Below are 118411 nucleotides of genomic sequence, written 5' to 3'. Positions count from 1 at the left end.
AACCAGTTCTTATCCCCATGTTCCTCCCTGAGGGAGAGAGCCCGGTGGGCTGATCTGGGGTCAGGTACCCACCCACTTGCCACGGGAAAGCAGGACACATTGGCAGCAACCCCACCCCCACCAAGAGTGGACACAGTGGCAGGGGGGTGGCACCCCAAAGGAAACTTTGGTACTACTACCAGGAGCAGAGAGCATGGCTGCTGGGTAGGCAAAACCCAGGAATACTCACTACGGATGGGATGTGTGCCAGTATCTGTCCGTTAATATCATTTCCCTCGGCCCCAGCTTATCACTCCAGCCGAACTCATGATTTTTAAGAGAATGACCAGAGGACAATTCAGACAAACAGGGATAATTTCTCAAAAGACAGCTAAACTCTTGTGTCCTGACTGTGGAATTGGGGCATTTTCGATTCCTGCAGTCCATCTTTGGCCAAAAGGGAGATGGAAGGCAAGAATAATGAAAGCTGACACTTAACAGAATGCATATTGTGTGCCATCTGCTGTTCAAAGCCCTTTATGTGTATTAATTCATTTAATCCTCATAACAATCCAGTGGGTTAGATCTTTATTAGTGTTGTTATTTCTGTTGTTATTTCCTCTCTACTTACGGATAAGGAAACTTAGGGCCAGGAGGTGAAGTAGCTTGCCCCGGGTCCTGCAGCTGGTGAGGAGTGGCACTGGGATCTGACTCTGATACCCACGGTGTTAGCCACTATCAGGTGCTGCGTCCCCAAAGGATCAGTGGGATGTGAGACACTGGGTGCTGCTTTGGAGGCCCATAGTGCCTCACTGGCTAGGTGCTTCTCCTGGACTACAGTTCCCAGCATGCAACTGGGCTATCACATTAACCCCTTCTTCACCAAAAGTTCCTCACTGTCTTCGGTAAAAAAAAAAAAAAAAAAAAAAAAAAAAATTAATGGCAAATGTGGCAAAATCTGGTCTCCCTAAAGGATAATTATGCAATTGAGGCATGAATGCAGATGTAAGTGGGAATGACAGAGGAGAGGGTAAAATTCTAGTTTAAAATATACTCTTCATTTTTTTTTAATGTTCAAAGGAAGACACTGAAAATTACTGTGGGAAGGATCGTTTTTTAACTGAGAAATGTGTACTGTGACAATATCAATAAGGGTATTTTAAAGCACCCATTCTCAAACTTTGTTGCACTTTGCAATCACTTGGAGAATTTTTTTTAATGTTTATTTATTTATTTTCAGAGAGAGAGAGAGAGTGAGAGTGTAAATAGGGGAGGGGCAGAGAGAGAAGGAAAGAGAATACCACGCAGACTCCACATGGTCAATGCAGAGCCCAACACGGGGCTCGATCCCACGGATCACAAGATCATGACCTGAGCCGAAATCAAGAGTTAGATGCTCAACCAAATGAGCCACACAGGCACCTCTACTTTGAGAATTCTTTTTTTTTTTTTTAATGTTTATTTACTTTTGAGAGAGACAGAGACAGAATGCAAGTGGGTTAGGGGCAGAGAGAGAGGGAGACACAGAATCTGAAGCAGGCTCCAGGCTCTGAGCTGTCAGCACAGAGCCCGACGCAGGGCTCAAACTCACAAACCATGAGATCATGACCTGAGCCGAAGTTGGACACTCAACCGACTGAGCCACCCAGGTGCCCCATTCACTTTGAGAATTCTTAAAAATACTTAATGCTGGGGTCACATCCCTAGAGGTTCTTATTTAATTGGTCTGGTGTATGACCTGGACATTGAGACTTTTAAAGGTCACATGAAATTCTAAAGTGCAGCAAAATTTGAGAACCCTGGTTTTAAAGATGGGAAATATTCAGGTGGGGTCATAAAGATAAATCAACATGTGACCAGCTCAAGGAAACTTGTAAGATAAAAGACAGGGAGACAGAATAGGTTCTCAAGCAGTGGTTTTTAATCCTGGCTGCATATTAGGATCATCTGGGAAATGTTTAAAAAAAAATACAGGTGCCTGGGCCTTACCCCAGACTAACTGAATTAAAATCTCTGGGGATGTATTCTGGTTCCCGGGACTGTGGTTCTTAAAGTGTTCCCAGACCAGCAGCATTGGTATCACCTGAGAACTTATTAGAGATACAGATTCTCGGGCCCCACCCCAGACAAATGGAAACAGAAACTCTGGGGTGGGGCCCAGCAATTTGTGTTTTCACAAAGCTTCCAAGTGATTCCAATTCACTCTTAAGTTTTGATAACCACTGCCCTAGGATGCAGGCCCGTGGAGACAGGAATCTGGTCTGACGTTTTACCGATGATCCTAGCACAATGTTAGGCACAGAGAATGTGCTTTCCATAGTCTGTTACATTAATGGCCCTCAATGAACCAGGCCTCCCAGTATTCATGCCCTTGTGCCCTCTCCTCTGGGAGCAGGACTGTCCAACAAAATCTGCAGAAGTGACACAATCGATGCCAGTTCCTGGCCAGAGTCTTAAGAACTGGCAGCTTCTGCTTTTGCACTTTTAGGAGTGCTGAGGTGCCATGTAAGTCAGGCTCCTTGTGAAGAGGTCACGTAGAGTTAGAAACCCTGAGTCTCCATAGAGAAGGAGACCCAGCCACTGCAGCATCTAGGCTGAGTTCAGCTCCCAACGGATCTGCCAGATGAATGCAGCCACAAGAGTGACTGCTGGCAAGGCCAACAGAAGAAACTCCCAGTTGAGCCTACACCAGATCAAAGAGCTGTCAGCAAATCAAATGATTTTAAGCCAGTAAGTTTTGGGTGGTTTGTTAATGCAGCAACATGAAAAATGAAACAATGCTTAAGAAATACCTGTTGAATTAACGGTGAAAGTGCTACAGGGACATGGAGCTAGAACACAGCCTCTCGCTTTTGTCAAAGGGGGAAAAACAGGAGTTAGATAGAAAGCAGGGACATAACTAGCCAGTTGGTGAAAAGGATGGCTAAGGAGGGAATTCTGAGCAGAAGTCATTAACACTGCACCCACAGCCCAGACAGCAAAGGCCTACAGGGACTAGCCAAGAGCAGAAGAATCAAAGGTACTCCGGAGCCTGAGTGGCTCAGTCAGTTAAGCATCTAACTCTTGATAATGGCTCAGGTCGTGATCTAATGGTGGGGAGATAGAGTTCTGTGTCAGGCTCCTCGCTGGACACAGAGCCTGCTTGAGATTCTCTCCCTCCCCCTCTCTCTCTGTCCCTCCTCTGCTAGCATGCGCTCTCTCTCAAAATAAGTAAATAAACTTAAAAAAGAAAAGGTGCTAACTCTTGCTACCACACTGAATACTGATTATATAGTATAATATATATATGCCACCTACTGGCTGTGGGATCATGGTTAAATCACGCAACCTCTCTCTGTCTCAGTATCTTTGTGTGAAATGAGATTAATGTTGCTTCACAGGCTTTTGCCAATGGCTGGATGAAATCGTGTCTATGAAAGCATTTCAACTCTAGTCTTTCACAAGTGTGAGGGTCTATTATGCTGCTCTAGTCATGTTTACTAAGTTGAATTCTACCCTTCCTCCCCACTTGGCTTTTATCTATTATGGCATATAGATAAAACATCTCTCCAATATTAATGCCCAGCAACAAATATTACATATTTAAAGTTACATATAACTTATATAATATTCTATATAACTGTATTATATATATTTGAATTATATATTAATTCTTCTCAACAGATTTGCATTAATACTATTATTACCCCATCTTACAGATAAGGAAATGTAAGATCAAATGGGTTAAGTCATTTGCCGAAAGTCATGCAGCTACTATTAAATGGAACTCAACCCATATTTGTCTAATTCCGAAATTCAAGTTTTTAAGCACACAGTAGGGCCAAACTATTCAGGAAAAGTGAATAGTGACCCTGTGGGTACTCAAAGAAGAGTAACCATCTGCCATTGGTTGTAAATAAAATGTGCTATGTTAGCACATGAATGCATCTCCCATTTTAGGATAGAAGTCCATGGAAAAATAGATCTCATATTATAGCTAAAGTTGACAGGTTACATCTATTCGGTAAAACAAAGGAAACCAGTAGTTAATCTTAGGGTCAGCAATCTGTGATGAAGAGTAGTCAGAATTTAGGCATTTTGAGAAACTTAAACTAAACTTTTTAGTCCCGGAAGTGAGTTTCCTAAGTAGTCAGTTGCTTAAGAAAAAACAAGCCCAGATAAAAGCTATGCCAGAACAGCTTCTTTGGCCTCTAAGTCTCCAAAATTATACAAAAAGGGTGGGTCGTTTGTTGTTGTTGTTGTTGTTCTTGTTTTTTGAACTACTTCTTTTAAAATTCTTCTGACAGAAGCTCCAGTGTCTTCTGTAGGAAGTATCTTAAAATCACCTTTGTCAATACCAATGCTACATTGGTGTGTCAGAACCAAGGATAAGAGAGGGAGGGTCAGTGGGTTCCTAAGGTGCTTGGAACTGTTTACTGCCCCCTTTCAATTGCTCTTCATTTATTAGTTCAATGTATACTTCTGAATATTATGCACAAGGTGTTGGGGAATGCAAAGACATACAAGTCTCTGTTCTCAGCAAATGGAATGATTACCCAGACCATAAGATGGTAGACAGCTCATTCTCCATTCTTATTCTCTCTCTGCTTCTTTGAGAGGCAGCAATAGAATTGTAGAAACTGATAGATCTGAGTTCAAATTCTGACATTGCCACCTACTGGCTGTGGGATCATGGTTAAGTCATGCAACCTCTCTCTGTCTCAGTATCTTTGTGTGAAATGAGATTAACGTTGACTTCACAGACTTTTGCCACGGGCTGGATTAAATTGTGTCTATGACAGCATTTCATCAACTCTAGTCTTTTACAAGTGTGAGAGGTCATTACGCTGTTCTAGTCATGTTTACTACCCTTCCTCCCCAACTGGCTCTTATCTCTGAATCTTTTTCCATTTTATTTCCCTTTATTGTAAGGGTAGCCAAGATTTGTTTGAATCAGGTCTGGTAAAACAGGCAAGCATGGAAATGACTACCATGAAGGAAAGAGTTGCTATACTCACAGAAGTTGCTGTACCAACCTTGGAGTGTAAAGTAGGAGGTGTGACACACTATGTAGGGAGGTTACATGGGGAAGCACTGGGGTCAGTCAGGAGGCAGAAGGAGTGAAGGAAAATGTAGACAAGAGCCTTTATTGTGCTAGTTTGAATAATCTCAGTGGGCTTTGGGACATAGGAGCTGTCCCTGATTATCTGGTACCTGTTTCTGGGATGATTAGGGCAGGTGGATAGTGGCTGAGAGTAAGAGAGCCCAATAGAGGAGATGGTTGGGGAGATGGATTCTGCATTAGTTGGTTTGCAGATGAAAGATATTCTTACAGATGTGTCGTTTACTACCTCTAAGAATTGGTTAACCTTGAAGGGGCAGTCCCTCCAGGGTCAGGAAGTCCCCAGATGTCAAAGCATCAGAATATAGAAGATAAAAAGACATACTTACTGTACCCTTCCAATGGCTCCTCAATAGGAAGCAACTGACTGAACTCTAAGGGATCTGAGAACACTGTGGAAGCCTGGGGAAGCTATTAGGAGTGGTGATCTGCAAGGAAGGGAGTAGGAGGGTCAGTGAATCCAGTAGGATTTTCGCCCTGGCCCTATTCAGTTTACCAAGATTCCAAACCCATCACAGAGTGAAGCCTGAGTGAATGGGATGAAAGGCAGCAAGCTGTACTGCTTAAAAAAATCCTCCTTGAAGGTGCGATCTGCAGTTTTATTTATCTTTCTATTCCCTTGATTGAACGATCATTACCTAGGAGAAACCGCTAAAATGGGCTTGCAAAGGAGAAAATGTAGTTTAGATGTGTGGGCTTGTACTTACTTTTTGCTCTTAAAAAAATGAACTCAGTTTTGTTTAATTTTTATTACCACAGTTAAGTATGCCAAGTTTATATATTTTCATAACTGTCTTCAATGTTGAGTAGAAACTGAATTAGGCATGGACTGGAGACCATTGCTTGCAGCCCCAAAGAAAGAGACCCCCTGACTCATGCTGGTGGCAGAAACCGGCCCTGCTTTCTTTCCTTGGTTAAATTTTCAGGGGAGGAAAGTTGATGTAATTGATGAGGAAGAAGAAAGTGATGGTGGTGGTGATGTTGCTGACAAATAACACTGGCACCTGTTTATAATGTGCCAGGTGCTGTTGTAGGTGCCTTGGAACTATTGCCCAATGAGGAAACTGAGGCACAGAGGCTAGGCAGCTCACCCACATACAATAAGAAGTCCATCTGGCTTAAAACTGAGACATTCCACACTCTTGATCACTCCACAGCACTGTTGCTGTGAAGCTGTGAAGCACTTCTTGCTTCAGCATGGTTTCCTGGAACAAGGGTTGTCTCACTGTACTCACAAGAGCAGGCAGGGACTGTGGGAGTGCAGAACCCCTGTGAGGTGATGGGTATTCAGCCCCTGTGCTCCTCTGGGTGTGTACCCGGGGCTGATCCTGGCCAAAGATGTGGCATTTGGGAAGTTTGTCTCTAAGCCGTGGTAGAAAGAGAAGAGGCCAGGATCTGGTTCTGTCTGGGATGAGCTGTATGACCTTGTGCATAGCTCTTGACATCCCGGCTCTGGTTTTCAAAGGAAGTGCTTGGTCTGGATGATCTCTAAGGATCCCGTACGTGTGAACTGCCTCTGTCAGAAACCCTCCTGGAGGGAAGATTATCAGAAAGGCAGGGAGAGCGTTGAGCAGCTTCTTGCATGGACAGTAGTAAGTTACTCCTAGCTATTTGGTGCCCTGAGGAGTGAAAACATTGGCCTAGTTGCCTCTTGCTTCACCCTGGCTGCAACTGTTGGACGGGAGATGCCAACATCCTGAAACTCTTGGAACCTCCACACACAACGAAGAATTGTCCTGCCCCAAAGCTCCTAGCGTTCCCACTGAGACGGAATAAAAGGAGTTCTCATAGTGGGAACATAAAAAACTTCTTTGTGCATTTTTCTGAACATTAATCAATAATCCATTAACTCAGGGACACTGAATGCTCTACATACAGAATCCAAAACAAACTGACAGATACCCTCCGGCAAGAACTGAGGAGAGGCTGTGTGGCCTTGGACAGGCATTTCGTTTCCTCATTTCTTCAGGACTCAGTTTCTCCATCTTTCTAGCACTGACATTCTATAACTTCCAAATTTCTCTCCTCAGGCAGGAGCAATACCTTGTCAAAACAGGGGCTTGAAAAGACTTTGTTTTCCTCACTTTATGTCTGTCAGATGCATATCTTTCAGTTAACCAAAATGCACATGGCGAAGTTTAAATCAAAATACAAAAGCATTCTTTATGGACTATATTGACTGTAGCTAACAATGCCATATTGCATATTTGATCTTGTTCTCGTCACAAGAAACAAAAAATTTTTTGTAGCTCTATATGGTGATGGATGTTAACTAGATTTATTGTGGTGATCATTTTGCAAAACTACATACAAAGATCTCATCATTATGTTGAATACCAGAAGTTAACGTAATATAGGTCAACTGTACCTCAATTCAAAATAAAAGTATACAGAAGCTAATGATCCAAGAATATTTTTGATAAACTAGGATTTTAGCTATTTAGCATTTTCTAGAAATATATTGGAATTTTTCAGAGCCAAACACCAAAAACAGGGGAAGGGCATCATGGTAGGCTGCCCTTGCTACCAGCTAGACTTGAATAGCGAAAAAACAGAAGATTGTTAGTGAATATAATGAGCATGATTCTAAGTCATGGGCAAGGTGAATGTAACTGAGCCAGAAATATGATTTGGGGTGGTACTAAGGGAAAACACTGCCTCTAGGGAGGACTTATTTATTGAAATATAAAGTTGAAAATATGATTATTCTCTCTTCTTCTCCTTCTTCTTTTTCTCCTCTTTTTCTCCTTCTTCTTTTTCATGCCTGAATCACTGCCACAAAAGTTATTAGACATTTTTTTCTTAAAAGAGACACTTCTCTACCTTTTCAAGGAGGCCATTAAGTGTTTTTTTTGTCTGATGATTTTGGTTTAAGATTCTGAAATTAAAAGAGAAACATACAACCAGACTGCTTGGGCTTTGGAAACTTGAACTTCGTGATGTTGGATTTCAAGCTTGTTGCTTTTGCCTTATCCATTTAGAAAGGTCCTGTTTTGTTTGGCTTTGAATTCTCATTCTGGAAGAATTAAGAGCTTTCCGTTGCTGCCCGTGACTTATGGCCTGTGTTACACCCATTAAGTTTGCATAGGAATGATGATCCAAGAAGCTTGGAATTTAACCCCAGAAAATGGCAAGGGAATGGTTATGACCATAGGATTAGTGCCCCGCTGGTCTGGGGCAGGGAGGAGCATCAGCACCAGGAAAGCATCAGGCTCCTGCACCAGCCCCTCTCCTGGCCACACGTGCGTCACTATCTGTACTGTTCCTGAGGTGGACTGAGGAAGATGGAAGAGCCAATACTTGCTGGGCCAGCTGATCATCTTACCTGCCCTGCATACAAGGCATTGTCATCCTCACCCTGCAGAAGAGGAAGCACAGCTCACAGAGGCTAAATGACTTGCCCAGGGCCACAGAGTTTGGCTTCAAACTGACTTCTGTCTATTTCCAAAGTGTTTATCATGTGATTCCTTATTTTTGATGTATATGAAATTATGGGCAGTTCTGGAGGCCTTGTCTATGTGAGGCAAGTGTTGTGTAGGATGTCTGTAGAGTATATGGCATTCGAGGCATGGACACGACTGAGGATGATTCAGCCCTGGCTTGGGAGGCTCTTTGGAGACACGTAGGGGAAGCCTTGGGTCATCCCAAACCAGTAGTGTGGTCTAGTGTGGTGGTTATGGCTTCACCCCTGGCTCTGCCATTTACCAGCTGAGTAACCTTGGGAAAATTTTGGAACTTTCTTATCCTTTTCTCACCTGTAAAATGGAGATACCAGTACTCCTGTCACAGGATTGCTATGAAGAGGAAATGAGATACTGTAAGAAGGTGCTTAGCACATAGCAAACTATTATTATTCTGATGTCTCCCGCTATCCCAGGTACCCTTATGAGAGCATCCCTCCTGAACCTGTCAGAATGAGTGAAGGGAAAAACCAGGCCTGACCCAGGGAGGAGAACAGAGTGGAAAGGCTGCCTTCCCAACACAGACTATACCCTCAAGCCCAGACCTCTGTTACAGTGCCCTCGTTCTAGTCTGAGGGTAAATCACAGAACCTTGAAGAAACACAATCCAGAGGTGGCATTTCCTTCCATCCTCAGCCTGAAGAGCAGCCAAATTTCAGAAGGGCTCTCTAATGACAGCATCAGCACCCTGAGATGACTGTTAAGGTTTTTCCAGGAAAACAACACTTTCCCTTTTGTCATTTTTCGGGCCCAACACTGAAGTGAGTTGTGACGGACACAAGCCTTGCTTAAGTGGAATGCCCATCGGCTGACATTTGACTGTAATCGTGCCACTCAGATTAGATTGCTGGATTGTTTTTTGTTTTTGTTTTTTTTTACTCTAAACAAATGAATCTTATTTCTTACTCAGCATGTTGTCTAAGTTCACTCATTCAACACATGTGTGCTAAGTGTGTTTTCCATGTGAGGCACAGCACAGCACTGGACATTCAGCACAGGGCAAGCCCCACAGAGCTGCTACCTTTGAGCATCGTGTAGTCTAGAGGAGGACACGAGAATTAAACAAGAGGAAGCACAGTGTGGGAGAAGGCTGTGTCAGGGGACAATCAGGTTGGCGGAGCAGCGATAGCAGCACCGAGTCCTGACTAAAGTGTCAGGAAAGTTTAAACTAAACCTGAAAGGCCCCATCTCTATTTCAGCCCACGCTGGCAGCTTCCTCAAGGTCCCCAGATTCCCTGTGGATGTCAGATGGCTCAGTAGTAGAGAGTATCCCACTGTAGTCCTTCTGCTCCCAAAGATCTGGGAAATGTCTTCTCTCCTTTGCCTCTGAATCCTCCCCCAAATGGCGAAGGCTTCTGAGAAATGGTTTCTAGGGTAAACCAGGGAACATTGAATATAATGTGAAACAAGAAAAAAAAAGTACAAGAAGAAAAAGGTTTTATGCCTCTGTAGGGAAGGAAAAACTTTCTCCTCTACTTTGTTATGTTCTGTACCTGAGTCCTGCAAACTAAGCTGATGAAAGGCAGATTGACAAGAGATTTTTAAAAACAGGATTTAATTACACACTTGTGCACAAGAGTTCACAAACAGATGTGATTTAAGGAGGTGTAAGAATTTGGGACTTGTATGTCATCTTAACAAAGGGTGATACTGTTGGGGGAGAAAGGGGAGACAAAGGAAGAGGGGCTTGGGGCTTCTGGAATGTGGGTAAATTATGAGAAGGGTCTAGGAAATGTATGGTAAATAAGACTTGGTTTAGTAAGGTTTGTTATGCAGATAAGTTTCTCTCAGGTGATAAGAATTGTCTCAGTATTTCTTTTCCTGGTACTGGAGAGAAAGGCATGTTCACAAATGAAAATTTACATTACATTTACAAAGGGAAATGTGTGTTTTGCTTTTAGACAAGAAGTGAAAGGGCAAAGGCTAAATGCTTTCAGCTCAAAACAAACCTTATTTCAAAATGGCAGTTTTTGGGTGACATACTCTGATCCCTTTCACTGGGCCGTGTGTGAGTATAGAGCATTGTGCTAAGAACTGTTTATTTATATTTTGTTATATCATTTATTTCTCATTACAACTCTCTGAGGTAGGTGTTGTTATGCCCATTTTTCAAGTAAGGAAACAGGCTAGAGGTGAAATAAATAGGTCATAGAGCCAGCCAACAGCAGAGCTAGGATTTTAGTCCAGGAAAATGATAAAATTAATTGATCCTTTTTTAGTAAAGACAAATTTTTGCAGGAGTGAAGGTGGGAAACACCATTGTTCCTCAAAAGGGGCATTTAAAAAGAATCAAGAAATGGATCCTTGGCAGGAATTGTAAATCCTCCAACACCTTGTGGTGCTGGCCAAGGAGGATCTCGATGAACATGAACTGAGTAGAGCAGAGGGAAGACATGGAGATGAGAGTAAGAGAACAAGGGAAGCCCCTCAATTAGTATCTCCCAACGCATCAAGACCCACCCAGGCTCTTCTCTCACCAATCCCAGTCACAGGCCAGCTGCCCACACCCTCTTCTCTTGCACTGTCCTGCTGCCAGGAATTTGGAGAGCTTGGTGGCTGGTTTCCATCACTCTCTCTGGCCCCCAAAATCCTGATTCTCAGAGCACTCGATAAATACAGTACTTTAAAGCATTAGCTTTAAACATCAGTGTTCAAGAAGCACAATAATCTACCAGCAGCAGCAGAAGTTGATTCCCTCCACACGCAGAGTAAACCTGAAGTTGGTTTTCATCCTTCATTGGTTGCCTTCTCTCCTTCTCTCCTTGCCGTACACTGACAGGTCCCTTCATCCTGGGTTTGCTGTTTTATCTCACTGTGTCAGCCAGTAGGAAGTTATCTGATGGGATACAGTGTATGAGTGACACTAAGTGGTTCCTCCAAGGCCATTTGTATCAGAATAGGGGACAGATGCTTTAACCCAGTGGCTTTTAGACTGTACTTCTTGGGCTTTGCATCTACTTCCCTGAGCTTTCCCTCTCCCTGTCTCTCATTCCCATAAATACACTTTGACCAGAACCACTCAACTTATACACTAAGATTCGGGTGAGATTTCATTTGAATGAGAAATTCCTTAGGAGATGCACCGAACCCAAAGAAGCGAAGCTTTAATAATGTCAGAGGCAGTTGTGGTGGGGTCGAAAGAACTCTGAAGCCACTGAGCATATGAAGTGTCCCCTTTCTGCACTTTACCAGCTGTATGATCTTGTGCAAATCTCTTGATTTTGTGGAGCCTTGGGGTCCATACTTATACCCCTAACTTGCAGGAGAATTGGGAGCATTAAAGAGATCGTGCAAAGTGACATGTTTGTGAAAGGTTGTTATGAACCACTGGTCAGGCATTGCTGATGCAATGGAGGAGATGTCTGGGGGCCACAGGAGGAACCCCTGGAGCTCCTCAAATCATGCTAAGTGGCCACCTAGTCACACAACTATTGATTTAGTACCCTGAATTCCTTGAAGTTGTCAGAATTCCTTTTGCCACCCATCTGGTTCTCCAGTTTCTAATCACAATCTGGAAGTTTTGTGAAAACTCAGCAGGAACAGTTTTTATGGACTGTTTTCTCCAGTGGAGCAGATTGTGCTGCTTCTCCAGGTTAGCCCTCAAACTAATTGAACTCTCAGCCCGGTAGCCTTCCTACGGAAAGGCAGGGAAAGCAGAACGGAGCGGTGATGAATGGTGCCAATTGGACTGCCTCATGCCTCTGACTCATTTCAGAACCATTATCATGTCAACAGAAGCATCCCCTCTATCCTCATAGTTTTTGCAAGGAAATGCTATTAGTAAAGCGAAGTCCAGAAAGAAGTATTGCATTGACATTTGGATCAGGCTTAAAGACAGAGCAGAAATAGACATCCAGATATGCCTTGGTCACTGGCTCAAAGGGAAGAAATAGCATTAGAAAAATGGGAAGGGAAAGTCTACGTACCTAAAGTAGGGTAAATATCACATAATAACAAATAGCTCTTACTTACTAAACATTTGCTATGTTCTTGACATTATGCTTGACATTATACTTGTGAATAAGTTAACTTGTTTGATCTAGGACTGCTGTATAAGTCAGGGTAAGCTAGCCATAACAAACATTCCCTGAAGTTCAGTGACTTAACATATGCGGATTGAGTGTTATTCATATCCCACCCTCCCCAGGACCTTGGACTCCTCCACTGGACTCTGCCTCCCACCAGCAGACAAAAGGAGAGGGAGAGAATGCACATGGGAAGGTTCTCAAGCAAGGTTTCTTCAAGGCTAGGCCTGGATGTGGCATGTAGCCCTTCTGCCCACATTCCATTGGTCAGAATTCAATCACATGTTCCTTTAGCAGAAGAAAAGGGAGATAAGATTTGGTGAATACATAATGTCTGCCAGAATAACCATTGTACCCTTTCTCAAAGATTCTTTAAGACTCCCTTGTTTAATAGCCTCTGCTGTGATATGGCTGCAGGGACATCTACCATATTTTAGACTTGGAGACAGCGAATTAAACTCTACACCACTACCTCCATGTCCCACTGAACAGTGGTGGCCCCAGTATGTCACCTGATGCCTCATTTCCCTGTTCAGTGTTCCAGGCATGTAGAACTGTGAATATCCCCATAAACTTACCCTGTTCTCCAGGCCTTCCCACTCGTTGCTCCGTAAGCCCAGTTGGGTCTAGAATCACTGGTGTGGGGTCTAGACATTGGGAATTTATTTTAAAGCTCCCTAGGTAGTTCTACTTTACAGCCAGGGAAGAGGACCAATGAAAGGATTGGTCTAAGCCAGTCATGGCTAATCACACTCTCTTTGGCCAGATCAACAAATGAATATACTCCTTACCAATCTAGATTGGTAGGATTTTGAGGAGTCCACTCTCATGACCAGGATTATTTCTCTGATTGTCCTAGACTGACTTGGATATCTTTTCAAGGGTCTTTAACACCTTTAACCTATTTCTATCATAGAGCTAATTAGTCCATGTTATGCGATAGACCGACATGGGCAATGTTACCCCAAATGTTGGGAAGACTGTGTAATCCCAATATGCTGTTGTAGTTCTTTATGGCCTCCCTGGAACCACCGCTGATTTTCAGGATGCTGAAATGATGGCGGTAGGTTCTAGTTTTTGCCCCATGTCTAAAATGTGGTACAAATAGCACCTTTTAAGGTATCTTTGCATTCCAAGGAAAGAATGAATGCTTCTTTAAATCTTGACACTTCTCTATTCTACCCACCCTTGCAATTGAAGAGCCCCAAAATGGCCCTTCCTTTCTATGACATCTCCTACCTCCCTACCCTTGTATGAATTCTGTGTCCAGACAAATGAAGGTTCCTTGAGGCCGAGACCACCCAGCTCCTCACCAAGGAGAAGGCCCAGACTCCCCGTGGGCAGCCCCTGTGAGGTGCAGGTGCCTAGGCAGCCCGCTGCCATGGCACAATCATGTACATAGGACTCACAGATTTCAAACCTAGCTACCAAACTGGCACCCACTATGATGAACACGTAGAGGAAAGAGATGACAGTGTGAATGGAAAATGCTACTGTGAATTCTGGCCAGGTACAGTGCCTTCATCAAGCCATCAATTGTGACAGTGGGGGACTTCCCTGAGGAAGACTATGGGCTGGATGAAGTGTGCTGCCCCAAAAAAGGCATCCCCCTGCTCCAGCTCCTAACTTGTGCACTTCTTGCCCCTCCCTGTGTGTGCCCATGGCCCTCTTCCCTGACTTCATTTTTATTTTATTCACCTTGCCCTTGCAAAATGCCATTGCATTTTGAGAGCTGTGCATTAAATTTGCTAGAAACCTGAGGGAAAACAAAACACACAAAAAACGACTCTGTCTTTGGAGATACTGTTTGCTTTCCTAGTATGCCTTTCTCCTCTTTTCCTTTCTATCCTTGATGGTCTGCTCAGCTGTTACCTTCTTGAACTCAGACTCAGGGTTTCCAGGCTCTGCAGGGGAAAGACTAGTCAAGACAGCTGGACCTGCTGATCTGGCCACCCAGGTACCATAGACATGCCTTAGAGACAAACTGGCTGGTGTGTGTGTGTGTATGTGTGTGTATGTATGTATGTATGTATGTATGTATGTATGTGTAAACCAGCAAGTGATATAACACTGCAATCACTGACTTGTTTGGTGCAGATGTTCCAAGGGTGGGCATTGTCCCAGAGAGAGAGAGACACCATCTCCCCACAGTCCCTAAAAATCTCTCAGGATTGTCAATGGCTGTCTGTCTTGGTAGTGAAGACCACTATATCTTAAAAAAAAAAAAAAAAAAAAGGCTCATTCTATACAACTTCCTTTCTTTTGCACCAATGTAAATCTGTTCCAACAGCAGATGGCAGAGCCCTTTAGTAGAATGACCAGACTTTCTGTTTTCTTCTTCAGTGAGGCAATATTAGCTAATTAACAATTAATAGGTTGACCACTTTGGACTATGTACTCCTGGAGCTCTTGCTCTTAGTGATGGGATGAGCACACCAGTAAGACTAGGATGGACCCTTGATCAAGAGTAAGACTTTGGAATCATTATGTTTTTCTTTTATTAAAGTATAATTGCCATATGGCATTGTATTAGTTTCAGGTGCACAATATAATGATTCACTATTTGTGCACATTGGGAAATGAATACCATAGTCAGACTAGTTCCATCCGTCACCATACGGAGCTACGGAATTGTTATGGTCTGAGCCCTAACACAAATGTGGCCTCATTCTGAACCAAAGGCAGAGGAAACAAGAGTACCAATACATTGCTGAAATAAAGCACCTTTAATTTGAGACCGTATTTTCTTCCTCACATCTCTGATGTGCTGAACTCATTGAATGAATGTGCCCTGAGGGATTGTTAAGCGCTGGGTACTCCTGCCACCTCTGGGTCCTCCTGGCAGGTCCCTGCCCTCAAGGAGCTGCTTGTTTGCAGCTGGAAGTTCTTGTTCCATTCTCAGAATCGCTCTTTTGTGGGTGTCTGGCTATGTTAGAGGGACTTCAAAAGCAGCTTTAACGTTTCCCCCCTGGAGAGCAGAGCACTAGTAATCAGTATGGGAAGAAAGGAATGGATACTTTGGTATCCATGAACTGAAGGGTTAATGTCTTGGTTTCTCCATGTGAAAAGTAGTCAGCTTCCTGATTCCATACTGTTGAGGGTGACCTTTTTTCTCTCTTGGAAACGATTTAATGTGGAGCATCTATTGGTGGGCTGCAAGTACGAAGAATTCTCAGGATCATGTGTTTAATTTCCCCTTGAAATCAATTCACATTTATTAAGTGTTATTTTATATACGAGGCACGGAGTAAGGTGCTTCATATACATTATCTCATTTAGTCTCCTGTAAGCCTCCCAATCTCCTGCGAGTGAGACATCATTAGCCAGCTTTTACAGAGAAGATAAAAGGGGAAGGAGGAAATGGTAGCTCAGGGCTCTGAAAGGTGCTAATTCACTTCCAGGGAATGAATATGCTTACTGTCTAGTTTCTATTCGATGGATTTCAATAAGTGTGTTTAATATTAATACCTGCCTCTCATTTGCATAATCTTTTCAACTTTTCAAAGAACTGTCATCTCTTTCATATGTTGTTTGATGCTCTTGCTAGCTCTGCCCTGATAACAGTCTAGAACTACTTGATGGCGTCTCTTTTCAAGCCTGAATCTCTGCAGAGAAACTTGCTTTTGAAGCCAATAGAAACCTTGCTCCCAGAAACCAAATCCACATCTTCATTTGCAGGGTCTCCCTGGGGTGGCATAGTGTGCTGCTTTGTACAAGCAGCATACGTGAGCACTCATACTGGAGCTGATTGCTATGGTTACATCTGCCCCCAACATTCTAAAAAACTCTAGATTTTAGAAATTTAAGTGCCTTTACTACCCTGCCTTTGTCTGGATCTTCCTGCCACTCGGTTTGCCCCAGTTAATGATAGCCAAAGCAAATAGAAAGAAAGAAAAAGAAGAGAAAAGCACATTTGTGTGCTTGTGCACTGAGGTGCATTTATTCTCAAAAAACCCAGAAACCAGCCTAAATGAAGCCGGGAGGGGATGACGGGAGATGAAACACAAAGCAGGTGCTTGCTTAATTGCTGCAGCTGGTGTCAAGCGTTTGGCATAATTTTTCTCCTCGTTTTGTTGGCACTGGTGCTCATTTAACTTTTTAGCTGAAGCATTGGAGAAGAGTCTAGGAACCCACTCTGTTCTTAGTTTTACAGAAAAGCAAGCAAAGCAGTTTTCTGAAGTAAACACAATCCTGAGGACTTTTATTGTATTTTATTTCATTTTGGCTTCAAAACAACTCATTGATTATAGAAAGGGAAATTGGCTTTAATGCAGTTTGACATCTTATTTGATCCTGCCCAATTTGCCATGGGTCAAATTTTTCATTCGTGTCCAAAGACTTGATTCAACTGTTCGGACCCATCTGTACGATACGGATTTCAGAACTTTATGTGTGAGCCCAATGCTTCCTAAGGTGTTTTCTTTGGAAAAACAAGTTGTTAAACTCTCCAGTTAATGTGGCATATTCATTTTGCTGTTTGACTTTTCTTCTTTCCATGGTGAAGGGACATGTTACAAAAATATTGGCTGCAAGTTTTTTATACACTGTTATTCCACAAATGTTTATAAAGCATGAACGCCATGCCCAAACCCTTTGAAGAATAAACAATGTGCCAAAAACAATACAAAGAATCATGAGGCATGCAAAGATAAGGTCTTTTCCTTTCAGCAGATTGGGTCACAGAAGGAAAGGGAAACAAGGACAAGGAATAACATAACGCAGTTCCGAGGGAAGTAACAGTCACATGCCAAAGAAAAGCACATGTAGACCAGTTCTTTTTTGTTTTTAAGTTTATTTATTTATTTATTTTGAGAGAGAGAGCATGAGGGGGAGAGAGGCAGAGAGAGAGAATCCCAAGCAGGCTCTGCACTGTCAGAGTCGAGCCCCATGCAGGGCACAAACCCACAAACTGTGAGATCATGACCTGAGTGGAAACCAAGAGTCAGACCCCTATACGACGGAGCCACCCATGCGCCTTTGGACCGGTTACTTCTGATGGCAGGTCTAACTTAAAGGAAGAAATTCTTCATTTTTCTCTTCCTTGAAGCAATTCAACTTAAAGAATGCTATTCAATTACTGCATTTAAGGTGATATTTGGATTTCTACACATTTACCATAACTTTTTCCACCTTCTATTGATTTTAATCTGTATATATACGATGCGTATTTGTATATTTTATGTATAAATACATAATTACATTTTACATAAATGTATTTCTATTACATACCATCTGTCTATATGATTAGTACAGTTTTGAACTGAAAATTTTTTTTTTCTTTTGGAACTTTATTTCTGGTTGCATTTCAGGGATGGGGAAAGACAAGTGGTCGTTCAGAGGGGGCTTTAAGAGACCTGGGTTCAGTCTTGTTTTCTCCTTCGCCACTCAAATTCTAGGTCCCTGAGGGCTTAGCCTGGAAACTTGACCTTTCAGTCCTCATGTTAGCATGATGCCTCCTGTGGTCCTGGACAAAGCCAGCGGCTGTGCGTGGAGCAAAGGAAACTGGAAACTCGAGGGAGCATCAGAGGTGCCAGCAGTGGAAGTGGGAAAGGAAGTGCGGGATTTGGGAGAGACGTTCCAGTGCCTCTCTGCTCTGTCAGCTTCCGCCTTAAGTACGACAGTATTTGTAGAAGGCCACGAGGTCAGGGCCACTTGCAGTTTGTGGTGTGGGTGATTCCTTGTAACTACCAGTGGGTATAGCCCTGGCTCTGGAAGGTGTGGAGCATGGCATAGCAAAAAGTCTCTGAAAGATCTACAGGGTAGCTAACGTCTGTGCTGAGTGGTGTCCACAAAGCCTTGAAGGCAAATAAAATGAGTTCTGAGGAACGGACAGAAGGAAATTGGGGAAAGTGTGGAGAGAGGAATGCCATGGCTCTCTGTGGTTCTTTCTTAATTTGACAGCCAGCAATCTGTCCAGGCTGTAACTAAACACATGCCTAGAGGTTACTGCTGATCCCTCAGTGATCTCCTTGCTTCAGACTCTTCCTGCCCAGGTCACACGTCACTGCCTTTCCTCAGACACTCCACTCCCCATGTGCCTTCCTAAGCCATGATTTATCATGTGTCCCTGTTACCTGTCACATCTCGTCTCAACTTTTCAGCTCAGGGTTTGGTATTTTAGCTCAGGAAGCATGGTATTAAAATAGGAGCCTAGCTTTTGCCTCAGCCTTTGCAGCTCTCAAGCTGTCTAACTCTGGACATGTTCAACTTCCCTTGCCTTCATTTACCTTATCTATAAAATGACTGGGGACTGAGGTCTCCAAATATAAATGATTTCCTAGAACTGCTCGTTCAACATGACCGCCCTGGTCTCACACATTTTCCAGGAGTTCCGAGATTCAGATATGCTGGCCCGCACTCCCAATAGAATCTATACTCAGCTATCCCCCATCACTTCTCAGCCTTTTGGCTAAGATCAAGTGTAAAAATGTCATCCCCCTCCTATTATTCTCTGTAACATTCCTCTACTACAGACAAGTGGGTGGCCTCAAGGACTCTGAAGCAACTTAAATGATTCCATCCTATCTGCTCTGGCTCTGAGTCACTGCTACTGAGGGAAAGCAGCTCCTGGTCCCTGCACCACCCCATGACTGTCAACTCCCAGATTAAAGCCCATCTTATCCAGAGGCCCTCTCTGACTAGTCATACCAATGGCCCAGCTTCTATGGTGGCAAGTTTAATAGCTCTATCTTTGGATCCGGTGGCCTTTGGCAATCTATTTTAAAATTCCAATCATCCCCCCCGCAAAGTGCTTTTTTAAAAAACGTAATTGTCATTATATATATGAACACTATTGTAGGCTTCCCCCCCCCATTGTATCATAGATATTTTCTCTCATTTTCTCATAATCTGCACAAGGTGTTAATAAATGCCTTGGGGCTCTGTCAACCCTTCCCCTAATGTTGGGCAATTAAGTGTTTAGTTTTCCCATATTATAAATATGTTGCTTTTGAATATTTTGAATTATTTTTTTAGTCACCTCAGATGTGTTGTTATTGTAGGACAGAAATGTTCTTACCTGCTTATAGTATCTTGTGGTTTGGAAACCCTTGCATATATCTTATCGAATCTTTAGCACCCTCCTATGATAGTTGTCCCAGCCTCCTTCCCTGCTCCTTCAGCCTCCGCTTGTGCCCTCTGCCACCTCCATACTCAGCGGATGGCTTGCACAGGGCACTACATAACTTTGTCTCAAAGATCCCTACCTCTTCAACTCTTGCCTAAGCCAGTGGTTCTCAAGCTTCAGGTACATTGGAATTGCCTGGAGGGCTTGTTAAGGCAAAGATTGCCCCATCCTCCAGAATTTCTGATATAGTAGGTCTGTGATGGAGCAGGAAAACTACATTTCTAACCAGTTCCTGGTGGGACTGATGCTGCTGGACCAGGGTTCACACTTGCTAAACTCCTGTTATAATTCTTTCTTCTGATGTCAGGGGAAATGGTATAGCTTCTCTAACTAGTACCCACCCAACTACCCATCCTCTGAACCTCCTTCTAATCTTCTCTGAGACTGGGCTCTTCTTCTTGTTTTCTTCTAGTGCCTCCTATATTTGTGCCATTGAACTGTCCTTACCTCATCCTTCAAGCACCCTCCCATCACCACTCTTCCAATAGTAACCTTTCTCTCACCAACATCACCCAGTTCTGACTACCAAGCCAACTGTCTTTCCTTCTGCTGCACATTTATACGAACTTGAACCTGATCTTCACCTACTACTTCTACTTCTTATCCATGTATTTGCTTTCTAAGTACCAGAAATTTCCCAGGGCACCTTGGTGGCTCAGTTGGTTAAGTGTCTGACTTCGGCTTGGGTCATGATCTCGCAGCTCATGTGTTCAAGCCCTGGGGACTATGTGCTGACAGCTCAGAGCCTGGAACCTGCTTTGGATTCTGTGTTTCCATCTCTTTCTGCCCCTCCCCCACTCACGCTCTGTCTCTCTGTCTCTCTCAAAAATAAATAAATATTTAAAATATTAAAAAAATAAAAAGTACCAGAAATTTCCCAAGCTGCTCTATTGAGACTATCTGGAAAATTGAAAATCACCCTTCTTCCCAAATATAGTGGCCTTTCTTTATTAGGTACCCATAGCAGTTGATATTCATTGAATTCCAATGGCATTCCAGGCATTGCACTAAGCACTGAAATATGTAAGCTATATATATAAATATAATCTCATTGTGAAGATCATCCTCAGATCCACCCTATGAAGCTGGTATTATTTTACAGATTAAAAATACTAGGCTCTGAGGGGTACTCTGAGAGGTGCTCAGTTGGTAAGCATCCGACTTCAGCTTAGGTCATGATCTCACGGTTCGTGAGTTCAAGCCCCGCATCAGGCTCTGTGCTGACAGCTCAGAGCCTGGAGCCTGCTTCAGATTCTGTGTCTCCCTCTCTCTCTGCTCCTCCCCCACTCACACTCTGTCTGTCTCTCAAAAATAAATAAACATTAAAAAATAAAAAAAAAAATACTAGGCTCTGAGAAGTTCAACAACTTGCCCAACAGCTTACGGGAAGAAACCAGAATCCAACCCAGTTCTGATTCCACATCCCATGTATTACATATTACTCCAGAACATGCATCAGAATCCCTGTGCACCTGTTAAAATGCCAATTCCAGGTTCTAGTGCCAGAGGTTCCAAACAAGGTGTGGCTGAGACCTTAGGAATCTGAATTCTTAATCATGCCCCAAATGATTCTGATATGAGTGTTCCCAGAACCACATACATTTTGAGAAACAGTCCCTCTGTATTGACATAATTGGCCACTTCCTTTCTTTAAACATTTCCTTTGGTTGCTATGATACAACATTTTTTTCTGGTTCTCTGGGCTTTCTGAGTGTGTTGTTCTCCATCTCCTTCTTCCTCTCCTGCCCGGATCAGTGGCCCCAGATTCTGCCCTCCGCCTTCTCCTCCCTCTGCTGTCTGTCCCCATGAGCCCATCCACCTGCAGCACTCCAACTCAGGCAGATGGTTCCCCACCCAGCCATTCTGGTGCCAACATCCTGGTGAGAGTCATGGAGCAGCATGAAATGATTTTGGAACAGCAATGAACTATTGCCCAGGCTCTGTATAAAACTGAGGCAGATGATACGTCGATTTGGGTGCCCCATCACCCCACATCACCCTTGGGTCTTTCCTCTTGCCCCTAAGGGCCCTGTGCTTTGCAGGTTTGTAATCCAATCAGTTCAGCAAAAAGCCGATCATGTTACACAGTCACACTAACGTGTTAATTCTGCCGCCTATTTGCATTTTTAAAGTCTTTTATCTTTTTATGTGGGTTCAACCGTTGTTCACAAGTGGAAGACATTTCAGGCTTCACTTAGCAGATGGGGGTAGTTCAGAGGGAAACTGGGTCAGAGGAGGAAGGAGGGCAAGCTGGTTTGGGAGGGACCCTTCTCTTTGGCATTTTTGGAAGCTTAGACTCAAAGGCAGCCAGTAACACCATTGGCTGGGGTGGTGGTGGGGGGTGGGGTGGGGCAGGACTTGGCCTTTCTTGCCTCCTGAACACCCGGGCAGGGATAAGCAATAACTGAGCTGCTTGCAGGCCCATCCCTAGAAGCACAGAGGGTGAAGACAGACTGGAGCGTTGGCTGCTCTGCTGGCTTCCTGCCACCGTCCACACTCGGAGTAGCTGCTCCTCTTCATCTGTCAAGTCTCAGCTTAAATGTTCTCTTCAGAGCGGCCGCCCTGACCGCCCTACTTACCCAGGCCCCTCTTGGTGATTCTGTGTTGGCAGCTATTTTCCTTCATTGCATTTATCAGTTTGTATTTTATTTGTTTATTTACTATTCTTCCTGTTCCCATTTGGACAGTAAGGCTCGAAAGGACTGAGATCAGTCTGCTTGATCCCCACTGTGCTCATAGCATAATGCCAGCTTAGAGTAGATATTAAGTATTTGTAGCAGGAATGGCTGGATAGCTGCACCTTCCCCACCTGGCACCCAGTGAGTAGTCCCTGAGCTCCAATAACTGTCCCCAGTAGCTGTCCCAGGGCTGAAAGACTCGAGGCAAGCTGAGAGCCTCTGGTGAGATAGTGGTGGTAGGGGTGCTCTGAGAGTGGCATCAGGGAAAATTATGAGAGACTTTGAAATAGGCATTAAAAAGTTACTAGGTGCCCTGTCTAGCACCCTATTGAGTTACTGGGACTTTCATCGTCTTTGAACTCTTTTACAACTATTTAGGTTGTATAAAACGGATAGCAATACAAATGATTTTTGTCACTAGAGATGCGAATGAATTTTGTCTGGTGGAAGTCCAACTGATTATTGCCCTTGGATATTGACCAGTTTTGCATCTATTCATAAGTTCATTTTAGCTTTCCTGATTGCCTTTATGCATGGATTCTTTGAATTCTTCTTTGAACTGATGGTAAATTCTTGCTGGTTGCCTCATGAAATAGGTAAATAAAATCTCTGATACGTGTTTTTATATTTGTACAAGAGTCATGATTTTGGCTTTTTAGAAAATTATCTTTTTAAATTGGACTTGTCAAAATCACCTTTTGTGGATTAAAGGATACCATCAAGAAAGCAAAAAGATAGTGTATAAAATGGGAGAAAATATGTGTGAATCATACACCTGATAAGAAATTAATATCTGGGGGTGCCTGGGTGGCTCAGTCAGTTAAGTATCTGACTCTTGATTTCGGCTCAGGTCATGATCTCATGGTTTGTGGGATTGAGCTCTGCATCAGACTCTGTGCTGACAGTATAGAAGCTACTTGGGATTCTTTCTCCCTCTCTCCCTGCCCCTCCCCATCTCACACATGCATGCACACTTGTCTCTCTCTCTCTCAAAATAAATAAATAACCATTGGAAAAAAAGACATTAATATCTGGAATCTATAGAAACTAAAACTCAACAACAGAAAAAACTAAACAACCCAATTCAAAAGTAGGCAAAGGACTTGAATAGACAGTTCTCCCAAGAAGACATAAAAATGCCCAATACTCACATGAAAAGGTGCTCAATATCATTAGTCATTAGAGAAATAAAATCAAAACTATAATGAGCTACCACTTCATGCCCACTAGGATGGCCATCATAATAATTTTCTAAAATAACATGTATTGATGAGGATGTGGAGGAGGTAGGAATGTAAAATGGTTGCTGCTATGGAAAACAGTTTGGTGGTTTCTCAAAAGGTTAAACATAAAACTCCCTTCTGACCCAGCAATTCTACTTCTCTATGTATATCAAAAGAATTGAAAGCAGGGACTTGAATAGGTATTCATACACCAATGTTCACGCCATCCTTATTCACAATAGCCAAAAGGTCTAAACAATCCAAATATTGGTCAACAGATGAATGAATGAACAAAATGTAATATATATGCAATGAGTATTATGCAGCCATTAAAAGTATATAAACTGGGCCACATCAGCAAATAGATGGACCTCTGAGCATGGCAGTGTCTGATATTGCAGGTAGTGAAGAACACCCAGCCTTAGCCCTGCAGAACACCAGGAGCCTGAGAAGGCATAGACTCTAGGGAAGAGGGAAAACAGAGTGTGGTGTTGCAGAAGCCAAGGCAGACTAGCGACCTTACTCTTGACATCTAGTAACTAACTCACTGTCCAGTGACTGGGGGCCACATTGGCCACGGTCTAATTCTTGTCATGTCAGAGGGCATCATCACCCAGTAGAGTAATACGTCTGGTCATAAAGAGAACCTTGTCAGTCACACACTTTACTTTCAGAAATTGTGCTAAACAGTATAGCCTGCAAAAGGTCATTGTCTAATAGAAAACAAATCAGGACGTAGTTAGGAGAGACTTTTTTTTTATTCAAAGATTATTACAAAGGAGGAAAGGGACTATTGCAACAGAGAGAACCTGCAAATGTCTCAGAGGTCAGGGCAAATGTCTTTTTTTGAAAGGCATGAACAAGGCTGGAAAGAACTGAGTGTGGGGAAATGGAATGAAAGGCTGGCATGATCAGATGGTAGATCAGAGACGATTTTATGCTAAAAGGCCAGTCCGTTCTCAGGAGGGGCTCAATGCTGGCTCATGCTGCAGGTGGGCCAAAGTTCAGGGACTTGGAAAAAGGAAAGAAGCTTAACCAAAGTTCGGTTAACAAGCATTGAGTTCTAATTGATCAGTGGAGTAAGCAGTTCAGCTCATCATTTCTGAGGCAAAGAATGGGAATTTGGAAGGTCTGGGTGTAACTTTGTCATAGGTTAAACAGGGGTCATCGGAGGCTTATCTAAGTCATATGGGAAAGAGTCATTCTTTGCAGTAAGCTGTTTTCCAGAACACAAAAATGAGGGGATTCCTGGGGCACCTGGGTGGCTCAGTCAATTAAGCATCCAACTCTTGATTTGAGTTCAGGTCATGATCGCAGGTCAGGAGATAGAGCTCCACATGGGACTCCATGCTCAGCGTGGAGCCTGCTTAAGACTCTCTCTTCCTCTCCCTCTGCTCCTCCCCGACTCTCCTTCTCTCTCTCTCTCTCTCTCTCTCTCTCTCTCTCAAAAAACAAAACAAGGGGCGCCTGGGTGGCGCAGTCGGTTAGGCGTCCGACTTCAGCCAGGTCACGATCTCGCGGTCCGTGAGTTCGAGCCCCGCGTCGGGCTCTGGGCTGATGGCTCAGAGCCTGGAGCCTGTTTCCGATTCTGTGTCTCCCTCTCTCTCTGCCCCTCCCCCGTTCATGCTCTGTCTCTCTCTGTCCCAAAAATAAATAAACGTTGAAAAAAAAAATTAAAAATAAAAAAAACAAAACAAAACAAAAACAAAAATGAGGGGTTCCTTTAATCATCACTATTTTCTAGGAGCAAAGAGCTCAGGTAAAATTCAACATTGTCAGCATGTTCTGGGATGTGAGTTCCATCTCCCCAATCTGAGGGTCACACTGGTCCTCTCAGAGAGCATAGATACTCCTGCTCAGGAACTTAGGGACCACCCTTTGCTGTGGCCCGAGCTGGAACCCCTTCAAGCCCCCTTTCCTGAGTGTTTAGTTAAGGCTTTTGATTCCTCCCTTGAAAGAGTCCTCCTGCTTGACATGCCAGGAACACATCTTATCCCCAAGACTTACTTACCTCCAAGATAGCCTCATAACCTTTTCTTCCAGACCACTGGCTCCAAAATGCCGTTCTGAGGATAATGGACCACTCCTTGGAAATTTGCTTCCTATGGGCTGAATGCAGTTCACAGAAGTGTTTTGCTCCAAGTGATGTTTTGCTTTGATTTTCAAACTTGAATTCGATGCCAATATTAAAAATCCGAATATTGAATCTAAAAATCCAGATTTCCAACTTCTCAAGAAAAATGGGGTGCTCTAGCAATTCCGGCCTGCATCTCTATTATATGTTTCCTACAGTATTTAACAGAATTCCTGACAATAAAGTGTGCCATTGAAAAAGTTCTATTTATGGATCCAAATATTACTTTGGGTGCTGTTGCTTTTTTTAAAGCCCTAGTCAGGAGAAGCATGAGCTCTCCATTTCCTGTTTACCATTGCTCCTCTGAACCTATTCAGTCGTTTATATTATTGTGTATGTTTAAGTGTTTCCATTTCCTACCACCAATGATCACTTTCAGTACCAGGACAACCAGTCAAAGAAGTTTTACTTTCAGAGAATATGTTAATTAAGGCATCATTTTGGAAAATTTCTTACTATTTACATATGATTGCCTGCCCACATAATAATGCTGACATGTATCCTTAACCATCCAGTAGACCTACTTCACTGGACATTTCACTTGATATACTAACATGCTGTCTACATGATCAACTTGTGTCCATACACTGAAATCATACGATTTGATCAACTCGTACTTAGTTCTTGCTTACACCTTATGAAGAGAAAGAGGCTGTTGGGGGTCACTGGTGAATGTGGGAAGTCTAGGAGGACATACTTCCCTTTCTTTTGGATGCAAAGTTAGTCCAATTTGTAGATAGAGTTAAACCTGTGGTTTAAGCATTTGGAACATAAACATCAAGTCCTCCGTCTCCTAAGCATTTCCAGTCTTCCTATTCTTAGGACTAGAGGCCCCTCCCTGGCGCTTCCACAGCCTTTTGGGTCTATTCCTATCACTGCCCACAGCGCTGTACTCTAATGATCTGTTTCTGTGTCTGTGCCTCATGGAGAGCTTGAGCCTTGATGGGGGAATTATGTATTTTCCATGATTATAGGTCCCAGGCCTAGCCAGCTGTTGAGGCAGAATGCAGAGATACAACACCCATCCACCTTCATTATTATAGTGAGTCTCTCCACTTCACACGTTCCTGAGTGAGGCATGAAATCTTTATACCCATAGATATTATATGAAAAAAATAAGTGCACCAGTTTTCCGGTGACATTTAGTGTTCCTGGTGTCTGCTTCTCATCTCGTCTGATCTGGTGTCTCCCTATCTGTTAATCACAAGCCTCCTTATCCACGACTGCCTCAGGGAGGGGTTTTATAGACATCCTGTCTCTGTTCTTGCCTCCTGGGAGCAGGCCTCAAAATGACAATCAATTCATTTGGTAATTGATATATTGCTCAGTCTCTCCGCTTCACTTCCATCCAACCACAGTGTTCATGCTCTGGCAGTTTCCTTCGGGCATTTACACAAGCAAGTGACCGACCTTTGACCAGCTTGCAAAAGATACCTATTGGACTGTGTCTCTGTTCATGGACTGAGCTCTACTTAGGGAGGCTGTACAGCTGCCTTCTGCCAGATCCTGACTTAGAAATGTACGGTAAATACAGGCTGACCTTGCCAAGGGATCTAGGCCTGGGTTCTTTCAGTCCTTTGGGTACTGACTAGAGTCTTTCTCAGCACTTACAAAGCTCCCCCTCCATGATCCACCCCTCTCCCCCAGTTGCTCCCATCTCAGTGCCTAGGAAATCTGTCTTTGACTATCTAGCATTTATATGACATGATTTCTGGGACCCCAGGAAATCCCACCTATCTACTCCCCAACCTGTTCTATTGTGCCTGACATTGCTTTGATCACCAATACTTGCATTTACCCATTGGAGTGAAAGTTTTTTTTTTTTTTTTAAATTTTTTTTTTCAACATTTATTTATTTTTGGGACAGAGAGAGACAGAGCATGAACGGGGGAGGGGCAGAGAGAGAGGGAGACACAGAATCGGAAACAGGCTCCAGGCTCCGAGCCATCAGCCCAGAGCCTGACGCGGGGCTCGAACTCACGGACCGCAAGATCGTGACCTGGCTGAAGTCAGACGCTTAACCGACTGCGCCACCCAGGCGCCCCTGGAGTGAAAGTTTTTAAAAACCTCTGGGAGTAGTTAAATTTTTTAAATGTAAACTTTTTATTGAAGTATAACATTCATACAGAAAAGTACACAAACCATAGGTGTAAATGAACCACTATGGTTCAAGAATGCAAGGATCAAGAAACAGAATATTGCTGTCTCCCCAGAAGCCCTACCCACCATGGCCTTGTGCCCCCTTCACCTCACCTTCTCCCACCAGGGAAAGCATTATCCTGACTCATAAACAGATTACTTTTGCTTTTGTTCTTTATATAAAGATTGTGTTATATGTATTCTTTTTGCACAGACTGATGAGGGACACAAAGGCGAAAGAAATGTGCCTTAAATTAAATCTCCTTACAGCCTACAGCTTTGTAGCCCACTGATAGACACCTGAAACAGAAAGCATGACCTTGCTCAAGGAACTCCTGGTTGTCTTACTGCCTTAATGTTTATGTTGTGTTAAAAACTAAAAGTAACCTTACCTGAACAGCAGCTAGCCCCTCAAGGTCCTGAAAGCCTTGCTTCCAAAATTCCTTAGAAACTTACTTTATCTCTATCTCCCCTCCCTCCACCAACTTAAATATATATAATCAGTCACTCCTCACAACCCCAGTGCAGCTCTTTCTGCCCACGAGTTCTGTCCCCATGCTTTAATAAGATCACCTTTTTGCACCAAAAAGTCTCAAGAATTCTTTCTTAGCCATTTTCTCACAAACCCCACTTCAAATTTCATCATATACAATGTTTCTTCTGCTCATCATTATATTTATGAGATCCACCTAAGCTGTTGTGTATAGTTGTAGTTTATTCACTTGTATTGTTCTGTAGTCTTCCATTGTGGGAATAAACTATGACTTATTGAACTGTTCCATTGCTGAGGGACATTTGGGTTGCTTCCAGTTTTTTCCTTATAAATAGCACTGTTATTTATAACTAGTGTCTTCTAGTTCAGGTCTTTCAATGAACATATGTACACTTTTCTGTTGAAAATATGCTGAGGAATGGAATATATGAGACATAGGATATATTCATCAGCACTAGATCTGTCTTTTCTGTTTAGCCATTCTGGTGGATGTGTAATGGTATACCTCCTGTTCTTAATTCCCATCTCTCTGATAACTGGTAAAGATGAGCACTTTGTTTGATATGCATTGGCCATTTGGGTATCCGATTTTGTTAATTGTTCAAGTCTTTTTACTAAATTTTCTATTAGCTTTCTGGCTTTTACTTAACGATTTTTAAAGTTCTTCATATAACCTGATAATTTGTTGACTGTGCATACTGCAATATTTTTCCCACCCCATGAATCAACTTTTCATTTTTAATCATCTTTTAAATGCACAGAAACCTTTGTTTTATTTATTATTAATTGGTTGATTAATTAATTAATTAATTTAAAGTTTATGTATTTTGAGAGAGAGAAAGCACGTGTATGCGTGCAGGGGAGGGGCAGAGAGAGGGAGAAAGAATCCCAAGCAGGCCCTGGGCTGAGTACAGAGCCCCACATGGGGTTTCAATCCCAGGACAGGGAGATCATGACCTGAGCTGATATCAAGAGTCGGACGCTTAACCAACTGAGCCAATCAGGTGCCCCTATTTATTTATTTAGTTTTAAAGATTTATTAAGTAATCTCTATACTCAATGTGGAGCCCGAACCCCCAACCCTGAAATTAAGAGTTGCTCACTCCACTGACTGAGCCAGCCAGGCATCCCTAAACAGAAGTCTTTAATTAATTTATTTTTTCCTTAATGGTTAGCCCCTTGTGCGTCCTGTCTAGGAAATTTTTTTCTGCCCTAAGGAAGATATGAAATATCATGAAGTTGTTTTCCTGTTTTCTCTGAAACTGATTTTTTTTTTGCCATATTATTCGATTGACCCATTACTACTTAGTGAAGAGTCCATACTTAAAACTATGCCATTAATCATGGGATTATATATGTGTGGGTTTGTTTCTGGGCTATCTTCAAGAAGCAGTTAAATGTTAAGCTTATTCTCGAGAAAGAATGCTTGTAATCTGATTGTTTCCCCAAGTAGCATTTATTATGTACTCATTGTGAATTAGACATGATGCTAAGCATGTAGCTGCCTCATTTCATTTTAAACCTCATTAACCCCCTAGGAGATAGCTGCTATTTTAATCTCCATTTTGTAGATGAAGAAATTAAGACTCAGAGATTAAATAATTTGCCCAAGATCTCCCAGCTAGTAAGTGGAAGAAAATCTGGCTGACTCTGAAATGTGGCTCTTTACTACGAGCAGCCTAAAGCGGGGAGGGTAGGCAATAAGAGTATGTATGTTGAGAGTGAAGGGTGATGGTAACGGGGAGGAGTGACACCAACTTCCCTCACTCTACCACATACTTATCATAGTATTTTGTTGCTTTGTTTGACTTACATGGCACTGGTGCACATTTAGATGTTCACATTCATTGAAATAACACATTTTATAGATTAGTAACCATAGGTTTATGCCATTTACTATGTACTTGGCATATGATAGAGTATATTGTTCTTTAAGGATTTTATTTGTTAAGTAATCTCTACACCCAATGTGGGACTCAAACTCACAACCCTGAGATCAAGAGTTACATGCTCTACTGACTGAGCCAGCCAGGCGCCCCCATAGAATATACTGTTGTCATTACACTATGTATTCTTTCTTGATTGGTAGTCAACCTTTGAGAGGAAGGAGTGACTTTTACATATTTGTAACCCTGTAACTAGAATAGTGCTCTGCCCAGAGCAAACAGTTAATAAATATTTGTGTTTTTCGAGTTGTTGAGCTGTGATTGGAAACTTGAGATTTTCTGTTCAGGGAGGTTTTCTATCCTGTATAAATTGTATTTAGTTCAGATCATGTGTTCTATCCCTAACATATATTTCCTATTTTTTCTCTTTCAATAGCTGTTGCCTCAAAGGGAAAAATGCAAATCTTTGACGGAATGGTCTGGAAGCAACAGATCTGAAATTCTTAAAATGTTAGAACCAGGAGCTACTTCCCACACAATGAATGAGTTAAAAAGAGAGAGAAACTGACAGAGAAAGACACAGAGACACAGAGAAAATTGAGTCTTGTGGAGAGACAAGCACTCCAAGTTCTAGACCTTCACCAGGTCTGTGGCTTTAAGTTCTGTGCTTTTATTTCTCAGGTGCAAAATGGGGCTTATTTTAAGAATAAAATGAAGCAACAGACAAAATGGACAAAAACATACCAAGAATAGTTGAAAAATGCTATTAAATGTCAAATACTGTGGGGGGGGGCACCTGGGTGGCTCAGTCGGCTGAGCCTCTGACTTTTGGTTTTGGCTCAGGTCATGATCTCAAGGTTCATTAGCTTGAGCCCTGCATGGGGTTCTGCGCTGAGAGCACAGAGCCTGCTTGGGATCTCTCTCCCTCTCTTTTTGCCCCTCCCCTGTTTTCTTTCTCTCTTTCTCTCTCTGTCTCTCTCATAATGAACAAACATTAAAAATTAAAATAAATGTCAAATATCGGTAGAAAGTAAATTGAATGTAAGGTACAGGTGTGCTTGGTTTTAATAATAAAAGAACTAAATATAGATTTTAGATATTTACTAAAAAAGGAACTGCTTGACAAAGTAACTCAATATAGTATAATGTTAAATTGTGAGGCTACCTATTCCTTTACATTTTTTGAATAAATGTTTTTATTGCGGTATAATCTGATTGTATTTTGAAACAATCGAATTTACAATAATTTAACTTACAGATTTTTGAGATCACATTCACTGCATTGAGTAAAAAAAGATCTACAATTTACTCTCAGGAATAGAAGGGGGCCTTGAATATCATTATCTTCTGTTTAGTGCAAAAGATGTAAAAATGATATGTATGTTAAGTGCCAAGGTTTTCTCTAAAATGGGCCCGCTGTAAAAGTCAGTGGCGTGCCAGTTCGATTCAACAAATATTTAATTAGCGCTTGTGATTTCCAAGGAACTGTGTTGGGTGCTGAGAGGAAGCAAAGATGAAAAGCATCAATCAGTTAGCTGGAGGGAGACAAGACGTGAACCCAGTAACTGGTCTGCAAAGCAGAATGGGGCATCATAACGTAGAAAAGGTAAAACACAGGGAGAACCTGGTGGAGCTCAAATAATTTAAATTTTCCTGCCTACGTTTTTGTCTTTTTCTTCTTTTGAAAAGGAAATATTTTAAGATTCCTTTTCACGTGTGCCAGGTGGTTGCGGAGAATCTGCGACCCTGTGAAATCTCCCCTATTCCCTGTTCTTCCTTTGCTCCCATATTCCATGAGCTCCTCTGCCGCCCGTACTGGAATGGCATGTATCGTGTGGGTGGTGAAACGATGGAAAGTTATTTTTGTTTTAATTATGAGAACTGTTTTATGGAGGGAGGAGGAGAGGCAGATCGGAGACAGACGCTTCAGCGGGGATGCTCCGAGGAGGCGTTACTAAGGTTACTAGAAAGAGGACGGCAGGTGATATACAGGCAGGATTTTTTTCTAAAACAAAATATTTTCAAACGGGCGTGGGCGTAGTGCGAGCAGTACCACACGACATTAAAAGCTGCGCTCGTGAGGGGAAGGAAGCCGAGGAAAAAAACTAACGGTTGCGACTGTAGAAAGTAGATAGCCGTTGCCTACTCTCCCGGCCCTGGTTGCCGCTGCCTTTGTTTCCCGGGGCTGTTCTGGCTGTAGCACGAGGTCTGCGCGCCCGAGGACGGTGTCATTTAAGTGTGACACGCGGCCGAGCCGGACCGGACGCGGCGCCCAATCGGGACCCGTAGAAAGAGGCGGGGAGCGGGCGGCGGCGGCCTTCGCTGCTGGGAGGCTGCGCGGCGGGGGCGAACCGGACTGGCCCTGTAGCGGCTCGCTCAGGCCGTGCGTAGTCGCTGCAGCCACCGGGAGAGGGGAAGCGACTCCCGCGGGCGTACTTGGCAGAGCAGGGAGGAGCGAAGGGGTGTGTGATAAGGGCCTTGAGTGTATTTGGGGCTGGCTAGAAGGACCTCCAGAATTGTTCCTCATGTGCTACTCGTTGATTATCTTTTGGTTGTTTTTTTGGTTCTAGAGAACACCCGGCGTCTGCCGTCTCGAATTTCTCTCGGCCCTTGTCATTTGATTCGTTACCCGAAGTGAGTGAGAGCTTTTCAGTGCAACCACTGATTTGAGATGAGTATGGGATGGATGAAGCCGCCAGAGGGGGGAAAATGGGAGAAGGGGAGCAACGGTAGGAGGTGGTGTCGCGGGCTGTGGGGTCAAGATGACATTAGACTCAGTTCTAAAACTCTTTATATGCTGTACCACATTTAACGTACAGTCCTATGAGATAGGAGACCGGCGCTCTTATTAGCCTCGTTTCATAGAAGGGGGAAAGAGGGAACTGAGGCACAGAGAGGTTGAGGAACATGCAGAACAAAAGACAAATGAAAAGTTCAGAGCCAGGATTTGCACTCTGGTAGGTTGATGCCAGAAATACATCTCTAAGCTCCACACAATGGTTGACCCTCATCAAGATGTTTGGAAAATGAGGACCTAAAGGGTGAGAAGTTGCTGAGATGTGGTAAGACAGCTGGAGCAAGGAGTTGACATGATAAAGGGTGGGAGATCCAGGTGATGACAGATGTTAAGGGAGGATAAAGTTGGAACTGTGGCCTTCTAACCTTTACCTCCAACCTTGGCTAGCACCTTCCTCTTTAGAATTTTGTGGGACAGAGAAGAGAGGTTTTCACTCACACACCTAAGTTTGAAAATGGAATCATAAAAATTCACAAATATGTAAGATTTAAGGTTTACATGATGTAGACACTTTATTTGGCAGATGAAGCCCAAAGAGATAACGTAATTTATTCAAGGTAGCCAGGACTAGAAAGGTATCTTGTCTTAGGTCCAGTGCAGTAAAGTTTAGGGAGTTCTTTCCTTTGTGTCCTGCTGCACTTGTAATAGTGAATATTAAAGTTTAAAAATTTCGATATATCGTTTGACCTGGACTAATTCCTTGTAGCCATATGAATTGAGTATGACCTCAAAAGTCAAATAATCCACTGATTCCCCATTAATGTGTGTTCCAAATTCAATTGGAACCAGAGGCTTCTTCAAGTACAACTGAGTGACAATTGAGATCTTCCTGGATTTCTAAGAATTTCAGTTAAAAAATGAATTGGAACAAAATAAAGTTTACTAGACCAAAGGGCAAGGTTGTTTACTTTGAAGAAACTAGGAAATCTCAACATATGTTGTAAAAAGGCAAGTTTTAATGAATTGATAGTGTACTCTTCACAAATAGAGTAAGTCTAATGGAATATAATAATCAGTGGTAGCATATTCTGTAAAGGCAAATTGGAGTAGTTGAAATCGTGGGCTTAAGAGTCAAGTAGATCAGCTTAGCCACTTATTTGCTCTGTGACTGATTTACTTAACTTTGTCTTTGATTTCTTCATCTGTAAAGTGGAGATCATAGTTCCTAATTTATGGAATTAGAAGCAGTGTTTGTTAAGGACCTACCATAATGTCTGGAACAAAGTTGGTGATAAATACACTGAATCAAAGGTGAAGCATTGCTGAATCTTGTGTGCAGTCACATGGCAGGTTCTATAAAAAGAACCTCGTTTTCAGTGAAGAGGTCAAAGAGTAGCTTCCCTGGTTGGCTTAATAGTAATTAAGGTGGAAAATGTTGATTGATTCATTTTCTGAAGGGTAAGTCTGTTACTTCAAAGTGAATGAAAATTTTAGTTGGCTGGTGAACAGTGATATACCCACCATGATCCTTTACAGTTACTACAGCTTTTAAAGATAACTTATTTTTGAACTGTTTCCTGAACTATGAACAATTTAGGTTCTAGGTAACTGACTTTATACTTCTTTACAGATGCATGGTCATGGGGGCTATGACTCTGATTTTAGTGATGATGAACACTGTGGTGAATCTAACAAAAGGAAAAAAAGGTAAGTAATTTTTTATTGATCTGTGTTTCAGATCCTTTCCAGGTTGAGATGACGTATAAATAATACTGAAAGTTTCTGGATTATGTTTACATGTGAAGACAACAATGCTCTACTCAATGAATTTTTGTTCATTAAACTATAATGAATTGACTCGAGAATTTGAGAACAGTTATGTGAAAAATAAGAACATGATGTTTATGCTGTGAAGAGATTTATGGAAGTGGAGGTGGGGGAAAAAGGAGACCAAACAAAACTTAGATTTCTCTGTTGCATCTATTTTTCATGCAACTGTTAAGGTCTTTTTACTTGTGAATGTCATAGCTAAGTACGGGCTTAGTTGGAGGTCCCTTTGCAAGTACTTGACCTCAAAATGAAGTTCATGTGGAGGGTGAGACTGCAGTTTTATGGTTTTGTGAATGAGCAGACTAAGTGTTTAAATGAAGGAGCTCATGGAAGTTTTTATTGAATTGGAAGGGACAAGAACTGTCAGCACATAAAGGCAATGCTTTATGAGGACTCTGCATCCGGTGATATTACTGTGTTTAGGTGCATTGTTTTCAGCTTTCAGTGGTTAGAAATTGATTTCAACTGTTAACTTAGAAGTGATTGACTGATCTATATTAACCAAACTTATAAAAGTTGTTTTACTATTTCACACCGAGAGCAATATGTAAGGCATAGTGAATGGAACCGAACATTTTTGTTGGGTTCAGTATTCATGGGTGACCAAAAGAATAGAAATGATTATAACAAATTATGTTGTATGGTTCTTTATGTTTTAAAGATTTTTCACTTAAAAGTATTACTTTGTAAGAAAAGAACTTGAGCAAATCTAGCTGAATAGTCTGTACTCTTCAGTTATATCTATCTTTATAACTAGGGCTGATCATCTATAGTCTATTATATCATTTATAATCAACCCTTATTCTTTTTTATATTATTGGTTACCAAAAGCATCAGCATCTCTACAGACAGGAAAATTGTGGCGCAAAGAGATTAAGTAGCTTAATCTCATTTAAGATTAAGATGGTGAAAAAAAAAAGATAGTGAATGACAGAGCCCAAATTTGGATCCACGAATGTAGGTGGTCTAACATCAGAACCCATGCATTTGTTTGTTTCACCTTCTCCATTTTCTAAGTATTAAATAAAGTTAAGATATTAATTAAGTGATTTAAGGAGACCTAAAATGTCTCATTAAAGATCAGTGAGTCATTTTTAAGTTTAGACTTGAAATTTTAAAACATGTTCCAATTAGGAAAATAAAAAGAAACAAGAAACACCCTTTAAGAAAAATGAACTCTTTTAATAATTTTTCTTCTTCATAAACCAGGACAGTTGAAGATGATTTACTGCTCAAAAAGCCATTTCAGAAAGAAAAACATGGAAAGGTGGCCCATAAACAAGTTGCCGCAGAATTGCTGGATAGGTGTGTACTTCAGTGTAAATGTCCTTTTTTGGTTTAAGATGTTTTTGTAAACTCAGGGACTTGGGGGATTTAATTGTATTAATTAGAATATAGAAATTTGAATTTGCTTAAAATTTGTCTTAACAGGGAAGAAGCAAAAAATAGAAGGTTTCATCTGATAGCTATGGATGCTGTATCCTTTTTATACTTCTAGATTTTTATAACAAGTAGGATATTTTTAAATCTACTTTTCTATTTCATAAAATCTTGTGAAGTCAGATAGACCTATATTATGTTTTTAAAGGTAAATGTTTATTGATGTGCAATCTTGTCATTTATACTTTTGAGTACAGTTCTCTTTTATTGATACATAAGAAAGATTTAGAGACAAAAATAATAAGACGTATTAGTAATGATCTATAAATAAGTTTATAAAATAGTCCATGAACTTGCAAATATTTTTCCAACCTGTTTTTGTCTGGCTCTCAAAATTTCTCATTTTAATACTGTTCTTATCTTTAATCTCATTTTAACTCTTATTCTCTTACTACCTGGTTCTTGGCTATGGAAGTTCTTTATGTGTCTAAAGGTAGATCTGTCTGTGGACTGTCCTCAGGCCTGTAGTTGCTTCAACTCTTAGGCATGACTTGGGGCTGTCTTTAAGCTCTTTCTTGCTTCCCTATTATAGTCATGTCTCACCTCAACTTTTTGGTAAGACTGTGGCTTATTACACTAACTGCTACCACTATCCATCCATACTACTGTTTGGGAGTATGAAAGAGGTCAAGCAAGACCTGAAGTATTTCTGGATGTTTATTACTATGGGCAGGATTAAGAGGAGACCATGGCAATTAGATACATCCCCTATCTATTGACGTCTCTTTCATTTTGTTATCATTCCTAATCCTTTTCTATAAGTTATAGAAATCCTCTTATCACCGATTTATTCATTCCTCTTATCTTCTAATCCAATATCTCACCTTTCCCATGGATTTATTCTCATCTGCCACTTGTTCCTTTAACATTTCGGCATCTATTGTGCCTTCGGTGACACCACTCTTTTGGGGGTATTGGGGCATCTAGTTACAGCCTGGTAAGAGCGAAAGTGTAGGTCCCTTTTCTGGCACTGGTGGAGGTGGGGCCACAGTTATTTCTAGAATTTTTGGCTGAAGTAGAGTAAGCGTTGTCTAAAGTTATCTGTCTTGTTAGGCTTCCTCTCTCTTGGTTATTCAGAGAGAACAGGCTTTTGTTGGGACTTTCCTTGTCTGTGCTTGTTGACATTTCCAGGTTGCCAGCTTCTTCACTTCCAATTCTGAGTTCATGAGGCAAAAAGAAAACCTGGGGAACTTACCGCCGTGTCAAACCATGGGTCTTGAACTCCCTAGCTATTAATGGATTCTCCTCCTCACTTTTAGGGTCTTTTTATATTTGTTTTAGATATAATTTCCAAGGTTTTTAGTTGTTCTTAATGAGAAAAATAGGGAGAAGTACAACTTTGCTCCATCTTCCTGGAAGCAAAGTCCCACTCAGCACCTGTTTTTATAAATAAAGTTTTATTGGCACATACCTGTGTTCTTTCATTGAGGTGTTATCTGTGCCTATTTTCATGCTAAAATGGCAGAGCCAAACAGTTGTGACAAAGACACGTTTACAGGTGACAAAGAGACCATTTACAGAAAAAATTTGAAATAGACCAAAAGCTGGAAAACCCAAATCTCTGGATGTCTGGATTTTCTCTTTTTTCTTTTCTGGAAGGTTAACTGCTTTATTGCCAGTATCATATTCTGATTCAATATTCTATCAGAACACGTTGTAATGAATTAGGTCATTATTTATCTTTGATATAATAGGATGTAGTCAGACAGTATTATGAATGAGGTTAATTTTATTTGCATATTCAGCTCTGGAGAAAATACCTTTGAGCTTTTTAAAACAAGTAAAACGGTCATATATCTTGTTGTATTGTGTTAAAAATAAACATGACTGAATTCTTTAAATATTAAAAGAAATATAAAAAAATAACATTGTTTTTGAAAGCTTAATGTTAGGATTTAATATTACAAAAGTTGTATCTTCTATTTTAGAGGCTTTGTCATTACTGGAATAACTAGATCTTATAGTGATAAGAGTTAAATTGTATTCCATATCTTTAATTTTGGACACTATAATTTATTTTTCATAGTATTCTGTTAAAATAAATATTGATGTGAGGCTGTATGTATTTCAGCAATAGGAACAAGAAGTTTTCCTTCTTCCCAGTTGGAGATAATATTTTATCACAAGAGTAGTATATGCTTGAAAAATGTTCAAAACAGTATAAACAGTATTCAGTAGAAAGTGAAAGTCCTTCTATGCTACAGTGTTGACTCTTAACAGTTTAATATTTACCCTTTCAGATATTTTTAATTCATAAACATATATAGTATGTATTTACATATTTAAAAAACTAAGTAGATTCATACTGTTTGTCTCTACTTACTAGTATGTCATGGACACAGAACAACTCCTGAACAAATAAAATCCTTAATTTTTTGCATTTCAGTATCAAAGGCATACAAAGTTTGTAAATGACTATATTTTATACTATGGTGGCAAAAAAGAAGACTTCAGGCGATTGGGGTAAGTGTCATGAAGTTTACATAGAATGGGAGGAAGATATGGATGTCTTTAAAGACCCACAGCTACTGTTCTTCTGATTCTGCTCTCCATTCCAGTTTCCTTATCATATCCTGAAATGGAGAGGCTATCCATAACTTTGGGCTAAGTAGCTCATCATGAAGCCCATTATCTGGCAACAGGCCTCAGGTAGCCTGCGGAGCCAGATCTGCCTCAAGCAGTAACAGGATATGTGAGGAATACTCCGATGCCTGATTATGCAGTAATTTTTTTTTTTTTTGGTAAGGATTTTTGAGATCATTAACTTTTTAGACCTCAGTGTTTGGGATTGCTTTTTAAAAGGTAGTGCAAACAGGAAAAGAAACAAAAACAAAAAGCAACTCCTCCCTGTAGTTGAGGCTCTTCTATCAGAGCCTCTTCATGGTGTGTGTTTTCTTTCTCTGACTTAATAATTTTCTGAGTTTGATAAAGCTCTAAAAAACTTTGTATTATCTCATCTACCTCAAATTTATCTCCCCTCTCACTTTAGTCTGTATTCCCCAACAATCCCTTGTTCTGCCCCCAAACTGTTAACACGTTTTTTTTTAAGTTTATTTATTTATGTATTTATTTTGAGAGAGAGAGTGGGGGAGGAGCAGAGAGAGAAAGGAGAGAAAGAATGCCAAGCAGGCTCTGCACTGTCAGCACAGAGCCTAACACAGGGCTCAGTCTCACGAACGTGAGATCATGATCTGAGCCAAAATCAAGAATTGAATGCTTAACTGACTGAGCCACCCAGACACCCCCAAACTGTTAGCATCTTAAGAATATCATCCCCTCTCTTCTGTTCTGCCGTTACTCAGTCTTTCTAGGAAGCTGTAGTAAAATGAGTATGGAAAACTCTTCCATTTTTTAAATTTGATCTCTGTGGCATGGTGTTACTGATGTTTTAGATTCTAAAACTTACTTTCACTCATTTTTCCTTATCCACTTAGTGTTTATTTAGATTTCTCAAACTATCTTTGGTAATTTAGCACCATTTGTATAATTGAAACCAGTACTAGAGACGGATAAATGCCTTATTCATTTAACTTGTTTGTGTAGCAGCCCTCTTTATCAGTGTCTTTTGAAAAAACTGAAATCATTTTTATAAGTTTATGAACATATATACATATTCACACATAAAACTATCTTTATCTTCATGTATTTATACTCAGCTGTTAAAAAATCTCACAGAACTGTTTAACCTCCTAAATTTGACAAATTTTGTGTTTATATTAAATTGAAATAGTTTTATTTTCCAGGGAAAATGACAAGACAGACATGGATGTTATACGAGAAAATCATAGATTCCTATGGAATGAGGAGGATGAAATGGACATGAATTGGTAATTTTTTGCCATCCAACACATAATACATAAACTGCTTTAGTCCTGTCTCTCCTGCTTGCTTCCTGTTTTCTTACCCTGTCACCTGTCCAGGTCATTCAGCCTCTGCGTGGAGGAGTTCTGAGTGGAAGACATAAAAACATGCCTTGGAGTAGTATTATGTTTCGTTTGGTTCTTTTGGTAATTTTTAGCAGTTTTTACTGACTTGTCATTGCTTGACTTTGTCTTGAAAATATAGTTTATTACATTTTTAGTGTATCGTTTGTTGTTCCATAATGTGCTTATTTTTAAAATATCTTGGGAAAAAGTAATACCTGAAAAGTAATACCTGAAATGCAAACATAACAAAAGACAAAAAGTGAGGAGTAAGGCTCCCCTTCTCTGACTGGCAGCCTTGCAGTTGCCCTCCCTGAGAGAGCCACTATAAATAGTTAATATTCAGGTATTCTATGCACATGTAAGGAATAGGCCTCTTTTAAAACATTAATATTTATATCATATGTGTTATTTATTGACATTGCTTCCAAGTAGTAAACTGGTTGAATTTCTAAATGCAAAAGATTTATATATTTTTTATGGATCTAGGGAGAAGAAACTTGCAAAGAAATACTATGATAAATTATTCAAGGAATACTGCATAGCAGATCTCAGTAGATACAAAGAAAATAAGGTATGCCTTCCAAGTATTTATAGAAGGTTCTTATTTAAGTACAGTATTATTATTATTATTATTATTATTATTATTATTATTATTATTATCATGCCCCACCTTATTCTTTTAAAGGTGCTAATTCAAGTCTAGGTTGAATTAGTCCTGCATCTATGAAGAGTCATTTGGAGGGGCGCCTGGGTGGCGCAGTCGGTTAAGCGTCCGACTTCAGCCAGGTCACGATCTCGCGGTCCGTGAGTTAGAGCCCCGCGTCGGGCTCTGGGCTGATGGCTCAGAGCCTGGAGCCTGTTTCCGATTCTGTGTCTCCCTCTCTCTCTGCCCCTCCCCCGTTCATGCTCTGTCTCTCTCTGTCCCAAAAATAAATAAACGTTGAAAAAAAAAAATTTTTAAAAGAGTCATTTGGACCGTTTAACCTCTACAGCTATGAAATTTACAAAGGGTCTCTTAGTCAAGGGTCTCTTAGTCAAGCTTTGTGAACTGAGGCATGAATAGTCTAAGATTAAACACAAGTGGCTACTGGATCCTGTTTCATCCTGACTCTGGCCTAGAGCCTCTACTGATTATAATGAATGATTTGACACTGCAGAATGATGTCTTGTCTCACAGATGATGTTTGAAATTGATAGACTTTTTTTTTCAAATAAATTACCATCTGTAAAGAGGCAGATGCACATCTTCTTTTATATAAATGTCTATTCTAGTAGAATTAAATCTTACCAGTGCTAATTAGTAATGGCAGATTTCTGTTCTCACTGCATCTTACTCTAGTTGATATTAAAGTGATTTTTATTCCTATCTCAAATTTCACATTTGTAACTAGAGAAGGTGACCCAGGAACAGATGATGTCAGTTTGAAATGGGTTGGTGGGGGGTGGGGGGGAGGGAATGTTGTATAAATCTGTATGTTTTGGCTAGTGTGCATTTGTATTAAGAAAGATAATCTATTTAAAAAGTTGTTTTAGATTTATTTATTATACGAATTTCTTTTTCATTTAAATAATTAAATCTCAGAATCATGATTGGTTTAGTTTTTTTTTTTTTCAATAGTGGCTTTAATATGTGAGTTGCTTCACAGTATTCTTATAGCTAATAGTATCTGTTTTTACAAACCCTTGGTTTTTTTTTTTACAAACCCTGTTTACAAACCCATGCATGTCATATATCCCAAAGATTTCCCCAGTTTCTTAGGAACTAGCTCTCCTGTCTGTACTAGTTATTGATCACATTAAATCCAAAAGGCATCACAGCAATTGGAGTTACTCAACTGCAAGTTGAGTATGAAATATAAATCTTTCTAAAAGCACATAATAAAGCAGCTTTTTCAATGCTGACTCATCTGTTGATTGTTTTTCAGTATTTATTAAGGACTGGGCAAGGTGTTGTGGATTAAAATGTGACTGCCCTTCTGGGGCGCCTGGGTGGCTCAGTCGGTTGAGCGTCCGACTTCAGCTCAGGTCACGATCTCACGGTTCGTGAGTTCGAGCCCCGCGTCAGGCTCTGGGCTAATGGCTCAGAGCCTGGAGCCTGCTTCCGATTCTGTGTCTCCCTCTCTCTCTGCCCCTCCCCCATTCATGCTCTGTCTCTCTCTGTCTCAAAAATAAATAAACATTAAAAAAATTAAAAAAAAAAAAATGTGACTGCCCTTCAAAAAAACCTATAGTAATAATTGAGGGGAGAAAGTGTACATAAATCAATGTTAAATATTTGTATTCTCCATTTAAAAAACACAGTATATTACTAGAAATCATGCTTGAAAGAGGATAATCTTGAAATAAATTATATTTTCCTATTAGAACATGATGAGTAGTTAGATATGAGGGTAAATCCAAGTAAGAAATCAGAAACAGGAAATCTGGAGGGAGACCGATGTGTTGTTTTTTTTAAAGACTTCATTTTTTAGGGGCAGTTTTAAGTTTACAGCAAAATAAAGCGGGAAGGTACAGAGATTTCCCATATACCCCTCACCCCATACACAGGGGGATCTTTTCTAGGAGGAAAGATGACTTTTTTTGGCATACCACATTTGAGGTTCTGGAAAATGTTAAAAGAGTAGTGCCTTTGATTTCCTTACTAGGATGCATTTTCTTATAGTTTTATTTATATAAAGACAGTGTTTTATTGATTTTTAAAAAATCACCTCCTAGCTCAGTGCCTAATACATATAATAGATGGGGCATTTTTAGTGAACTCCAGCTTTTGTCCCACACACCTATTCCCTTCCTTATTACTTCTTCCCTTTCATCATTGAGAATTTGGTTGGATCATTGCATCAGGATTAGATTCAGCTGGAAGGACTGAAGCACTCCTACATAACACTGGCTTAAATGAGATAGAAGTTTATTTTTCTCCTACATAGGAATCCAAGTGGATGGTCACAGACTTTGTGTTTTCAGGAAGTTAGGATCTGTCTGTCTTATTACTTGCATGTGTGATCTCTTTATGCTAGCGGGTAGAGTAAGAGGCAGTGGCTCAGCACCAAATCCTTAGTAACTAACTAACTAGTAGGACATACTGTATTTGTTACATTTTTTATCCCCCTATAAGATTGTAACCTTCCTGATGACAGACAGTGTTTTTAAAAAAATTTTTTTAAATGTTTGTTTACTTTTGAGGCAGAGACGGAGTGTGAGTTGGGGAGGGGCAAAGAGAGAGGGAGACAAAGAGTCCGAAGCAGGCTCCAGGCTCTGAGCCATCAGCACAGAGCCCAATGAGGGGCTTGAACTTACAAACCGTGAGGTCATGACCTGAGCCGAAGTCGGACACTGAACCGACCAAGCCACCCAGGCACCCCTGACAGACATTTTAATAATCATTTTATATCTTCAGCAGAGTTCCAGGCCCAGTAAGTAGTTGCTTAATAATTATTGAATAGATTGGGACACCTGAGTGGCTCAGTCGGTTAAGCGTCCAACTTCAGCTCAGGTCATGATCTCACGGTTTGTGAGTTCGAGCCCCATGTCAGGCTCTATGCTGTCAGCTCAGAGCATGGAGCCTGCTTCGGATTGTGTGTCTCCTTCTCTCTCTGCCCCTCCCCCACTTGTGCTCTGTCTTTCTCTGTCTCTCAAAAATAAATAAATGTAAAAAAAATTTTTTTTTAAAAATAATTATTGAATAGATTAATGAATGGAAGAAAAAGTTGGGAAACTTATTTTTATTTGACTGCTTCAGTGGACATCCTAACATATATGTTTTATGACAAGCAATCCTCACATACATGTATGGACTTAAAAGTAGAATTAAACAGACTTATTTTGAATGCTTTATTTTTTTCCTAGACTGGAGAGATTTTTTTTGGGGGGGGGGATTTTAATGAGAATATTTTCAAATATTTTGAGCCCTCATTTGCATTTAAAATACAAAATTGCCTGATTCAAGTAATAGGTGATTAAAAAAAATAGGCAAAGTTAAACAGGCATTGAACACTTCATCTGAATTATCTTAATACAACAACCTATAATATTGGGGTTTTTATTCATACAAAGGAAATAGACTGAGAAGTTAAGAAACTTTCCAAGGTCACAGAGCTAGTTAGTGAATGGTAGAGCTTACTTTGGGTCTGTATGATTCTAGAGATGAGCTTTTAACCATTACAGTAAACTGAATAGAAAACTAAATAATTTACTATAATTTCAGGAAATTAACATGTGAATATGAAAGATCTTAAAAAGGCAGTGTAGAAAAAACATTTTTTAGCTAAAATACAAAGGTATATTTAGGAATCTGGAGGGAAGTTTAATACCTTTCCACTTTAGGGTCCAGAGGGTCCCCTTTCTCTTTCTCGTTCATTACTTTGCCATTGCAGTGAGGAAAGAGCCATTCATGAATGAATGGTTGTGGTTGTGTTCTAATAAAACTTTATACGTAAAACAGGCAGCAGGCCTGTGAGCCATAGTTGCTAACCCTTGGGGTAGTATGTACCAGGTACTATTCTAAGTACTTTATGTGTACTATTCCTATTTAAACCTCTTAAACCAAAGAAGAAAGAACTGTGTTATCTCTGCATTACGTATGAGGAAACTGAGGCACAAGAATATTTAATACCTTGTCCAGTTATAACCTGTTAAGCGGTGGGGCTAAGACCTAAAACCTGGATAATTCAACTCTTTTGCACTATAGTATATTGCTTCTTTACTGTACTATAATCTCTTTTTTTTCTGTCAATGTCATAAAATAATATATATATTTTTTATTAAAGGAGGCATCTTGTGGCCTAGCACCTGTACCTTTTAATAGGTAGTTTAAAAGTAAAGATTGTTCAAGGGGCTGGATGGCTTAGTTGATTAAGCATCCAACTTCTGCTCGGGTCATGATCTTGCAGTCTGAGTTCGAGCCCCGCATCGGGCTCTGTGCTGACAGCTTAGAGCCTGGAGCCTGCTTCAAATTCTGTGTCTCCCTGTCTCTCTGCTCCTCCCCAGCTCATGCTCTCTCTCCTTCAAAAACAAATAAAAACATTTAAAAAAAATTTTTTTAAAGTAAAGATTGTTCCTTAGCATTGTTCAAATATATCTTTAAATAACTGGAATCCTATATGGAGAAAAAAAAAGCTATCATGTTTAAAATTAAGTGTGCTTTTTTTTAACTCTTTATTTTAATCACTTGTTGCTCATCACAAGTTTACTCCCCATCATGTGTTTCATCTACCCACCCCCACCTCCCTGCTGGTAACCATCAGTTCTCTATAGTTAAGAGTCTCTTGGTTTCTCTCTCTTTCTCACTTTCTCTCACTCTTTCTCTCTTCCCTTTATCTGTTTTGTTTCTTAAATTCCACATGAGTGAAATCATATGGTATTTGTCTTTCTCTGACTGACTTATTTCACTTAGCATAGTAGTCTCTAGCTCCATCCATGTCATTGCAAATGGCAAGACTCCATTCTTTTTTATGGATGAATAATATTCTAGTGTGTGTGTGTGTGTGTGTGTGTGTGTGTGTGTGTGTGTGTGTATTTTTATATAACACATCTTCTTTATCCGTTCATCAATCTATGGACACTTGAGCTGCTTCCATATTTTGGCTGTTGTAAATAGTGCTGCATAGGGGTGCATGTATCCCTTTGAATTAGTGTTTTTGTATCTTTGGGTAAATACCAAGTAGTGTTATTGCTGGATCTTAAGGCTGTTCTATCTTTAACTTTCTGAGGAACCTCCATACTGTTTTTCAGAGTCGCTGCACCAGTTTACATTCCCACCAACAGTGCAGGAGGGTTCCTTTTTCTCTACATCCTTGCCAACCCTTGTTGTTTCTTATGGTTTTTTATTTTAGCTATATTGATAAGTGCGAGGTAATATCTCATTGTAGTTTTGATTTGCATTTCCCTGATGATAAGTGATGATGAGCATCTTTTCATATGTCTGTTGGCCATCTGTATGTCTTCTTTGGAAAAATATCTGTTCATGTCTTTTGCCCATTTTTAATTGAATTATTTGTTTTTGGAGTGTGGAGTTGTATAAGTTCTTTGTTTTTTGGACTAACCCTTTATTAGATCTGTCATTTGCAGATATCTTCCCCATTCCATAGATTGCCTTTTAGTTTTGTTGATTGTTTCCTTCACTGTGGAGAAACTTTTTATTCTGATGTACTCCCAATAGTTTTTTGCTTTTGTTTCCTTTGCCTCAAGGGACCTATCAAGAAAAAGTTGTTATAGCCAATGCCAGAGAAATTATTCCCATTGCTGTTTTCTAGGATTTGTATGGTTTCAGGTCTCACATTTAGGTCTTTAATCCATTTTGAATTTATACTTGTGTATGGATAGGAAGTAGTCCAGTTTAATTCTTTTGCTTGTTGCTGTCCAGTTTTCCCAGTACCATTCATTTGTTGAAGAGATTGACTTTTTCCCATTGGGTATTCTTTCCCACTTTGTCAGAGATTAATTGACCTTACAATTGTGGGGTTATTTCTGGATTGTCTATTCTGTTCCATTGATCTATGTGTCTGTTTTTGTGCCAGTACCGTAATGTTTTGACTACTACAGCTTTGTAATGTAACTTGAAGTCCAGAGTTGTGATGCCTCCAGGTTTGCTTTTCTTTTTCAAGATTGCTTTGGCTACTCATGGTCTTTGTGGTTCCATACAAATTTTAGTGTTATTTGTTCTAGTTCTGTGAAAAATGTTGTTGGTATTTTGATAGAGATTGCATTCAGTGTGTAGATTACTTTGGGTAGTACAGACATTTTGACAATATTTGTTCTTCCAGTCCGTGAGTGTGGGATGTCTTTCCACTTCTTTGTGTCCTCTTCAGTTTCTTTCATCAGTGTTTTATGGTTTATGGAGTACAGGTCTTTCACCTGTGTCTATTTGGTTAGGTTTGTTCCTAGGTATCTTATTATTTTTGGTGCAATTGTAAATAAGATAGTTTCTTAATTTCTCTTTCTACTGCTTCATTATTGGTGTACAGAAATACAACAGATTTCTGTACGTTGATTTTGTACTCTGCAACTTTACTGAATTTGTTTATCAGTTCTGGCAGTTCTTTGGTGGAGTCTTTCAGTTTTCTATATGTAGTATCGTGTCATCTGTAAATAGTGAAAGTTTTAATTTTTTTCTTACTGATTTGGGTGCCTTTTATTTCTTTCTGTTGTCTGCGGTACTATGTTGAATAAAAGTAGTGAGAGTGAACACTCTTGTCTTATTCCTGACCTTAGTTAGGGGAAAGGCTCTCAGTTTTTCCCCACTGAGAATGATGTTAGCTTTGGGTTTTTCATATATGGCCCTTACTGTGTTGAGATATGTTCCCTCTAAACCTACTATTTTTGAGGGTTTTTTTATCATGAATGGATGTTATACTTTGTCAAATGCTTTTCTGCATCTATTGAAATGATCATATAGTTCTTATCCTTTCTCTTATTGATGTGATACATCATGTTGTTTGATTTGCAAATATTGAACCACTATTGACACCCAGGAATAAATCCCACTTGATTGTAGTGAATGATTTTTTAAAATGTATTGTTGGATTTGTTTTGGTAGTATTTTTGTTGAGTATTTTTGCATCAGTGTTCATGAGAGATGTTGGCCTGTAGTTTTCTTTTTTTGGTGGTGTCTTTATCTGGTTTTGGTATCAGGGTAATGCTGACCTTATAGGGTGAATTTGAAAGTTTTCCTTTTTGTATTCTATGCAATAGTTTGAGAAGAGTAGGTATTAACTCTTCTTGAAATGTTTGGTAAAATTCACCTGTGAAGCCATCTGGTCCTGGACTTCTGTTTGTTTGGAGTTTTTTTTGATTACTGAATCAATTTCTTTGCTGGTTATCAGTCTGTTCAAATTTTCTATTTCCTTCAGCTTCAGTTTTGGTAGTTTATATGTTTCTGGGAATTTATTCATTTTTTCTAGGTTGCCTAGTTTGTTGGCATATAGTTTTTCATCATTATTTGTATTTCTGTGGTGTTGGTTGTTATTTCTCTTCTCTCATTTGTGATTTTATTGATTTGGGTCCTTTCTGTCAGTTTGGCTGGAGATTTATTAATTTTATTGATTTTTTTCCCAAGAACCTGCTCCTGGTTTCATTGATCTGTTCTATTATTTTTTTAGTTTCTATATCATTTCTGCTTTAATCCTATTATTTCCTTCTTCTGCTAGTTTTATGTTTTATTTGTTATTTTTCTAGCTCCTTTAGGTACAAGGTTAGGTTATTTATTTGAGATTTTTCTTGCTTCTTGAAGTAGGCCTGTATTGCTATAATCTTCCCCCTTTGAACCGCTTTTGCTGCATCACAAAGGTTTTATTTATTTTATTTTTAAATGTTTATTTATTTATTTTGAGAAAGAGCAAGCAAGCAAGGGAGGTGCAGAGAGAGGGGGAGAGAGAGAATCCCAAGCAGGCTCGAACCCACCAACAGTGAGATCATGATCTGAGCTGAAACCAAGAGTAGGACAATTAGCTGACTGAGCCACCCAGGTGCCCCATTTTGTTTTTTTATAAAGGTTTTTAAACTGTTGTGTTTTTATTTCATTTGTTTCCATATACTTTTTTCATTACTTCTTTTATTTCCTGGTTGGCTCATTCATTGTTTAGTAGCATGTTATTTAACCTCCATATATTTGTGGTCTTTCCAGAATTTTTCTGGTGGTTCACATCTAGTTTCATAGCATTATGGTCAGAAAAGATACATGGTATATGACTTTGATCTTCATGAATTTATTGAAGCTTGTTTTGTGGCGTAATACATGATCTATCCTGGAGAATGTTCCACATGCACTTGAAAAGAATATGTTCTGCTATTTTAGGATGCAGTGTTCTGAATATATCTGAATATATATCTGTTAAATCCATCTGTTCCAATGTGTCATTTGAAGCCATTGTTTCCTTACTGATTTTCTGTTTAGATGATCTGTCCATTGATGTAAGTGGGGTATTAAAGTCCCCTACTGTTACTTATTACTGTATTATTATTGATTAGTTCCTTTATGTTTGTTATTAACTGTTTTATGTATTTGAGTGCTTTCATGTTGGGTGCATAAATATTTACAATTGTCATATCTTCTTCTTGGATTGTCCTCTTTATTAATATATAGTGTCCTTCTTTGTCTATTGTTACAGTCTTTGTTTAAAAATTTTTTTTTTAATGTTTATTTTTGAGAGAGACAGAGACAGAATGAGAGTGGGTTAGGGGCAGAGAGAGAGGGAGACACAGAATCCAAAGCAGGCTCCAGGCTCCGAGCTGTCAGCATAGAGCCTGATGTGGGGCTCGAACTGAGGAGCTGTGAGATCATGACCTGAGCTGAAGTCGGACACTCAACTGACTGAGCCACCCAGGCGCCCCAACAGTCTTTGTTTTAAAGTCTGTTTTTTCTGATATAAGTATTGCTACTCCGGCTTTCTTTTGACATCATTTGCATGATAAATGTTTCTCCATCCTCTCACCTCTCACATCCTCTCACATCCTCAAAGCATGTGTCTTTAGGTCTAAAATAGTCTCTTGTAGGCAACATATAGATGGGTCTTGATTTTCTATTCATTCTGTCACCCTATGTCTTTTGATTGGAGTATTTAGTTCATTTACATTCAGTGTAATTGTTGATAGATATGTATTTATTGCTATTTTATTACTCATTTTGTGGTTGTTTCTTTTGTCTGATCCTTTCTCATCTTTCTCTCATAAATGGTTTGCTGGTTTTCTTTAGTGAGATAGTTGGATTTCTTTCTCTTTATTCTTTGCATATTTAATGGTAGTTTCATTTGTGGTTACCATTAGCTTTATGTATAACATCTTTTATATATTGCAGTCTCTAGTAAGTTCATGGTTTAAGTTTGAATCCATTTTTCACTCCTCTTCTCCCTATGTTTTAGGTATATAGTGTCATATTTTACATAGTTCTTTAAGCCTTCAGGTTGATTTATGGGGTATTTAGGATAATTGATAGTTATCTAGTAGTATTCATTGGACAAGGTGAGCCTAAGGTCCTCCTATTCCCCTGCCATCTTCCCCTCCTGGTGAATTAGATTTGCTTTTTATGTTGGTAAATATCATTATTTCAGTTACTGGCTCTGTGTTTAGATGTACATACAATTTAAATAATGTTTAAATTTATCCTAACATAAATGTAATTTTTTTCTCATTAGTTTGGATTTAGGTGGCGAGTAGAAAAAGAAGTAATTTCAGGAAAAGGTAATTCCTTTTTGAAATTTTACTTTTTAATAGGATGAGATTATTTTGTTATACTATTGAATTGAAGTCATTTGGTAAGATTATTCCTGATTTATACAATAAATGCTTATCTATAAAAGTAAAATTACAGACCATGTATTTGTGATACATTAGCAAATGTCAAAATATAATGCTTTAAAGATTTTTCCCTCTAGAATTTTTGCTTTTAGAACATTTGATAAGAGTATAAGTAGAAAATGTTTATTTTTTACAAAACTTTTATTTATTTTGAGAGATAGAGTGCTTGAGCAGGAAAGAGGCGGGGGGGGGGGGCGGAGAGAGAGAGAGAGAGAGAGAGAGAATGAATGCCAAGCAGACTCCACACTGTTAGTGCTGTGTCCAATGTGGGGCTCGAACCCATGAACCGTGAGATCGTGACCTGAATTCACATCAAGAGTTGGACACTTAACTGAGCCACCCAGGCACCCCAAAAACGTTTAAAGAGTTAAAGGAAACTAGTAAAGGATGAATACTTGAGTTTTTCTTTTTATTAACTTTTGGAAGAATGATTTGGTATTATTGTATTTCAGTCTAATCACATTTTGAAAGTAGAGATTAACTATCACTTTCAACCTAATGGAATTTTTGGATAGGCTAGTTCTTATTTTGGGATATCATTGAGATTGAGACCAAATATTTAGTCTTACAGCAAAAGATCAAACATTTGGGAGGCAGTTATTAAATGCTTTTTTAATGCATTGTTGTAATCTACTCATAAGTCTCTGAAAAATTAATATCTTTATCCTATTTCATGCTGTAAAGTTACCTCTTTTTTGATAATTGCATTTCAAACTGTTAATGCTTCTGAAAACTGCATAGGAGCATTTAGGAAATCATTTTAAACTAATAACTTAAAAACTTTAAAAATAAAGGTTGCATTTTAGAATGATTAAACTTTGACGCCATCCCTGTGGATCATTTCCATCTTCCATAAATTCGATGTCTGTGTGAAGTGTAAAACTGGATATGCAATAAAACAAAATTAAAGAGTAGGACTTTTTTTTTCTTTAGATAAAGGATCAGCCCTGAAGATACTCTAAAGGAGAAGGAAAAAGAATAAGTTTAAAGCTATTTTTAACTTTTCTTAGTATTACATTTTAGTTTATGTTTTTACCTAAACAATGAGAAATTTTGAAATGTTTCACAGTTTTAAAATTTTGTACTTTTATTAAGTGGAATTTTCAGGTGATGGTAAGTAATACTGCTTTTAAAAAATTAAAGGGCATTCTCTAAACTAATATAAGTGAAAAAAGGATTGGTTGGTGAGAGAAAGCTATTGCTATGATTTAGAATTATAATTTGGTTGCCATTTTAACAATAGAGCCATTACTAAACATGCATACATTTCATAATGTATTCACTTGGAATGAGTGAAAAATGCCAATTTAGAAAAGTTACAGGTTCTTTGGACTGATAATTTTCAAAATCCATTTTGATAATTTCTTTTTAATGAAAAGTTTAGATTTGTTCCTGTTGGTGCAGATTATTGAGATATAAATTACTTTTTTACTGTACAAATAAAAGGTTCATTCTGTGAAAGGAAATAGTAGTTGGGTAGTTCCTTTCATTTTTTCCTCTTGGATTGTCAGTATCAGTCCTTTTATGCAGAATGTTTTCATACACAGCAGATATGATGTGTTGATTTTAGAGTCAAGTAACTCTAAAACATAGAACATTATTATTCTACTTAGTCATTTCATCTCAGAGTGCTACCATCTAAAACGTGCTTTAAATGCCATTTTATGCTGGTATTTAAAATAGATGGCATAATGTTAGAATTTTAATCAAGTTAAAAATTATTATTAAATATCAAAAGGGATTCGCCAACCTATAAATACATGTATTATGGAAAATATATTTATTCTTTTAGGGTATTATTGAGTATACTCTTTTAGTACTTCCATTTTCCAAAGTAGAAGATTCCCTAACAGGGAGTTAGTAAAACTCTGATCTAAACAGTTTATCTGTTGAGCAAGAATTCTGTGACTGATTTTTTTTAAATACTTTCTTTAGCTCTTTGATTTAATACTTATTTACACATTTGTTGAGCATACTATAATTATTACACTCAGTTATTTTTTAATGATGACTTGCTAGAACTAGAATATATGTATGTTAAATTTCAGGAGTAATTCCAAATTGATATTAATATTCCAGATTAAAATTGTTTCCAACTATCGTAGCTAATATTCCTTTCTTTTTCACAGGCCAGTTTTTCTGTGGAAATAAATGTTGTGAAGAAAAAGAAGATTTGAAGAGTTGGGAAGTTAATTTTGGTTACATTGAACATGGTGAAAAGAGAAATGCACTTGTTAAATTAAGTAAGTTGATTTTAGGTGTTATATAATTGCTTTCTTCAAAGTTTATCTAATTGCTTAGATTTAAAAATATATAGGCTAATTTAAGGTTTAATTAAAAAATTTTAATGTGTCTTTCTGGAAGTGCTCTTTTTTCTGAGAGCTTCCCAAAGTGATAGATAACTTTTGAGGCTAAAATTTGTATGTGGTCACCATTATGGTGACATTTGGGTGAAACAGTTCTTTTTTTTTTTAATTTTTTTTTTTAAACGTTTATTTATTTTTGAGACAGAGAGAGACAGAGCATGAATAGGGGAGGGGCAGAGAGAGAGGGAGACACAGAATCTGAAACAGGCTCCAGGCTCTGAGCTGTCAGCACAGAGCCCGACACGGGGCTCAAACTCACAGACCTCGAGATCATGACCTAAGCCGAAGTCAGACGCTTAACCGACTGAGCCACCCAGGCGCCCCTGGGTGAAACAGTTCTGATGACAGATGTAAACCGATAATTTGTAAAGTTAAGACCTCTTCCCATTAACATGAGTATGTCACCAGTGCACAATGAGATGCAGAGTATCAGAAAAGTCAGCATAAAATCTCATGTTACCTAGTAACCATATTGTTATGGTGTGGACAATAAATACACTCTCTTTGTGTCAATAAGGAAAAAGATTTAGGTGGGCATAACTTTGTGACATCAGTCTTAAAATCTTGAGGCTATACCCCAGAATACAGCAACCTCTTGTAATATGCCTGTTTTAGAATCTTTCTTTCTTTCTTTCTTTCTTTCTTTCTTTCTTTCTTTCTTTCTACCTTTTTCTTTCTTTCTTTCTACCTTTTTCTCTTTTCTTTTCTTTTCTTTTCTTTTCTTTCTTTCTCACTAAGCTACTCTTCTGTGTCAGCTTCTTCTCCTGTCATGTTAATTACCTTACCTAAGTAAACTCCTGGCAGTTTTCTACCCACTCCATATAGAAGTCAAGAATTTCCTCATGTGCTACTTAATGCTCACCAGTGCAGAAGTCCCTCCTGGAAGTACTCCTGGGGACAATTCAGCTGGTGTGAACTGAAATTAAGTATAAGGCAAAAGAAGAGCCCACAATTGGAACTTTTTGAAATGCTCTTTGCTATTTGAAAACTCTTAGAGCACTTCAGACCAAGTGACTATACCCACACTATTGTTATTAGATACTTTTGATGTGAGACACACATTAATGCTGGGTATGAAACAGAGTTTGCTTTTAGAATAAATTGACAGCAGTTTTTTTAAAGCAATGTTAGAATATTTTCAATTTCTCAAGCATTCTAATACCATTTTTACTGTGCATAGGCATTTTTTGAAGTGGAGAGAATCAGATTTTTTTTTCAGAGTTTTGTTTCCCCTCTTATAGTAAAGGGATATAAGGAAGAATGAGAATGTATGATATTAAAAGTAGAGTAGCACTACAGTTATTCAAATTCAGCCTTTCAGTGGTGTCACTTTTTTATTTTTATTTTTTAGGATTATGCCAAGAATGTTCCTTTAAATTAAATTTTCATCACAGGTAATATTATCTTTTGAAATGCTGTTGTTATTGTTTAGCAGTCTTGTATAGTCACTTACCTGCACTCAGTGTCAAAATGTAGATTTAAGTGGTTGATGGTTTAATTAATTGATTGTGTAGAATGTCTGGGATAGACTGTATACATATACCAGGGAACTGGAAGTTTGCCATGCCTTACTCTAGCCAAGCAGTTTTAAATATGAAGGCCTGTGCAGGGTGATAGATATTAGAATTTTTAGTTTGGAGTCAGTGTTCAGATGCCATAATATTCTTGGAACTGTATTATAAAGCAGGTCTTCATAAAGTGATTTCATATGTCTCATTTAAACAGTGTTTTATTTGGAGTTTGTCATTCTTACAAGGGATTATATTCCTCTGTTCTCATTTCAAATGTCAAAATCAGGCTCCTGTTGAGTGAGCTAGAATGTGCCTGTCATATTCAGTGGGGGAGGAGTATCCATGTTCTGCAATATGCAGTGTATATATAAATAAGATCATGGGCTTGGAAATCAGACTCCTGTGTATTTCTCTCAGCTTCTCCACTTACTAGTTGTCTGTTTTAGGCAAGGTACTTAAGCTCTGGGGGGCACCTGGGTGGCTCAGTTAAGCATTAAGCCTCCGGAATTGATTTTGGCTCATGTCATGATCTTATGGTTTATGAGATTGCACTAACAGTGCAGAGCCTGCTTGGGATTCTCTTTCTCTTGCTTCCCCTTCCACTCCTCCTCTCCTCTTTCAAAATAAATAAATAAGCATTAGAAAAAAAGGTACTTAACCTCTGTAAGACTCAATTTTATCAACTCTAAAAATGAGGATGCTAAGGATACACTAGTGAAAGTGCATGTAAAGTGCTTGACATGGTGCCTGGCATATGGTAGGTCAAGCATAGAGGGGTCCCTGATATTGAGGATGTTCAGACAAAATTGGTGACCTGCCATTATTGTGATGATCACATTTCAGGGCCTGAATAAGGCCCTGAATAAGTTAAAAGTTTAACAATGAGATTCTGCAACTTTATAAAGTATATATGTCAGTATATTAAAAAAATTTTTTGACGTTTATTTATTTTTGAGAGACAGAGCACGAGCAGGGGAGGGTCAGAGAGAGAGGGAGACACAGAATCCAAAGCAGGCTCCAGGCTCTGAGCTGTCAGCACAGAGCCCAATGCGGGGCTCAAACCCACGAACCATGAGATCACGACCTGGGCTAAAGTTGGACGCTTAACCGAATGATCCATCCAGGTGCCCCAGTAGATTAAATTTTAAATCAGCTATGCTATGAATGTGCTGTATCTAGTATTTTAGTTGTTAAAAATAAATATTAAATAATTAATAATTTTTAAATTATTCAAATTAGTAGAATTTCTTAGATTACTTGAATAGCCTAACCTTTATTTCCCCTCTCCATCAGTGATACCAGAGGGTTTTTTTTTACCTTGACTTTCGAGCTTCATTTCAAAATTGAAATGATTCTTATGAAAGGCAGAAAGTGATGATTGCCTTAAAAAGTATTATAGCATTTGGTATAAGTACCTTAACTTGGAAGGTCTGATGAGTAAATTTCTTGAAACTAATCCCCTGTTGTCTCTTCATTCTCCTTCTCGGTCCTAATTTCAGCATTATCACCTTTTCCTATCTAGTGTTTCCTTTCTTTTTTTTAATTTTTTTTTTCAACGTTTATTTATTTTTGGGACAGAGAGAGACAGAGCATGAACGGGGGAGGGGCAGAGAGAGAGGGAGACACAGAATCGGAAACAGGCTCCAGGCTCCGAGCCATCAGCCCAGAGCCTGACGCGGGGCTCGAACTCACGGAGTGCGAGATCGTGACCTGGCTGAAGTCGGACGCTTAACCGACTGCGCCACCCAGGCGCCCCTAGTGTTTCCTTTCTTAACCAGTTAAAATCAATTGCTTGCCAGCCATGGTACCAACAGCCTTGTAAACATGGCCTAGAAGAGATAAAGCTACAGCAGTAAAAGGACAAATGGTCTAAAGTAGACATTTGAGTTAAAGTAAGCCCCTCCATCCTCATTCCTTTATGCCTTTACTGTATTCCTTTTCTCTTAGCAGAAGAATTTTCTATTTACAGATGATTTGGAACTGTTAGAGTGTTTCTTCTTGTTTTGTGTGTTTTTTCAAAGTATAGGTAGATAGGAATTATGTGGAGGGAAATGACATTTGTTTTTCTAATTTAAAAAATGGCTAAATGATAGAAAACAAGTAGGAAATGAGGAAACTATGATTTATATTTACTAAGGTTTGTATACAGAACTTACAAAAAATAATTTGTCTTAGAGTTTTAGGCTTCCTTCAAAATTGTCTCAATTAATATACTAGCCTGAAATATTTACAGACTCATTTAAGGGTTCCTTATGTAAATTACATTGTAAAAATATGTACTTTAACTGATTTGACTGTTTTGCTCATTGGTTCTTATTTTTCATAAAGGTCAGTTGAAAAAGTTAACTTTAGTTTTATATTGTTCAACATAAAGGAGAAAAGAAGTCAAGTCAAAAAAAAGAAAGGATAAATCCAAAAAAGATCATGAAGAGTCATCACATAAAAAATCCAGATCATCTTCTGTAGAAGAGACGTCTCAGAAAAAAGCAAAAGGTAAAAGGGAATTCAAATATAATACCTACTCACATTTTTAAACATGAAATGTAATCTGCTGTATGTATCAAATGTAGAATTTAATTGGTGAATGTATTTAGATTTCTGTTTTATAGTAGATGAAAGGAAACTGGTTGGGGAATTTAGATAGGAATTTATAGTAATTTACAGGAGTTTCAAAAACAAGTATGGTTTTAATTCATTTTGGGCAGACAGTAATAATGTTGCAAATAGCATTCTCCTTCCTGACTTTGTCTCTTAGACACCTGTTACCTTGGGCAAGTTCCTGAGCTTTTTGAGTTTTACTTTCCTCATGTAAGTAGGGACGATGTAAATCACGGGCTTCTGTGCTGTTTGAGCTTATTGTGGAGAATCAAATAAGAATGTGAGAGGCACTTTGAACATTGTAAAACAGTACATAATCTATAAGTCAGTATAAAATTATAACACTGTGATTTCATTACCTTGGCCTGTGTGATTTTCTTACTAGCTGATGAGCTTCTTGAAATCATAGAGCTTGATATATATGTGTCCTCAGAACCTAGCATGGTGCTGTTCACATACACTTAGTAAATAATTGTTAAATTCAAATCCATCAATCACTTACTTCTTCCTCAGTAGTCCTTAGGCTCTCTAAGCCTTAATTTCTTCATGTGTAAAATTGTCATGATGGTAGTACCTAGATTATAGGATTGTTCAGAAGTTCAAATGAGATAATGCATGTAAGCTGTTAGCACAGTGCTTGGTGCATAGTTAGCTATTATGAAGGTTACTGCTAGTTTATTTTTCAGTCCATAATAGAGTAAATTGGCTAGAACTTAGAGTGAATTGAACTTAAATTACGTGGTTAATGGAAGATTACATTAGATTCAGCCAAATGTTAACATAATACTTGGACAGGAGAGGGCTCCCTTGCTCCAGCTATGAAGATTATTAATAGGTTTCATTCTTACATGTATTTTTTTTTCTTGTGAATCATAACATATTCAAGCGTATAGTATCACCAACTTACAGAGTTGGTGAAATTGATGGTGAGAAGAAAATACTGTTCTGGGGTTTATTGAGAAATGGTATTTGAAGCAGAATTCCTTTTTGTGTCTATCTCAGTCATTTCCAAACTCCAAAATAAATGTTAATAAATGTGAAAATCCTGTTTGTGTTTAAAAAATTGTTTTAAAAATATTTAATGTATCATACTTGAGTTTTGTTAAATTCATTATTATAGTATATAATATTGTATTCACATCATAGTATGATACCATGTTAATCACTATGTATTCCAAATTAAAGAAGAACTAATCCCTACCTTGTAAAAACTTGTTTGGTACATTCAAAGCAGACAGTCAGATAGCTGGATACTCAGGATCAGGTATGGGGTTGGAACGCTCGGATTACACATAGATAATGCGTGTGATCTTCCTTACAGATGTTTTTCCTGTAGTGTTCCATGTTTTAGTAGATGACATCTCTGTCAGCCTAAAAACTAGTATCATATCTGGAACTTATCCTTGATGCCTTCTTTCTTCTCATTATTTATGTTTAATTTGTTACCAGATCCTGTCAGTTTTACCCCAAGAGTGTATATTTCTCAAGTTCTCTCTACTCTAGTTCAAACCACCATGTTTTCTCATCTAGACCACTGCTGTATTATCCTCACTAGCTCTGCCACTATCTTGCCATCCCTCCTGCCCTCCCCTTAATCCATTCTCCATAAAGCAGTGATTTCCTATTTTTCTTAGGATATAATCAAAACCTGCATAAAACCCAGAGGCTTTATATGATCCAGCATACAAAACTTGTGGTTCTCACCATGCTTCACCTCACTTTCATACTCCACTTTCACAGCCTTTCAGTTTCTAGACAGTGCCAAACTTCTTTCCATTTAGAGGCTACATAGATGCTGCTTCCTCTCTTTCTAACCCCTCCCCCCACCACCAGATGCCATCCTAACTCATCCTCCAGGTCTAAGCTTAAATGTCACTTCCTTAGGGATCCTTTCCTGATTCCGTCCCTGACCATGAATTTAAATTAATACTTCTAATTATAATACCATCAACATTATAGACCTGGAACTTTTCTCATTACATATATGACAGTTATATAAAAGCCCCAGGAAGGCAAGGGTTCTGTCTGCTGTGTTCATTGCTGTATCCCAGCACGCCACTAGCACATGTAAGGTGTAAGAAAGAAAGAATGAGAAAATGAAAGACTTTGAAGATTGTTTCGGGACAACTTCAGGGACAGAGAACCAAGGCAGAGTAGAATTGAGAGATGTGTTTCGTATTTAGTCTTTTTTCAGAGCCCCTGATAGCATAAAATATAGTTACTTTTTTTCAACTTCTGTGGCATAGAGCAGAAAATGACAGCATTTTAGCAAACTTAGGAAAACCATGTGGAACTCTGCAATATCTTTGTATCTGGGATCATCTGGAACTAGCTTGATTTTTATGTGATACTTTATAGCCAGACCACCTTAATTTGGCCCAAACTTGCATAATTAATAAATGCTTAATATCTCAGCCTCATTTTGAACTGTTGACAAAACTTCTTCAAAACAATCTACTTTCTTGATTTTCTTCCTGTCTTTCTGGCCTTTCCTCCACCTCTTGATTATAGGTCCTCCTCAGTCATACCCTTAGGTGTTGGGGTTGCCTAGGGCTCTTACATGATTTATCTTCTTTCTCTATGTTCTCCCTTTGTGGTCCCATTGATTCCCGTAGTGTCAGATTACTATCATACAAAATGTTAAGTAAGTGGATAGATGGATGGATAATTGGATAGCTAGATGGTTGAGTCAATGGATAGAGAAAAAAATCTAAAAGAGATCCATAGCTTGACTTTGAGGACCAGTCTGCTTTGGCAGGTCTGAGCAGAACACGGTACTTAGGTAGAGTGTCTTGGCAGAAAGTTGAAGATATTACCCCTCCCCCACTACCAGTCAATCCCCAAGCTCACTTTCTTGGGAAGGCCTTTCCTGGCACCCTTCACCCCACTCCTCCAAGCAAGGTTAGGTCCCTATTAAACATTTCAGTAGCACCATGCACTTCTCCTTTGAACATACATATCACCCTTGGAATAATGTGTTTTCTGTTAAGGAAGGGGCCATGTAACTTATTTAATTCTTTATCCAATTTCTAAGCACAGTGCTTTCTCCATATATAGGTGTTCGATAAATGTTAGGGGAGTGAGTGAATCAGTGAAACAGTTCTCAACATTGAAGGGAACATCAGAGATCCCAGCCCTGGGATCATGAGCAAAAAGATACTCTGTGGTTTTCTTTTCAAAATATGGTCCTTTGGTATTGTCATCTCTTGGGAGCATGTTAGAAATGCACAGTCTCGGACCCTTCCTGATCTCCTGAATTACAAGTACACTTAAGTTCCGGGATGATTCATAGGCACCATAGAGTTTGAGATGTACTGCTCTATATCAGGTACTTGTTCTGCTTTCACTTTGACACCTTCAGGGAAGAACTGCCCAAAATATTCTTTTACATTTCAGTTAGTTGTAATTGTTAGCAGATTTCTCCTTAACTAATTTAGCCCAAACCTACAATTTCTTACCTTTGGTTCCAGTTATGTCCTTAGGCCTCCAAAGTAAGCTAACCTCTTTTTGTACCTATAGACATTTGGAACCTGGTAGTGTGTTCCTCATATGACAGAGAAGAATCATTTCATTTGTCACCAGCTTAGCTATGTTTTTATTTGCTTTCTGATAAGTAGGAAATAGGAGTGAAGAAACAATAACCTAAAAAAGAAAAGAAAAGAAACAATAACCTAAAGTGGTTACCACAGTACTTGGCTTCCTGTGGAGTCTTTACCCTGTGGTTGTGACACCCTCTTCATTGGGCCTGAAAGGGGCTATTTATGCATCAGCTTTGGCTTATGAGATCTTTGATCCAAGGAGGTTAGAGGGATTGTTGCTCTCCATCTGTTATCTGTCATTTTCTGATTTATCAGTCTTCAGAATTATTTCCCCTCGGGTCTTACTGCAAAAGATTCTATAGAGTTATGATTTTTAAAAATTGTGCTAGTAGATTTTTAGTACTTTTTGCTTTCTGTTTCCCTCACTGGATGACTATTGTAGAAATGAAAATGTTTGTTTTATGTAGTAATATTTTGTGTGAATTTTAGTTACTAAGAATTCTCATCTGTATATGAAAAAGTATTGTGAAAAATGAGTATTTGTAAACTGCTTTCAAATGTTGAACATCTCTATTGATAAAATATGATTATGTTGCAGCTAATCTGCGAGGGTTTTTTTTTTTGCAACATGAATTCATGTTTTTTGGTTTTTTTTTTAAAGGTGTTTATTATTTTTTTAAGCTTTGTGCTGTATATTTCAGGCATAAAATACCTCTACCTAAAAGACTCTAACATTTTAATTAGAGAGATAAGTCTGAGAAACATGAAAGATTAGAAGACAGTAAGGTGCTTTTCTGTAAGAGTTTAAAGTAAACCAGGCTCTTGGGAAGAATTCTGGTCACAGGTATAACTGTTACACTGTTGCAGAATGATTTTTAACAAAGCAATGCTGTTTTCTTTTCAGGGCATTCATCCTCAAAGAAATCAGAAAATTCTGTGAACAGTAAGTATTTAGCATTTCTTTATTTAACACAAATATATAGATTCAAGTGATTTGCAGTTTGGGTTTCCCATCAGTTGTGACTTGCTCATATGTATATTATTTTTTGGTTTTGTACTATGTGAGAAAAATCATAGAAAAAGTGCTAGAAGTGTATGATTTTTCCCCCAGTTTTAAACATTTTAAAGTTTCTTATTTTAAAATGGAAGAGCATAAAATTTTTTTCAGTAAATATAATGGATACACACTTTGATTTCACATCATGGAATATGAAGGAAGAAAAACAGATGACATTGGAATGGAAAAAGAATTGGGAAAGTAGATTAAGACTTAAGAAATGTCACTTATAGGGGCACCTGGATGGCTCAGTCAGTTAAGTGTTCCACTTTGGCTCAGGTCATGATCTCACGGTTCGTGAATTCAAGCCCTGCGTCAGGCTCTGTGCTGACAGCTCAGAACCTGGAGCCTGCTTCGGGTTCTGTGTCTCCCTCTCTCTCTGCCCCTTTCCCTCTCACGCTCTCTCTCTCTCAAAAATAAATAAACATTAAAAAAAAATGTCACTTATATTGTACGAGACTGAATTATCTCTGTTATCTTGTGGTTTTGACTGATCAAGTGAAATGTGTGGTTTGTGTATGGAAAGTAGAATTTGGCAGCTGGTTACTACTGATTCGTTTTTTAATAAGTACAGTGGTTTTCACCAAATTGTATCAAACCAGATTGGATTTCATTGAATATTTGCCACAAATTTTATTGTTCTTTCCCCGCAACATTCCAAAAAACATTCAAATCACTTACAGATATATATACAATAAAATAAGATTTTTAAAAGTGAAATCAGAATAATGGAAAAACAAGATAGAATAGCAAAATAAAGCTAGACAAACGTTTACCAAAAAGCCCTGCATAATTGCAAAGGTAGATCACACATTTGTCACTCTTTTTCCATACAACCAAACCAAATAGGAAGCCACCAGTAGAATGATTAATTGTACCCATATAATCACACACAGTGTGTTCATCTTTTTCTAGGCTGAGTTCTGAGAGTGAGTAGACTCTCCTGTAGATTCATAAAAGAGGCGTCCATCTGTGATGTAACAAACAGTAGCCTTGCATCTCAGTAGTAATACAGTGTCAAATTTCTTAAAAGACATTGCAGTAGGGTTAGTGTAGTTCAGTAGCATATCTAATTCATTTAGGCCTATTTTATAGAAATTCAGAAATTTGAGACTTGTAGGCTTAGAAATTTATAAACTTAAGAGTTAAGTTTTTTCTGATTTAGAGTAATACATATTACTGTGACAAAATCAGTAAAAGTAATTACTCCAAATCCCTCCTTTCAAATAGAAATATTACTAGTATTTTAATTCTTTTTTTTTTAAGTTTATTTATTTATTTCTGAGAGAGAGAGAGTGAGCAGCAGAGGGGCACAGAGGGAGAGAGAGAATTCCAGGTGGGGCTCCACACTCTCAATGCAGAACCTGACACGGGGCTTGAACTCACAAACTGTGAGATGATGACCTGAGCAGAAATCAAGACTCAGATGCTTAACTGGCTGAGCCACCCAGGCACCCCTTAATATAATTCTGAAGGAGAATTTTTAAGTGGTCAGTAATCAGAAATTTTGCACTGGGAAAAATAGAGGAGTTTTAAGATATTTACTGTTTAAAGATTTAATGGAGAACGAAGTGTCAGTGGAGGCATTCCTCTAGTTTAGGAATACAACATACATCTTATAAATCATTTTGCTGATACCTGTTTTGTTTTCAGCATATTTGAAGTGTCCTAAAGCACTGATATTTGTTTCTCCCCACGTAAATCCTCATTGATGTGTAGCCCCTTTTCCTAAATTAGGTAAAGTATACTAACAGTTTCTAGAACATAGCCAGGCTTGATACTGAAAGACTTCTGCTATCTGGGGCGGAAGTAGTGTGTATATATCTATATCTATATATCTATATATCTATATCTATATTTATATATACATATACATGTATATGTCTATATATAGAGATATATAGATATATGGGACATATATATATCTCTCTATATATAGGTATATATAGATTTATATATACACACACACACATATGTATATATACACACACACACTATCTTTCATTTTCACTTGGATAATGTTTAGTTACTTTTACTGCTATTTAACATATGGATTATTAAAACCAAATCCATGAAGAAAAACCCAATTTCTGTGGGGAAAAAGAATTTTAACTTGCATTTGCTGATTATTTATTCTGTCAGCCACAATGGCAAGTGGTTTAGTTGTGTTACCTCATTTAATCTTAATAATGGGCATATAATAGCCCATTTTGCAGACAGAAGAACCAAGACCCAGAGATTTTACATAAATTGCCTAAGATCTAGTTGTTGTTTAATAGCAGATCTGGGATTAAACCCAGATTTATAACTCTACAAAGTCTACACCCTTTTACCTATATCATCAATAACTATTCATCAGTGAATCAAATGTAAGTCCACTCTTTATACCCCAATTTTGGCAGATACATTCCACAAATCTATATTAAATGATTTGATCTGTGTCTCAGTTCTATCTGTAAAATGGATATAAAGAAACTTAACTTTGTTTTTTTTATTATCAGAGCCAAATGAGACAATATACCTGTAAAGCATGTGTCCAACACAAAGTTAACTTCTTGATAACCTCTAGCTATTATTGTTGTTCAGGAAAAGAAAGAAAACCAGACATTAAACAGATTCTGTGTTTTGTTCTCTAGAATTGATCAAATCAAAAGTTAAGTCTATAAAAGTTTGACCTATCCATTATGTTATCATAAGTGGAGACTTGCCACTTCTTCAGTAAGCCCAAGTTATTTAGTTATCATAATATCTAGAAGAACCAAGATGACAGATCTGTTTTCATTATTCAGACATATAGGGAAAATTGTATGCAGTTTGTACCACATTCTAAAAGGAACATTGAAAACCAAGAGATTTTCGCATTGAGAGAACTTGAAATTGTCATAGGAAGGTTGAAGGAACTATACATGTTTAGTTTGGAGAAAAGTGAAGGGTTGGGAGAGAGGGGATAAGGAGTTAGACATGGAAACTGTAGATGTTTGTAAAACTGCTTTTGTGTAGACTTATTTTTGGTGAGTATTTGGCAGAACTAGAGTCTATGGATAAAAATTGCCCAGAGACAGATTTTTGCCTTAATTTAAGGAAAAACTTCTCAATTAGAAATATCTGAAGAAAGCAATGGGGGAATGGGCTGCTTCAGGAAGTAGTGAGGTGTTTAAGCATAGATTGGACAGCCACTTGTTTGGGGAGATACTGCAATAAAAGATTGGATCATTGGATAACACCTAGATTAAACACCTCTAAGATCCCATACAGAGAGTCAGTGATTTATATTTTGATCCTCACTTGCTAATAACAGCTGCATAGATTTGACACTGATACAAGAGTACCATTTTGTATTGCCTGTTCTCTTGTTATTTCCTTAGCAGTGCCCCTCCCACCTCGGGCAGGCTGTATCAGTTACCATAGGAATGGTTTCTAGTTACTGCCACTCTCAGGGAACTAGAATATTATAGATTCACAGGGTTGCACTTAAAGGTCATATAGTCCAGTCTTCTGGATTTGATTCTCTAATAATATTTGGTCACTTTTTTAGCTTGTGATCTTTCAAAGAAAGTTATTTTATAATAGTCTAAACTGATTTGCTCTTTTAGCAAAAAACTGGATTGTCTGGTATCATAAAACTGGTATAGGAAAGCTGGCCTATGGGAAGTACTCTTGACAGGGAAATTAGCTGCCCATTTTCAAAGTCCTTGTAGGTTTTGTTCTCTGACAACATTAACAGCGTAACACTGTAGTGTTAACTGTTAGGCCTGACTGGTTTTTCTGTGCTTTCTTTATCTCATGTTAGTGAGTTTTCATAAAAATAAAAAATAAGAGTAGAAGACTTTTATTCTCTTTTCTCTCATATTTGGTTTGGGACACTGGCAGTTTCAGTGCTGGTTGTAATTGAGTGGGAATCTTGTTCCCAAGGCTTTATAATTTTGTCATCTTTTATTGTCTTTGTATGTAGATCATTAAAAGTACAACCCCTTCCCCCCCCCCTTTTTTTTTTTTTTTTACCATTTTTGTCAGAATTTGTGCCAGAATAGATTTCAGTTAGAACCGAAGTTCAGATATACATATTGATTCATGGATCAGAGTCCAGCAGGTAAAAGGCTAAAACCACTGTGGCAGATCAATGCTGTTTTATTTTTGTGTGTTAACTAAAGGACATTCTGTATTGACAGGCCAAATTTGTGTCAGTTCATTTTAAGACCAACTTATTGGAGAGGAACTATTTGCTATTAAAATTACTTTACGACATATACTTTTATTGTATTTTTCAGTATTTGATAATTTTTAGTTCACCAATATAGGGGGATTTACAAGAAACATGTCAATTTTGTTATATTTTAAAAATAGAGTATATTCATTGTTTTGATTGATTTTTAAGGCAATACATGATCACTGTTTAAAATAGAAAATATTTGGGGAGCACCTGGGTGGCTCAGTCGGTTAAGCGTCCGACTCCAGCTCGGGTCTTGATCTCACAGCTCGTGGGTTCAAGCCCTGCGTCGGGCTCTGTGCTGACAGCTTGGAGCCTGGAGCCTGCTTCCGATTCTGTGTCTCCCTCTCTCTCTGCCCCTGCCCTGTTCATGCTCTGACATTCTGTCTCCCTCAAAAATAAATAAACATTTAAAAAAAATTTTTTTTAAATATAAAATATTTGGAAATGCTTGAAGTAGAAAGTATCCCAGGCCCACAGGTAATGTAATGACTGTTAAGTTTGGTTGGACCTTACAAACTTACAGTATATGTAACTACAAATTGGATTATACCATGCATGCTTTCTGTAACTTTTAAGAAACTTGATATAGCACAGATGTTTTTTCATGGTCAAACATATAGATATGCTAAGGTTTTTTTTAAAAGTTGTATAGTATTAATTTAACCAATCCTTAATCCCTAACTGGTGAGGATATAGGTTGTTTTCTTTTGTTGTTGTTATACTATAATGAACATCTTTGTACATGTATCTCAGGTGCTTATTTATTCTAAGTAAATAGTTAAATTCTTAAAAGCAGCATTGCTGGTCAAAGTGTATGTACATTTTAAACTGATCTATATTGCTAGATTTTCCTCAAGAAAAAGGTTTATAGAAATTTTACTCCAGCAATGTATTAGTATGCTTGTTTCTTTGAAACAGCTTCTTCTAATTAATTTAATCAGCATTAATTTTTAAAAGTGTCTGACAATATTTTTTCATAATTTAACTAGCTTGTCCTACACACTAGTTCAATTCTTCAGGTCATGATCCTAATGTAAATAAACTCTCTACAAAATTCTTAACCTGCGTGTCCTTTGTATGCTGATAGAAAGAAGAAACTAAAGCGAAGACAATTATATTTCAAGAGATCATTCCTTTATAAGAGTTAATATTGGAATCACTACTTTAACTCAGTGTAACTTAGGGAAATTTCCCTTGAGACTTCCCTTGGTCTTTTTGCTGAGACTCTGGTATATCTCAGCTTATTTATTTATTTTTAAAAAGAATGTTATTGGTCTGGAAGAGTGAATTACATATTCAGAGCCACAAACGTTGAAGCTAAATTGCAGTTAACTCTGAAGTTAATTAATTGCATTGGTGGGTAGTTCAAAACATGTTTTAAATAAAACACATTTTAAAAATCTCTTTTAAATGAACAGGAAATTCTGATGAAGATGAAGGTACTTCAGAATCTGAACTTTGGAAGGGCCCCCTACCAGAGACAGATGAAAAATCACAGTGAGTCCTGATATTAACAGATAATGCATACCCTTTACATCAGTTAGGAAGCTGCAGCCACAGCTGTTCTTGATAACAATTAATGAAAAAGCTCAGCATCATGAATGTCTGTTTAATTCCAAGGACTCTCTAGTCTGGTAAGATCAGAGTTTAATTCTAGTCATTGCTTATGGCCATAGACAGCTAACTCGTCCAGCTTCCTCTCCAGTAAATTTTTCTTCAGCTCACCTTGACAGATGGCCCTCTGGTCTTTGCTTAGAATCCATCAGAGAAGGGCTGTTTACTAGTTCCAGAGCAGCCTATTCATGATATTCTGATTATCATTAACCTGTACAGGGGAGCTCCTTGAAGATACCGATGGGTAAATTTCCAACAGCCACCTTAGCGCCCAAAGACAGATAATTCAGTGTGTACGTTGTTATCTGCTTTGGGTTGGAAGAGCTATCTGGGTATGGGCTGGGATGTTATCAGCTCTTGTCATATACTGGGAAGTTCAGCACTAGAGCTTTCTCTCCTGAAAGAGGGTAAAATAATACCTACTGCATAGAATTTATTGTGAAGATTTAATGAAATAAAGAATGTAAAGCACTTTGTGCCATACCTACAAATCTAAGCGCTCAATAAAGTTTAATCCCATTTTGTTAGTCTTTAGGCATGTTGGTTCATAATGGAAAAACAATGAACCAATCATTATTCACTAATTTAAGCTGATTACAAAACATCTTGCCAATTATGATATGTTCCCAGTGTAATAGAATTCAAGTGTATTGGAAAGAGTTTTTGTTAAATAAGATTACTTTTATTCTGTGACCTTAACTTTTTTTCCAGCCAAATAAACAATTCCTACATGTAAAAGTTATTGCTATAAATAAACTATTGCTATCCTAGTCAAACTATTGACTAAACTTTCAACCGTGTAACTTCCCTTTGAAGAGCTTTATAGCTGAAAGTGATTAGACTAGGTATTAGGATCAGCTCACCTTTTTAGGCAATGAAGATACTTGAGTAAATCCTAAGAAGGCTTTCATAATCCAGAACTCTTTGTGACCTCATAAATACTTGATATTGATCAAGTACTCAACATCTAAGTCTAACAGAGATTCAGCTAATTTCCTATATTTAAGTTTTGACTACAGTTTGTAAATTTTTACTGCATTTTGCTGTCATGCTGGGAAAAAAGGGACAACAGCAATGGGGAGTGCCAAATTGCAGATAATTCTTAAATCAACTTTAGCTGATTCTGTTTTTTTTTTTTTTTTTATTAATTTGAACATGGTGTAATAGCTTTTTGCATTCACAACTATTTAAAATCAAATGATGAAGGCCCATTGTGAATCCCTGATCTAGAAGAACTTTTCTGAAGAGACTGGTAGACTGGTGACTTTCCAGTTTGATTGCCTGTCTCAGAAAGAAAATCTTTTTTCTTTCTGAGACACATCTGATTAGATGTGTATACATTTAATCCTCATAGCACCTCTGTGAGGAAATATAATATCCTCTATTGCACAGATAAGGAGACTGAGCCCAGAGAAGTTAAGTAACCTGCTGTTACTAGCTAGTAAGTGACCGAACTGGAACTTAAATACCATCTGACTTGAAAACCTGTGCATTTTCCTTCATCACTCTGGTTCCAAACATTAATTTTGTACTTGACAGTTTTCATAGTATTTTAACAATTTAATATCTCCTTTCAGACTTCAATTCTTTGTGTTAGACATGATTTTTACACCTACAAATATATATTGACTATTCTCAGAGCAATAAAAACCTATAGCCTAAGCAGATTTTTCCCATTCCTAGGAGCAAGACATGTATTTTGCTGAAAATAGTTTTCTTTTTCATTCATTTCTTGATCAAACTATAATTTGAAATGAGAATGAACAGAGAAACTATAAAGTCAACCAAAAAAGTAAAGAGAAGCAATAACATTTTATAAAGTATGCACTTTAAAGTAAAATCTTAGGTAATAAATACATTTAGGGGGAGGTGGCAACATATGAAACACTTTATATTTAATCAGTCTGGGTATAATTATGATTATTCAAAAAGTTAAGAATTATTTGATGGCTGAATCATGAAATACATTGATATATAGAAGAATCAGCAAATTACATTGAGTGAAAATATTTTATTTTCATTAATCTCCTATTACGTGTCACCTAGTAATTTCTTTTCTGTTGGTTTTAATCAATATGTATACTTTTTCTTTTAAATAGAGAAGAGGAATTTGATGACTATTTTCAAGATTTATTTCTGTGAGATGGAAGAGAGAAGCCTACGTTCCTTAATGTGAAAGTGCACTTTGAAACTCTCCACAACAATGTCATCTACAGGTTGCAGCTTGAGTGGTTTATCTTTGGAAATAAAAATCCAACTACTGTCAGGATGTCAGCTGCTTTGAAAGTTTTTCAGTTCCATTGGAGACATGTTTCCCTTTCCCTTCTGTGTCTTTTCAATTGCTTATATACAGCCACTCTGGCCACAGCTCCTCAAGGGTGAAGCTAGTACACTGTACAGAGAGTCTATTGTTCCTGTAATTTGTAGTTTTTGTTGTTTTACTCATTCATATTTATCTTCCCTTGCCTCAGTTAATTAGAATTATTGGTATCTCACAAAAATTATAAAATAGAGTAAGTATGTCTCTCCAGCTTCTATTTATTTACTTTCCTTTCATCCACTGGCACCCTCTTTTTTTTTTTTTTTTTTTTTTAATTTTTTTTTCAACGTTTATTTATTTTTGCGACAGAGAGAGACAGAGCATGAACGGGGGAGGGGCAGAGAGAGAGGGAGACACAGAATCGGAAACAGGCTCCGGGCTCTGAGCCATCAGCCCAGAGCCCGACGCGGGGCTCGAACTCACGGACCGCGAGATCGTGACCTGGCTGAAGTCGGACGCTTAACCGACTGCGCCACCCAGGCGCCCCTCACTGGCACCCTCTTTTTAAGCACCTGCTTTCCCATCACCACCTGTTTCTAGCTGCCTTTTTTTTTTTTTTTTTTTTTTTTGCTTACCTTTCTCTTGCTTTCTTCTTCCCTATACTACTTAAGGGAGTTTGTTATAATCAAAGTTGACTTCCCAGTGTGTGAGCAGTTTATTATAAAGTAAGTTAATACTATTGGGGGAGGGGGGCAGATGAGGTCCCAGAAGTCAAACCAGTAGATTAGGTTAAAAGTTGACTCTCCAACAGAGCAATTCTCCAGTAAGATAATTGAGCTGAGTAATAGTAGGTGCTAGAACTTGTCCCAGATATAGTCATGCAAATATGGGTGTACTTCCATGCCAAAATATATTATAAAATGTAAATCTTAATTTGAGGATCATACCCCTCACAGTCACTGGATGTGCTTTAGGAGATCTAAGCACTCCTAGAATCTGTGTAAGCTTCTGTGATTGTGTGTATTTTGGGGGGGAAAGGGTCTATAGTTTTCATCAAATTTTCACATGGATGTGTTGATATTTTTAAAAAAAGGTTTTAACCCATTTTTATAGAGCAAGAGCCAAAAGATAGAGGAGAAGATGCATGATTTGGTGAAGAAAGAGGACCTGTAGAAAGTGATCTAATAGCATGTCGATTATTTTGTTGAAGATACACTTTTTTTTTTTTAAGTTTATTTATTTATTTAGAGAGAGCGTGAACCGGGGAGGGACAGGGAGAGAGGAAGAACAGGAATCCCAAGCGGGCTCTGCGCAATCAGCACAGCCTGACATGGGGCTTGGGGCTCAATCCCATGAACCTTGAGATCATGACCTGAGCGAGATCAAGAGTCAGATGCTTAATTAGAGCCACCCAGGTGCCCTGAAGATATACTATTTTAAATGACATTTAAACATGGAATGATTGGTATTCAATTGCAGAATAAATAGTATCTTTTTTTTTTTTAACATTTTTGAGAGAGCTTGAGTTGGGGGGGGGGGGGCGGGCACAGAATCTGAAGCAGGCTCCAGGCTCTGAGCTGTCAGTCAGCACAGAGCCCAACATGGGGCTCGAACCCACGAACCATGAGATCATGACCTGAGCCAAAGTTAGACGCTGAACAGTCTGAGCAGCCCAGGCGTCCCTAGTGCCTTATTTTTAAATGGTTATCATCAGAGATTTTCCTTTTATTAAACAGTTCTTATTCATTGTATTTGTCAGACTTCTATATGTGAGGCATTATGCTGGATATTGCTACAAAGGAACTATCTACGAAATAATTATGCAGTCATTTCTAAACTATCAAAAAACGGTAAATCAGTATTGGTTTATTAATATTGAACATTGTTTTCATACCCCCTCTTAAAGAAACTGTGTTTTTTAATATCTCACTACTTACAGTGAATAAAAAGGAACCTTGATTCCTGAGGAAAAAGTGTTGAAATGTTCAGCAGCAAACTGAAATTAGGAAATATGTAGCTAAAACATTTTTATGATAAAAATATATTCATAGTTTGGCGATCATCAGAAAATAATATTCCTGTAAAATTAGATGATGACTAGAAAAACTAAAGACTTTTTAAAAATAGATCCACATATTTGGTATTGCAAGTGTGGTTTATGGACATGAGGTTCATTTATAAATTCAGATCATTACATATAATCACAATACTTAATCTGTTCATACATAATGGAAGTCATATTTTTAAGGTGTCTTTGAAAAGGCCTCAAGATGATGAGTTTAAAGATTAATTCTCCAGCAGACCTGTCTCACATTTGGCTCTAGTGCAGTCAGTTTTCAGTGGACCACTGGTTTGGGATATGAAGTTATGCTTTCTTCTACTAGCTCTTAAGCAAAGTTCCTATTTTTGCAGACCTTCAATGGTGGCACATCTTTGCTCCTCAGTTTGCTTTCTAGTGAATAAGGAGGGGAAGTTGTTTGAGCTGATACTTGTTGTCAAAAATTACATAAAGAGTTTCTTAGGCAGTTTCTAAAATAATCATAAAAGTGGAGTTTCAAAATTATTGTAAGTAATGGAAATCAGGTATACATGTATTACCTACTCAAGGTGATGAGTTTAATAGACAACACTCATTTGGGTGTATATATTCAATGAGTTTTTTACCCTCTAAATATATTTTTTTAACTTTTGGGCACTCCTCATTTATACCTGTTTGTTATGACATTTATTCAAAATATTATTCATTCATATTTACTGAGCACCTACCTTGTACCAGGCACTACTCTAGGTGCCAGGATAGACTTAGGAACAAAACAGACAAAAATAGACAAAAATCTTTTCCTCTCACAGACCTCACATTTTAGTGTGAGAGTAGCAATCCTAGGATTCTAAATCTTAAAATTTTTTAAATTGTCCTTAGTTTCTCTTGAGAAACCAATATTTAGAATGCCTAGTACATAGCTATAGTAATCATTTTTTAAAAATAATCTCTGTTGAAGATTGTCACAGACTGTTATAACTGTCTCTGTTACAGATTTGCCAAAAGTGGGTGTGATGTTCACCTTTCCATTGTCAAGGATAAAAAGTGGAAATAGATGATAAGCATTTCAGATAGAATAACATTTGATGTCCTTTTATTTTCTAAATAGTATTTACAGGCATTATAAATTCTATACTGTATTTACTCTTACTTTAAGACACGTTGATGAGAGATTTTTAGTTTAGGAAGGAATTTGAGGTATGAATTACAATTATTAATGTTATGGGCTGAATTATGTCCCCCCCCCCCATTCATGTTTAAATTCAAACCCCCAGTACCTCAGAATGTGATTCTATTTGGAGACAGGGTATTTAAAGAGGTAATTAAGGTAAATGGAGATCATATGAATGGGCCCTAATCCAATACGACTGTGTCCTTATAAAAAGGAGATTAGGACACAGACACACAAGATGGAAGACTTTGTGAGGATACAGGGAGAAGATGACCATCTACAAGCCAAGTGGGGAGAGGCCTCACAAGAAACCAATCCTGCCAACACCTTGGTTTTGGACTTGGAGCCTCCAGAACTGTGAGAAATTTCTGTTCGAGCCACTCAGTCTGGTATTTTGTTACGGTAGCCCTAGCAAATGAATACTATTAATAAGGACCTTTAAAAAAAGAATTGGTGACTGGTTTCAGGATTGTATATTTTTAATTTAAAGCAAATTGGCACCAAAAATGCACTTGTTTTCGTCTTGTATTTTCCACTTCTGTTGAACTTTATTTTACCCTCGGGGTTTCATGCTAGCAATAGGTTTTCTTTTGGTGGTCACAAGGGTAGTTTATCTGAAGATCCTTTTACTCTCTTAGTTCGTGGTTTGCTGAATGAAATTCGCTGAAGTTCTTTTGCATGTTTTCTGTTTTTCTTCAGAAGTAGAAACAATATTTGAAATTTAGACCAGTTGGATTATATTACAACATTAGACATGTTTTGGACTTTTTGTCATCACTGCCACCTCCTGAATCTTCTGTGGCTAGCAAAAAGAAAAACAGTAGTATTGGGAATCAGTGGACCCAGAGTATTTTTCTTCTAACCCTCTCATGACCAACTTAATAGCCTAATTAATAGTTTTAACTTATAACAAGTACCAGTGGTTTGATCATTTAAAAACTTCAAATCACGTTCAGGGTTGGTCCTTTTGAAAAAGAGAATCTAATAAATGATTAACCAATTAACATCTGGTTCTCAAGGAAACCACTGATCTGCACAATCTGGGAGTCTAAGTTGTTACTTTGTGCCAGGTACTAATGTTGCCTGAGAGTACAAAATTATGTTCTTGGGTCACAGAGACTTCTCAGGGTAGCAGGAAAAAAAATTCAAAAGGAATTTTTATGCAAATAGAGTATAATAGATCCATATCCAATATACTGAATACTAAAAGAAAATGTCGGGAGACACTTAACCTGATATCCTGTTCATCATAAAATTGAGATAAGGATTAAATTTACTTGTACTAGGAAATACCTTTGCTTTTCACTTGGACAGTAAAATTTACCACTTCTGTTATCTTTTTGAAGTGCAAATCAAATCTTATTCTTTTCCCATTTAAATCCTTTTAATGATTCCCCCTTGCTCCTGTAGAGGACAAATCCTTAAGCAAGGCCTTTAAGGCCACACTTTCCTGCAGAACTGTCTTACCAGTTCCCCAGACTCCAGTTACACCCGTTTAAGTTCTACAATTGCATCAGGCTTATTTCCACCTCAAGGCCTCTGTTGTCACTTCCTCCCCAACCCCACCTCCTTTCTTTGCTTAGCCAAAGCCTGCTGTCTTCAGAATTTACCTTAAGCATCCTTCTTCTGGAAAGACTTCCCATGTGGTAGTTATAGATAGATAATCAATTGTTCACTTATTGGTTTAATGTCTAGCTCCCCTACCAGGTGGTAAGCTCTGTGAGATAAGGACCCCAACTTTCCCCAGGCCCTGCCTAACACGGGGCCTTATACAGAGCAGATGCCCAATAAATACATTGCTGAATGGATATCCAGAAGTCATGAACTATACTTTTATTGTGTTGAAGGACCTCCTTAACCTTTTAAGCAAAATATTTTCTCCCTCTATGAATTTTTAAAAATACCACTAAACACAGTAGAATCATCTAAAAGGTATGTTGTATCTTTTGTTTTACAAGGCTCTTCCAGACACAGATGATTTCTTTGCTAAACAGAATTTCTTACAAAATCTTTTGAGTGCTGTCAAGACAGAATACAAAATCATGATGTTAGCATTCCAATTTCAAGATGACATTTGAGTCATGTGATAAACTCATAGTTGATCCCAAGCATCTTAACAGTGGTTTCCTGAAGATAATGTTAAACCGAACAGAGTGACTTTAGGAGTAGAAACTTCATTGGGAAAAACAGCACAATATGGGAACATTCGAGGCATAGTCTCAAGTCACCCCATTCAGCTGTCCAGCTTTACTTCCATGTAGGGGTTCCTTAAGTCTGGAAGGGAGGCTGGAGATAAATCTTCTCATTACATACACAAGAATTTTGAGCTCAGAGAGGTGAAGCAAATTGCCCAAAGCCTTATAGCTAATGCATAACGTTAGGACTAAAGTTGTTTTTCTCACCTAACCCTGATCCCACTGGTTCCATGACTCTTGTATTTCTAAAAACTCAGTATTCTGTGGATGTACCCAGGAGCCACCTACTAGAGTGGATAAAGAAGCCTAGCCCCAACCCCTACTTCAACTGGACCAGTCAATTCCTCCTGGAATTATTCATAAGATCTTGTTTTGGGGGAGGAAAAATCTCTCAAAAGCACTAATCAATTTATTATAATTACTGGGAAAGCAAGTCTCCTGTTTGCATTTACTTTTTATGGTTTTGTCAGTTGAAATTAAGCTCAGCCTGACTTCTGGCTACTTTACAATGAGCAAAAACAGATACCATCTAGGGGTGCCTGGGTGGCTCGGTTGAGAGTCCGACTTCGGCTCAGGTCATGATCTCACAGTTTGTGGGTTCGAGACCCACGTCGGGCTCTGTGCTGACAGCTCAGAGCCTGGAGCCTGCTTTGTATTCTGTGTCTCCCTCTCTCTGCCCCTCCCCTGCTTGCCCTCTGTCTCTCTCTCTCTCTCTCTCTCTCAAAACAAACATTAAAAAAAAAAAAAAAAAGATTCCATCTAACCTTTTGCAGCCATGTTTCCTTCTTCCTGCTTTTTTGTCTCCTCTTCAATTACCTTCATCTTTGCATCGTATTCATCAGCTAGGGATTTCCATTCTACTCTGTTGTTCTGAAGACCAGTCAGCATTGGTGTGATTTCTTTGTGAAACCGTGAGAACTCCTAGTGAGAATTTCAGGTCAGAAACATAGTCATAGTTGATTTTCAGTACTTTTCATATGCAGAAAAGGAACTGTAAGGAATTATTACAGTGCTCAGAGCTGCTAGGATGAGCCTAACTCAGGACCTTGGGAACAGGAAAGACAGGTGCTGTTTTCTAAGTACGTCTGGGTCTGTTCAGTGTGCTCCCTTCTAAATTCTCTTAGTTTTTATTCCACCCTTGAATGAGAGATTAGGATAATTCCTCAAGCTACTTTGGAGAAACAAGGACACCCCTAATGGCTTTCCATATGGGAGACTCCATTTTGGTTAACAGTTTGAAAGAAAAACCCTAGTCCAGCTGATTATACATTTTACTCAATTCGTTTACTTACCTTGTATACAAAAGTACAAACAAAATCAATAAATCCAACTTGAAGTTTGGGTAGTTCATCTTTTTTGTTTCTGTCCATCATAGGCTAGAAAGAGAAGTACATTCTTTAAGGATAGTTTTCTAAGACTCAGGGAACAAAAGAGACTGATTTGTATCAATAATTTGTAATAAGTAGTGTGTTTCTATGTCAAAGTCTTTACAATAGGCTGTTGCTGCAGCACAGTCCTCTCCAGATCTCCTTGTTCCCAAAATTCATTTGCAACCAGAAGTGCCACCTGCAAGTAAGAGTAAGACTCGGTTCATGAAAGTGACTTATTAGTAGAGAATTTGCATTTTATCAGTGTGCGTGACATTTCAGGATAGCGTTTATATTAATGCTCGAGGTGTTGTCACACCATATGCTCTTTGGTATTAAAAAGATGTCATCTACAGATTATATTGAAATGGCAAAGGGGAATTCCTCTTCGTGCGTCAGTGTTCTAGGCCCGTTCTTGGAGTACCTGTCTCCTATTTGCTATTGCCACCACTTCTCAACAATAGAAAGGGGAGATGGGAGAATGTTTAATTCCATTACATTTTGCTTCAAGCTCTAAAGCTTCCCATGCCCTCCTTTTGTCTTGCTTCTCTCTTAGCATCTAGCATGTGTGTGCACATCCACACACACGCACACACAGATTAGAACACAGCTTTACTTGACTACAGTGTGAGGACATTTGAGGGAAATTTTATATATCTTTAAAAAACCCAGTATCTATCAAGTTCAATGATTATCCACTAGCTGCCTTACATTGACATGAACCCAGCTTGCCAGGAAGAATAAGATGTGACCACCTTCTTTAAGATGCTCACAGTCTAGTAGAGACAGTTCTGTGAACTATGTGGGGAAGTGCTGTGGATCAAGAAGGGAGTAAAGAGGAGTTTCAGAAAGGAGCTTGCATTTCTGTTGTATCATCAAGGATGAATAGTAGTTTTAGGTAAAGAGGAGGGGAAGACGATCTGCTGAGAGAAAATTGAACATGCAGAGCTTAGAGTGTGAGGCAGTGAAGGGGAGAGAATGACAGGAAATAATGTGATGACTGTGAGTTAAGGACAGGTGGTGACAGGCCATGTAAGCTTTGCTAGAAAGTTTGATTCTCTAGACCAGTGATGCTTATTCCTGGAGGGGTAGGGTTCCTCCAGAATGCGCTAGTGGCCCAGGCAGGTGGGGGCCAAGAGAGATTTAAGCGAAAGTAACTTTGTTTTTTCTTTTATATAAAGCGCTCTTTGTACAACTTTTGGCGGGAGGTGGGGGTGGGGGGGTGGACTGAAAGCTTGAAAATCTCTGGCAAGGGGGAATTTAGAAGGCTTTGAAGCATGGGAGTGGCTGAGCAGAACTCTGTAAATAATCCCAGCAGCCACTCAGAGGAAGGCTGGGCGGTTCAGGATGAGGAAGGATCACTCAGGAGGATCCCTGCCACCACAGAGCTGATGGAAGAGGGTGGAAGTCTGACCTGAGGCTGTGGCAAGGGTGACAGGCAGGAATGGGGGAGATGAACTTCAAGCAAGGCCCCAGGTTTCTGGCCGGGGTGACTGTGCAGATAAAGAATAAAGGAGAAAGAGCAGGCACGTCAGGATGGAGGAGCACCAGTGTATGGTTCGGGATTTGATGGTTCCAATGATTCTGTCTTTACTAATACAACCCACATTTATAATTGGACCCAGTGAATTCTGGCCTTTCTTCTGCTTAGGGTTTTCCCTAGATGTCACTGAGGGAAAAAGAAGCTTCTTTCATCCAGTTAGTAAGAAATAAGTAGTAAACTAGTGGCTCCTGACTCCCACTCCCCAAGGTTGGCAGAGAACTTCCAGGGAGGGCACCCTTAAACATGAACTTATTACAGATGGTGCCTTGTGATAATTGACAGCACAGTGAAGAAGAGGTTGTGGGAGCAAACCACCCCTGCTAGGGGAAACCACTGATGATTCATCTTTGCCCTGTGCTGATTGATTCTACTAAAATCAGACATCCCCTGAATAATTTTATATAGTTCTTGCAGCTTGTTCAGTGATAAGGAATTCTTTGCAGAAAGTATTTCTTTCTAAGGTCCCTTCTCTTTGCCTTGTTCTGGGCAAAGAGACCAAATGACCTATCGTGTTATTGACATCTGTGAGCTCTTGAAAGCTATTTGCCTTTCTTCATTAACAGAAATCCAACAGGGAACATTTTATTTTTGTCTTAACTTCTCAAGTTTCTTTTTTCTTTTCAAATTATAAACTGATGGTTTGTTCCAGGGTAATGAAATATAGTTGTATACAAAATATATAGTCCTATAATTGCTAGCTATAATAAAATTCCGAGATTGCCAGAATCTTCACATTCACCCTTACATGGGACCTAGACTGCATCTGAGAATGTGACAGAAAAGTAAACGTAACTGTACTCGCCTGACTTTGTACCTCCCAGGGTTTGGTTATAGCTGACAGATCACATGCAGTCATCATCATTGCCCTTAGAAGAAAACAAAAGTTGTTAAAATAGAAAGACATAAAAAATAAGGTGGTTTTTTTTGTTTTTGTTTTTTTGTTTGTTTTTGTTTTGTTTTGTTTTGTGTGTGTGTGTGTTTGTTTTTTGTTTTTTGCCAAAAGAGGAATAAAATTATGACTACTCACATTATAACCTCTTTTTTGGTTGGATCAATGGTTACATATTTGACGGCCTCTTCCTCGGTTTCCATTTTTTCACAGGCATCAACAATTTTTTGAAACATGGTTCTCTTCCTAAAAAAGATACAGCTGTGCAACGATTATAGCGTATAAGACCAGAGATTTAAAAAAGTATCTTTAATATGCGCTTCTCAGAGTTAAAGTTCCCACTTTGCATCAGATGTTTACATAGTGGATCTAAAGGGTCTGGGAATAAGAGACTAAATGGCTGCTAACCGTTGGCACAGAAAGGGTTTAAGACAGGAAAACCACCAGCCACAGAAAGGGAAAAAATTGGTAAGTTTGAATACATTAAAGCTAAAAGATACATGTGACAAAAGAGATCATAACATAAACATAAAGGCCACAGGCTGTGATGAGACGTAATGCATAAAAGCAACAAAAAAATCAGAACCTAAAATACATGAAAAGATACTCAACCTCACTGGTAAACAAGAAAATACAAATTTGAACATCAATAAGAAGCCATCTCACTGTCAAATTAACAAGATAAATAAGTGTGTGCAGATCAAAAGTAGTCCAGAGAAGAGGTAACAGGAACTCTTGCACACTGCTGGTGGGAGTTTAAACTACTCAGGAGTGCAGTTTTGCAATGCAGTATAAAACTTAAGATTTGCAAATCTTGTCGCAATCCCACTTCTAGGTACGCACTTCAGAGACACTCTCACGTGTACAAGGACATACGATATGGTATTGTCAACAATAACGAAAAGTAGGAAATGATCTAAATGTCCATGAATAGAAGAACGGCTAAATTAATTATGGCATGTTCATAAAGCTGAATATACAGTTCAAATGAATGAACTGGATCTTCATTTACCACCAAGGTAAACCTTTAAAACATATTGCACGAAAAAGCAAGTTGCGGAAAAGTATGTACAAGATGAAACCATTTATGGAAAATTTTAAAACGCACGTAACAATACTATATGAAAACGTGGATGGAAAGGACAGATACACAGCATCAGGATGATGATGACCGTGAGGGGAAAGGGAGGGGTTTTTCATGGTAGAGTGGGTTCGGATGCCTCGATTGCATTTTTTTTTTTCCTTAAAAAAAAAAAAAGACCTCAGGTGTGGCAAAATCTTAGCATTTGTTGAATCTGGGTCATGGATATTTGGATATCAATTATATTCTTTCAAGTATCTGTCTTCATCTTTGCACTATTAAATAGTTTTTTAATTAAGAAGGATCAGAGAGGCACAATTTGATACTACCCATCTAAGTCATTAAATAGTTGGATATTATAACTAGTTCACCTTGTCCTAATCCATTTTGCCAAGCAACTCTATAGTTCACTGACAAAATGGGCAGAAGCTCGGAGTATCTGGTCTCCTTGGTCATTTCTGTAGTGCTCTGCTGTACATAACTCAGAATTATGTGAGTTTGGTTAACGTGCATCCGTATGATCAAGGTTTTTTAGCTCCGAGTCTCCAGCAGAATCAAATGTCTGAGCCTGCAACTCTAAATACCAGACTCTGGACCATGATGACTCCACCAGACCAAAATCCTCCTCAAAGGCTTTGCGGCATCACCCTTCTGGCAGGTACACCAACTTCACCGTGCATTCCTCAAACTTCTTCAATAACAAACTAATCAACAGCAGGGATTAGTTTTTTTAAATATATTTTCAGATGTCTAGTAAACTCACTATCAGTACCTCGAAGGTATTCTACTGATGTTCCAAAAGGAAAATGAATAACTGTGTGTGTGAATAAATGCCTTTTGACTTGAATGCAGTGGATCATTTATGTGAGGCAGAAACACATAGTGTAGGGGCGTTCTGTACTTACTTGAAGTATAAAGCCAGGTCAGTTGCTATTATTGCAACTTCAAACAAATGAATAACTGTTTCAAACTGGCGTTTATTTAGGTTCTGGAAGATGTTTAAACTCTGTAAGATAAAAATTCACAATAAAGTGCAATCATTAATTTGTCTTGGTTCAACAAATAAGCCAAACTATGTTTAACAAAATAAAGATTATTGGCACAGAGAGATGAAAAACTAGGTCTTTCTCTCATGTTTTTTGTTTTCAGCTTTCTCTTGGATTAAATTACCACTCTACTTTGAGTAAAGTAATTTAAACTATAAAAGTAGATACTATTAGCAAATATTCATATAAGCAGTGTATAAGTTTGGGGAGTAAATAAAAGTGTTTTCTCCCAGGATCACTTAAAAATATAACAGTAGACTTAAATTTTGCTTGTATTAACTGAGGAGATTTAATAAAGAATATGTGGTACATCCAGTTGTTAGACATGCTGAATTATCCACCAGATAATTTTTGAGTAATCACAGAAGTTGCTGGATAACTTCAGAAACTATAAATTATACTAGTACTCATGTATATATGGGAAAAGATAATGAAATCTCTCAAGTTGTTCTTAAAATGTTTTCTTGCAATTATATTTTACAAACAACTAGACCTTTCTTCAGAGAGTTTCCCAGTAATAATCTCTTCACATATGGATCAGCTTAATAGTGTGATAGAAAATGAGAGTAAATTTGGCAGTGTGTGCGTGTATATATATATATGTGTGTATATATATATATATGTGTGTGTGTGTATATATATATGTATATGTGTATATATATGTATATATGTGTGTGTGTGTGTATATATATATATATATATATAATTTTTATTTATTTTTGAGAGACAGAGCAAGAGTGGGGGGAGGGGCAGAAAGAGAGAGACACAGAATCCGAAGCAGGCTCCAGGCTCTGAGCTGTCAGCCCAGAGCCTGACGTGGGGCTCAAACCCACAAACCGTGAGATCATGACCTGAGCCAAAGTCGAACACTTAACTGAGTCACCCAGGGCACCCCTTGGCAGTGGTTTTTAAAAGGTTTCATATTCCAATATGTATCCTTTTGATGATTACATTATTTTAAGCAACAAACTACACCCAATAACCACTGATAATATGGAAGCCTAGTTAATAGCAGTGTAATAATATGTATTATTTGAAAAAGGTCTCATATTCCAAATAAATCACTTTAGGCATACAGGCCAAAGGACAGATGTATAGTAGTTTTGCCACATGAAATTGATAGTCATGAAATACATACATATACCCGAATTGCATTCTTGTCTTTTTTTCCTCACTCATTTTGACAGTCATCTAAAAACATGGACAAGTCTCCAAACTGAAAAACCTGTCTTAATTCTATACTTTTTATTTTCTCTTTTTTTTCTTTCATATCTAAGGATCATAAAAGAAGAGCTTCTACGTGGTTTTTTTCTTTTTTAAGTTCATTTATTTTGAGAGAGCGCGAGCGCACGAGCATGGGAAGGGCAGAGAGAGCTGGAGAGAGAGAGAATCCCAAGCAGGCTCCTCACGGTCAGCACAGAGCCTGACACGGGGTGGGGGGCTTGATCCCATGAACCGTGAGATCATGACCTAAGCCAAAATAAAGACCTGGACACTTAAGCGACCAAGCTACCCAGAGGCCCCTAAGTGGTTTCTTTTTAACCTATAGATACAGATTCATATTAAAAATCCTGCTCTGATTTATATTAGTTGGTAGAAAGCTCTTGACCAAATTTGTGGCCCATCTCTTGTCCCTTTCACTGTACACATTTTGGGCCTTTACTATGGCTTCGTCTTAGTTTTATTTTTCCAGTAACCCTATTTTATTTTTTATTTTTTTAACCTGATATGTATTTTCAAAAGCTCCAATAAAACCTTTTGGGAACAAATTGAGTAACATACACACATATACACATGCCTTTTTTTTTTTTTTTTTTAAGTAAGCTAAGGCAGAGCCAGTGATCAGAGCAGGAAAGATGATCAACACCAAGACATCAGATGATGTTACTAAAATATGAAGAATTAAGTATCAGATGAGAATCTATGCAGAAAAAACAAGTCACATGTAAGGCAAAAAGATTGACCATATATACCTCTTCAGGGCAACACTTCAATGCCAAAAGACAGTGAAGCAACGTCCTCCAATTTCTGAGAATAAGTGTGACACAAGACTGTCCAGTCAAACTGATCTTCAAAAACAAATGTAACAAACAGGTATTCTTTTTTAAGCATGTACTTAGATTAGCCTCTCTTAGAAAAACTACCATTTGACAAAAGTCTAGCCCATCAAGAGGTGAGTGAAAATAAGATACACAGGAATGGAGAAACCATAATAAAAGGATTGATTGTAAGTATTGGGCCCATTTAAATATAGAATTATGAATAAACAATTGTGTTAGAGCTAGAGAATATTATGCTAAGCGAAATAAGTCAGTCAGAGAAAGACAAATACCATATGATCTCATTCATATGCGGAATTTAAGAAACAAAACAAATGAGCAAAGGGGAAAGAGAGGGAGAAAGAGACAAACCAAGAAACAGACTCTTAACTACAGAGAACAAACTGATGGTTAACAGAAGGGATGTGAGCTGGGGGACGGATTAAATATGTGATGGGGATTAAGGAGTGCACATGTGATGAGCACTTGGTGATGTATGGAAGTGATGAATCACTGTATTGTAAACCTGAAACATATAACACTGTGAACTAACTGGAATTTAAATAAAAACTAAAAAAAAAAAAAAAAGGTTATGGGTGCCTAGGTGGCTTAGTCAGTTAAGTGTCTGACTTCAGCTCAAGTCATGATCTCACAGTTCATGGGTTTGAGCCCCACCTTAGGCTCTGTGCTGACAGCTCAGAGCCTGGAGCCTGCTTCGGATTCTGTGTCTCCTTCTCTTTCTGCCCCTCCCCCCGCTCACAACGTCTCTCTCTCTCTCTCTCTCTCTCTCTCTCAGAAAATAAACATTAAAAAATTTTTTTTAAAGGATAAACAACTCTGGAAATTATTGAGCAACATATGAATTTATAAATATATAATGGTAAAACATACTAATGATAATAAGTACCTTACAAAATGGAGGTGAAGATGTTGGAAGCAGCATTTTAATTGTTTCATGTTTCATAGCAGTGAGTTAGTAGACAATATAAAGTTAATACATATAGTCTAAAAATATCAAACATCTAAATGCTGAGCTATGGTTTTTCACAATTTCTCATAGTCCTCTGTTCATTTTAGAGGGTTCTTTAAGAACTAATATCTCGTGGGGCACCTGGGTGGCTCAGTCAGTTGAACATCTGACTTTGGCTCAGGTCATGATCTCATGGTTCGTGAGTTTGACCCCTGCGTTGGGCTCTGTGCTGACAGCTCAGATCCTGGAGCCTGCTTCAGATTCTGTGGTCTCCTCTCTTTCCTCCCCTCCCCAACTCAGGCTCTGTCTCTCTCTCTCAAAAATGAATAAACATTTTTTAAAAATCTTTAAAAAAAACTATTTCTTGTGATAAAGACACAGTATCTAAAGTTCTGCAATTACATTTCTAAAATGTTTCTTCCATTAAATTTAAATAGAATTACACAAAAATAAATGGAAAACTACTCAACAATGAAAAGGATTCAATCGCTGGTGTATACAATACTAATCTCAGAATTATTACTTTGCATGAAAGAAGACAGCACAAAAGAGTACCTGTATAATTGCGTCTATATAAAATCTACAAAATCTAAATTATAGTGACTAAAAGCATTTCAATGGTTGCCTAGGGCTGGGAGCAGAGAGAGGCCTGCACTGCAAATGGGCACGAGGAGTGGTTTGGGATCATAGGAATATTTTATATCTTGATTGTGGTAGTGGTATCCTAGGTATATAAAATTGTATAAACTCATATAATTGTACACACTGAAAGGATGCAGTTTATTGTACATATATTATACTTCAATAAAGCTGATTTTAAAAACATAACTCTGGGGGTGCCTGGGTGGCTCAGTCAGTTGAGTGCCTGACTTCGGTTCAGGTCATGATCTCACCATTAGACCCCCAAGTCGGGCTCTGTGCTGATAGCTCAGAGCCTGGAGCTGCTTCAGATTCTGTGTCTCCCTCTTTCTCTGCCCCTACCCTGCTCTCTCTCTCTCTCTCTCTCTAAAATAAAGAAACATTTAAAAAAATAACTCTCTGGGGCACCTGGGTGGCTCAGTCAGTTAAGCGTCCAACTTCGGCTTGGGTCATGATCTCACAGTTTGTGAGTTCGAGTCCTGCATCAGGCTCTGTGCTGACAGCCAGAGGCTGGAGCCTGCTTTGAGCTCTGTTTCTCTCTCTCTCTGTCCCTCCATTGCTCATTCTCTGTCTCCCTGTCTCTCTCTCAAATATAAACATTAAAAAATTAAAAAAAAATAAAAACCATAACTCTGACTTAAAAAAAAAAAGCTTGAATACTATGATCCCATCTTTCTAAAATTGTTTCTCTCCATCCTGCCTGCATACCTTCACAGGGTGGCTGATTAAAGTTCATTAGGTGTTAATGAAATAGCTATTTTTGAGTCATAGAATTTGAAATGAATTTTTTATATTTATTTTTAAATTTTCCCTGTCATTGAGTTTTCATAGTGAGCAAGTGTAATTTTTACAACCAGTATTAAGTTATTAATTTTGAAAACATAGAAATGTATAATATTCTATTTGTTTTCCTGAGGATTGTGCTGAAAACCTGAGGTAGGGACAGGCGCACCACCACAAGAGAAGGGACCACGTCCCAGCTCGTTCTGGCGGGGCCCCTACTTGCTCAGCTGGTTTCACTAGCTCACAGAGAGTCTATGTTCTCTCCTACTATTACAACAGCAGTAAACATATAAATTCCCAGTAGTGCATCCAAATAGGTAGGAATGACTCCAATTCATCCTGATTAGAGCTTCCTGGTGAGGTGAGGCAGGAGAACATATAGGCTATTCTAGTCTTTGGTGTGGTACCTGTGACACCCGTGGAGGAGATTGCTAACGTGTTCATGACTCACTGCGACCATACATTGGATATTTCATTGCTTCTTCACTCCTTTTATAAGATGGGGTTGATATGAAAAAGCATAAAGAGGATTATCATAAACTCTGTCAAGAAGTGTTTGAATAATAACAGGGGTCTGTTATTTATGCTGAGCCATTTGTGTTGTCATTTCTACAATACATTGTAGCATTAAGATGTATGCTCTTTCTAATCTGACTAGCGAGCTTTCCATCTATTCCCTCAGGTGAAAGGGTTGACTGCTGTCTGCTTTGGAATGCAGGTGCTTAACCCTCAGAACGGTGAATCCCAATCTACTAGGATATAATGACATTTTAAGGCAAAGCTTCATAATATACAAAACAAAATACCAAAATTGTTATCTAAATCATGAGGATTTCCCTTATTTAAATGCTTTTAATGCAAATATTTTCTTTATACAAAAAAAGTAAATAAAAGAGCAACATTGTTTCCCAAAGTGTAAAAAGAACATTTGATGGCTAAAAAATTTGTTTTTTTTTTTTTTTTTTTAGCGTTCCATTTGCCTGCTCATAAAAATCTCTGTGATTGCATTGCCTGGCGACTCTATTTACAGGCCTTATAAGTCTGCAATTAGCAGGTTGGATAGCACGGTAGACAAGTCCTTGCCAAGGTGGTATGGATTACCGAGATGCAGTATGCCTTTTGAGAAAGAATAATAAGCCTTTATACAGCCATCAAAACCAGTTCAGACTCCAGAGTAAATAACATTTAAAAAATTAGGATGGAAAGCCACAAGAACATTATAAACAAATCCCAGAAAGGAAAAACATATGAGTACGAGTACCACCCAAACATTTGTTTGAACTCACGACACTGAGGTCAAGACCTGAGCTGAGATCAAGAGTCAGACATTTAACAGACTGAGCCCCCCAGGCGCTCCTTGACTGAAGTTTTTAAATATATTTTGCTTTAGTAGGTAAATGTAAAATTAAATAATAAATTATATTTGACAGTACCTGTTTACGATGTCACATAATCAGTGACACCACTGATTATGGAAAGTGGAGAAAATTCTTACTTGAAAATGTAAGATTGTCCCAACCAGTAAGAAAAAGACTCATAAAAAATTAAATAATAGCAATTTACTCTTATCTTCCCAAACTACTTTCAATTCCACTCCTTTTAATTTTCATAGAACAGATATTACCATCATTTTTATGTTATAAACCTTACTGCAGGGAGAGGCTCTGGCTATCCACCAGAATTATTAGCAGTCTTATTAAAAATGCAGATTCCCGGGCCAGAATCCCTGAGAACCTCATCAGTAAGTGTGAAATGAAGCCCAGGGTCTGTTTTTAACAGCCTGAGTATACTTGCCTGGTGAATTCTGATGCACTTGTCCGGGTCCCTCTCTCTGGGCGTGGCATCAATCACAGGTGATAACAACACTCAAGTATTGGGGCGCCTGGGTGGTGCAGTGGGTTAAGTGTCCAACTCTTGATTTCAGCTCAAGTCATGATCTCACAGTTTGTGAGATCCAGCCCCATGTCGGGCTCTGCCCTGTCAGCTCAGAGCCTGCTTGGGATTCTCTCTCTCTCTCTCTCTCTCTCTGCCCCTCCCTCGCTCTCACACGCTCTCTCTCTCTCAAAAATAAATAAACTTTAAAAACAAACAAAACACAGTCAAGTACGTTTTTTTCTTTTTCCAACTTTTGGCCTGATCTCTCTGCCTTACAAGTTTCCCCACTTGGCTTCTCATTACTTGGGAAAATGTAGTGTTATCTCTAAATTTGGACATATTTCTGTATGTTCCTTCCCTGAGACTTTAATAAAAGATTATCACAGAAACAGAAAAGCTCCACTCCCAGAGGGCTTATTTCTCCTGAGCATGTGTGATTCTAAACAAGGTCTCTGCTATGACAAAATTGTTCCCCTCCATCTAATAAAGACTCATTTAATTAGTTTTGGTTTGGAACTTTCTCAAGAGATTTTTTTTTTTTAAGTCTAACTAGATTATATCCACAACTTTTCCACAAGCCTATATACCCACCCCTTAAGTAAAAGTGTTAAAAGGAAGAATGATTGCTGCCTATGGAATGTTCGTAGTACCTGTGTGCAAATCCAAGTGAATTCAAGACCACGCCCAAGCCACTTCCAGCCCAAAGCTGTCGGTGACCCCGCCCCTCTGCTCTCCTATGCCACGCCCACTCCTGAATGTGGCCTCTCCCTGTCTCTCTGATGCCAGTTGTCTGTCGCTGTCTTGTATCCTGATTTCATGCTTGCCTCCACTACCAAAGCTTGCCTTCCTCAAAGATACGGACAATTCCTCACAGTGCGTGCCCCATGAATAAGAAAATCACTGGCTACCTAGCTTCGTTTCCCCTTTCCATGGATATACACGTGTGTTAGGGTGCACAGAGCCCTCTCACGTCCACCGTAAGCTTTTGCTTCTCTCTCCACAGACCCGCTGAGATTTTGCGACTTTCTGTGCCTCTTTTCTATCTCAGCTCCTTCTAACTTGGTTGCTCAAAAACTGTTGCAAAATAGCTATTTCTAGCAATTGACCTCAGAGTATAGACTGCCAACTGCCACAACTCAAGGCCATCCTCTTTCTAAGCATTTTCCGTGGGTTGGTGCTTTGATCCAGAGCTTCTGGCTGCCCCTGGGAAAGCCTCACGTACCTCATCCTGCAGTAGAGTCTTACTGTACTCCAGGTGGTGTCTCTCCAGAATGGAAGATCCATGAAGCTTTGCTAATGGAGATGTGGATCTAGGAGGAAGAGGACATACCATAATTTTAAAGACTACACATATGCCCATAGAGAATAGAGTCTTTACCCTCTGAGGATGTTTTCCATTTCTCCTTTCTCCCTGTCCTCTAATGGCTGTGAAATGGTCGAAAGTAACATATTGGAATAGATTTTTTAGGCTTAGAACATGAGAATACACTCTTAAAAAATTCTTTAAAAAACCTAATTTGTTGAATGCATAAAATGACTGAATTATTTAAATTAGGAAGTTTGGTTCATCCACTGCATCTTTCAGTTTAAAATCTTTAGGTTCCCTGGAGCTTATGGTAGTGGCCTATGACTTCCAGAACATGTAACAAGTCTGTTGAAGCCCCATCGACCATTTGCATGGAAAATGTTTATTAAGAATTTCCAGGAACCAAAATAAAAATGATTGTAAAGCAATCATTTCTTTCCTCCTCAAAGACAGGGACACAGAGTTTAAGTTAAAGTTCCCATTTGTTTTTTATTTTGTTTTGTTTTTGAGACAGAGAGAGAGAAAGAGGGAGAGCTGGGGAGGGGCAGAGAGAGGGGGACAGAGGATCCCAAGCTGGCTCCTCACAGACTGCAGTGGGTCCAATGCAGGGCTCGAACTCACGAACCATGAGATCGTGACCCCAGCCAAAGTCTGATGCTCAACTGACTGAGCCACCCAAGTGCCCCTTGAAGTTCCCACTTGTTAATGATTAGGTCACAGCTTTAAATAAGTGGGGACCTCAGTCTTTGGTGCCTTGTCTTTCTTCAAGTCTTCCTGTTTAAGGAATGGGAAGCACCTGAAGATAAAAAGGTAGAAAGAGGAAGTGATGGAGAGAGGCTAAGGTCAAAGGCCTACACAGATAATGTGAAGACTTTGCTATAGAAATACAGAGCGAATAAATAATTTGAAGGGAAGAAGACATCAGAAATACGGGTGGGAGCCTTAGTAGAGAAGTTTCATCTTATTTCAGCAAGAACAGAACTTTAGGGAGTAGAGGAGACAGTAACAGGTCACGAACAAGTCTGGTAAACCAAATGCTCCAGTTAGGGAACAATCAGACTATGCCTGAGCAATATTATAATTGATCATAATTTTAGCACATATTTACATACATACTCTGTGTCAGCACTGGAGGTTAAAAAAAAAAAAAAAATCAAAGCTTGATTCCAGTCAGAAAAGAGTAGTATCTTTAATTCCTTTAGTTTTAAAAATATCAGTCAAAAGGGGCGCCTGGGTGGCGCAGTCGGTTAAGCGTCCGACTTCAGCCAGGTCACGATCTCGCGGTCCGTGAGTTCGAGCCCCGCGTCGGGCTCTGGGCTGATGGCTCAGAGCCTGGAGCCTGTTTCCGATTCTGTGTCTCCCTCTCTCTCTGCCCCTCCCCCGTTCATGCTCTGTCTCTCTCTGTCCCAAAAATAAATAAACTTTGAAAAAAAAAAATTAAAAAAAAAAAAAATATCAGTCAAAAAAGGTTTCTAGGAGTTAGAGATACACCCAGTCTCAAAATAACACCTCACAGATTACTTAATACAAAGGAGAAAATGTACTTTTACATAAAGAGATCTCCTGGATATCACCCATAAATAATTTAACTAAACCTCATAAATAATGGGACAAATTGCTCTCATGGGCCTCCTGAAGAGCTGAGAAGGGCACAACATCATCAATGTAGAGTTCCTGCCAAAAATGTTTACTCTGGGCGTAAACTGAGCCTGGGTGGCTCAGTTGGTTAAGCGTGTGACTCTCGGTTTTGGCTCAGGTCATGATCTCGCGGTCCGTGAGTTCGAGCCCCACGTCGGGCTCTGTGCTGACAGCTTGGAGCCTGGAGCCTGCTTTGGATTCTGTCTCCCTATCTCTCTGCACCTCCCCTGTTCACGCTCTGTCTCTCCCTCTCTCTCAAAAATAAATAAACATTTAAAAACTTTTAAAAAATAAAGCAAATTTCAGAGAAGTTATTAAAAGTTTCAATGGGATATTGAGGGGAAAAAATGTTTAAATCACACCATCCGTCAATAATTCTCTGTATTTTGGATGTCTGGCAACAGTAAGCTTCAAGTATGGAAAAAAGCCAGTGTAGACTGTGATACTATCCAGGCACTCAGGGAGAAAATAACCAAAGGAGAGAAACTCAAGCAACAGAGATTATGGTATGGCTTGACTATTGAACCTATCAGTTTCCCTGGAACATTCCCCCAGAATGATTTTTGAAAATTAGAACTCCAGCAAGGGGCAGTGTTGGTAAAGAAGCACTAAGGGGTTCTTTTACGGTAGACTAGTAACATCCCAATTTCCTGAAGAAATTTGAGGATTGTAGTACGGGGGAACACCACTGTCAGTATCCCCTGGAGAATTCTGAGGTAGCGGAGGAGACGATTAAAGACTGGATCCAAGTAAATTTTACCCTAAAATGTAAGAAGTAGAAAATGGCACAATCTGTAGATGACAGAACAGGAAGATTGACCTTTATCTCTGAAACAGTTTAAACTGTTTTGGAGTTTGTGAGCGCTTACAGAATAATCACAAGGAGATTCCAGAGAAGGTTTACAAGGAGAAAATGATGCCAAGTTGATGTTATGGCACCTTCTGTGACAGGGCTGGTGGGAGCGGAAGGCCAGGACCTCATGTGTCTGGATTTCAGCCAGGTAATTGACAGGACACCTCAAGATATCTTCGGTACAAGCCAGAACAGCAGAGCTCAATGAGCGTACTTAATTGGCTGTCTTCAACCCTGGGGGTACGTTTCCAGCCCTGGGCCCCGAAACAAGACCCTTGCTCTTGTCCTGATGCATAGCTTTATCAGAGACTTGAATGAATATTGATGGAAATCATGAGTAACTTTCCAGTGACAGAAAACTGGAAAAAAAACAGATAATCCACTGGCTGACAGAGCGTGACAAATGAAGACTTCAAATAAGAGTGGAATAAAGAATCAAATTAAGAAGATGAAATGTAATGAAGATTAAATATAAACCACTTAAGGTCCTGTCTGGATTACTGTGTTAAATTCCAAGACCTGCATTTAAAGAATGACATAAAAACACCAGACAGGATTCACAGAAGAATAACAAATAAAATTACATGTGTGGAAACTGTTATATACGAAATGATTTAAGTAACCTGCTGTGTTCAACCAGGAAAGGCTGGGGGAAGTGATAATTCTCCTTAATATGAAGGAATGGCCTGTGGTTGAGAAATTACATATATTCTAGCAGCTCCAGAGACCTGAACCAGGACAAACAGATGTTCTCGGGAGACCGATTTCAGTTCAGTATCATGAAAAACGTCCAACCGTTAGAATCATCTACAAACAGAACTGTCTGCCCCGTGGGCCATTATGGGAAAAAAATCATATGTGGACTCAAGGAAATGGGGAAGGAGGCAGTAGAGAGGAGAGGTCTGCGTGGAATGGGGGATGAGATAAATTCTAAAATTCTTTGTATTTTTGTCCCAATAACATCCTGTATTTCTTCAGGAACAGGATGGGGGAGAGTAAAAAGGCAGAAAGACAAGAGGGGTGAGAAACTAAACAAGGAAAGGGGGTAAAATGAAGAAAGAAATCAGTAAGCTTAGAAATGAGGGAAGCAGAAAACAAACTGGCTAGCAAAGTGAAGTGAACACAGGAGCACAAGAGAACTGGAGGGAATAATAGAAATGTGAAAATGGCCAGGTTTTTAGGGCATTGTCAGAGGGTAGGCTAGGGCTGGGGGATAAGGATGGAAACCAGAACCAAGAGGGCCAGACATGTTGGAGACAAGAAATCAGACCAAGGGCACAAGGAAGTGGACTCCAGCCGGGAAGTGGAGTCATCTCTGTCCCTGCTGCTTCAAGTCACCCTAGGCAGTGACCTGATTTGTAGCCATCAATGTGAGAATAATAATACCGTTTTATTCAACCTTGTAGTGAACTGCTTTTGCCAATGTAATGTCTCCATGTCTTTGTGGGCTCCTCAGCGGCCTCCAGAACAAAAAGGATGTGAAGAGACTCATCGAGCATCACTACTGAAGGACAGTGAGCAGAAAGACCGTGTTTGATCACAACGGTGCAGCGGAGCTACCAGAACCAGGAGCACATCTGTGCTCAGGTGCCTGCGGTGGGGAAACCCGTGCACGGGTCCCAGGCCTTCCACAGCCACATATTCCTGCTGTCCAGTCTACGGAGAGAGATGCTGGGAGAAGTTCGGCGTGCCCCCCCCCCCCCAGCTGACAGACAGGGGGACCCGCACAGACTCTGAATGCCGGACCAGAGCAGAGACCTCAAAGGTGGCTGCATCCTTCCTGCAAACTGGAGGCCAGACACCACATCCAATGTGGCTGCTTCCTTTCATGTAAGGCAAATTGGACTTCACCTTTTGGAGCTTGTTTCTTCATCAGTAAAAGGTGGAGTGCAGCAAAGATTAAATGAGACGATGAGTGTCAAGTTCTTAGCCTGGGTCAGCTCACGATAGGGGCTATAAATGTGAGCTCCTTTGGAGCTGAATTGGCTAATGCACCAGTGATCAGAGGAGAGGAAGGGGACCCGGCGACTGTCAGGAGACTTGTGTGCGAGGTGCGGAATAGCCAACGTGGGCCCGAGTCTCTCGGGAGGAAGACGTCCCTTGCCCGAAACCAGAGTGCCATTCCTCTTTTCAAGGCAAAGCCCCATAGGTGAGAAGTCACTGCTCACGATGTGCTTTTCACTCAGTGAACACATTTTTCTTAAGCACCTACTATGTAGTTTCGTCTACATGTAATTTCATTTGATTCCCACAAGTCTTTGCGGGTAGATATTGTGCCCATTCTACCGTTAAGAAATTGAGTCTCAAATAGATGAAGGGATGTCCCCCAAGCTGCCTCAACCAGGAAGTGGCTGGACCCCACAAGCCCAGACTCCAAAGCTTGTTGTCTCTAGAATACCTAGTGCCTCCAGTAGCTAGTGTGTCAGAGGTGAGGATACAGTATCTAAGGCACACAGGGCATCCTAAAAGCCATTATCAAGGAGCAAGGCTGGCCATGGGCATTGCTGATGAATTTTGAAGGGTGTCAGTGACAGAATAATAATACTTACTACTCATTTACTGCCAAGAGGCTACCATGATATTCATTTGTTCATTTCATCTTTACAACGACCTTACCTATTAGGTACCATTATTATAACTCTTATTTTCCAGGCGAGGAAGTCGAGGCTTACAAAGTTTAAATGACTTGTGAACCCAAGTCTGTCTGAGCTGAGAACCTGCACCCTTACTGTTTGCACGTTGTCGGGGCAGGAGAATAAGGTGCAAACCAGCTGAAGGAGAGCTGGGAGCAGCAGAGGAGCCAGGGGAAGGGAGAGGAGTGAGCCCAGGAAGAAACGCCCCCTGGCTTAAGCTGGGGGCTACACAGGTGTATACAAGTGTAAGCCCAAGGCCTGTGCACTTTCATATACGAATCTGATAGTCTGGCTAATCAAGTTGAAGAAAGGAGGAGTGAAGGCATTTACAGGTAGGGCAGGGCATGCCTGGAAGTGGAAACCCAAGGGCAAGGGGGCTGCAGGGCTGCAAGCTTCCCAGGAGAAAGCAGACATTATCATGAGGCTGAAGCTCAGAAGGAACAGAACATGGCCCTGAGAGTCCTAAATGTGATGAAGAGTTGCTGACAGGGCCAAGGGACAGAGACAAGTTCTCTTCTCCCCCGAGGTGCCTTCAAACATCATCAGTATATCACTTACTTCATCTGATACAAATTATTGGTGCCTCTGTGGTCAATGTCATGGCAGAAAGCAGCAGCGAGCATGGCAAAGGCTTCAAGATCCGTGTAGTATTTCTTTAGTCTACCTGTCTAAAAGAATATATGTATATACATTTACTTACATAAATACACCTCCGAACAAGTGCAGTGAAGCCTGCCTGCAAAGGAGAAGACGGCCTGCTGTGTTTTTAGACCAAGTTGGCTTAATTTCTTGCATATTGCAGCTCCTTCTGGGCAATTACAAAACCCAGCAGGTAACCGAATTTTCCTTTAAAGAGGTAAGTATGTGAATGTCAAGGTGATAATCCCAGCCCCATACCCAGGGATACCCATGTTCCCTGGCATCATCCACAGGGAAGTTTGGGATTTACAGGATTGTGTCCACGAATTCCAAAATTACTGACCTAAAATGGTGGACCGTATCCATTTCTCATCATGCCTAAGAGGGAAATGTGTGGGTTGACAATTATTTACAGCTCTCTGCACCTACCATCAGCAAGGTAAACATGGTCTGCCCCACGTTGAACCCGTGCCTCCAGTTGTGGTAAGTGATGGACCGGTACCCTTTTCTCACGGTGTACATCCACCTGGTAAGAACCTGTCACCCAAAGAAGACAACACCGTTCAGACTTTGGAATAGAATTCTAAAGGTTACAAGGTCTGTGACAATCTTATCTAAAAAGATAGGTTGGTCTTGTTGACAGGGTTTAAGCTGATATATTTACAAAGTTAATAATAATTGAAAATCCTAACTGAAGTTAATCTTTTGAACCACGGGACACATTAGCAAGTACAGCAACAGAATCACACAGTATTTTAAATTAAATGCGATCTGACCTCTACGGGTACTTTGAATTTCTCCACCACGTTTATTTCAAAGAAGAGTCGCAGCCCACACCTAATCAATTCGTGCTCTGTGATGGGGAAGTCACTGAAGCGGAATTCGTACAGGTCCACCGTCTGTGGGTCTGGCAAGTCCTCTTTCTGTTGGGACAAGGACAGATGGTTTCAGGTTACATGCATCTTCTTTCCCTTTGGTCTCACACATTCAGCCCTGGGCGTAAAACAAAATTACCACGAAAGGATACCGCACGCAACCCCACTGAGCCTCAGTGGGACCGGCTCTGGGGGATGCGGTTTACGTGTGTTATTATCCTCACAACAAACCTGCACAATTATCCCCATTTCCAGATGGTGACACTGAGACTCAGCTATATTAAGAAACTTTCTGAGTGCTGGAATTCAATTCCAAATCCATCTCCAATGGCTGTTTTCTTTCTTTGCTGCTAAATGAAATGTTTAGTTGCAGCAGCCTTACCCGTTTTCAGTACTCGACTTTATTTTCCTATTCAAGAAATGTTTAGTAAATAGTATGCGATCACTTAATTCATTTCTATTGTATTCTTTTTTTTTTTTAGTTTTTATTTTACATATATTTATTTTTGAGAGACAGAGTGTGAGCAGGGGAGGGGCAGAGAGAGAGGGAGACACAGAATCAGAAGCAGGCTCCAGACTTCTAGCTGTCAGCACAGAGCCTGATGCGGGGCTTGAACCCACGAACCGTGAGATTGTGACCTGAGCCGAAGTCGGACGCTTAACCGACTGAGCCACTCAGGCGCCCCTTTTTCTTTAATTTTTTTTTTTTCAACGTTTATTTATTTTTGGGACAGAGAGATACAGAGCATGAACGGGGGAGGGGCAGAGAGAGAGGGAGACACAGAATCGGAAACAGGCTCCAGGCTCCGAGCCATCAGCCCAGAGCCTGACGCGGGGCTCGAACTCACGGACCGCGAGATCGTGACCTGGCTGAAGTCGGACGCTTAACCGACTGCGCCACCCAGGCGCCCCAAGGCGCCCCTTTTTCTATCGTACTCTTTACATGCTCAGTAGACTGTGGGCACCACAGTGTGGGAGCACACGTGTCTTATTTGCTGCGGTAGCCCAGAGTTGGCAGGGCCTGTCCCAGACAGGTGCTTGGGACATGTCTGTGGACTGAATGAACAAATGCTCTGTGGTGCACTGGTACACCTGCAGACACCTCACTTACCCCCACACCTTGTTAGGATTTAGGACTGTAGATAGGTTAGAGAGTGAACTCAGCACATGAGTATTGACATGGCTGAGGAAACAAAATTATGGATCTTGCCCTTAAAGAACGCGGTCTATTGAAATGGTTATACAGTATAGATCATTGAAAGGTGAGAGCTTAGAATACTCACAGAGCATAACATCCAGGGCCCAGGGCTGGGGGAGAAATTGAAGGCAGGTTGGAAGTGGGATTGAAGAAGGAGAGATTCAGGAAGGATGTGAGTTCAGATGATTTGTTGGAAGGCAGGGAGGAGGAAATCCCAGGGGAGGAGAGAAAGCACCAGGAGGGAGAAGTTAGCAAGAGCTATGTGGGTCCACGTACAGGAGCAATTCAGTGCATTGGGTATTTACTGAGCCCGTGCTGAGTCCTGTGCACTGTGCTAAGGCCATGTTCCTCAGCAAGTTTAAGGTCTCCCAGGGGATAGTTCACGCTCTACTTTATACAGATTTCAATACCAAATGGTATATGGTTGTTTTAAGTAAAATTATGGGTTTTCATCCCCTAACCCCTGAGTCGGAGTTGACTTCTCACACCCTTGTCCTTCTCTCTGTTCCCCAGGTCTCCCAGTGACCTCCTGTGATCCCCTCTCATCAGTCTACTCTTGGACTGGTCACTTTAGGCAGAGATTTTTTTTTCTTTTTCCCTGAAAAGCAACGGTTTGGAGCCAGGAGACTAGTGTTCAGTTCTGGGTTCAGATTAGCTACATTTCCCAGACTGAACTAGCCTGTGAAATGGGAACAATAACGGTAACATTGTTGTCTTCATTGTCTAGCAATGCCAATTTCATCTGCAAGTGCCACAGAGAATTAACGAGGGTTCAATTCACAAAACTTTTCTCTATTTCTCACAGGACGCTGCTATGTCCTTGGCTACTCCTTCTTGTCATTTTCTTTCTCTCTCCAAACCTTCCCGGCTTCCTTACCCATGTGAGTTCTTCTGTTTCTTTCATTCATTTATTGTTTATTCATTCAACAAACACTTATTGGTTCCTATGTGTGTTGTAGCCATTATGGATGAATAAAGTAGACATTATCATTGCTCCTGAAACATGCATTCTCACGGAGAGGCAGACAATAAGCACATCTTTTAAAAATCAGAGTAAGAGAAGGTTCATGGGCTGGGGTGGGGAAAACTCCATGCCACACAGACTCCCCGCTAGAGGCTGTCTCAGTCCTACAGTTTGGAGAGTGAAGATAAAATGTGAAAGTGCTTTTTAGTGCTTTCAGGCTCAGTCACACTAAAGTGTAAATGTGCATTTTAGCAGGAAACAAAGGAAGAGGTTCACAGAAGAATGACTCCCAGATCCCATTTGCAGTAACAGGCAATCCAATAAGATAGTAGTTTAGTACAAAGATGATAGGTTTTGAAGAACAGCCATTTAAAACTCTGTGACACAGAGAGTTTGTAAGAACAAGGGCTTTTGGTTAGTCTGCTAAGTGGGAATTCTGGGCACCCCAAGGCCAGTTTTCACCTCCCTGAGGAATCACACAGTTAAGCTGCTACCCCACTTGGCCATGAAATGGCTCTGATGGCCACCTGTGTCGAGGCTGGTTTGCTCCGTCTGTTCCCAGAAGGGTCCCCCTGGGCCCCTGAGTGGGCCACTTCACGGGGTACCAGGCGGTCATGCTGCCCCGCCTTCCCGCTGGGCCTCAGGGCTCCTCCCCTGTGCTCCCTGGGGCTCTGCTACACCAGCTGGCCTGGGGTTCTCTAAGACAATGTGCTCGCTTGTGTCTCCAGGCCCCGTTCTGTACCGTCTTGCTTCCCCTTCTCACCTCCAGCCATCCCCAAAACCCTTATCTGCAACTCCTGCCTTCCCATCAAGCCTCATTGCCACGGCTATTGTCTCATATTCGACCACCGTCTGTGAGCAGAATCGGGCCCTTGGCCTCCCCGGGGCCGTTGGTGTCCACAGTCTATGAACTCGTCCATCTGGAGCAGTGTCACTGTTTGTATTTTATCTCCCCAGTAAATGGGGCCTCTTGAACCAGATAAGACCAGACCACACTACCTTTTGTCCTCAGGATGCAGCGCAGCTCCTTGTATTATAGTACCTCTCGATAACTACTGCATGAATGAGAAAAAACTGAATTAAGGATGAGTGACGAAGGTACTTCTTTGGGAAATCCTCTCCAGATCTACGGTGTGGCAATCGCGAGCTGCAGGGCCTCCTGATTTGTCTTGGAAAGGAGGGAAGGTAGGGGGATTTCTTTCCACATCAGCGCACCCCTATCCCAGTCCTCCTCATAAAACAAAACTGCAGTTGGCATCCTGACACTGTAGAAATTCTCTAGTTCTCCACCTAAAGGACGAAGGCCCTTACATTGAAGAAGCAACAAAATGGGCAAAGAACCAGTAGCTTCACAAGGAAATGGACTGTTTTGAATGTAAAATCTGCTCCAGGCTTGTCCCAAATCATTACTGCATAAAACTGAGGAACTCAAAACACAATCAAATATTGCCGAGTTCTCCAAAAGTCATGCGTCTCCCCTTGCCATGATTGCATCTTCACTGCAAACATTCTTGCTGTGTAACTAATTAATCAGCTATAAGGTAATTCTTGCCATAAAAATAAAATCACAAAAAAAATGAGAGGGACATTCATTAAAAAGGATGTAACATAAAACATGTAACATTATGTAACATCTTTATGTAACATAAAAAAAATGAATAACACAATAAAAGAGACCTTATTGTCAAATTTTTTAAAAAATTTGAATATATTTAGAATGTATAGCGTAGATTCATGGCAGTACTGTGCCAATAACTGATTTCATTCTGTGGATTAAACCTCAGCGCTTGTCTTCAAAGTCTTTCATTTAGAGTATTACACTTTTTTTTTTTTCTTGTTGATTTGTCTCCTCCTTTGGCATCACCCTTTCTTTCTTTCACTAAAATTTCTTCCTTTGTTAAGAGAGGCATCAGTTTCCAAATACTAGGAGGCATATTTGCAACAGAGCTCTGTATTGTGCTGTGAAAGCCTTCTACACCATTGTTTGTTCCTGGCAGATTGTCCCGCGTCTGCTGATAGACGTTCCTAAGTTCTATGGGGAATGTGGAGGAAATGCTAAGGTTGTAATGCGTTTGTAACTGTGCTTTGGCCATTATGACTGGCATGTTACCGTTGTCTAGTACAGCCTGGTGCACAGTCTGGCTTCACATTCTACTCCACACTTCCAGTGAGGTTTATCACCGTATTTTCTATCAAGTCCGTATACGGAGTTGTCATCACCCCCTACTTTAAGACCACCCCGTGTACTTGTCACAGCATAGACCACTATGAGGGCTAGCTGAGGTTCATACAGACCATTATGAGGGCTAGCTAAGGTTTATATAGACAATTGTGAGGGTTAGCTGAGGTTTACATAATATAAAGACGAGAGTTTTACTGATAACTAGCTTCAGTAGATTAACTCTGCTGAAGGCAGTCAATTCATCAATGAAGAAAGCAAACCAAACTGTCAAAAGAGTTTTCTCTTTTACAGAAAAACTGCCTTACAGATCACTTAGTTATGTGGCAAAAATATTTGCCACGAAATGGTTGTGGCAAAGATGTCTACAGCAAAGAAGTTTCGGGCAAAACTACCTAGAACCAAATATAGGATTAATAACAGGAAGAGAAGTTATTTCAACCATTTCAACTGGTGGCAACAAGAGGAAAGAACCACATTCCTCCAAGTTCCAGAAAACAGAAGCGAGTGCTGGCAGAGGACAATTGTGCCTTGAAGGGTCTTTGTTCTACTGTAATTCTGTCATGTCTTCGGGGTGACCACAGTGTCATCCAAAACTATCAAAATAAACGAGGCCATGACATGCCTAGAATCTGTGCCTGCGTTCCTTTACGCAGAAGCCTAGTTTTTGATTCTCTATTATCTTTATGGATTGGACTGTAGGGGGCACAAGGAGGAAAAAAATGCAGAGAACTAAAAGGTCACTCTTTATAAGAAATCTCTTTTCTTTTTAGTCTTTAAAGGTGACAGAGAAGAGGAAACTCTTACATGAGAAATGAGAACATGTATCCTAATATATTTTATTTAAGCGGCGTTAAGGATAGAAGTAAAACACTTACCAAAATTGTGACAAGTTGTTTTTCTTCACAGTCTTCAATTACATCTATATTTAACTTCTCTTTAATTTTCTAAAATGTAAAAGCAATTGAAGTGTGAAATTCCCATAAAGTAAATTTCTATCTGACTCCTCTACTCTTAAGATCAGTTTAAATGTATTTAAAATATGCTGTAATGAGTTCTTTGCAAAGATGTATTCTAGGTACAAAAAAGACCTATAGCATTGATTATGAAGAATTTTCTCCAAAAAAAATAATGTAATGAATTTTTTTTATTTCCTGAAAATGTAACAGTGGCTGTCAGAGAGAGAGAAGGGGAGACACACACACACACACAGAGAGAGAGAGAGAGAGAGAGAGAGAGAGAGAGAGAGAGAGAAATGTGGGTTATTTATATGTAGGCAAGAAAGAGAGAAAAATGAGTGGCTTATATTTGTTTTTCTATTAGTTTATGGAAATTTCTCTTCATCCTCCTCAGGTTTTCTCATTTTTAACATCTCAACTGTCAAATAAAATTTATCTTAATCCTCAAGCAAGTCAGCAAAACCAAGACCAGAAAAAACAAAACCCACCCCAAGAAAACTACACCTACACACACACTCTGAAAACCAGGGAAATAAAAGGAATAGAGATAGGGGATGTGTGATATTTTCCCTTCATTTGGTGGTGATTAGAACACTGTTAATAAATATCTATCTACTTGCTTCCCCATCGTCCATGATATTGGTCTTGGCCACATTTGGCCAATGAGAATTTTAGTGAATGTGCCATGAGGGAAGACTTGAAATGAGCTTGCACAGTTTGGCTTGCTCTCTTGCACCTTTGACCTCACCATAAGAAGAGCATTTATCAAGTGGCTTCTGGGCAAGAAGGATGAGGTATGCATAGAGCAAACCAAACTCACAGCTTAGAGCCAAGCCCAACTAGAAATCAGTTTAAGACTAGTCAACCCACCAATGCATGAGTGAAAAAATAGATGTTTAATGTTGTATACCACTGAGATGTTATGGTTGTTATACATGGCAATGTATATGGCAATAACTGACTGATACACTTCCCTTCCTGGAAATATTTTTTCCTTGCTAACGTACTTGAATCTAGATGTCACTCCTCCAGCTCCTACAGACCCAGGAGTTGAGTTGTTGTTGTTGTTTAAGCAAAGTGCTATTCCAACCAAGCAGCCAAGAAGTCCAATAAGGCTCTGTGTCCACTGGGCCACCCAGGTCCGCAGCCCCCACCCCACCCCCCACCAATCTCCTTGTCTCCTCCTCCTTAGCCTAGGACTAAACCTATTCTCATTTGTCAGACCTCTAAGTAATTAGGCAAATTCTAGGAGCTGTGCTTAGATGCCACCTAATGTCCACAGGACTGAATTCCCCACTTACCAGAATAGACTTGACTTCATCAGGAGTAGCTTTGGTCTGGCTCATGAGCATTTCCTGAGCTATATCCTTTCTGTTTTCTAGCTTATTCATTTTATCATAGGTGTCAGTATTTAAAAGAGACCATCCAAGAAATTGTGTGAGAGTCTGAAATGGATAAAATGTGATTCAATTCTCTAAAACTGAAAAACTGATTTGGAGGCAACCATCTACATTCTTTCCTCTCAATCAATCTCCCTTCTACCATCAACAATTCAGCTTCGTATTTCAATCTAAGAACAAAAACGTACTAATAATCAGCCCCAGACAATGAAATTGGCTAATCCCTTGCTTTTCAAAGTGCACCAGGCACCATGAATATTTTATTAGAGCAAAAGAATTACAATATCCAGTAGAATAAAGCACAGCCTGAAACTCAGAGGATTGAGGGTGACAGCAAGAAACATAAGGAATAGAAGGGGTGGGGAAAGGAGATAGAAAATTTCTGTCCAGTTGCCTAATATTGTAAAGAATTTTGATTAAGCCAAAGTTCAATCTTTGGAAGAAAATGTTGCAGTTTACAGAAGCCAGGAAACAGAAATGACACAATAACCACATATTGACCGCAAACATATGTGACTCATGCCTTAATGGCCCTTCAAAAATATCACTCCAGAATAACAAATAATTGTGCCACCTCTATTGTTTCATGAATTTCATTTGTCTCCATTAGTTTATCATTGCACTTACCTCAGTAATGTGTTCATCATATTCATCAAAAGGTTTTCCATCTTTCCTGTTGTAAAATGTAGCTACTCCCACAATATCTTCTTTCTTGTTGACAATAGGCAGGGATAAGACATTTTTAATGACCCAGCCAGTTTCATCTACAGGTCCTTTCTACAAACAGGAAGGACATTTAGATTATTTTCTTAACTTTTAATTTTGAAATACCTATAGATTCACAGGATGTTGCAAAAGAAATGTATAGTTAAGCCGTAGGTACCCTTCACCCAGTTTCCCCAGAGGTAACAGCTTGTGTAACTGTAGTGCACCATCAAATCCAGGAAATAGATACTGATACAATCCATGGATCTCAGTCAGATTTCACTAGGTTTATGTGTACTTATTGTGTGTGTGTGCATGCGTGTGTGTATTTCTATGCAAGCTCATCACATGTGTACATACATGCTCCCACCACTAGGATCAAGATAGAGGACTAATGGAGCATCACAGGCTTCCCTGAACTACTACCCTGTCGTAGCTACCTTCCCCCAACTCTGGTTATCTTTAAGGAAGAATAATCTAATCCCTATGTGAGCTGTACAATTCCTACACTGGGTCAGAAATTAGCTGGGACTATAGAGCCATAAAAGTGTTCTAGGCCATTTGATGCAGTGTACTGGAACCAAGTATCTACACTGTAACAACCCTAATGGCTTCTCTTTTGCCCACTGCTATAAGGATCGGAAGCCTCAGTGTTCCCCATTCACTTTTTCTGTCCCCCAACACCTGCTTAACTAATTCCTTATATTAAATTCTCTCTGTTGAAATACCTAGTGTGGTTTCTGTGTTCCTGACGGATCCATCAAAACCGTCTTTTGTGTTCCCCTGTGATGTGCCAGGACCTGGGCTAGTTGCTGGGGCTACTAACCACAGGCCCTAAGCTCAGGTTGATAACATTCTAGTGGGGGGATACAGACACAGAAGTTTAGGAGCATTTCTCAAAGTGTGGCGTAAGGTCAACGTGCAAGACTTTTTTTCTTTTTTTTCAAGCTTGTGTCATAATTTGAGGATGTGCATCTTAAATAAGCTCCCCGGGTAGCTCTTCTGCTTCCTTCAGCACAGTGAGCCGTCCCCAGAGGCCCAGGCTGGCCTGCCTCTCCTGTGAAGCCTTCTCTCACCTTTTCCAGCCATACGGAACTTTTCTTTTTCAGAATTCTAACAGCACTTTTAGCCTGGAGCGCACAAGGTAGCAGTTTAGATGATTTCCAAATGCTTTGGAGTTGTTGATTTTTGTCTGTGAGGCTATTTCCTAATCCTGCGGAAGAGCATTTCCTACACTGTTGGCTTCCATGTAAGTGAGGGGCCGGTGCTGGGCATATGACAGGTGCTCAATAAACAACTGCTTATTAGTTGGCAAGCTCGTCTTTATACTTGGAATGAAAAGCAGAGAAACCAAGCCTCAACTTATTGTGTCCTGACATTCAAAGCTTTGGGGAAAAAGATTTGAGTGGTTCTCAAAATCTTTATCCTCGGAGCCATGCGTGGCTGCCCCCAAATATCAGAGCAGAGTCCGGGCTCTCCCGGGCCAGCTCCCCCCCATCCCTGTTCCGACAAGGACTGCTTAGGGTCAGACACTTTAGAAAGTGCTTGCCCCCTTGCTCCTTCCTGTGTACTCTTCCCCGGCACCCGACTGCCATAAATGTAGGGGTCAGGGCCAGCACAGCATGGTCACAGTGAGGCTTTGGCTGCAAGGAGGGAGGAACAGGAGCAAACGCGCCATATGGTGTTTGTGTGTTTTCCACATCAGTGAGCAGAGGGACGAACAAGGAGATCCAAGGGAAACCTTCCAGGAAACAAAGCAGGCGCCCGTAGGTTTCCCCAGGCCCGGCTTGCGTCTGCTGCCGCTCGCACACCCCTCTCGCCCGAGGAGGCAGCCTGTCCAGCAGGCATAGCTGGGGCTCTGTGTGTGTGTGTCTGTGTGACAGACAGGAAGACACTGGTGGCTCTCTGTTCCTGACCGGAACTAGGGCTCTAAGTGGATGTTTGTGAAAATAGGGACACAGAACACAAACCAGAAGGCAGAAAGGGAGGGGCCGCAGAGATAGATGCGAGTTTCTCCCCAGCAGTCACGTGGGGAGGGGGTGGCAGAGGGGACAGGTAGGGAGGGGGATCCCAGGATGCTGCAGGAGGAAAGATAAAACCAAGAGTCTGACAGCAGGAGAGGCCCCCGAGGACCCGATAAATAGTTTTTCTTTTCTAATAAGCTGCAGGGAAGGGCCTGGGAAAACCAAAAAGGGCTGAATCCAGGTGGTAGACCTTGTGCAGCTGATCACTCCTGCGAAGAACACTTAGTGAGCACCTATGATGTGCCAGGCGCTGTTTGAAGCACTGAGTGACCAGGAGCGGGAGGGCATGGAGAAGGGGCAGGGTCCCCCCGCTTCCCCGCCCAGTGCTGGGGTGATAAACACCCTGTCTCCTCTCATCCCCCTGCACCTCCCACCTCTTCTCCCTTCCCTGAAGAATCTGCTACTTGGTTGGTGACCCTGGTCCCTCCAGGGTGAATGGGACGTAAGCCTTGTGCGTGCCTCCCGGCCACCTGAGCACAAGGCAGACCCTGAGGATGGGGGAGGGGGCAGCAGTGATAGGAGGCCTGGCGGAGGGCAGAGTTACCTGAAAGGTGAAGTACTCGTCTGCGGGGGCGTTCAGCATGTTACATATCTGTAAAGCAAGAGGACATGAAAGTCCTGAAACATCGTGCGGAGGGGGGACCACCAACCCACAGAGCAGTGTAAGAAAGGATGCATTTGAGGCGAGGGTTTCTTCTGTGGCTCTCCATGATTTGCAGGCAAATTATTCACACTGAGCCACGGCTGGGCCAAATTTGCTAACAACACATTGAGGTTCTCTTCTGCTAATTAAGTCATTGTGTGACATTTAGCACAATCTCTGCTTCTGCCTACTCTTCCCAGCCTCTAAGGATTTTTCTTCCAAATTCAAAACTTCTGGCTGTTCAGACCAAGGAGTGGAGGAAGCTGAGGAGAAGGTCATTCTGCTGGGGCAGGGATGACAGAGATTCTGGGAAGGCTCTATTTCCTTCCTTCCTCCCTCCTTCCCTCCTTCCCTCCCTCTCTCCCTCCCTGGCCCAAGGTCAAGGATTTGCCAAGGGATTTGCCCAGGGCAGGACCGAGTCAAGGCACCCAGGGCTCTTGAGTCATAGAGTGCACCACCATATTACAGCAGCCCCCACCCTGCCCCGCCCAGGAACGCATTGTTCTGGCTGGGTCTGCTGAAATGTTTGAAATCATCCTCTAGGCTAGTGGTTCCCAGCCAGGGTGGTGTAAAAGCATCTGATGGGTAGAGGGCAGTGATGCTGCTGAACATCGTACAGTGCACGGGATAGTTCCCCACAAGGAATTGTCTGGCCCCAAATGTCAATAATGTCAAGTTGGAGAAAATCCTGTGCTAGACACAAAATATGTTTTTAGTAAGTCCTGCCTCTTGTAAGTGCATATGATAGGGTGATACCTTTGGGAGTGAAAGGGAGGACTATTGATAACTCAAGCACAACAGGTGTGCGTGGAAGCTGGCCCAGGCAAACTGGATGTATGTTCACCCTAATCATAATTAGAGTCCCAGGAAATGGCTCAAGCTCAATTCTCTGGAAATCACTTTGGGAATGCCAATTTGCCTAATGAGCAATTTTGTGAGAAATACCTTAAACTAGATTTACAACAGTTTGCCGCCAGTCTTGGGCTCTCAGAGAGCAGGGATGGGGCCCAGGGAAGGAGCTCCGATGTGGAAGGCAGCAGTGAAGCATGTGCAGTGGGTCTGTGATAGAACCAAAACCTGGCGGAAAATCCTCCCCTGCTTTGGGAATCAATCCCTTGGCACGTTGGTAATATGGCAAGTTGATGACTTGGCAAATTAACCATTCAATGAACTGGCTTTTGACACGATTGTTTTCTCCAAACTGATTTTTGGGGAAACCCTGTTTCCCTAGAAAACTGCCTAGGTGGCCTGCAAGGAAACAAAGGATGGGGGTCAATGGTCGAGCAATCTGGTTATGTACAGACGCTGAAAAGTTGTGGTATCTGTGGACTCAGGAATGAATTGGAATGTTTTCGTCATTACTACTAAGTCAGGAGTAACATTTAAAAAATACTCCAATTATTTTGGAGTGATTTTGAAAACATGATATTTGTTAGTGTAAAGTGCTGTTTATTCCTAAAAGAAATAAAATTGTTTTTTCTCTTCGTTTTCTTTTCTTCCCCTTTGGCATGTCTCTACCTAGAAAAAGGGATCATGTCACCTGTTTGAGGCCACCTGGTCCTGTACCCAGTGACCCCAGGGTTTAGGCCTCCTGGAAACCCCAAAGCAAAGCACCCTGACATAAGAACATCCTGCAGTCACATCTGGAATTTTCCTTACTCTGCTACTGTTCCAAACCCAGCAACTTTCACACTAAGCAGAGGCAAATTTGCGACAGTGAAAGAAAACAGGAGCTAACCTAGGTTTTATTTCTCCTTCCCTCTGACCCTCGAGTGACTCTATTAGTCACTATAATTCACATGCCCATTTAGTAAATAATGAAGCTGAATGAACACTGCTCAAAACACAAGGACAACGCTAAAGCGAAATCAAATATGCAAATATGCAAGTAAGTGCTATAAATACATTACAGAAACTTGGATTCATAACGGGGAAGATAGGAAAATGCCAACACTAAGAAATGTTGGAAGCATTGAACTCTCGCAGGGAGGAATCTTGGTGCCAAAAGATGACACAGAAGGTGGAGAAGCCCAACAAGGGAGAGAAATCAGCCACGAGAAGGAAGGAAAGCATGGCTGAGGCAGAGTGGGAAAAATATGGTGACTCTGGTTCTCTGGCCTGGAGACCTGTGGGACCTACCAGAGACCTCTTGCTTGTTGTCTGCCTATATCTTGACCTCTCTTAGCCAGACCTGGCCTGCTATCTGTCCATCCCATCCCATCCCACCCCACGTGATAGACCGGGGCAAAGATCTTCACTTACTTTATCAACCCACTACATTTTGCATTGCAATCAGTGGCAAAGTTCCCCATTTATTCATTTTTCTCTCTTGTCAGTAATTTCCCATGCTTCACAAGTCTTGACCAAGGTAACTGTACTTGAGATCAAATTAAACCTAACATGAATCATGGTCACAGACTTCTAAAGGATGTCTGAAATTTGCATGGCTAACAGAATAAAAAGTTGGGGGAATGGATGAATCTTTCTCACAACGACTAAATATTTTTGTGTAATCTGGAAGTCTCCAGTCAACCTACTTTCAACTGCCAAGATGCCTCTCCCCCACGTCCTGTGTGGGCATCTCACATGTGTGTGCATTTTACTTTCACAACTGCTCCCACCCCTTAGTTGATAAGGGCTTCATCCAGTATTATTCAAGGTTTAAATGTGTTCAATAACTTACAAATCCATTTTCAGCAACATAGGTCGGCAACCCACTAACGAGAGTCCAGTGGTCTGCAGGAGGTGTCCTTGAGGAAGATTAGAAGAAAGAAAATCATTGTCATACAGAGAAGAAAGGCACTGTGCGCAAAAACAAAATGGCAACTTCCTGGCTGCTGAGGACAGTACTCACGGGATCACTTTGATCTCTTCTTTTCCATGTAAAATGTAATCGATGATTTTATAAAAGATGACTTCCTAAGAGGAAAGAAATTATGAGAGTGATCTCATTTCCCAAAGAAAACACTTCTTATAGGCGAGCTTATACTTTAAAACTCATTTAAATGGTACCTTACATTCTAACCGCATTGCTCTGCATAACTACCACCAAATTACTCATGTCCTGATTACAAGCTTGCAACACAACTAGAAAATACTATTGGCTATTTATCTACATGAACAAGCCTGTTAAGCTAAATTTTAAAAGTTGAGTTTATCCAAACAGCTTTCACGGGAATCTTGTTTTACTTTTAGCTGATCCCTTTCTATTGTCCAGAAATACCTGACTACTAACTTCAGTGGAACAAACCATGTAATTTCTCAACCTCAGTCAATGTTTCCTCTTCCCCACTGTATAATGAACATTTCCCACCTTCCAAGCTGGAAGGGACTTGAGAACTAATCTCTCTACTTCTTTGGGCAGATGAAAACCCCAAGGCCTGGACACATTCTATCCCAGTACCTTCACTTTCCTGTGTGTTTGGGAACATGGTGGTGAGACATCGTTCCTGCCCTCTGAAGCTTGTGTCAAGGGGGACACAACTATCCAACCCTTGCCTGGAGTCTCGAGTCCAGCAGGTTTGAAGGAGGGCCTGGGCATAGTGCACTTAAAAAGCTGGGCAGGTGGCTCTGATGTGTCCCTCCCTATTGAGATCTATTGATTCGCTAAGCCCGGCTTTACAGAAAAGGAAATTGAGAGGTTAAACAATGAGTTAAGGCAAGGAGCACCTAGCTGGCTAGGGAAGACCTGGGACTTGAACCTCAAACTCCTTGTCCAGTGTTCTTTCTACTACTCTGAGGTCCCCCCAAAACTTACAGGACTAGAATCCAGGGCTTCTCAGGCCAGCACTCTTCTTTCCTCCCTACTGGTTTTGGCACCCTGTACCATGCACACATATCACTGAGGAAGACGTTTGCACTTACTCTGCCATCTGGTGTCTTTGGACCTTTATAAGGCTCGACTTCTCCAAGTTTGATTGGCCACTCATCATAGAATTCCTGGAAGCAATTATATTTAAACATATTAAACAAACTGTTCCACGACCTACTATATCTTCTATGAGTTTCATAGCTTTGCATATTTTATTTACTTATTTATTTTATAAATCCAGAATTTTAGAGCTGGAAAAGACCTACGATTTCCAGTAATATCGCTTACGAACTTGTGAATGTGAACAAGTCACTCAAGCGTTTTCATCTGTAAAACAGGGATAATAATAGAGTTTATGCTATAGGGTTGTGGTGAGCGTTAATGAACAATACGTACAGAGCACTTGCCCTGACACATAGTCAAACGGACTCAATAGTTAGTGGCTCTTTTACAGATAAATAAACTAAATCTAAATAGGTTAAGAGGCTTGGCCAAGGTCATGCAGCACGACCAACAGTGTGGCCACCTTACCCAACATCTGTTCTCTCCCTCTTCCTAATAGACCCTGATTTTATTTAGGTGCCAGGTGGTCATTTTTCTCAGGGAATATGGGCTTGTACATATGGGCCCTGGGTGGCCCATATGAGATGCCTGGGATTAGTCTGAGGGCAGGCACGTGGCCCCGTTGTGGACAGTGAAGAAGGGGGAGAAATCTGCCAAGGCGCTTCTGGGGAAGGGTGCTCCTCACATCACATGAAAGGTGATGAAGGTGACATTTACAGGAAAAGCCTCCCAGTTTGGTCCTGTCCATGTGCCATGCCTTGAGCTATAACAGCCATCTTGCCACCCCAAGAGGAGACCTTGCCACCATGCTGAAGGCGGCAGAGACCCTGCCGTGGCAAAACAGGAAGCCCCTGGGGCCTTGATGACCGTGCTGCGTTCTCAATGAATCAGACTTAGAATTGCCCTTCTTCTGCCCTTCTTCTTCCAGGAAGAACTTGGGACTTCTTGTTAAATGAGACAATAACTGTCTTATTGTTAAAGATGCTTTTAGCTGGGTCTGATGTTACTTGTAGCCAAAAGCACCCTAACCCAAATACACTCAACTACAAAGTCCCAGAGCCAGGATCAGAACCCAGCTCTCCTGACACTTGGTCCTGTGTTTATCCACTTAGAACAATTACTCTGAAAAAAATAACTTCAATTCACAAGGAGAATAAGAAACAGAAGACAGTGTTCATTACTTATGCTGAGCTAGGAGAGCTCCAACCGAATGAATGAAACAAGATGAGAAATGAACATTATACATTGCGTGTGAATATTATCCATTTTTTAATGGATCACTGTCTTGTATAGACGATTTGAGGTGAGACAAAATGTATGGAAGAATGAGGACCTTCTCCTTGGTCATGTCCAGCAGTCCAATGGAGTAGCGTTCACAGTTCAGATATGTTCTAATTGTGTAGAGTGCTTTGTGAAATTGCCGCTCAACATCTGTGAGCTCTTCAAATACTTTATTGGCGGACCACATAAGGATCTGAAAGGATGAATTAAAGAGAAAACAGAACAAAATATAGTGAAGACATGGAGCATTAGCCAAAAGAAAGGAGAAGGTGTCTCAGACAAAAAGAACACATATCAGTAAACAATGCAATTTCATTTTTGAACGTGTACCTGTCTGACAAACTACTCAGATGCAAGGGTGTGGGTTTATGAAAGTGGTAACTCATGATTGGTCCCCGTGCCCGAATGTTTTGGCTTCAAAGGGCAAGTGACCTAAAATTGGAGGCAGAGGCAGTTTTGGGGGAGAGGGTCCAGTATTGGGGGCCCTCTGGCTCGTGCTGGCAGTTAAGGGGAGAAAGCCATAGGCCTTGTTCCATGCATCTTGAGCTACCCAGAGGTAACCTTACCTGGACAGTTGGATGGGAAGGGATGTGGAAGCCCTCCATCCCCACCACTCTCCCCCACATTGTACTGATGAAGAAACTGAGGTTCAGAGAGCAGCCTGGACTCAGGTGCCCTGGTTACCAATGTTGTTCTTTATGCTTCTGGCTCAAGGAGGCAACAGACTTCAGAAGAGTGATTTGCTCCTCAAATTAAGGGGTTCAATATGTAGCAGGCACCGCTAAGAGCTTTATGTTACAAACTCATATAATGATCATTTGATAGTTACAACAAGCATGTAAGGTAGGTTACTCTAATTATAGCCAACCCACAGAAGAAACCATGGCTACCCGGGATAAAGACTGAAGAAAGGCAAGCCAGTGGTACCTACAGACGGAGAGGCAGGGAAGGGGGGTGGGAGGCAGGAGCAGACCACGAGAAGACAACTGGGACTAAAGTTTGGGAATCTGCTCCGTGTGGCTTAAACCCCCATGAGTGATAGGAGGGGTCTGAGCTTGTTGCCTCTGGGTCCCTCTGTCAGAACAGGTCGGCATGGAGTGATTAATGTCACCTTCCTGTTACCTGGCTTCTCCGGGATTCAACACTGTACAGGTACTGGGTGTGATGAAGTTTTAGGATGACAGAAACAAAGCTGAGGTATTTGGAAAAGACCTATGGAAGTCAGAGAAAACCAAATCAGGTATGATATCTTTCTCTCGTTAAACAACAAATCAGTTTCCCAAGCCTCTGACTCGATGCCCAGGGTTAGTGTTACCTCTTCGTCCTCTTTGGAAAATTCAGATGCATTTACTTTGTTAACTGCCATAACCACAGCAAGAACCTCCTTGCCTATCATGATTGGTGTTGCCAGCAGGTTCTTTGTGACATAGCCGGTTTGTTTGTCCATGAAGTCAGAAAAATGGCTGTTCTGAAAGACACATTCACATGTTTGCCACAGCAGCACAGAACCACGCAGTGTAGATCCGGGAATGGCAGCAGACCACTCTCTCTAGTCCAAACCGTACAGACAACCGGGGCCCCGGCACAGTGGTCCCACACACACCCCCATCCCATGATTGCACAGAATGAACTCACCGGTCTCAGGACGAGCATCTCCCACCTGAGCTATGGCCTCTCTAGGTGAGGCTGAGGTTGGGCCAGGAGAAAAGAGGTGATGTCACGGCAAAGTGGAAAGTGAAGTGCTATGAGGAAGCAAGGTTACAACGGACAGAAAGTGTGCTGGGAAGGAGCGCACAGCTGGGATTACAGGTATAGGCCACCGAGCTCTTCTTTCTAATTATGACAATAAAATGTGCACTTGGAATCAGACAACCAGTATATCATAACACAAAGAAAAAGATTAATACTCTCCACCTGATTCTAATCTCACCAACTTGAGAGAACCAGTGTTAACTGCTTAGTATGTTTCCTTGCGTACCTTTCCCTAATGTTTGGACAAATGATTTTCTTTTTCCCTTTTCATAAAGTTTTCTTTTCGAATTTACGCATGACATTCATCACATAACAATATTTTGTGGACTTCCCTCCGGACCAGTGCATATGGATGTGAATTTACCCTCTAGATTCTTGTACAATAGCGCAGTGTGGGAGCCCCGTGGTCCACTCGACCATTCTCTACTGACTTAGACTGTTTATAGTTTTCCCCACTACAAACAACGTTGTGCTAATCATGCTTGCTTTCGTTTTTATGTGATGGATTCCCCAAAGTGGAAATCCCTTTTGCTGGATCCACAGGTGTATGTGGTTTTTATTTACACAGATTACTTTCATAACAAGTTGGAAATCTTACTTCCACTGGTCATGTGTGAGAGGACCACTCTCTTGCCAGCACGAGATGCTTACTAGTTTTTAATGTTCTACCAACCTAATGTCTTTCATGCATTTTTTTTTTTAATTTCTCTCTTTGGGAGAGACGAAGAGGATCTTCCCAGATACAAGCCTCATGCAGTAGATGCGAGAGATGATTCTAATACCCTCACCATGGGAAGGGCACAGTGATGAGTTTGAAGAGGCCCATAAATGGAAGAGCGTCAGAGGATCAAGGATAGTCGTTCTTACCAGCTGTAAGTTAGAGGATCACGCACTCTAGATGGGTGTAGACTCAGCCTTTTGTGGCTCATACTATCTCTCCTTTGAACCTTCAATTGAACCTTCAACTGAACCTTCAATTGAACCGAACTTTCAGGCTGACTCTGAGACTCACAGGCCAAAATTAATGTGGTTTTCCTTTCATAGGTTGTATTATTTTCATTTCCCTGTGTTGATGGTGCTTCTAAGAACAGCACAAACCCCTAGAGGCTGGACTCTGTTCAGTTTCCCAAATTAAAAAGGTGGGAGTCCTCTGGTGTGAGACTTCTGGGCCGGAATCTACCAGGGAACAGGGCCACTTGGTCAACAGAAGTCACAGCTCAGCTCAGAGCAGTAGACCTGGGCTGTGCCTCACAACCACCTGCAGATAAATGCGGATCTTCAGACCCACCGAGTCCTAACCTCCTAAAACAGATTCAATCTCCCCCAGGAATCTGTACTTTCAGTGGGTGATTCACTCCTGTGGAGGATCCCTTAGAAGCAGTGAGATGCTAAAGGAGTCAAATGCAGCCCCTTATCCCAGATCTCTTTTCTACCTTTCCTACCGTGGACCCACACAAACCAGCCATTTACTTAGGCTCTGGAGTCAGAGTACCCTGGCTGAAACCAGGCCTCAGTTTACCAGCTGTGTGATCCTGGGAAGGCTACTTAGCCTTTGTGAAAACAGGAACACTGATACTGTGAACTGTCCAGAGTTCCTGACACATAGAACAACGCAGGATGGGTAGAGCACTTAGAAAAGTCTCTGACACATAATCGATGGTCAAAAATTACTGGGAAGAGACACCTGGGACTTCATTGGGCCTCCCTGGATGAGCAGTAGTTCTCTCTTGTGATTACCGTTCTGCCTCATTTACACACCGATCTCGGCCACTAAATGAATAATCAAAATACCAGACACACGCACCAGGGGATGATGGAGTCAGGTAGTGTTTCTTTGCAAACACACTTCACTCTGCAGGTTCAAACCTTGATGCTATTTTATCCTAGATTCTAAACACAAGGAAATATTCTTAAGTTTAATCGGCTGTTTTGAGAAAATGACTTACAAGTTTCAAAATGTAATGCTTGCTTATTATTGTATCTGAAAGCCCTAGATAAAACCAGCTGTCAGATTACACGGTAGGCGAGGTGAGGCTTTCCAGTTCACTAGCTCAAACAGGCCCCAGTGAGGTATGCTTGAGTAATTCCTGTATTTCTTGGATTCACAAACTCCCCTTGATGGCCCTTCAAAGAAGCCACTGAAGGCAACTGGAGAAATTATGTAGAGCAGCAGACTTACTGTGTCCCTCATCCAATCTTCCCGTTGTTAGATTCTGATGAAACACCATTATCCCTTGAGACCAGGAGCCAGAAAGAGAGAAGAGAAGGAATACAGAGGAGAGAAGTATGGCAGCTATAGGCAACCTGTTAATTATTGAAAACTTAGGACTTCTCCGTGGCTTTCTTTTAAACCACATTCAGAATGAAAGCCACCCATAGAGTTGATCAGCAGTTTGCCCAACAGAGAAAGAAATCATTAACCTGAGGAGGATATCTCTCAGTTTCCTATTATTAAAAGTTTTCCTGTCTTTAACCTGTTTTAAAAACAGGCAATAATCATTGACCCTTTTTTGGCCACCTAAACACAGACCCCGAAAGCCCGTTGGCATAAATATAGTATTATCGTAGTTGTAGTTTACTGAGTACCTACTAGGAACCAGGCACTTTACGTATGTTGAATCTGTATATTTATTTGCCTCTATGTCTCAGGTGCAGAAAAGCAATCTATCACACAATTACCTGGTCTCAGGCCTGCACCTGCTCTGGGGTCGGGCTCTCACCCTACACCACGTGGCTTCCCTGCTATCACTTTCATGGATCCCCCAAGGTCAGGGCATCTGGCTTTACCTCTTTTTCTAGGTGTGACACGTCCTTCCCTCACGTGTGCCAACACTGTCAACCAGAGAGAAGCCATGTGTGGTCAGTGGTGTGGTAAAAGAGGGAGACCTCAGAAGACCCAAGTTATGGTCCCAGACCCGTCACATGCTGCCTAATTGCCATTGAGAAGATTCTTACATATACGGGATGGAAATAAAAACATGGTCCCTCCTTCCTTGCAGGGTCTTTGCCAGAATCAAATAGATTACAAATATGAAAATGCCTAGAAATTGTCAGATACAAAGAAACAGTGAAGAATTAGTGGAAATTTCATTAAAACATTGGTTTCCATCTTTCCCTTTGCAGATTTTACCACAGTTGATTAAAGTCTGGCAAAATTGCAGGGATGTGTGGTAGGGGGAGGGTAGAAAGATCATTGGACACAGAGTGGGGACACCTCATCTAGTCCAGCCCTTCTCACTCACTGACCATACCATGGACTGTAGGAAAGATGCAGCCTCAGCTTCCTCTTCCCAAGGAAGAAGTCAGCTCCAGACTGCCGGAGCCCCTTCCGTCTGGTATCCCATGCTTGCCTTGGAATCCACTTTTCCCTCCTGCATCTGCTCACCCAACACACCAGTGGTTTTCAATATTGACTGCATTTTAGAATCGCCTGGGGAGCTTTTAAAAATACTATTGCCTGCATCCCAACCCCTGAGAGTCTGGTGTGTTGGTCTATTAAGTCTTGCATGGTATTTTTTTTAAAGCTCCCAATTCGATTTCAATGTGCATTCAGAGTTGAAAAGCACTATTCTGCCAACCATGAGAAAAAACGCTTAGAAGCAGTAGAAATGGAAAGCAAACGAGCTGAGCAGGGTGTCTGTCTTCAACATATACTTCTCTGTTCTGCCCATAACAACCAGGAGTCCTTAGGTAAAAAAAAAAAAAAAAAAAAAAAAAAGGAAAAACACGACTCCTGCCCACCTCCACCTCCATTACCGTCCTGTTCATGCAGCGTTGCTCACCATGGACAGCAACAGACCAAGGCTGCCTGATCTGTTAAGTAGCTCTCTGCTATTATTCTCTTCTCAGCATGTGGAACTAGGCTCATTAATAAAGCATTACAACAGAAATCATTTTACCTGTCTCTTTAAGCAAGTTTTTTTCCAGAAAAAAAAAAAAACAAAAACAAACTTGCATGTCACTTTAAGTTTGAAGTCCTAGTAATTTTGGAGATGGTGGAGACTGGCAAGAAGCATATTCCCGTGAGAAAGCCTCAGGGTGAGTGGGCATAGCCTCCTAATTGGTGTCAAGAGAATTTTGCTGAAAGGGTGCAAATTGTTTTAGTCACTGAAGCGGAGGCAGTCAGCCCCAGAAGCTTAGACCAGCTTGAACTCACGGAAGGGAGGGATCAGAAAGGACTGAGGGACTCTGTGCTATCTGATGGCAACCCTTGCACCTAAGGGCTGTGGTGTGGTTGTTTGCAGAGTGTTGCTAATGTTTGACGACTTCTGTGCTTTCTGGATCCATGCGGCTGTCCCCCTGTAATCAGCTTCAGGAGGCATGAAGGGGATTATCCTCCTGTGACCAGCTGCCCCCATTCACGACCCAACAAACCTTGGCACAGAAAGCAGAGAGATTTTAGGGACCACTTCCCCATCAATTCCCTTCCATCATAAGCTACTGCTTCCCTTTGGTTAGCAGCAAATCATACTAATGGGGCGTGCGTATAGAAAAAAAGTCAGCAGGAGAAAGTACAGGCTGGTACCTGTGGTTATTGATGAGCAGAACAATTATGAGTGATTTATATTTCCTCCCTTTTGTTTATTTGTATTTTATAATCTTTTTAAAATGAATAAGCACTGGTGGCAAGAAGAGTGATTTTTTTTTGTTTGTGTGTTTGTTTTTAAAAGCATGTAACAATGCCTTGTGTTTGTGCGGGACGCTGTGGGTTTTCAGGGGCAAACTACATGACTGGAGTGGATTCTTTTTTTTTTTTTTTTTTTTAAGTTTAAGTAATCTCTACACCCAACATGGAGCCCAAACTCATCACCCAGAGATCAAGAGTCACACACTCCCCAGACTGAGCCAGCCAGGCGCCCCTGGAGTTGATTCTGAGTCGAGCTGAGTTATAGGGGGTTGGGATGGTCAATTGCACTTATCACCCAAATTTACACTTTTCACAATCCAAATGTGAACATCTGAACTTTCAAATGGTATTATTTTTTATTTCTGCACATCTGGTCTGTAGGTAAAAGTGTTCACTTGTGAGCCAGTCCATCCCACAGCACAGAGTGACCTGAAAAGGTTGTGAGTGAGAGGTGTGTATGTGTGTGTGTGTGTGTGTGTGTGGCAGTGGGGGGGGGGGTGCAGTTCACAAGTCTCAGCATCGAGGAGCTTGCTGATCTCCCAATAGCACCACTGTGCCGCGCTGTTCAGAAGGAAAGTTCCCAGAGCAGGGACGAGATGCAAGGAGCACCCGTGGAATGCACCAGGCCCAGGTGAGTTTGCCCGACAAAATGCAAAACATTACAAGGGACACACACTAAAAACTTACTCATTGTTTATCTGAAACTCAACCTGAACTGGGCATCTTGTATTTTTATTTGCTAAATCTGGCAACCCTTGGCCTGGCGGATGCTCTCCCCACCTTTCCTACTCAGGTTATAGCCAAACCCACGCTACAAGGGTGGCCCTCGGCGCCCGGCTCTCTCTCCATTGCTTCCTCCGCTCAGCCCCGCCAAGACGTCCGGTGGGCCCCACCTTCATAAAGCCACCTACCTTGTGCACGTCTGGGACATTAACGGCTTTCTTCGTGTGAGCAACCCAACCCACTATCCCAATTTCCAACGGGAACACGACTTCTCTGTCGGGGCCCACAAGGTTGTCCTCAAACCTGGAGGTGGGGGTGACGTCGAACAGCCGGGAGGCCACCTCAGGCGTGCCGTTGCGAGCCCGGCAGGCGAACAGGCTGCAGCGGTCGGCCTGCAGCAGCTGCGCCAACTTCTGCAGGGCCCCGTGCACCGCGGGGCTCGGCGCTGCGGGCCTCCTCCTGCACCGCCCGCAGCAGCTCGGCGCACAGGGCCCACTCATCCGCCGGCGACAGCGCCCCGCTCGGGCCGGGGGCTTCCGCCAGCCTCTTGGCGAAGTACTCCTTGGCAAACTGAGGGTTGTCCTCCAGGTATTTCTCCACGGCCTCTTGGCTGATCTCGCCCATGGTGTGGTTCGCTTTGCTTCTGCTTTTTCAGGAAGGAACACCCTCAGAGCACCGCCTGGGACCCAGTGCCAGAGAGGAGATACATGCTGGTAATGGCACCTCACAAGATCCCCCAAAGATGGAACAGAACGGTTGCTCGCTTGGAAGAGCTTTCAAAAACTGCCGGTAACTCTTGGGCTGTGACAGAAGGTCTGGCTTAGAGTAGGATTCGGAAGCACAGGATTAAAGAGTTCTTCGGGACACGAAATCCCT

The 118411-nt window shown here is 40.3% G+C and overlaps 2 protein-coding genes across 3 annotated transcripts; one reads left to right on the top strand and one right to left on the bottom strand.

The window, feature by feature from the left end:
* The first annotated feature begins 32569 nt into the window (after positions 1 to 32569).
* On the top strand, positions 32570 to 69632 carry LOC124507007 (protein FRA10AC1). Of its 2 annotated transcripts, none has more exons than XM_047073190.1 (15): positions 32570 to 32707; positions 32816 to 32879; positions 34613 to 34689; positions 36022 to 36117; positions 36244 to 36289; positions 38639 to 38715; positions 39996 to 40079; positions 40665 to 40749; positions 50306 to 50351; positions 52598 to 52711; positions 54186 to 54228; positions 56720 to 56838; positions 61387 to 61425; positions 67168 to 67246; positions 69463 to 69632. In XM_047073190.1, the coding sequence occupies exons 3-15, from the start codon at positions 34613 to 34615 to the stop codon at positions 69503 to 69505; spliced, it is 948 nt and encodes a 315-aa protein (XP_046929146.1). In that variant the 5' UTR covers positions 32570 to 32707; positions 32816 to 32879; the 3' UTR covers positions 69506 to 69632. The 2 variants fall into 2 exon arrangements, with proteins under 2 accessions (XP_046929146.1, XP_046929147.1); XM_047073191.1 differs by having other exon boundaries at positions 32602 to 32628.
* A 3938-nt stretch (positions 69633 to 73570) lies between these two features.
* On the bottom strand, positions 73571 to 118159 carry PDE6C (phosphodiesterase 6C). The gene is given in 23 exon segments (XM_047073189.1): positions 73571 to 73637; positions 75795 to 75951; positions 76323 to 76406; positions 76522 to 76596; positions 78743 to 78806; positions 78968 to 79075; positions 80816 to 80916; positions 88485 to 88572; positions 94251 to 94360; positions 94761 to 94868; positions 95108 to 95254; positions 100426 to 100494; positions 101808 to 101951; positions 102534 to 102683; positions 105180 to 105227; positions 107962 to 108028; positions 108133 to 108197; positions 109143 to 109217; positions 110486 to 110626; positions 111556 to 111645; positions 111749 to 111901; positions 117724 to 117972; positions 117974 to 118159. Coding segments are annotated over 23 exon segments (2541 nt in total). The 3' UTR covers positions 73571 to 73575.
* Positions 118160 to 118411: the final 252 nt, after the last annotated feature.

The sequence above is a fragment of the Lynx rufus genome, unplaced genomic scaffold (assembly GCF_022079265.1).
Source record: "Lynx rufus isolate CCGP_SWC_20201006 ecotype Redwood Valley unplaced genomic scaffold, mLynRuf1.p SCAF_11, whole genome shotgun sequence".
Taxonomy (NCBI): domain Eukaryota; kingdom Metazoa; phylum Chordata; class Mammalia; order Carnivora; family Felidae; genus Lynx; species Lynx rufus.
This window is presented reverse-complemented; position numbering and strand designations above follow the sequence as displayed.

Excerpts from the sequence above, each read along its gene's own strand:
- LOC124507007 (XM_047073190.1), top strand. The coding sequence starts at position 34,613 with ATGCATGGTCATGGGGGCTATGACTCTGATTTTAGTGATGATGAACAC. Across the intron at positions 34,690-36,021 it reads TCTAACAAAAGGAAAAAAAG|GACAGTTGAAGATGATTTAC; the intron begins GTAAGTAATTTT and ends TTCATAAACCAG. Across the intron at positions 38,716-39,995 it reads GAAGACTTCAGGCGATTGGG|GGAAAATGACAAGACAGACA; the intron begins GTAAGTGTCATG and ends TTTATTTTCCAG.